At 34.7% G+C, this 144,179-nt stretch overlaps 11 protein-coding genes across 12 annotated transcripts; 4 read left to right on the top strand and 7 right to left on the bottom strand.

Annotated features, from left to right (window-relative positions):
• Window positions 1–24,380: 24,380 nt before the first annotated feature.
• LOC143347785 (uncharacterized) lies at window positions 24,381–25,269 on the top strand. Its single transcript, XM_076777294.1, has one exon. The coding sequence runs from the start codon at window positions 24,381–24,383 to the stop codon at window positions 24,861–24,863; it is 483 nt and encodes a 160-aa protein (XP_076633409.1). The 3' UTR covers window positions 24,864–25,269.
• A 33,796-nt stretch (window positions 25,270–59,065) lies between these two features.
• LOC143347424 (enhancer of split mgamma protein) lies at window positions 59,066–61,335 on the top strand. The gene is made up of 2 exons (XM_076776566.1): window positions 59,066–59,317; window positions 60,029–61,335. The coding sequence occupies exons 1-2, from the start codon at window positions 59,243–59,245 to the stop codon at window positions 60,587–60,589; spliced, it is 636 nt and encodes a 211-aa protein (XP_076632681.1). The 5' UTR covers window positions 59,066–59,242; the 3' UTR covers window positions 60,590–61,335.
• A 1,760-nt stretch (window positions 61,336–63,095) lies between these two features.
• Window positions 63,096–80,495, bottom strand: Cals (calsyntenin 1). 2 transcript variants are annotated; one of them, XR_013080595.1, is made up of 5 exons: window positions 79,954–80,495; window positions 76,730–77,009; window positions 73,384–74,195; window positions 71,071–72,767; window positions 63,096–70,328 (listed from the first exon to the last, which is right to left on the bottom strand). XR_013080595.1 is itself a non-coding variant. In XM_076776469.1 (4 exons), exons 1-4 carry the CDS (start codon window positions 80,072–80,074, stop codon window positions 71,128–71,130), a joined length of 2,853 nt encoding a protein of 950 aa, XP_076632584.1. In that variant the 5' UTR covers window positions 80,075–80,495; the 3' UTR covers window positions 63,096–71,127. The 2 variants fall into 2 exon arrangements, 1 of the variants encoding a protein (XP_076632584.1); XM_076776469.1 differs by having other exon boundaries at window positions 63,096–72,767.
• A 287-nt stretch (window positions 80,496–80,782) lies between these two features.
• Window positions 80,783–85,949, bottom strand: LOC143348006 (dymeclin). The gene is made up of 12 exons (XM_076777741.1): window positions 85,558–85,949; window positions 85,089–85,392; window positions 84,780–84,983; window positions 84,335–84,579; window positions 83,920–84,135; window positions 83,665–83,843; window positions 83,431–83,556; window positions 83,259–83,372; window positions 82,979–83,191; window positions 82,699–82,881; window positions 82,513–82,629; window positions 80,783–82,224 (listed from the first exon to the last, which is right to left on the bottom strand). Exons 2-12 carry the CDS (start codon window positions 85,373–85,375, stop codon window positions 82,054–82,056), a joined length of 2,055 nt encoding a protein of 684 aa, XP_076633856.1. The 5' UTR covers window positions 85,376–85,392; window positions 85,558–85,949; the 3' UTR covers window positions 80,783–82,053.
• Window positions 85,950–87,138: 1,189 nt separating this feature from the next.
• Window positions 87,139–93,241, top strand: LOC143348313 (mitochondrial 2-oxoglutarate/malate carrier protein). Its single transcript, XM_076778393.1, has 6 exons — window positions 87,139–87,262; window positions 87,665–87,880; window positions 88,361–88,497; window positions 91,591–91,761; window positions 92,209–92,308; window positions 93,052–93,241. Exons 1-6 carry the CDS (start codon window positions 87,183–87,185, stop codon window positions 93,239–93,241), a joined length of 894 nt encoding a protein of 297 aa, XP_076634508.1. The 5' UTR covers window positions 87,139–87,182.
• Window positions 93,242–93,627: 386 nt separating this feature from the next.
• On the bottom strand, window positions 93,628–100,063 carry LOC143347864 (ubiquitin carboxyl-terminal hydrolase MINDY-3 homolog). Its single transcript, XM_076777451.1, has 5 exons — window positions 99,443–100,063; window positions 97,091–97,520; window positions 96,649–96,929; window positions 96,010–96,307; window positions 93,628–95,780 (listed from the first exon to the last, which is right to left on the bottom strand). Exons 1-5 carry the CDS (start codon window positions 99,546–99,548, stop codon window positions 95,474–95,476), a joined length of 1,422 nt encoding a protein of 473 aa, XP_076633566.1. The 5' UTR covers window positions 99,549–100,063; the 3' UTR covers window positions 93,628–95,473.
• Window positions 100,064–102,092: 2,029 nt separating this feature from the next.
• Window positions 102,093–141,440, top strand: Brm (ATP-dependent helicase brm). Its single transcript, XM_076778733.1, has 13 exons — window positions 102,093–102,603; window positions 103,020–103,318; window positions 132,984–134,869; window positions 135,506–135,579; window positions 135,741–135,990; window positions 136,179–136,317; window positions 136,394–136,555; window positions 136,642–136,983; window positions 137,089–137,517; window positions 137,598–137,755; window positions 137,831–139,805; window positions 139,887–140,061; window positions 140,142–141,440. The coding sequence occupies exons 2-13, from the start codon at window positions 103,043–103,045 to the stop codon at window positions 140,288–140,290; spliced, it is 6,015 nt and encodes a 2,004-aa protein (XP_076634848.1). The 5' UTR covers window positions 102,093–102,603; window positions 103,020–103,042; the 3' UTR covers window positions 140,291–141,440.
• LOC143348493 (uncharacterized) lies at window positions 105,438–107,786 on the bottom strand. Its single transcript, XM_076778737.1, has 6 exons — window positions 107,583–107,786; window positions 106,898–107,031; window positions 106,565–106,827; window positions 106,123–106,228; window positions 105,866–106,017; window positions 105,438–105,743 (listed from the first exon to the last, which is right to left on the bottom strand). Exons 1-6 carry the CDS (start codon window positions 107,649–107,651, stop codon window positions 105,622–105,624), a joined length of 846 nt encoding a protein of 281 aa, XP_076634852.1. The 5' UTR covers window positions 107,652–107,786; the 3' UTR covers window positions 105,438–105,621.
• LOC143347387 (uncharacterized) lies at window positions 108,243–116,491 on the bottom strand. The gene is made up of 6 exons (XM_076776496.1): window positions 116,221–116,491; window positions 113,128–113,261; window positions 111,135–111,391; window positions 110,843–110,948; window positions 109,572–109,732; window positions 108,243–109,478 (listed from the first exon to the last, which is right to left on the bottom strand). Exons 1-6 carry the CDS (start codon window positions 116,284–116,286, stop codon window positions 109,360–109,362), a joined length of 843 nt encoding a protein of 280 aa, XP_076632611.1. The 5' UTR covers window positions 116,287–116,491; the 3' UTR covers window positions 108,243–109,359.
• On the bottom strand, window positions 119,402–123,218 carry LOC143347528 (uncharacterized). Its single transcript, XM_076776755.1, has 6 exons — window positions 122,870–123,218; window positions 122,239–122,372; window positions 121,895–122,157; window positions 121,448–121,556; window positions 119,926–120,077; window positions 119,402–119,745 (listed from the first exon to the last, which is right to left on the bottom strand). The coding sequence occupies exons 1-6, from the start codon at window positions 122,999–123,001 to the stop codon at window positions 119,618–119,620; spliced, it is 918 nt and encodes a 305-aa protein (XP_076632870.1). The 5' UTR covers window positions 123,002–123,218; the 3' UTR covers window positions 119,402–119,617.
• On the bottom strand, window positions 125,361–131,072 carry LOC143347888 (uncharacterized). The gene is made up of 5 exons (XM_076777510.1): window positions 130,919–131,072; window positions 130,378–130,511; window positions 129,537–129,799; window positions 128,537–128,794; window positions 125,361–126,461 (listed from the first exon to the last, which is right to left on the bottom strand). The coding sequence occupies exons 1-5, from the start codon at window positions 130,985–130,987 to the stop codon at window positions 126,322–126,324; spliced, it is 864 nt and encodes a 287-aa protein (XP_076633625.1). The 5' UTR covers window positions 130,988–131,072; the 3' UTR covers window positions 125,361–126,321.
• Window positions 141,441–144,179: the final 2,739 nt, after the last annotated feature.

Here is a 144,179-nt window from a genome sequence, read left to right as displayed (position 1 = left end):
ACATGTTGAGCAATTCAATGCTTCTTCCCTAATAATTTTCTTGCTTCTTATAGTCCCATAATTGATAATGAAATGGTAAAGTTATAATATATTAGCAATTTTGGAGCGAATGCACAGTCAATTGAATAGTCTTTGAGCAACATTCAATAGAAACTGATATAAATATGGTTATTAAATCATTAGTTAGTTATTAAGGCGCATCGCATGCGTGTTTTTGTTGATAGTTATCTCTTAATTTAATGGCGTTTATTAGTTTTCCATTAAACTAACCTGCCTACTCATTGGTTGAATATTACATTGAGATTAAATTCACTAATAAGGATGTTCTACAATTCGAAAATTTAAGCAAATTTAAAATTTTGGGCAAATCTAATGCAAATGATTCTGTTAACAATTTTTTGTTTGTGTGACAATACTCTCTTAAATAAATTATGAGTTTTCGTATTATCACGAATATTTCACGAAAATATGAAGAAAAAGTAAAATTTAAATTTCTATGACTTTTATATCCTACAAGAGGCGACAAAAAAATTTTGGAATAACATTTTTTGTCCAAACCACTGTTCATTTTTTCGAATTTTATGTTTTGGTTTCTTTCGCGTAAACAGCTCTTTAAAAGATCTTTACAGCCACTCATATTAATTGGAACATAAAGTTTGTTGAACAGGTAAAAGTTCCCCCTTCCCTCCATAAAAAAAATACTTTTTAAACCTCATTCGGTGGTTTCCGAGTTCAATTTCACCGATGAAAAGTGTTTATTCAGAGACTCGAGAGTTCTGGCTTTTTCTAAATAATGACAATAATAGTAATAAATAGGTTTGTACAAAATATATGCTAATAATAAATACATAGTTTACAAGCACCATAATAAAAATGGCGTAGTGGGAATTTGAAATAATAAAATTCTAAGTTGGATCAGAATGGACTTAGAGTCCGCCATTGAAGAGTTAATAAGCAACTGTCGTTAATATTACCACACTATTTCACATACCTGAATAATACTCACTATACATACAGAACAGTGTAAGATATAATTGCACACAGTGGTTATTTTGTATTTTATTATATGTTGAAAATTTTATATTCAGAGTTGCACTTTACAATTATTGAAGTTGTCATAATTCCATAGAAAATACTTAATCGTTAATACTTGATATTAAACGTTCGAGAATATTTTTGATAAATAATTACGAAGCTTCATAATTACACAAACGGTTAATTATTTGAAACGTGTCACGACTGAACGTAATTATGGTAAATGGTACGTAATTTCACGTGAAAGCATTTCATTTATTTCCAGTAACTCCGTTGATTAAAAGCGCGTTTTTTCTGCACAACAGATCGATTAATCGTGTACATGTATAATTATAGTTATGGGAAATTTCAATGAATATTTATGTGCACTCTTTTTGTCTGTAATTAATCCATAAAAGAAATGACTCCTCCTCTCGAACTTTTATACGATTTTCTTTATTTTTTTGAACAAAAAATCTAATTAGGAATTCCGATTATTTTTCTCCCATGTAATATTTAAAAATACATGACTTCTACGAGGAAATCTAATAATTTCGAAATCATTAAACACTATAATCTGAGGAATCAAGCGCAGGACGAAAATGTTACTAACAAATTGGGAGCGTGATTTATGTAATAGTAAAACTGGAATATCTCTAAAACTATTGACTTTGTAACGTTAGTTGATAACAAATATAAATACCCAAATATTTAAAGAATTTCGGTAACCTTCGTATAATCTCTGTGTTAGTCTAGGGGAAAACTGATAACACTAGAATGTGTGTGAAATATTTTCCGTTACGGATAACAACAATGGCGGAAATCGAGGTGAAAGAATAAATGTTTATAAGTTTGTATTTGTAATGTATTTAAAATGTTAATAAGTTTGTATTTGTAATGTATTTAAAATGTTAATAAGTTTGTATTTATCATTCAGGTGCAAATAGGGCGAAAATAACCAGAAGAATTGAAATTGTTTCGATATTGGATATCGATATGGACCCATTCTATCAAGAGGAAAAAAAAATTAATTTAAAAACCGGTAGAAAATATTTAAAATTCAATTAATTCAATATCTAATGATCGATGGGCTTGCCATATGTTAGAATTCCATCAGTGTTGCCAAATTCACGGAAGTAAGGGTCGTGCTTAGGCAGATAATGGAGGAAGATTAGGTTAATAGTATGCTTCGCGTTTCAGCGGCTATTTATAGTAACGAACAACCATAAGCCTACGCATTTAACATGAGACTTTTGCAACAATAAATAATCTACTATCTGTTACATTAATTTTAATAACGTTAAAAATTCAAAGGAGTCTATCGACTGGAATTAAATTTGGCAAAATATTTTCAAGCGAAAACTTTCAACGCTAGTCTTTCTACACTTTTGTTAAACCACTGTTCTTTTGTACAAAAAAATACATACAAAACACACTTTAAATACACTTACAAACATACCAAGTCACGTCAAGGGAATACGATTAAACTCAGAAAGAAAAAATATTAATCTAAAAATTCAAAATTCTTTTTATTAGAAATAATTGTTAAAAGAAAAAGAAATTATTTTCGAAATGTCCATCGAGGAAAATTGATTAAAAATATGGTATGATTTTTCGATAGGAATAGTGTTAAATCCAGATTTATTTTTCCCTATAGTTGACCTCGATGACCCGCGATTGGTCGAAGCAGAAGGGTCTACCAAAAATTACTGCCTGCATAGCTACTTTCCGATCTCTCAACCGAAATTACGGTAGTATTTCTACCGACGGCCCAATTTCTTGCATTTTCAGGCCCACTGACCGTTACGAGGCCCAATTTTTTCCCGATCGACACAATCGTGACACGGCGGGGGCAAGAGGGGAGGGTGGAGGGGGGGATGAGAGGAGAAAATGGAGGGTGCTCGAAGCAGATCCACAAAAAAGCCACACGCTGCTCGCACACGACCACCACGCTCCCACAGTGGCCACGTTCTCCACTCGTGGCCCAGGGGTGAGAAAAGTCCCATTTACCTGTGTTTGTGTGTCATCATACGCGATATTAATCGCGTTTGTACCTGTTTGCCAGTGTCTTCGAGCTACAACCGCGTAACTGCGTTTCCGTATCATCGCGCATGATCACCAACCTTCGATTAAACCAACAACCTGTACTTCGAAATAATCGCATCTTCTTAAACTCAAATTTAACTTCAGTCTTTAACGATAACCACACAACTGCATCACATCTTAATCCAGTTGGAGAGTAATTGCTCTCTGTGTGGGTTTCACACACTGGCGCTAAAATAAATATCCCGAATTCTGTTGTAAACATACGTAGTAATTTCAGTATGGAATAAGAATTGAAGAAAATATATAAATTGGGAATGAATTTTAGAAATTTTTGAAAAATAATTGTAAGTTGTAAAAGTGAACGTTTGATTGGAAGTCGTAGGTGGTATTGGTGCGTGGTGAAAAAAGGGTGATAGTTTGGTGGAGTTAGGGGAATGGCGTGATTGGTTCGCGAGGGGTTGGAGATCGAGAGATGGAAAAAGGAAGAAAAGGAGGAGGAAGAAAGAGGGTTGGCAGTCGCCTCGAGGACAGGTGGTAACGAGAAACCAGGGAACCTCAGACCCACCGAGTTCTCACGCGCGAAACCTCCAGCTGCCACCAAGAGGTACACACACGTCGATGAACGAGCCAACGCAACGCGAGTCGATCGACACACCCGCTAGTGCGTGTACACGCGTGGTCTACGTGTGCCCCTGGTAATCCATAAGTGGTGGCGTTACCGATGGGGGGAATCCCAAAACTGACGGGTCACTTCGAAAAATTTTCAACTCTTTCTCAAGTCTTTATAGTTTCAAATCTGTATCAAACATTACAAATCCTGGAAGTCTCGAAAGTCTTGATCGCCTGGGGGGGTGTTGAAAGAGTCGTCTTTGAATCTTTACAAGTCTCGAAAGTTTTTAACGTGGTTATTTGTCTTTGGCTGTCTTGAAAGCCTCGATCCTTTTAAAAATCTTAATCGTTTCAAATTTAAAATCCTTGTTTGTTAGAGGTTTTGAAAATCTTCAAAGCCTTGATAATGTTGGAAGGTTGTTTGCCTTAGATATCTTCATCCTCTTGAAAGTCTTGATTGTCTAGGGGTGGTGTTGAAAGAGTCGTTTGTTTTTGACAGCCCTGAAAGTCTCGACCCTTTTAAAATTAAAATCCTTGTTTGTTAGAAATTTTGAAAATCTTCAAAGTCTTGATAATGTTGGAAGGTTGTTTGTCTTAGATGTGTTCATCCTCTTGAAAGTCTTGATCGCCTGAAGTGTGATGAATAGAGTCGTTTGTCTTTGAATCTTTACAAGTCTCCAAAGTTTTGAAAGAGTTATTTGTCTTTGAATCTTTTAAACCCCTTCGAAAACTTAAAATCCTTGATTGTTAGAAGTTTTGAAAATCTTCAAAGCCTTGATAATGTTGGAAGGTTGTTTGCCTTAGATATCTTCATCCTCTTGAAAGTCTTGATTGTCTAGGGGTGGTGTTGAAAGAGTCGTTTGTTTTTGGCAGACCTGAAAGTCTCGACCCTTTTAAAATTAAAATCCTTGTTTGTTAGAAATTTTGAAAATCTTCAAAGTCTTGATAATGTTGGAAGGTTGTTTGTCTTAGATGTGTTCATCCTCTTGAAAGTCTTGATCGCCTGAAGTGTGATGAATAGAGTCGTTTGTCTTTGAATCTTTACAAGTCTCCAAAGTTTTGAAAGAGTTATTTGTCTTTGAATCTTTTAAACCCCTTCGAAAACTTAAAATCCTTGATTGTTAGAAGTTTTGAAAATCTTCAAAGCCTTGATAATGTTGGAAGGTTGTTTGCCTTAGATATCTTCATCCTCTTGAAAGTCTTGATTGTCTAGGGGTGGTGTTGAAAGAGTCGTTTGTTTTTGGCAGACCTGAAAGTCTCGACCCTTTTAAAATTAAAATCCTTGTTTGTTAGAAATTTTGAAAATCTTCAAAGTCTTGATAATGTTGGAAGGTTGTTTGTCTTAGATGTGTTCATCCTCTTGAAAGTCTTGATCGCCGGAGGTATGATGAATAGAGTTGTTTGTCTTTGAATCTTTACAAGTCTCCAAAGTTTTGAAAGAGTTATTTGTCTTTGAATCTTTTAAACCCCTTCGAAAACTTAAAATCCTTGATTGTTAGAAGTTTTGAAAATCTTCAAAGCCTTGATAATGTTGGAAGGTTGTTTGCCTTAGATATCTTCATCCTCTTGAAAGTCTTGATTGTCTGGGGGTGGTGTTGAAAGAGTCGTTTGTTTTTGACAGCCCTGAAAGTCTCGACCCTTTTAAAATTAAAATCCTTGTTTGTTAGAAGTTTTGAAAATCTTCAAAGTCTTGATAATGTTGGAAGGTTGTTTGTCTTAGATGTGTTCATCCCCTTGAAAGTCTTGATCGCCTGAGGTGTGATGAATAGAGTTGTTTGTCTTTGAATCTTTACAAGTCTCCAAAGTTTTGAAAGAGTTATTTGTCTTTGAATCTTTTAAACCCCTTCGAAAACTTAAAATTCTTGTTTGTTAGAAGTTTTGAAAATCTTCAAAGCCTTGATAATGTTGGAAAGTCTTGGTTGCCTTGGAAATGTTCAATGGTCTTGGTCTTCTTGAAAGGCTTCGGTTTCATGAAAACCTTGAAAGTCTTGCTTGTTTGTAAAACTCTTGATCACCTTGGCAATCTTCAATTTTCAAACGATTCAGTAAATTAGAACTCGAGATATCATGTCGGTCGTGAGAACTCGTTTCTTGAGACATCCTGGATACGTATTATAAATAGCACCAGAGCATTGTATTCTTTTGTATGAAACAAAGTGTGTATTCTCGAAAAATTAATAACAAAAGCAAGTGGAACCCTTGGCTGAAAACGTTCTATGGTTTTCTTGCAAAAAGGGTATATTTTTTCAACCGATTTTGAAAAAAACCTTAAGGGTGTATTATACTGCCAACCTTTGAAGAAATTAATTCTTTCTTAATTTTCTCAAAGGACATACTTCACGAAATGTTAAATATACTTCTTTATACAAAACTGCAAAACAACCAAAACCTTGACCACTGTCTCATTTTGGAAACTAGCATTGTCTTACACCCTTTACTTGGATAACCTCATCTTTCCTATTTTTTCAACCCTACATGTGTATCTTGCGTTTTATCCTTCTGTCAAAATTAAATTTTTTACAATATTTATGTTCGGATTTCTAAAAATAATGAAGTTACAGCCGTTTGGAACATGTTTTCAGCTTCATAGATTGAACAAAAAATCGAAATACATTAATCACTGTTCTGTTAATCATCAATACTATTCGCTGATTTGATGCCAAGGAAGGACATATATAATCACTGACGCCAGGGAGCGCGATTTTTTACCACTATTTTAAATGAGGGCACGTAGTTCTAACAATTTTGACCATTTCTGTCGGAAAAAAATTGTAGCGATTAACAAAACTGGTATGAATAAACCCCCAAAGTTTCATTTCAGAAGGCTCTACGGTTCCGCCGCAAAAAATTCGCAAAAGAAGAGTAAAAAAAAAAAGTCAAGTAAAGTACCACGGTTCTACGGCCTTCCGTGCAACAAGTTATCCTTCCATCCCCCTTCCCCTCCCCCTTACCCTCTTTGAGAAGTGGTTAACGCGCCCTGTAACGACCAATCCATTCGTCCCTTTCCTTTTTAGGGCCACTCTTGCTTCGTTCCTTGCGCCGGAGACCCGATATCTGCGTCCTTCGCCGTGTTTGCCGCTCTCCTGCTCTCTCGACACCGCCACGCATGCGCAGCTCGTGCTGCGCGTACGCCCTTTTTTCTCGCTCGATCTTCCATCTTTCTTTTGCACAGCTCGTGCTGCGCGTGCGCCACGAAGCTATTTCTCTTCCCCACTCGTGCTGCGCGCACGCCGCACACAAAACCCACACGCGCGCGCGCGCACGCACGCATATACACACACCAATCTCGTCTCTCTTTCTACTCAGCTTCCAACCGATATTTTTTGTCACTCTTTCTTTTTCCTTTCCTCGGCTAACTAACCTCCGTCATCGTGCTTTTTGCGTCTCTGTGCGCAGCTCGTGCTGCGCGTACGCCAACCGACCTTCCTTTTCTCTTTTACTCCTGTTCGTCACCTCGATAATCGCTCGTTTCTCTTTCTATCTTCGCTAGAGAGACTTGTTTTGTTTTCTTCCGCTCCTTCGAAACGATCGCTTCCTTTTTCTGCCAAGCTTCGTTTGACGATCTTTTGAGCACTTTGGGACTTATTAATTGTCGCTTAAATTTAGATTATGTTTCCAATAAACGGTAATATTTTAATTGAACCCAAAAGAAAAATGTAGAACCAGAACAGAATAATTGATAAGAAATTTTTTAATTTTCGTGAAAAACTTATGCATATGTATACGAGTGTATGGAAATTGATTAGGATTTTTGTTATTTATAATTATCTATAGAAACCAGAAAAATTTAATCTAATTATAATTAGGTTTAAATTTATTTCACTTTTGTTTGCAAGATTGTTTCTCGATTTTTGTGGAATTTTTTTTGTATTTTTTATTTAAGCGACGTTCTAACAGATTACAAAATCAAATTGTCACACGAAACTGTTTTATTTAAACTATCCGAGGAATTCTAAAATATTATGGAAAATTTAATACGGAATTGTAAATGGAGAGAATGATACCAAACACAAATAGAAGTTAATATTCTTTGCTGTGTTTTTTTTTAATATAATAAACGAAAGAAAGGTTATCATTGTGATAGCTGACTTTAACGAAAGAATTGTGTAGCTTCAAAGCAAAAAATGATGAAAAATAAAATAAAAATACACAATTTACAGTAGAATTCTCCCTTAAAAAATCAATAATTATTCTTCAAAATGTTGCCATTTTTGAAGACGTTGACTATTTTCTTTTGTTTTCTTCAAAAGATTTTCATTTTTTGTTTCGAACATAACGGCTGAAGCGATGTAAAATATAACACAATGTTTATTTTTTATTTACTATGTTTTAGATCACGTAGAATGATCAGTTATTATTACTTTACTTTCGAAAAATTCGTACGCATTGCATAAATATCAACAAATACGTGTAAAAGATTTAAAAAAAAAGAGATTGTTAGTTCCCCGGCAAAAATTTCCAGATATCGTCCTTGGGAATTTTGGGGTTGAAAAATATCCTGCGCGCAGTCGAATTTACGCACTTACGCGACAGATCGTCTCCACCCTCTTCTCAACGACTTCGACGCGGCGCATGCGTGAGGTCTCGGCTATATAAGAGGAAGAATCCTCGACCTAACTCGCATTCAATCACGCCTACTCAAAACGTACGCTTCTTCGTGGAAAAAGCAAATCGTATCCGTGTGCACACGTGTCCACCATTCTGTTTCCGTCTCGCAGCCGTGGTCACACAACTACTACGTACACACACGTGCACACACGTACAAGGATCGGCTGTCAACAATACCGGGTCAAGAAATCTGGTTTTAAAGCAACCAGGACCGGTTTTCTGCAACGTCAGTGCCATCCTGAGGACGCTGGTCTCGAACGCAACTAGTTCGATGACTGATCGATTTATTGACGGTGCAATCTTCGAGTTCGATTCGTCGAACTCTCGACAGTGTTGCAGACTTGGGCCAAGGTCAAATGACGACGACGCTGGGATGCAAATGGCTAAAGGAAAGCACTTGGAATTTAAATTACAACATAGAGAACAAATCCAACGAACTCGGAATGAAATTGGCAGTTTCTGACATTTCGAGAAGAAGATGCCCATTACTACACCAGGAACTCGAAGGTAGCTTTAATTGAGCCGTAACTTTAATCACCTAGCTTTAATTAAATAAAATTTTAACTCATTTAAAAAATATGATAGGAGAGTTTTTTTTAATGAATTTAGGTATAGATTTTTAAAAACGTTTTTGGAAATATTTGAATAATTGTTTGAAGGACACCATTGTAACTTATATATATATATATATGTATGAGCGTTAATGGTGAAAATGGGTTAATAGATTTAAGTTTTAATGCCTTGTTTTCGTAGAAATTAGGTTTGTAAATTCGTGTAACGATTAACTCCTGGTTCGAAGCTTTAATTGTATTAGAGTTAATAACAGTTTGAGGAAGAATCGACGTTTTGTTACCGAGTAAAAATAGAATTTAGAATTAGGAAGTGATTGGTGGTCACCGGTGGCCGACGCATCTATTAACGTCTTTAATTTTTTAAATAATATAAATGATGTTAGGATTAATGCAAAATGCCATCATTAAACTATTTTTTACATTTTAATTGGAAAATGTCGACTGAGGCTTGGAGGGCACCGGTGACCGCCTCTCGAAACATTCAGAATGAACGAATCCTAATATTTACAATGTATTAAATAACGTCATGGGACATTATAAATACTGCAAAATGGCACTGTAAAACTATTTTTCACGTTTTAATTGAGAACTGACTGCCATGGTGGTCATCGATGGATATAATTTCAAATTAGTGTCTTTAAAATACTTGGTACAAAGAAATTTTAATATTTAAAATAGTTTAAATAATATCAGTGACTTCCGGGACCCGAGAAAATGGAGTGATTGACCAATTTGACACGTTCTAATTCGAAAAAATGACTGCTAAACCTAGATATGAGAACATTAACGTATTTAATCAGCATAAATTAGAAATATATCGTTTGTATTGACCTGAACTGCGATACTAGATTTTAGTTTTAAGTATTATTTGTATAGATTATGGTAGATATAGCGATGTCGAACTACGTTCGAGGACATAGGCCGCCCAGTGCATATTCTATAATATGAACAACTGTGATACGCGATAGAAACTTTATATATTTACAAAAAGAATGCGTGCGAGTGTGAAAATTGTAATAAACGAAGAAAATTATGCTTTCAACCAGCTGTGATGATTATTATATTATTTTATTAATTAAGCGACTGTGATACTAAGTGCTTTAAAAATAATGTAGAATTTTATTTTTCTAAGAAAATAGGAAATAAGTGAACAACAAATCTGTGATAATAGTTTGTAGAAAATAGTAATTAGAATATGTAAATTAGCTTAGAATTAGCTCGAGTAACATATTGTGATAAGCAATATAATCCAAGTAATATGTAACAAAATTATGGAAAAAATTTTTTTCGTATAAAAATCAAATATTTTCTTAAAAATAGGATCCTTAAAATTGAAATTTTCTTTTACCTTTATTTTATCGTCAAAATCAATTTTCTCTTGTTATTAGACTAATCTATGTAATCGTGTTGCGTTTTCGTTTACTTGTAACTGCGTTTGACAAATAAATTGTGTGATTCAATACTTATTTGTTGTATCTATTTATTTTTATTCTCAACTAAAAGCAAAGTAAATATTTACTTTACCGACTTTGCTCCAAATGTATTGACCTTTTTTCCCTTTTTTCAATCCTTTATTTTATTACTAAAATCGATCGGGGAAGCTTGAAAAAATGTGGACGCATTAACAGATTCCGATGTTTTTCAATTTGGGGAGCATTGCCATAAACGGGACACAGGTATAATTATCTAAAAAATTGTGAAATCTTTTTATAATGAAATTACTCTTGTTTTGTAACTATACTACACGTGTTTAATTACACCTAATTTTAAGCCATTATCACTTCATACGTAAAAATGTCAGATGATAATTATAAAGTAATATTTTCCCCTTCTCAAAATGTCAAATTAACCAAAGATGTAAAACAGACTTATGCAATTTAAAATTAATATGTGATATTAAACTGTAGGAGATTGAAGTTGTGCAGTTTTCCGTTACTTATGTATGGCGCTGCTGTCGCCAGCGCGACGCGCCGATTTTTCGATCACCCATTATTCGGTAGACATATTAGAAAACATAGTAAAAAGTACAACCTGTATCGCTTTCAACTTCGCGTTTAACTTCATATTAAAGAATATTTGTCCTTTTTTTCATGCCACCTGTTATACAGAGGACTCGGTCACCCCTAGGAAAAATGTTAATGGGGGATTCTAGAGGCCAAAATAAGACGAAAATCAAGAATACCAATTTGTTGATGGAGGCTTCGTTAAAAAGTTATTAACGTTTAAAGTTCTGCTCATATTGAATTTTTTTCTCGAAAATGCGCAAGGTTTCGGGGGTATGTCTATTCACCAAAAATGATTGTATTTGACCCCCGCAACTGAAAATAATTTTTTTAGAACGATTCGAAATTTTTCTTTTTCGCCGAAAAATTTAGGCACCTACCCCCTGTCGATTTCTCATAAAAATTCGTTTTCCATTTTTAATAATTTTGTTTGACGTCCTACAGAAAAGTTGTGTAATACTTTTTTGTAGGTACCCATGAGCTCTACTTCAGAAACAAGTTTCATTGAAATATATTCACAATTGTAGGAGTTATAGCAGTTTGAAAATTGGACCATTTGTATGGGGTTTTTCCCATTTTGCGGGGTCTAGGACCAACTTTTCGAATATTTTTGCGATTTGTGCATATTCTCCATCAAAATACGCGTAGTTTGCTTTTTTAAACATTAAAATCGTCCAATCCGTTCAAAAGTTATGACGTTTTAAAGATTCACATGAAATTTCAGGGAAGCATTTCTTGACCTCACATTAGATTTTCGGTAAGGAATTTTTTCCTCGAAACTGGATAGGATTTCGAGGGTATGTGTAATGGCCAAAAATGATTGTACTTGACACCCGCAACCGAAAATAATTTTTTTAGAACGATTTGAAATTTTTTAATTTCACTGGAAAATTTGGGCACCTACCCCCTGTCGATTTCTCATAAAAATTCGTTTTCCATTTTTAATAATTTTGTTTGACGTCCTACAGAAAAGTTGTGTAATACTTTTTTGTAGGTACCCATGAGCTCTACTTCAGAAAAAAGTTTCATTGAAATATATTCACAATTGTAGGAGTTATAGCAGTTTGAAAATTGGACCATTTTTAGGGGTTTTTTTTCATTTTGCGGAGTCGAGGACCAACTTTTTGAATATTTTTGCGATTTGTGCATATTCTCCATCAAAATACGCGTAGTTTGCTTTTTTAAACATTAAAATCGTCCAATCCATTCAAAAGTTATGACGTTTTAAAGATTCGCATGAAAATTCGGGGTAACATTTCTGACCAGAAATTATATTTTCGGTGAGGAATTTTTTGCTCGAAAATGGTTAGGATTTTGAGGGTATGTCTGTTGACCAAAAATGCTTGTAATTGACCCCCGCATCCAAATATAATTTTTCCAGAACGATTTGAAATTTTTTAATTTTGTCAAAAAATTTGTCCACCTACTAGAATTTTTTTCTCGAAAGTGCGTAAGATTTTGGGGGGTGTGTCTATTCACCAAAAATGATTGTAATTGACCCCTCCAACTAAAAATAATTTTTTCAGAACGATGTGAAATTTTTTAATTTAATTGGTAATAACTTTTTAACGGAGCCTCCATTAACAAATTGGTATTCTTGATTTTCGTCTTATTTTGGCCTCTAGAATCCTCTATTAAAATTTTTCCCAGGGGTGGCCGAACACCCTGTATAATTAGAAAAAATTCGTAAAGAACAGAATTTTTTAGAACTCCTAACTGAGCATGATCCCATAAAGGAGGAATATTTCGACAACTAGTTTCGTAGGTGTCAGTCTCCTTTACAAATCTCCGGAGGAAAATGGCTAGGCCTGACAATGAGTCACCCTTGCACGTGTTCGATTTGAGCCCCTTTCAAGGTTGCTGGTCAGAAAGCTTCTTTCTCGGCGGACCGCCCCGCCCACAAGACCTTTCCCGCATGGAAAAAGAATCGAGTAGCCGGAGAAATTCGACAAACAGCTTCCAGTGGCCACATTGTGACCGGGAAAAAAGGTAAATCGGAGGAAAGAGACGGGAAAAAGGCCCGTTTCGTAGCCATTGCAAAAAGTCATTGTAGATTGATGGACCTATCGGGATGCTGGGCCCATTGAGACACGAATACAGTTCGATAGCTACGAACGACTATTATCAAACCAGGGCGTTCTGTGGACCACACATTCCAATACCGTTGAAATCCTTCTTTTTTTTCCTCGAAATTTTTTTCGACGAGCCATTTTCCGAACTTCCACCGAACTCGCTTGAATCACGAGGAAACGTGAAGAGGCTTTCAGAACGATCTCAATTATGCTGTCTTTAATTCTGAACTGTTTTCATTGAAATTTGAGGACACCTGAGTCCCAAAATTTGAACGAACGTGTATGAATTATAGTCGAATCTTGCTTGGAATGGCCACCGAATCGCCTGGAAAGTAACGCTTCGTCCAAAAGAGTCGATCTTGTTCTTTTTTTCGAAGTTCGGAGTCGACTAGAGAGGAATAGAAATTTCTAAGCCGCTACTGGTCATCCAATAGGGCGCTGGAATCGCATAATTTATAACGATAATCCTCGAAGAATGGGCCAGACTCGTTTCTCTACGACCATTCGCCTTTTGACATCCTCCCTCGCGCTCATTTTTCGGGCCACAAAATTCGTTTCGAATTGAATTTTATTAAGAAAATATTCGTCCGTTGAAATTCTTTCTTTTTTCTGGCTTCATTTGTTACATAAATTCTGCACAAATAATTTATGTATACAGGGTGTTCGGCTACCCCTGGGAAAAATTTTAATGGAGGGTTCTAGAGGCCAAAATAAGACGAAAATCAAGAATATCAATTTCTTGACTGAGGTTTCGTTAAAAAGTTATTAACTATTAAATTAAGAAATTTCAAATAGTTCTGGAAAAATTATTTTCGGTTGCGGGGGTCAATTACAATCATTTTTGGTGAATAGACATACCCTCAAATTCCTACCCACTTTGGAGAAAAAAATTCGAGTAGGTGGACAAATTTTTCGGCGAAATTAAAAAATTTCAAATCGTTCTAAAAAAATTATTTTTGGTTGCAGGGATCAAGTACAATCATTTTTGGTCATTACACTTACCCTTGAAATCGTACTCAGTTTCGAGAAAAAAATTCCTTACCGAAAATATAATTTCTGGCCAGAAATGTCTGCCCAAATTTTCATGCGAATCTTTAAAACGTCATAACTTCTGAATGGATTGGACGATTTTAATGTTTAAAAAAGCAAACTACGCGTATTTTGATAGAGAATATATACAAATTGCAAAAATATTCGAAAAGTTGATCCTTGACCCCGCAAAATGAGAAAAACGCCATAAAAATGGTTCAATTTTCAAACAGCCATAACTCCTACAATTGTGAATATATTTCAATGAAACTTATTTCTGAAGTAGAGCTCATGGGTACCTACAAAAAAGTATTAGACAACTTTTCTCTATGGCGTCAAATAAAATTATCAAAAATGAAAAACTAATTTTTAAGAAAAATTGACAGGGGGTAGGTGCTGAAATTTGTCGACGAAAAAAAAAATTTTTAATTAATTCTAAAAAAATTATTTTCGGTTCCGGGGGTCAATTGCAATCATTTTTGGTGAATACACATAGTTCCGAAATCCTACCTACTTTCGAGAAAAAAATTCGAATAGGTATTGAAATTTTTTGGTGGAATTAAAAAATTTCAAATCATTCTGGAAAAAATATTTTTAGTTGCTGGGGTCAATTACAAACATTTTTGGTGAATAGACATACCCCCGAAATCCCGCGCATTTTCTAGAAAAAAATTCAGTACAGGAGGAACTTTAAATGTTAATAACTATTTAACGAAGGCTCTATCAACAAATTGGTATTCTTGATTTTCGTCTTATTTTGGCCTCCAGAATCCCCCATTAAAATTTTTCCCATGGGTGACCGAACACCCTGTATAGTTTAATTGCAAGATTTATCGAAATTAAAATTCAGAAGCAGCGCAAGTGGTGACTCTTATAGAAGAAATTCGATTTAATGTGACTAACCTGTTCGTAGCGATCTCCTAACCTAATTTCTAACCCTTTTACCTGCTTGCAGTCTGAAAGGGTTAACGGAAGTGCGTTAACGATGGCGGAAAGGGAGAAACGGTCCACCTAGAAAAGGGTTAAGGCCTTACAAAAGGAACCAATCATTGTTGAAGACACTATAGAGTAACAAGTGCAGAGAAACAGTATTTAAAAGCATCCTGATCGCGAGACGATGGACTTTTGCAGTCATTTCAATTCAAATCGAGCATGTGTAACAAATTTTTACGAAATTTCTGTCATTTTTGCGACCAACTGGGACACTTTAATAATTGTTATTCGTAATAAAAAATGATTATAATCGTTTAGAATTGTTAATTAGTAACCACGACACATGGAATCGTTATATTATTATTTAGTATTCAATTGTGTCTTTTAGTTAAATTAATATGAATGTTTAGTCGATGATTTTCAAAATCATTTTCGGTTTGGAAACATCGTCGAAACCAAACTATTTCGATTTATTGAAGTATACTTTATCGATCGCAACGGATAGATCTAAACCTTTTCTGCAGGTTTGACCCTTTTTACCTGGAATTTGGCAGTTTTAAAGGGAAACGCTATTCCTGGCCTTTTGAATCATGCAAGATATGCATCTGTGAGCCTGAATGAGCTCGAAAATAAGAAATCCCGGCAGAGTTTCATGATTTTGAATAATATTGCATTCCCCCTTTTCTAACGTCGCGTCGGCTGGAACCTTTCAAACGCCATCGAAAGGGTCCGTATCGAGGTTATGGTTGGCCCTTTGTTATTGTACCTCACCGAAACGGGCCTACCGGGACAAAGGATTCCGCGTAGGTTTTTCAGAACGGACCGCACGGTGGAATTTAACCCACCTGAAACGAGAAAAACTTCAGTCGTTGAAACTTCATCGATACCAGAAAACAGAATACAACAGCATTGGGCATGCGGCATTTTTCGAGGTTAGCTTCGTATTATTTTTATTATCATTATTAATCAATTTAAAACTTTAGCGCAGAATTGTTCATCGAATTTTTGAAAATATAGTTATTTAATTTCCAAATTCTAGAATATTTTAATTACATTTAAAATTCCTGAAAATATGTTGGAAATATACATGGATATACATGGACATAACCACTCCTAGGAAAAATTTTAATGGGAGATTCTAGAGGCCAAAATAACACGAAAATTAAGAATATCAATTTGTTGATTGAGGCTTTGTTAAAAAGTTATTAAGAAATTAAATTAAAAAATTTCAAATCATTCACGGAAAAATTATTTTCAATTGCAGGGGTCAATTACAATCAGTTTTGGTCAATAGACATACACTCGAAATCCTAACCATTTTTGAGAAAAAAATTCAAGAAGTTGCCTAAATTTTTCGAAGAAATTAAAAAATTTCAAATCGACCTAAAAAAATTATTTTCAGTTACAGGTGTCAATTACAATCATTTTTGGTCAATAGACATACACTCGAAATCCTAACCATTTTTGAGAAAAAAATTCAAGAAGGTGCCTAAATTTTTCGGAGAAATTAAAAAATTTCAAATCGTTCTGGAAAAATTATTTTCGGTTGCGGGGGTCAATTACAATAACTTTTGGTGAATAGACATACCCCCGAATTCCTACGCGTTTTCGAGAAAAAAATTCCTTATCGAAAATACAATTTCTGGCCAGAAATGTTAGCCCAAAATTTCATTTGAATCTTTAAAATGTCATAACTCCTGAACGGATTGGACGATTTTAATGTTTAAAAAAGCAAACTCCGCGTATTTTGATGGAGAATATGCACAAATCGCAAAAATATTCGAAAAGTTGATCCTTGACCCCGCAAAATGAGAAAAACCCCATAAAAAAGGTTCAATTTTCAAACAGCCCTAACTCCTGCAATAGTGAATATATTTCAATGAAACTTTTTTCTGAAGTAGAGCCCATGGGTACGTACAAAAAAGTATTAGACAACTTTTCTGTAGGGCGTCAAATAAAATTATCAAAAATGAAAAACGAATTTTTAAGAAAAATCGACAGGGGGGTAGGTGCCTAAATTTTTCGACGAAAAAAAAAAATTTCAAATCGTTCTAAAAAAATTATTTTCAGTTGCGGGGGGCAATTACAATCATTTTTGATGAATATACATACCCCCGAAATCCTACCCATTTTCTAGAAAAAAAATTGAATAGGTGCCTAAATTTTTCGGAGAAAAAAAAATTTTCAAATCGTTCTAAAAAAATTATTTTCAGTTGCGGGGGGCAATTACAATCATTTTTGATGAATACACATACCCCCGAAATCCTACGCACTTTCGAGAAAAAATTTCTGTAACGAAAATATACTGTGTGGCCGGAAATGTTTCTATAACTTTTTAACGAAGCCTCAATCAACAAATTAGTACTCTTGATTTTCATCTTATTTTAGCCTCTAGAATCTCTCATTAAAATTTTTCCCAAGGGTGGCCGAACATCCTGCATATTGGTATTTGAAAATTATATATTTGTATACAGACACATAATAGTAAATTAATAGTTGATTGATTTTTAATTGCAATTGGAGTAAAATTGCTAACCGAATGTATATTATGTGAAATCGGAAATGTGAACTAAATATTGACATTGATATTCAGGAATAAAAAATATTGTGATTGTTAACTGGAATTGAGGATTGACAATTGTAGTACTTCCAAATTCTATTTAATTTGAAGTTATCCTAGTTTAGTCATCGTATGAAATTAATCGTCTATTAATAATTAATAATAGCGTAATCGTAAATTAGAAACGAAGGATATACGTGTAGCAATAGGATCGTCGACGGACAATTAATATACATACATATATAAATATATATATGTATATATTTCCCTCAGAAGAGTGACTCTGCATCCGATCGACGAAGCGTAAAATAAACACGGCAGGCAGGCAGGCAGGCAACGTCGATGTAAGCAGGTAACCAAATCCGTACCGGAGCGAAGGGAAACCTGGAGGTATCTCGATCATGAAATCAGTACGATTACACGGTCGAGCAAAAGAAGAAGGGGGGTAAGGGGGGTTAGGGGGAGTTAGGGAGCGAAACAAGACGGAAGAAAGGTTGGGGAGAGCGAGAGAAGCAGAAAGAGGATGGCCTTCTGGGTGCACCTGCCAGTGACGTCAGAAGGGACTTCTCGTTTCGAGCTGCACAGCCCCCGGGGGTCACTACTACTGTTTCACTATTCGCCTCTGGTTCGATTCTTCCTTTTCTCCCCCCTTGCACTCGAGCACAAGTTACACCGACCAAAGAGAAAAGAAACCTCCACAATTATTTATATGGTAATCGAAAAGCTCTCGGGGTAAACGCGTAACGATGCATTCTCTTTTGCGGATGTTCCAATTCATTCACGATCTATGTCAACTAGACTGGCGGATGTTCGCCCATTATTGAGAAATTTTAATTCTCGTAAAACTAGAAAATTCACTTAACCCTTAATTGGACTCTCGATCCCAACCGAATTATTTTACTTAATGTTGATTTCTATCAAATTGTTAAATGGAAATCGACTTTCCTTTAAAGCGTTTAAAAAATAATGAACTAATAGAGGGGGCTACAATAATCTACTTAAGGGTTAATATGCAAAAATATTTAACGAATTATTATATTCAGGGGTTGAAACAACACTCTACAAAGCTCCCATTTCATTAATTCTATCAATAAAAATATGAGTTTGCATAAAGATCCGCAGTTTAATAATAATTTGTTGGGTTTAGAGGTTTCTCGATCGATTCGAACTTTTTCTTAATTAACTGGACAATTGCAATTGTTTAGGAATTTTTATGGTAATCGATCGTTCGCGACTGCTCTAAGTAACTGATTTTCTCAGTTACAAAATTCTATTCTTAGTTACCATTGTCAACGATAGATTGCAAGTAACAATCGATCGATTATTAATTTAATAAATAATGATTTTTTTCAATTACATTGACCATTGAGAATCTTTCATTAATTGCTATTATCAACTGACTCGATATCGTGGCGACTGTAATTGACGAAAATAGATCGATTATCATTGCAATTTTGTAGTTGCGAAAATATTATACAGGGTGTTCGGCCACCCCTGGGAAAAATTTTAATGGGAGATTCTAGAGGCCAAAATAAGTCGAAAATCAAGAATACCAATTTGTTGATTGGAACTTCGTTATTAACAAAATTATTAATAAAATTTGTCCACCTAAATGAATTTTTTTCTCGAAAGTGAGTAGGATTTCGGGGGTATGTCTATAGATAAAAAATGATTGTAATTGACCCCTGCAATCGAAAATAATTTTTCCAAAATAATTTGAAATATTTTAATTTCGCTGAAAAATTTGTTTATCTATTCTAATTTTTTCCTTGAAAATGAGTAGAAATGTGGGGGTATGTCTATTCACCAAAAATTATTGTAATTACCCCCCGCAACCGAAAATAATTTTTTTAGAATTAATTAAAAATTTTTTTTTTCGTCGAAAAATTTAGGCACCTACCCCCTGTCGATTTCTCTTAAAAATTCGTTTTTGATTTTTAATAATTTTGCTTGACGTCCTACAGAAAAGTTGTCTAATACTTTTTTGTAGGTACCCATGAGCTCTACTTCAGAAAAAAGTTTCATTGAAATATATTCACAATTGTAGGAGTTATGACAGTTTGAAGATTGGACCATTTTTATGGGGTTTTTCTCATTTTGCGGGGTCACGGACCAACTTTTCGAATATTTTTGCGATTTGTGCATATTCTCCATCAAAATACGCGTAGTTTGCTTTTTTAAACATTAAAATCCTTCAATCCGTTCAGGAGTTACGATGTTTTAAACATTCGCATGAAATTTTGGGGCAACATTTTTGGCCACTCGTTACATTTTCGGTAATGAATTTTTTTCTCGGAACTGCGTAGGATTTCGGGGGTATGTCTACTCACCTAAAGTGATTGTAATCGAGCCCCGCAGCCAAAAATATTTTTTCCAGAACGATTTGAAATATTTTTTTTTCGCTGAAAAATTTTCCGCTATCGAACTTTAAACGTTAATAACTTTTCAACCAAGCCTCAATCAACAAATTGGTATTCTTGATTTTCGTCTTATTTTGGTCTCTAGAATCTCTCATTAAAATTTTTCCCAGGGTATATCTATATATAATATACTATAACTACTGTAAAATAATAGAATTGCTTTAGAATTTATATAAAATATAAATGTGCCTTCCTTCCTTATATGTATAAAAAAATAGACGATTTACAAAGATACAGAAAAACTGTAATTGTCTATAATATTATAATATGCGTGTGCATGTGTGTATTACAGTACAAAATATAATATAGACTATGGAAAACATCTGCAACATATACATCGTTACATAAATATTCATCAGGGGATTTTTAACGCGTGTTTGCTCATTGAACGCGCCGAAATGGCGTCCGTTCGTTCGCCGAATTATTACTTTATAGTTTCGCCGGGCCCTGCCATAACGCGTTTCCCTCGATTTAAAAAATCCTTCAGCGGCGAAGGAAATTGAGGAAACGGATAATTTGCTGGCAACTTTTGCCCGCGCGCGAATCGAGAAAACCGGTTCCCCGGTTAGGCGTGCGCGATACATCACAATTGTTTTGCTAAAATAGTTGTAAAATGTGCATCTGTCCGTCCCGGCGTTCAAAAAATCGGAGTCTCCGTTCGGATGAACCGGTTCCCAATACAGATCGTTAAATTCTAATTAACTAGAGATCGTGTTTTATTTTCCTTTTTTTCTTAAACATTGCTCTTACGTGCTCCGGCGCAGTTACGTTTATGCGAACGCGCGATCGAACTGGTTTCGGTGAACTAAAATCTCGGAATAAAAGCGAAACGAGATCAGTTTGTGTTTGCTTTTGGTTCTTCATGTCCAATTTATTTTCATCGCTAATTATTATTCCTTTCAATTGTAATTTCTACACTGCAACTGAAAATATTAAATTATCGTTTTCTAATTTATTAATATTTCAAACCATTTCTCTGAGTATTCTTCTCATTATCATTTCTTAAAGTTTTTTCATGCAGAATTTGCTTCATAAAATTCAATTCGAAACGAACGTTTTTTTCAGCCTGACAGGCAAATTATAGTATAAACAATGCTATTAATATTGTAAGCAATGTCATTAACGTTTCTACAATTATATTTTCAGAGTAATTTATTTTCCAATTCGTTTATCTACCATTTTTCTGCGTTATATGATTTTTATATGACAAATTGTTTAATTATATTTTTGATAAACGTTTGTTAAATTCTAGTTTTTTTCAGCCTGACAAGCAAATTATAGTATAAACAACATTATTAATATTGTAAGCAATGTCATTAACGTTTCTACAATTATATTTTCAGAGTAACTTATTTTCCAATTCGTTTATCTACCATTTTTCTGCGTTATATGATTTTTATATGACGATCTATTTAATTATATTTTTGATAAACGTTTGTTAAATTCTAAAATGATATTTTCTCAGACTGGCAAACTAATTATAGTATAAACAATAATGTATATCGAGAACAATCTCAACGCCTATTATTAAAATTTGTGCAATCGTGAAACCTGATTTTCAAAGCCTCGAGAATCGGTCCTTAAATTATGCAAATACCCATGGTAGACGTGAGTCGATCAGATAAAACTTTTTTTTTTTCTCGAGGCAGCTATTCCGACATTGGTGGTGGCATTAGGTAAACGAAGTGACACGATCTTGATTAAAACGCCATTCAACGGAATTCCGATTACTATCGTCGGTTCGTGGACGTTTTCGCAGTCGTTTTTAATATGGTCACTATACGTTTGGCACAATTGAAAGAATCAATGTACGTTTTGTGTGACAGGACTTTATCACTGTGCGAAAGAAAAATAAAATTCTAGAAATGTTAAAGAATATGAAGTAACGTTTCGAATATTTGAAACTATTTGGATATTAGTAAAATTAAATTGCACACAGACGTTTTATTACAATTAAAATCAGTTGCAACTGGAAATTGGCGATGAATATTCGATTGTCAATTCTAATTAGTAATTGATGATTAATTTATCGATGGACAATTATAATGAAATCTTTATAATGAAATTAGCAATGTCAGATAATTAATTTCTTTCATACTTGAAAGTAATATTTTCCCCCTCTTCGTAGAACTTTGTACGAAGTGCTGTTAATTTTGATTCAGTTTTTATTTCATTGCATTCGATCAGATATTTCATGAGATATATTTTTTACCATAGTAATTAAATAAATTAAATTTCTAATGTAATCTTAAAACACAGAATATTTATGGATGGGATATCTATTAACGTCACGTGAAACATTATGAAGTCTGAGTCGGATGAGAAAACAATTACATTCAATTCCCAACACTGTGCTCTAATATCTTTTACAAAATCGTTTCTTAATTAGAACAAAAAATAGTGGAAATTATTTATAAAAATGTCCAATTCGAACAGTAAACTAGTCTATAAATATTGTAAAATAAACAATTTGCTTGAACGATATAGAAGAAAATATTCTAGGAATTATTCATAAAAATTTGCAATTTAGATAAACTGTAAAGTAAGTCACAAAAAAGGCAAGATAAACATGTTTTGTAAACAACAAATCACTATCTACAAAACCTACGAGAAAAGTAAAAAATTGCTTACTAAACTTCCAAAGATCTCTAAACAAATAAATATAGATAACCGACTGGCAGAAACGAAGATGAATCGATTATGGTTTGTCTAGGCGAAAGTAAAACTATTTTCTAATGCAGGTACGTTTCGTTCCCTGCAGGTTTGACGAGCAAGTCTACTCACCTGTCACTAACTATAGTTCCAAAGTGAAAACAAATACCCCCTCGATGTACCTGTCCCCCAGGAGGGCAACGGTACCCCACGAATTTGCTCCGACCTTCGCAACCTCCCGTTCAGAACGGTCGACCCTAAACTGTGCAACCACTTGCTCGATTTAAAAAATTTGTTTCTCCAACCCTCGAAAATAATATCCACTAGCCAACAAATCTACTATTCCCCAAACAATTTAAATTTAAAAATGTTTCTTACATTAAATGTCTCTATAGGAACAATTTCTTTACCCTTAGCCAATAATAACGATTATCTACCAAAGAAAAATATTGCTTTAATATGAGACTAATTCAATTTATGCCCTATAGATGTTTCATTGACTTCTTAATTCGTTTTTAACGATATAGAATATCTTTTATTGACAAGAATTATTAAAAATTACCAACAATTAAATTTACTCTGGGAATGGAGGAAAATAGTAACAAAGTTATAAACGTTAATGAAATCGATTTAAAAATAGAAACCAGAGTAAATGAGACTGAATGTTATCTTGAAATTGATTTATAGTTTAGGGAAATATAATTTTAATTAAAAATGCAACTAACTGTGAATGTCATTATTGCAACAAAGATATATTAATTTGGAGCTGTACAGAAATAAATGAAATGTTCGATTTAGAAACAATGAAACATTGAATATTTGGGTATTAGCAATACATATAACTGGTAGAGTTTGTACACAAAATGTAATTAAAAAAATGTGAGTTTTTACTTTTTTTCGTTTTGTAGTGATTAGAAAGTATATGTTTAAACGTGTGGGGGATGGTGTAACGAATATTAGATCCTAGTTTCTTAAATTTCTAACTAAAATATAAACAGTTTTAAAGAATAAGTAGCATTTGGAAGTTGAACTTTCGATTTTTTATCTTTTGTTTCATCTAAAAATCCTAATCCAGACACTAAAGACGCGTTTCCTGAGGATGCTCTTTTAAAGACAATTGACCTATTACATCTCGAGGTACCTCAAACCTCGATAACTTTTCCATTTTTCACGAATCAAATTAAATGACCCCATAGAAACCCCGATTACCCAAAAATCCGCTTGAAATTCATCCTTGGTCGACAATTTTCAATAAAAAATGGTTGCGTTTCCCCAACAAAAAAAAAACTCTCGAATTCTCCAAAGTTCCTCGCTCGACGATTTCATCTCGGCTGGAACACGTTCGAACCTGTCGCGACAGGTCCAATGGCTCCCCTAAACGTACCCTAAAATTCCACCCCGTTGGTCAGAGAATACTCCCCCGGAGATAGTTCTCTCTGAAAAAGAAAAAAAAACAAACGAAACCAAGGGTCTTTGAAGGGAAATCGGTGAAAGGAAAGGAAGGGCGGAGGGCGGAGGTAGGTGGAGGTCGGGGTTAGGTCCGGATTAGCTTCGCGGGGGTGGGGGAAAAGCGGCAGATGGTCGGCGTTTCGGGATTCGACGTGGGAAGCTCCGAATTCTGCGAGTTCCCACAGCCGCATTGCACCTGTCCCCCCACTCCTCGGGCCCGCACTGCCCGCCCGGTCCTATAAAAGGCACAGGGGCAACTCCAGGAGAATCATTCGCTCACCAGAGCTCAGTTCGAAACCATTCAAGCTCCCGAAATTTCCCAATTTTCTACCTCGAAAACTCGAGTCTCGATCATCATCGGTGATCGGCGCAGAAACGTCTGTAAAACCGGTTCAGTGCGCGCAGTAGCCAAGATGGCCACCACCGGACCCAACCACGTGTTCGATCGGGAGAACGAGCTGAACGACAACCTTTACAACTTGAAAATGTCCGCTAAAAATCATAGTCTGAGACTCAGGCGAGCCCTGAAGCCGATTATGCGACTTCTCCGAAAGAAAACTAACAAAAACAAGACGGACAAGGAGAAGAAGACCGGCTTTCATGCGGAAGTGTTCACGGAGGAGGTGGACAATCAGAATAATGCCAATGAAAGTTTAGAAAGGAGACTTTTGGCGGATTTGGAGGACGCCGAGGAGGGAGCTGCCATCACTGTGTGTTTAGACGGTCAGATGACCGTCGTGCCGGTTGTGCCTGGTCAGTGCTACGTGCCCGTCCACTTTGCGCACACCCACGCCGGGGATTTCTACTGGACGATCTTAAACATGGCCGACAGTGATTTGTGCTACAAGGAACGAGCTTACTCGCAACACCAGACCCCGGAAATGCAGGTTGCGTGAGATGTATCGATCGTGTGATGCCCGATTCGATCGAGACACGATCGAGAATCGACGGCTTCGAGTCGATTGGATCGAGAGGGAGTCGTATCGATCGTCAATGGGACAACCTGAACACCCTTCAAGAGGACGAGGAGTGTTTTAAAACTGTGATACATAGACTTTAAGTTTGTGGGAAACTGTGGGAGATCGTGCGAGGCTTTAAGATTGTAAAAATTGTGAGAATGTCGGAGATTTTAACATTGTAGAGATTGTGAGAGATTGTAGGAGTATTTAAGTAAAAGAGATTGTAAAAGTTGTTGGAGAATTTAAGGTTGTAAGAGATTGTAAAGATTGTGGGAGAATTTAAAATTGCGGGAGAATTTACGATTGTAAAGATTGCGGGATAAGTTTTTTTTTTATAATTATGACGTTGACCTGATATTGTGATATTTGTACCTTTTAGACTAGTTTATAAGATGTACGTTTGTGATATTGGCTTTAATTTTCGACGATTTAAGTCGATTATCCTTGTCTTCCGATTTACTTGAGAAATAAATGTAATTATAAGCATATCTATTTTACTGTGTCATTATTTACTAGTTGTTAAGTTCTTTGGCCATGACTTGGGGAAGGATAATTGTTTCAATAGCTTGGGATTCGTAATTGATTTACAGGACAGAAATGTATAAATTGTTCGAAAATAGATCGATTCACCTGCAAGCTTCGGGAATTATTAGTTTTTCGTGACATCAATAGTATTTTGAAGCGGTCATGTATGAAAATGAAACATTTATTAAGATAATTAACTTTTTAAACCTAGTTAACGTGGAACAAAATAATTGATTATCTTAAAATCGCAATTGCATTATAAAATAACTATAAATTACTTGAGAAAAGATCGATTCACCTGTAAGCTGGAAGAATTTTTATTTATTTGTGATTCAGATAGTATTTTTAAACGCCTGTTTTTGAAAATGGTCCATTCGTTAAGAAAATAAGCCTTCAATTCTAGTTGAATTAAAACGGAATTTTCAACTCGTGATTACATTAAAAGTTATTTATAAATTGTTTGAGAGAAGATTTTCCGTCAGAAAATTTATTGGTTTCATGGTGGATTCGCCTGTAAGTTTGAAGTATTGCTATAATATTTCTTGACAATTCAAAACAGTATCTTCGACCGTCCAGGTCTCTGAGAAGGTCCATTCATACCTGAAACTGGTTCCCGAGTCTTACATTTCTCGAATTGGAAAAGTTTTGACAACAAGCACTACAGAATGACAGAGAAACATTAGACAATACTTTTCCATTGCTCAAACTTTTCTACAAGCGTTCATTGCCATCTACAAAATTATACTCTTTTGTTATTATTAATATATTTGTAAATCGTATAAAATCCTTTCGATTTTATCAATTATTTGTATCATTTTTTTTTTTTGTAATTTTTTATGTAAAATTACTTCTTTCGTCGAAGAGCACGATATAAATATTACTGTATTTGCATAAATTAAATGTTGAGGAACCTTTTTTTCTCATAGTATTTAATGCTTGCATCCAATTACTAGTTTTTCAACGCGACTCTTCGAAACTGGTTTCTTACATAATATTAATTTACTTCTCGTTTCTTAAATTCGTTATTGTTACTTTGTTAAAATCGTCACAAGTCTCTGCCAAAAATAACTTTTATCCTATTCTATCGCGAAATATTATTGTATAAAATATTATATAAAAAGACAACGATGAGTTTACTAGTTTTCTTTAGAGTTGGTCGTTATTATACCAATTTTTAACAGAAGATTTGCTCTTTGAAACATCGGGGGAAGCATTGGACATCCTGTCGACGTTCGTCAATAGCGGATAGTTGAATGGAAATAAAATGTGGTTAACCCTATCGGTGAATCGCTCACAAATTATTCACCCCAACTTATTATTCTTCTATTATTCGAAGCACACTGCAATCTTGTTAGTTTTCGAGTTGTAGGGTCGGCTACACCTCCTCTAATCTATGGGAAATCATGTGAATTCACGCACCACATGTGGGACACGTGTGCATCTAACACAATCTGTTCTTTCACGGAACGAGTTTTTGTAACACGATATATATTTTCTAAATTAATTTAGATTCGTTCTTTTTTCATAATATTAATGTATAAACAATAAAAAATAAACTTAGTTACGAATAATTCTAATATAGAAATCAAGACGAATAATAACACCTATTAACAAAGTAAGGTAGTGTGACCGTAGTTTCTAAATCTATTCGTTCTTTAATTTAACAATAGAAAAATAAGCTTTATTTCGAATGATTTGAATAAACAAATTAGTATAAACTGTAATAATTAATTAATAAAGTAAGATAATAAATTCCTTGTATATTTGATAATTACTAATAAATTATTTCTCATTTCAAGGCGACCTTAAAAAGTGGACAAAATGCAGTTAGCAGAAAATTTAGTATAGTCAGTTTAATATTTAGATCTTCCTGAACAGTGTTATACTAGACAGAAAACTTTTTAAACGATCCACTAATAGTAAAATATATTTATTAAGCTGATCAAATAAAGTGGTTCACCCTATACAGGGTGTTCGGCCACCCCTGGGAAAAATTTTAATGCGAGATTCTGGAGGCCAAAATAAGACGAAAATCAAGAATACCAATTTGTTGATGGAGGCTTCGTTAAAAAGTTATTAACAATTAAATTCAAAAATTTCAAATCGTTCTGGAAAAATTATTTTCAGTTGCGGGGGTCAATTGCAATAATTTTTGGTCATTAGACATACCCTCGAAATCCTACCCACTTTCGAGAAAAAAATTCAAGGTGTGAAATTTTTCGACGGAAAAAAAAAATTTCAAATCGTTTTGGAAAAATTATTTTCAGTTACAGGGGTTAATTACAATCATTTTTGGTCATCAGACATACCCTCGAAATCCTACCCACTTTCGAGAAAAAAATTCAAGATGTGATATTTTTCGACGGAAAAAAAAAATTTCAAATCGTTTTGAAAAAATTATTTTCAGTTGCAAGGGTGAATTACAATCATTTTTGGTCATTAGACATACCCTCGAAATCCTACCCACTTTCGAGAAAAAAATTCAAGATGTGATATTTTTCGACGGAAAAAAAAAATTTCAAATCGTTTTGGAAAAATTATTTTCGGTTGCAGGGGTGAATTACAATCATTTTTGGTCATTAGACATACCCCCGAAATCCTACCCACTTTCTAGAAAAAAATTCAGTACGGGCGTAACTTTAAACGTTAATAACTTGTTAACGAAGCCTCCATCAACAAATTGGTATTCTTGATTTTCGTCTTATTTTGGTTTCTAGAAACATTCTACAATTTCTTAAAAACATAACAAAGCCTAAAAATTGCAAGTTTAAAGTGTCTTCCTAAAGTGACTTAAAATACTGTGCATATTCAAAATTCCACTAAAATGTATATAGAACATTCTAGTAGAAAGGAATGTCCGGTTCCCGTTACAAAAAAATATCAAATATAACCTTAAAGGCTATGTATTCCAAATACCCGGTTAATTGATCAATCCTCTGAACGGTTAACCGAATATCCCCGCCCAGTTCAGAATTGGGGGAGCAGATTAAAACTACTGTGCATGGTCAAAATGTCACTAAAACATATATATAACATTGTAATAGGAAGGAATGTCCGGCTCCCGTTACAAAAAAATATCAACTATAACCTTAAAGGCTATGTATTCCAAATACCCGGTTAATTGATCAATCCTCTGAACGGTTGGTCAAATATTTCCCCCTCCCCCAGTTCAAGGGGGGTTGGTGGGGCAGATTTAGCAGAGATTCGGGTAAGAAGCAAACGCGGATTCTTTCGTTGTACTTTCTTAACGTTTCTCCGGGGCGATTTACGGCCGGTGGAAAAGCACGTGTCACGGTGCGGAACGGTAATCGACCGTAGCGTCCTTGTCCGTCTCCGGTTTCGCATAAGTCGACGCTCGTCGCGGCGCTCGTGCCAGAACGGTCGCCGTTGCACGCTCATTCCCACGGCCCCGAGTGAACGCCGTATAAACACCGGCGTACACGTGCTCACGCGATGTAAGCGCCTGTGCACGCACTCCTGTCACGTGTGTCGTGTGTGCCGTGCGCGCTGTGTGTGCCGTCTGTGCCCCCCATCACGCGCACACACACACGCCTCGGCGGGGCGCATACAGGAACGCGCGCGTGCGCCACTACCGGTTACGAGCGAGTAACTGATTTCTCCTTCGCTGCCCGTCTATTTCAGAAGTTATTGGTTTAGCGAATATCTACGTTACTTTGGAGTACCATTTTCGGGATATTTTAATAATGGCACTCACACATTTTCAATCACTTGGAACCCTTGGAAATTTTTGGAGCTTTTATCAACGGGCACCGTATATTTATGTATTTTTATAGATACACTAGATGGATTGGAATTTCTTAATTCATTTGTTACCTATGACGAAAACCATTTTTTAACATCTTTTTGTAACAAATTATTACGTATAAGGTCCATAAAATAATGTTTGATAAAAAATGCAAACTATTACCTTGATTTTTAGTAATTGTTATGACCGCCCTTTTCCCCTATGACCTCCAGCTAGTTCTTTTTTTTTTTATTTCTGGACCAATTGAATCCCACTCTATAATTACGTTCTTCAATTGTTCTTTATTTCTAGTGTCACATTTTCTTATTCTTCTTCCCATTTCATCCCACAAATGTTCAATAGGATTCATATCCGGCGATTAAGGTGGCATTTAATGGGCTTGGTGCATTGTAGAATAACCTCTCTTCGACACGTTTAGTGGTATGTATATGTACTACCCGGGTTTTGATTTTGTTAAGAAATAAATTTTTCTCTACTGTATTTTAGGGTTTACTGCAATATGGTTAAATAGACATATTTATCCATTATATTATTGTAGGAGATTTGTACTATAAATATGTGTCGCAAGTAATTTTAATTTATGTGCAAAATGTGTGTTTTTGAACAGATGTTATTGCTGTACATTAACAATTTGTATTGTCAATTGATAACTTGTGTTCAAAAATTTCTGTTAAAAATTTCATTCTTGTAATTATGTTATTTATTATTCCTTTTTCAAATATTATTTTCTTATCACTTAATAATTGTATCTCTCATGCATCTCAAAACTAAAATACCACTTTCTCCATGTTGAATCGAAAGACATAATTGAACAATTAAAAACTGCATTTATTATATCTATTTATATATTAATAAATATTTAAATATACAAAATAGAAGAGAAAGAAATAAATTTATCGAAAACTTGTTAGTTTCAAAATTCCATGTTCCTTTGAGGAATCACCTCCACTTTTGACAATTTTATTGAAGACTCCCAGTGATGGAACTTTGAACGTTTACAATATCTTTGAAACCTTAGACGTCTCGAAAGTCTTACAATTCTGAGAATTTCAATAATATTATTGGTTTCTATGCTTTACAATTTCGTGTAACGAATATTTAGTAATTGTTTAATTCTACATTAATTTATAAATTTCTGAAACGCCTGACCCATTCCATGTTTCTTCGAGCGAAATATTCGACTGCAACTTTTTAAACAAACACTATTATTTATGTATTTACACGTATGTTACGTAAAGTTGTTTTGGCTTGAATTTTTATTTCTTAATATGACATCAATCATTAACTTGTTTTAAATTAACAAGATTGACGTTAATTGCATTATAAAAGAACGATCGATACTGGAAGGAGATTGAGACGGTCTTGGGTCAGACATTTTAGTCAGACACCGCGACGCTTGTGACTAATCGAGAATTAATCGACAGCATTAATAATTTCCCTTATTTATGATTGGTGGTGAGATTTTAAACACTTCAAATCTGTTCTTCTTACAAACTTTTTAATTCGTCAAATATTTACTATTAATTTAACGTTATTTGTCGTAGAGATTAGACTAAGATATCTATGTATTACGACGCACAAATCAACTTTGACAATTTATAAATAAACAAAAGAATCAATTATAATCTGAAATATGATTGCCCGTCGAAATATCATAGTACATCCTTTATGAAACTTATTTTAGCATGATACGAGGCAAAAATTTACCAAAAATTTTAAAAGGAACTATTTCCCCGCATTTTAATGTAGTCGTGGATGTAAAGAGTTTCAATAAAACTATGTAGAAACAGGGTTCGTAAATTTAGTGTCAAGTATCTCTAAAGTAATCTTATCTAATAGAAGAAAGTTAAATGAATTTTCATCAGATTTCTAAAATGTTGCGTCAAAAAAAGGCAAATTAATAACGCTGTGACTAATATCTCGTGATCATAAACGAAACAACTGAAACGACTGCGGGTCAGTTGTGACCCAACGGTATATATAGCGTGATATTTCTTCAGATTTCTAAAATGTCGCGTGAAGGGAGCCAAATTAATAACGCTGGGAGTAATATCTCATAATCATAAACGAAACAACTGAAACGGCTGCGGGTCAGTTGTGACCCAACGGTATACAGGGTGTTCGGCCACTCCTGGGAAAAATTTTAATGAGGGATTTTAGAGGCCAAAATAAGACGAAAATCAAGAATACCAATTTGTTGATCGAGGCTTTGTTAAAAAATTATTAACATTTAAAGTTCCGCCCATAATGAATTTTTTTCTAGAAAATGCGCAAGATTTCGAGGGTATGTGTAATGAACAAAAATTATTATAATTGACCCCTGCAACTAAAAATATTTTTTCCAGAACGTTTTGAAATTTTTTTTTTCGTCGAAAAATTTAGGCGCCAAATTAGATTTTCGGTGAGGAATTTTTTTCTCGATAGTGCGTAGGATTTCGGGGGTATGTCTAATGACCAAAAATTATTGTAATTGACCCTCGCAACCGAAAATAATTTTTTTAGAACGATTTGAAACATTTTTTTTTCATCGAAAAACTTCAACACCTTCTCGAATTTTTTTCTCGAAAGTGGATAAGATTTCGGGGGTATGTGTAATGACCAAAAATGATTGTAATTGACCCCCGCAACTGAAAATAATTTTTTCAGAACGATTTGAAATTTTTGAATTTAATTGTTAATAACTTTTTAACGAAGCCTCCATCAACAAATTTTTATTCTTGATTTTCGTCTTATTTTGGCCTCTAGAATCCCTCATTAAAATTTTTCCCAGGGGTGGCCGAACACCCTGTATATTGCATGATATTTCTTCTGATTTCTAAAATGTTGTGTCAAAAAAAGGCAAATTAATAATGCTGAGAGTAATATCTCGTAATGATAAAGGAAACAACTGAAACGGTTGCGGGTCAGTTGTGACCCAATGTTTATATTGCGTGATATTTCTTCTGATTTCTAAAATGTTGCGTGAAAGAAGCCAAATTAATAACACTGGGACTAACATCTCGTAATGATAAAGGAAACAACTGAAACGGTTGCGGGTCAGTTGTGACCCAATGTTTATATTGCGTGATATTTCTTCTGATTTCTAAAATGTTGCGTGAAAGAAGCCAAATTAATAACACTGGGACTAACATCTCGTAATAATAAAGGAAACAACTGAAACGTTCGCGGGTCAGTTGTGACCCAACGATATATATTGCGTGATATTTCTTCTGATTTCTAAAATGTTGTGTCAAAAAAAGGCAAATTAATAATGCTGAGAGTAATATCTCGTAATGATAAAGGAAACAACTGAAACGGTCGCGGGTCAGCTGTGACCCAACGGTATATATAGCGTGATATTTCTTCAGATTTCTAAAATGTTGCGTGAAGGAAGCCAAATTAATAACGCTGGGACTAACATCTCGTAATGATAAAGGAAACAACTGAAACGGTCACGGGTCAGCTGTGACCCAACGGTATATATCGTGTGTTACGTGGAACGAATAGGTGTCAGTTTCGGTAGCGGATGAGAAACGGAAAGAAAAGAAAAGAAAAGGCAAATCGTCCGGGGATACCTCTCAGATTGTTAGTCTAATCTTCTCACGGGGGAGGAAGGGGTGATAGGGGGTTCGGGGTTAGGGGGTGATAGGGGGAGGGAGGGGAGGGAGGAAGATGGACAGTGGAAAGACAAGTGGCGAGTGTCCGGGGGGACGCTCGGGCCACGTGGACGGGACTCAGCGATGGCGGACGAAACTTTCTCGATGCTCGGCTTCTTCGGAGGCCCTGGTTCTCGTGGGAACTCGAGACAGATGCGTCGCGCGTGAGAATCTCGGGCAGATGCGGGCTTACGCACCTTCTCTCCCAGTACTCTACGCACTGTCTCATATTTATAAGAAGCTCGTGTAGGTGTACGTGTACGACATGCCGACTCGAGTATTATACCACTCTTTTCCCCCGTCTTTCCACCGCCACCACCCCCCTCCTCATTTCCCCCTTACCGCCCCACGTTCTTCTACTATCCGCACTGGTCGTGATTGTAATCTAGGTGCTCCGGCAAGGCGTGTGCGTGGAACGTGTACGGAACGTGGCTCTTTTCTTCCTCTTGCCTTTTCTTACCCCCCACCACCCCGTTTTTCTGCTACATTTACCCTCGGTTGACTTACGTCCATGTTTCCAATGAACAACCGTCTTATTAGATCGCGAATTATTTTCCACTATTCTATTTTTAACACTAGATTTACGGAAGCCGTCAATTTGACGGATGTCAGATTCCATATTAAAAATTGCAGAACGCGTAAATATTATTTTTTAACAACTTATGTTGAATTTGATTGATGCAATGGCATGAATATATATTTTAATTAAAAGAAAAATCGTATTTTAAGGTAATCGTCAACATGAAAGGTATCAATAAATATATGTACTATCAATGCCCGCAAATCTAGTGTTAATAACGGTTGCCGTATACAAAAATTGTTTTTTATCATTTTATTTTTGTAATAAACAATCACTGTATTAGAACTCGAATTATTTTCTAGCATTCTATTTTTAATAATAGTCGCCGTATATCAAAATTGTTTTCTATGATGATCATCCCCTTTTTTGTCTAGGGACGTTGATTTTTATAATAAACAATCGTTATATCATTATAAACAGAAGTTTAAACATTTTTGCTACTCTTTTAGTTATTTTTCAATGTCACAAGTTTCGAGGACAGGACTTCTTTAGGAGTTTTTAAACGCGAATTGTAAATAGGAAAAAAATGACGGTCTCGTTTATTGGTCTCTCGACGAAGGCTCCCAGCGGGCAAGGAATAATTTAGTTCCCGTTTATTGCCATTTAATGAAACGGTCGGGCAATAAAATTTCACTCCGATTCGCATAACCGCCTGGAAAGTAAAACTTAATCGCCATTGAAATGCAAACAGTGTCGTCCAACGCATGTGTGGAAAAAATGTTGCAACGCTGAGTATAACGATTCATTAGGGCTCGATGAGCTCCGAAATGTATTCGGTTAAAAGTGGTATATTTTATGAAGAATTTAAAAAGTTCAGGAAACCGCATCCTATCGACACGTATTATAACTGGTCCACCAATTTATAAATAATTAATACTGTTTACATTAGATTTGTCTAAAAATGACTCGACCAACATTTTTAAGTACAGAATGAATCATTTAAGGGGGTATTCTTCTGAAGCATTTATTCTATTTTAAACCCTTCGAAAGCATGAACTTTTTGTTTCTCGAGGAATATAATTTGAAAAATATATATGCAATATCCAATGGCCAAACCTTTCACTTCTTTCATATTTTGTTAGCCATGAAAATAATAAAAAGATAAGAAGCTACATTAATAGCACAAATATATATGATTCTAAGTCATACTGAAATCAATTGAATGTTTTGTTTTTTCATAGCTTTTTAATCCGCGAAACTGATGTGAAACATTAAAATATCGGTAATTAAATTTCAAAGCGTCTACCATTTTTCTAATAATCGACTTTTTATTTTTATTTTAGTGCCTGTTACAGTGAAACTGATTCCAATTAAGAATCTGTTCCTATTTTTTACTCAAATCTGCAGAATGAGACGAGCCACAATACAACGTTGGCCAATTATCAATATTTCACTGAGAAAAAATTATTACACATTCCATAAATCTCAACAAATATGCGTAAGATATTTAATTTAATAATTTATTTAATTGATTAATTATCAAAGATAGTTGTATAATTCGTTGCGAAAAAGTGATCGAAAAGTAGCTAAAAATACACGTGTTACTGTAGAATACTCACAATACTAATATTATATTTGCAGACAGTAACTGATACACAATTTTATAAGTAATACAATTTACGTTAAACGAGTAAGCATTTTTAAAAAACAATTAAATCAAGATTGTTATGCAGAAAATGGAAATTGATATGGATTTATGAGATGAAAAGCATAAGATATCTGATGAAAAATTGAAAAGGCAAACAAAACTATATCGTATTCAAATAAAATAAAAAACCCCCTTAACGAATGCATCAATACTAATATTATACAGGGTGTTCGGCCACCCCTGAGAAAAATTTTAACGAGAGATTCTAGAAGCCAAAATAAGACGAAAATCAAGAATACCAATTTGTTGATGAAGGCTTCGTTAAAAAGTTATTAACAATTAAATTCAAAAATTTCAAATCGTTTTGGAAAAATTATTTTCGGTTGCGGGGGTCAATTACAATCATTTTTGGTGAATAGACATACCATCGAAATCCTACGCACTTTCGAGAAAAAAATTCTTTACCGAAAATCTAATTAGATCTGGGTTAAAATTAAAAATGGTTCAATTTTCAAACAGCCATAACTCCTGCAATAGTGAATATATTTCAATGAAACTTTTTTCTGAAGTAGAGCTCATGGGCACCTACAGAAAAGTATTAGACAACTTTTCTGTAGGGCGTCGAACAAAATTACTAAAAATGAAAAAGGAATTTTTAAGAAAAATCGACAGGGTAGGTGCCTAAATTTTTCGATGAAAGAAAAAAATTTCAAATCGTTCTGAAAAAAATATTGTTAGCTGTGGGGGTTAATTACAATCATTTTTAGTGAATAGACCTATCCCCGAAATCTTGCGCATTTTCGAGAAAAAAATTCAGTACGGTTGAAACTTTAAACGTTAATAACTTTTTAACGAAGCCTCAATCAACAAATTAGTATTCTTGATTTTCGTCCCATTTTGGCCTCTAGAATCGCCCATTAAAATTTTTTCCAGGGGTGGCCGAACACCCTGTATTTGCAGACAGTAACTGATACACAACTTTATAAGTAATTCAGTTTACGTTAAACGAGTAGAATTGTTGAGAAACAACTAAATCGTGGTTGTTATGCAAAATTGATATCGACTTATCGAATGGAAAGTACAAGTACGATATTCGATAATAAATCCAAGGAACAAGGAAAACGATGTCGTACCGACATAAAAATAACTGTCGCAGTCATAATTAATCGAATTTGCGTAAAAGTTGTTAAGATCGTTGGAAACGGATAGAGACCGGTGGCACCGTGTGAGAATGATTTCGAAATGACCGGTATTTCCGTGTGGCGGTTCTCTCTGGTGGCCGGAGGCGCGAAGTGAACGGGAAACTACTTAATCCGAAAAGCTGTCGAGGCTAACGTTACTCCGGTAAAAGCAAATTGGGTGTGATTAAAGTAGCCAACAACTGGGGGGGGGGGGGGGGGGGGAAGGAAAAAACGCTGATCGTTTTGTTGGATCCTCTCGCATCCTTCGAAGCGGAGATAACAGAGTGAATGGACACCGGATAACCCCTTCCGAACGATCTTACACGGATGAGTAACGAAAGGCCACGAGTATCGAATGAAACGTAAAAAGTATATCCTGCTTAATGACCGTACATCCTTCGTTCTATCCTCTCCGCCATCCCGTAATATCGAGACTGAAGCCAATTACTTCTACCGCGAGAAAGGAAACGACGCGAGATTGCTGGTCGAATACACGTGTACAGGCTGTCCCAGCATCGACGTTGCAGCGCCTGATTCTAAACGAATCGAAAATACAGAATGAAATTTCTTCGATTCGACATTCGTTTTCGAGAAAATTTATTTTTAATATCCATGCGATGAAAAAATGTTTTGAAATCAAAGTTAATGGGTATTCGAGGAGAACGATGATCTTTGTTGTTCGATAAAAAAGCTGGGATCACATTTTTTTAAGCGCCACCATAGATGTTCTACCTTTGTAGCGTCATGGCGAATTTTACCAAACGATGGCCTTTGAATGAATTTTAATTTGGAAATTTCAAATACTTTTTGTTCTCTAGCCAAAATGTCATTAAACAAGGATGGCCATTGTGGTTACTAGATGTCGAAGCAAAAGAATGTTCGCTTATTTTTGGAATGTTTATTTATTTAAGAGTAAATGTTTTTATTTGCATCGTTCAACGATAAAAATACTTAATCTTCTTTTGTACACGTATTTTCAAAGTATTTAAGAAAGTTAAATAAAAAAAAGAAATCGACAGAATGAAAATAAATATTGCGATCTATATTTTTGTAAATATTGCTCTTTACTTTTTCCAATATTCCAAAGATACAACGAAGGATAAAAAATCAAAACTTTAAGTTTCGAGGCTAGAATTTTAGAAACATCGATTTCTTTCCTTTAGAAAAGATCAGATCGATTTTCTTTAGATTCTGAACTGCAATACCTCGTTAATTGAATGAAATTGAAAAAAAATGTTAAAATATCGAGTGAATATATCAACAAGTGTCTATACGTATGTGGGGCCAGTATGTAATTGGTAACCGAGCTTGGCGATTGTAATCTAAAAGAGGGAGGGAGAGGACGAAAAGGATTTCCAACAGGCGTCTCGGGGTCAAGTTTAGAAAATACGGAAACGGTTCATTCATCCGTGGGTATCCAAGCTCGTGCATTGCACGCTCCAGAGGCGAAAGACTTCCTCAAAAGGAGGGTTGCTTTTTAATTTCTATGGGCTCCCACCCTCGGCGGTATGTATAGGGGTGAATTCTTCTGGTGTACGTTTCAATGGGCCAGAAAGTGTGGGAACGTAGAAGCAAAGTAAGAAAACGGACCGTCGAACACCCGTATGGGATCCTGTTACGTTTATGGGGGGCTCGTGCTATACACACGAACGACATGCGTCCCTTTATGCCAACGTCAAAACCATAAGCCTCCCGATTCTATTTCTATTCTTCCTGCCAATCTTCGAATAAATATTTTAACTCGCTAACATTATTACTCTTAATGGTCAATCGACGACTAAATTTCCTTTCCTACAGAATTTTATTATCATATTAATTTTCATTAAACATATTCAATTCGATTACTTTCGTAACCAGACGACGAATCGAAATCGCGGTTGATACGATCTCGAAGGGCCTTCAAAATGATGACATTTGATTTAACTTTTTCATCCACAACCCTGTAATTTTTGTTTGATTAAAATTTTTATTCGTCCATTAGTTTCGAAAATAATTTAATTGGCCAAGTTAGGTGAACCACTCTGCATGTACAGAGTGGGAATATATGCCCTGGGAAAAATTTTAATGGGGGATTCTAGAGGCCAAAATAAGACGAAAATCAACAATACTAATTTGTTGATGGAGGCTTCGTTAAAAAGTTATTAACGTTTAAAGTTCCGCCCGTACTGAATTTTTTTCTCGAAAATGCGCAAGATTTCGGGGGTATGTCAATTCACCAAAAATGATTGTAATTGACCCCCACAGCTACCAATATTTTTTTCAGAACTATTTGAAATATTTTAATTTCGTCGAAAAATTTCACACCTTCTCGAATTTTTTTCTAGAAAGTGGGTAGGATTTCGGGGGTACGTGTAATGACCAAAAATGATTGTAATTGACCCCTACAGCTAACACTATTTTTTTCAGAACTATTTGAAATATTTTAATTTCGACGAAAAATTTCCCACCTTCTCGAATTTTTTTCTAGAAAGTGGGTAGGATTTCGGGGGTACGTGTAATGACCAAAAATGATTGTAATTGACCCCTACAGCTAACACTATTTTTTCCAGAACGATTTGAAATATTTGAATTTAATTGTTAATAACTTTTTAACGAAGCCTCCATCAACAAATTGGTATTCTTGATTTTCGTCTTATTTTGACCTCTAGAATCCCCCATTAAAGTGTTCCCAGGGGTGTACTGCATTTGAAATTTTAGTTTTTTCGTAAAATTAATACATTTTGCGAATAACTTAGAAAACGAAGAAAATTGTTATATTATCATACAATAATTGACTGACCAATCTATAATTAATACAGTTTATGTTATACGTGTTATGATTGTTTAAAATTGACTCAACCTTTCTAAGCACAAAAGTGGTATATTTCGTAAAGATTTAAAAAAAAAATGGAAAACTGCATTCTATTGACATACGATAATTGATCCACCAAGCTGCAATTAATGCAGTTTATTATATTAACCGTGTTAAGTTAGGTTTGAATTAAGTTAAATCTGGTATGCGTTATGTTATTTCTGAGTTTCCATTCTCTTTCCATACAATAAAAATTCTCTTCCCCCTTTATCGAACCGAAAATTCCTCTCGTCGCACAGCACTCTAGAAAATAAGTTTCAATTCTCTGCCCGAAATTCCCACAAATGTCACACGTGTTTGCGTTTCCATTCATCGCTGTTCTGCATTTGTTGGGATTGGTTGCAGGTGTCCTAGGGAAATTGAACCTGGGATAGAAGTGCACAACAGGTGTCTCCTTTCGTTAGGGATCCATTTACTACAAATTCCACCCACCCCTAAAACCAATCTTTTATGTTAAAGGACCGTTAGAAGGAACGTTATTTTATCGGGCCACGCAAGCTTATGCAAATTTCCTTTTCGAAAGTTACCAATTTATTGCTTATAAATTTTTAATATCGTACGATTACTGGCTTTTAAATACATTATAAATCATATATATAGTTTCATTACGCTCGGTTATAAATTATATAACGGACATAGCGATTAACCGACGCTGGGACTTGTTAATTTAGTAATAAGAGGTACATAGTATTTAATGAGAATCGCCAGAAGACAATTTAATTGCATTTTTTATCTCGAATCGTGGTTTTAAGGAAATTCCACGCTGCAGGAACGATTGCGCACGGTACATGTTAATTTGTGCTTGTTAGCCTTATATTATATTCGAAGAGCGTAAAGTTAATTATAGATCAAATCGATAGATATGTATGTCGACACGACTCTTCGCGTTTATAGTCTCTACCAAGGATTAATCGATCCAGATTAACAAGTGCACCGTAATTACAGACTTTCTACGGTGAGACAATTTGTGTAAACGTATCTGAGACAAATTTCTATAGATTATGTGTCAACAAATTTTTTAATATTTTTAAATGCATAATACGTACTGTAAGAAGACACATACACATATATGTATACAATGTATACTATACATACATACAGAATAAGAATAAATATTGCCGTCTATACTTTTGTAAATATTGGTCTTTATTTTTTTTTTAATATTCTAAAGATACAACAAAAGATAAAAAATCGAAACTTTAATTTTCAAAGCTAGAATTTAAAAAAAATCGATTTATTTTATTTAGCTTTCGGGTAAACAACTTGAAAAGTATGTATGCAAAGCCATTTATTCCGATTTGTAAAAGAACAGAAGTTATAGAGGTTTAAATATGGAGGTTGAAAAGTTTTGTATTTTCCTCAAAATATTTTCTGTGCTATGTGATATGATAATTCAAGATCAGTTGACTTCAAATTTGAGGGAAATCTTCAGAAAACTCGAACAAGAATTTTTGAAAAAGATTGATTTTTACTATCTGTTTATAATATGACAAAGATACAACAGAAGAAAATCGAAACTTTGATATGCAAATGTCACCGTTGTTTTATTTATCGAGATTCTTCAATTCTTCCTAGTTCGTAGAATAACTAAACACTTTCAAACTAACGAGACCTAAAATTTAATAAAAAAAAACGAATTCGATCCGACAACTTTGAAATTTTAAACTTTAAAGTATATTTTCAAAAATGGATGATCATAAACGTCTAATATTTTACAGATTACGTTTGGACATCAGCCCCTACAATTCTACCAAAGGTTCAAATCCCAGGTTAACAGGTCGCGACCACCCCTTGTAAGATACTGTTTCCTCGTTTTTCTTTTCAAATTAACAGAAGGAATGGAATCGTATCAGCCATGGGGGACAATTTTTGTTAAAGAAACTTTCTTTGATGATTTATCAATCTTTATATTATCAAACCTTGGAAATTGCATATCTAGTCTAAAATACTCCCTTGGAAGAATTTTAAATAATCTATAGCTCCTACAAATTATCACTAATTTTCGTTTAAAAAATATTGTATATACTTCAAATATCGCTAAACATATCTCCAAAATTTCATCACAAAACATTACACAGTTTTCTTTCAAAAAAATAGGAAATCCTAAAAATCGCATGTCTAATCCACAATACCCCCTTCGAGGAATTTTCTTAAATAATCTATAACTCCTACAAATTAGCACTAATTTTCGTTTAAAAAATATTGCATATACTTCAAACATCGCTATACATATCTCCAAAATTTCATCACAAAACATTACACAGTTTTCTTTTAAAAAAATAGGAAATCCTAAAAATCGCATGTCTAATCCACAATACCCCCTTCGAGGAATTTTCTTAAATAATCTATACCTCCCACAAATTATCACTAATTTTCGTTTAAAAAATATTGCATATACTTCAAACATCGCTATACATATCTCCAAAATTTCATCACGAAACATTACACAGTTATCTTTCAAAGAAAAAAAAAATCCTAAAAATTGCATGTCTAATCCACAATACCCCCTTCGAGGAATTTTCTTAAATAATCTATAACTCCTACAAATTATCACTAATTTTCGTTTAAAAAATATTGTATATACTTCAAACATTGCTATACATATCTCCAAAATTTCATCACAAAACATTACACAGTTTTCTTTTAAAAAAATAGGAAATCCTAAAAATCGCATGTCTAATCCACAATACCCCCTTCGAGGAATTTTCTTAAATAATCTATAGCTCCCACAAATTATCACTAATTTTCGTTTAAAAAATATTGCATATACTTCAAATATCGCTATACATATCTCCAAAATTCCAACGGAGACCATTGCACGGATTTTCTTTTAAAAAAATAACAAAGGGGTCCTCGATCATAGAATTAGTTCGAAATCCCCAGGTTTCCATCCCCGCGCGGGGTTCCCCGTAATTTCCCCGGTGGGATCGAACCGGAAGTCTTCGTTGCCCGGTTAATTGGCATCGGAATTATCGAAGGAAAACTTGTGTAACCCTCCTTCTTATCGATTCCCCCGACTGTCGCTACTCGTCCGCACGCACACATAGACGCGAGTTTACCGTGCGTGTACTCGGTGTGTAATATAGCCGGGATGAATGGCGGCGAAGAGGTACATCTCTCGTTTCTGGATCTAACTACCACCTGCCTTATTTTCCCACGAGCCCGAGCCTCTCGAACGCGGGACGAGATAGACGAGGATGAACGAGGACAGTCCGAAGGACAGAGGGCCCGGGAGGGAGGGAGAAAAACAGGGTCAGACAGAAACAGAAACCAGAGTCCCCTCGGAGTTGACGAGAGAGTCGGGCGCGGGGAGGTGGAGACGGGAGGACATAAAGGGGGGAAGAGGGGCCAGAGACCGAAGATGCATGGTTAAAATATCAGAAATAAAGACGGAAAGACCGGAGAACCCAGAACAAATGGGGGAGCGGGGAGAGAGGTGATTCGTGTGTGAGAGAGGGTGGGACGGAGGGAGAGGGTAGAAGGGTCCTTCCAGAGGCAGGTAGAACACGTGCTGACACGAGGTGACTCAGACTCGACCGGGGAATATCGAAACACCGGAGGCTCTCTTTCTTTCTTTCTTTCTTTACTCACAGAGGCTGGTGGCTTTGTCTCTCTTGGTGGTTCTTTTTGCGAATATTCGTGAGATCGAGGTTGGATAACGTTGAATTTAGGTTTGACGAGCCGGGGAAATTGAACGTCACTATTTTCGTGAATCCTATACTCAAAAACGGCTATTCTGATCTTTTGTAGTTTTTGGAAAAATATTTTGAGCGTTTTTCTTTAATCATCTTCTGCGATTCTTTGTTTCAAAACGCCAATTCTGACGGAATTTTTGGGAATATAGTGGAAAGCGTGTTAAAAGTTGAAATTTGTTCGGTAGGAACGAATCGTACATTAACCTTAAAGCAATTGCAAAATGAAACCCAAAAGAAATTTGTCGAACTCCGTGGAGTCATTGGAATTTGGAAAATTTTTTAATGTGCAAAACTGGAAATGTGCGCCATATGAGCGTCCCTCGTCCAAAGTGGCATAATACTATGGAAAAGAATTGTATACTAACTGCTAGATAGGTTGTTTGAAAAAGGAGGAATTTTCAAATTCATCGTGGTTACAGCCAGCGAGAAAATTGTTCCATGTTTTCGCAAAAACTCATTTTCAATTTTCGTAAACACTGTCCTGCGTGTTCATTTCTCGCAGTTGAGACTAAAAAATGTTGAGTGTACGTTTTTAGCAGCCCTGTTTTTGAGACTAATTTTCAATCTTTTGTACTAAATAAAACACTCGATAAAAAAGAGAAGTACTAAAAACTAGCAACGCTCCATAGAAAGAAAGAAAGTAAGCTAGTAATAAAGTTAGAATAAATGAAAAAAAATCGGTGAATCTGTGATCTGTGGGGGGTTGCCATCCCTGATTCCTATTCGAAGGGTATACACGGTTAAGAAATGCCGAAATGTCGAAACGCGTCGAGTCACGGAATCCCATATACGCACGGAGATGGGGGAAAAAAGGTGAAGGAGGGGTAGGTAGCCAGTCACCCCATAACTCGTGCAGCACACGAGCAAACCGATGCACATGCTTGATGTTCCCATGGATTCCTTGCCTTATGGCGGACAAGGATAGGTCCGGTCTTTCCCCTTCTTTTCGTTTTACGCTTCTCTTTCCAAACACCGGGAGAATTTCCCTCTCGTGTGCAGACCACGAGCATGGCGTGTGTAGGCACGCACATGTCCCGAATTCCCACAGTCCCGAGGCATCGGTTCGGCGCGGCGACGCGGCGTGGCGTCACCTTGTGAGGCAGAAAAGGCGAAGGATGCGTCGTAACGTGTTCCTCCTGCACGCACACGCGCACAGAATACACGCATTTGAAGGGGCAGGGGGGAGAGGGGGAGAACGAAGGACGGCCACGTGCACTCACGTGCCCATTTGCCCGCGCTTTTTCGAACGGGAGCTCCCCTTTCAAAACACCCACCGCACCCCACGGCTAACTGCCTTTTTTCTTCCAACACGTGTACCGCTCTTTTCAAGTCGGTACGGAATATCAGGTGCGATTCGACGATCGATATTTAGTCAAAACCGATGAAACGAACCAACTGGTCCCATTACTCACCGGACCCCCATTATCTTTCTTAACAGCAACAATACGTTCTACGAAAGCTGTAAATATCGGCCGAAGTTGACGAGGATAAGATATGCGATTTGATAGAGAACAAACAAAATTTATCAGTGAAATAAATTTAATTTTGACTACGGAATTAATTATTTCCTTGGGTATTTGAGTAAACGTTTGCTGTATCAGATCATGATAAATGACCATTCAAATTTACAATATTCATCCATTATTAATGTTTACCCCCCCCCCCCATACCCCCGAAATCCTACCCAGTTTCTAGAAAAAAAATTCGAGGTGTGAAATTTTTCGACAAAATTAAAAAATTTCAAATCGTTTTGGAAAAATTATTTTCGGCTGTAGGAGTGAATTACAATCATTTTTGGTCGATATACATACCCCCGAAATCCTACCCATTTTCTAGAAAAAAAATTCGAGGTGTGAAATTTTTGGACAAAATTAAAAAATTTCAAATCGTTTTGGAAAAATTATTTTCGGTTGCAGCAGTCAATTACAATCATTTTTGGTCAATACACATACCCCCGAAATCCTACCCATTTTCTATCAAAAAATTCGAGGTGTGAAATTCTTTGAAAAAATTAAAAACTTTCAAATCGTTTTCGAAAAATTATTTTCGGGTGCAGGAGTCAATTACAATCATTTCTGGTGAATACACATACCCTCAAAATCCTACGAATTCTCGAGAAAAAAATTCGAATAGGTGCTGAAAGTTTCGGCGAAAAAAAAAATTTTTCAAATCGACCTAAAAATATTATTTTTAGTTGCAGGTGTCAATTACAATCATTTTTGGTCAATAGACATACACTCGAAATCCTAACCGTTTTCGAGAAAAAAATTCGAGAAGGTGCCTAAATTTTTCGGAGAAAAAAAAAACTATCAAATGATTCTGGAAAAATTATTTTCGGTTGTGGGACTCAATTACAATAACTTTTGGTGAATAGACATACCCCCGAATTCCTACGCGTTTTCGAGAAAAAAATTCCTTACCGAAAATATAATATCTGGCCAGAAATGTTAGCCCAAAATTTCATGCGAATCTTTAAAATGTCATAACTCCTGAACGGATTGGACGATTTTAATGTTTAAAAAAGCAAACTACGCGTATTTTGGTGGAGAATATGAACAAATCGCAAAAATATTCGAAAAGTTGGCCCTTGACCCCGCAAAATGAGAAAAACCCCATAAAAATGGTCCAATTTTCAAACAGCCATAACTCCTATAATAGTGAATATATTTCAATGAAACTTTTTCCTGAAGTAGTGCTCAGGGGCACCTACAAAAAAGTATTAGACAACTTTTCTGTACGGTGTCAAACAAAATTACTACAAACAAAAAAGGAATTTTTAAGAAAAATCGACAGGGAGGTGCCCAAATTTTCCAGTGAAATTAAAAAATTTAAAATCGTTCTAAAAAAATTATTTTCAGTTGCGGGGGTCAATTACAATCATTTTTGGTGAATACACATACTCTCGAAATCCTATCCATTTTCTAGAAAAAAAATTGAGTAGGTGAACAAATTTTTCGACGAAATTAAAAAATTTTAAATCATTTTAGAAAAATTATTTTCAGTTGCGAGAGTCAATTACAATTATTTTTGGTGAACAGACATACCTACGAAATCCTACGCACTTTCGAGGAAAAAATTCGTACAGGTGGGAAAATTTGATTAAGAATTTTTAACAATTTTGTTAATAACTTTTTAACGAAGCCTCAATCAACAAATTAGTATCCTTGATTTTCGTCTTATTTTGGCCTCTAGAATCTCCCATTAAAATTTTTTTCCCAGGTGTGGCCAAACACCCTGTATAGTACAATGTAATGCATAATCGTAACTTGTTCGTGAAAGATTGTCACCTGGAATTTCACTGTGTTTGGATGGAAATCGAAGTGAAGTTGAAGGTTGAACGCACTTGGAAAGCGAGAAACATTGCACCGAGAATCGGTTGCAACGATCGCGAGTTTGCACGAGGACGGGAACGATCGTGTGTGAACACGTGTCCGCGCACGAGAATCAGGAATCACCATTAAGTGAGTGGCTAAGATTGCCTCTCGTTTACTTTTCGTCCGTCATGCTTGCTCCCGTTTATCGCCATCCTTTCTCTTCCACGCTACTTTTATCTCGCTCTACCAGCAGAGTGGGCGGGAAAGTTCACTACCACGGTCGACGATTAAGGAAAACGCTCCTTAGAGACACATTCTATCTGTGAACAGCTAGGGCTCTCAAAGAATAATCTACAAGCGTCGAAAGTTACCCTTAAAAGCTTACTTAACAAAAATGTCGCTAAAAATCTGTGACTAAACATGGCGGAATCGTTATTACAAAGGATAAAACAAGTCATTTTGATCACCATTTTTGATAGATCTAACATTGAACGTAGGAATTTTAAAAGTTTCAGAATGTTTGTTTCTATAGGGAAAAAGTGCAAATGTTATATTTTGTAAATTCAGTACAGAAGATAAAGAGCTAAACACACGATTTTTTTTCATTTTAGAAATAAATAATGGGGATCTAATTCCACGATAAAATGAAGATTCGAACGTTTAGAGTGTACGCCTTTTTTCAGGGAGCAATTAGTGTTACTGGCCACTCCACACCAAGGGCTTTAGACCCATAAGGGTGGCTCAAACGACACGATCTAGATTCCAATATTACAAACAAAATACATAGGGTAAATTACAATTATTGACATTTTTAAATATGGTCACAAATGAAAGTCGCATAAAAAAAAGTAATCTAGTAAAATTCTGAAATTTATTAAACAATAAAAATTCGTTTAGAAATTTCAAATGAATTGATTCGAAAAATTGAAACTATATAGAATTGAATGCATGATAATGTGGCTTATAAATTTCAATATTATAGCATTCAAATCATTTTGTATCACAATGAAAATTAATGTATAGCATTCACGTCCGCGAACGTTAGGGACAAAAATGTCCGAAATATGCGAAATTAGGCTTCTCAATTTTCCAATCTAGTTATATACATACGTTATATGCATAGCTTTTTACAATATCTTTTGTAGGAAAAAACATATACAGTTGCAGACTAAAATGTGTTTTTTTTCAAAGTTTACTTTTTATTTTCTTGTTTCTGAACTAACCTATCACCTATGTTATGCATAAGTATTGTGTATGTCCCATTTATAAATTTGACAACAACGTCAGAAATTTAATTTGTTTAATTTACGATAAAAAAAGATATCTCATGTTATATGCGAATGTTCTCGAAGAAACACCTGATCGAATGCAATAAATAAGAATCGAATCAAAACTAACGGTACTTCGTATAACGTTCCGAGACAAAAAGGCGAAATATTAATTTCTGACAGCAATATGCAGTATTTAACTTTAGAAAATTAGTTCATCGAACTTATAAACCATTGACAACGGGACATTTGTACTCACCGGTATCGTTGTCGGAACCAACTAACCTACAATTTAACACGAGGTTTACGGAACACGTCAATTCGATGCATTCAGATTCTAAACCTAACGTTACAGATTATGTTGAATTTAATCGACGTAATGATATGAATATACACCTTAATTAAAAGAAAAACTACATCTTAACGTAACTGTTAACACACCGAATTACAATGAAACTATGCACAACGAGTGCCCGCGTAAATCTGGTGTTAACTACAGTGCAGGCATCGATTCATAGAGCGCGCTTATGTCGATCACCCATTAACACCGCCAAATGTGAAAAAAATTAATTATCTGACATTGTTACGTATGAATGAGTGGTTTCAAATTAGGTGTGACCAAGTGTGCATAAATTGATTAAAATTAATTTTATAATTTTGAAGAAAAGTTAAGTAATTTGGGTAAAGAAGGTTTATTTGGCAGTGAATTCGATAAAGAAAAAGAAGGTCGATTCGGTGAAGGAAAAAAAGACTAATAGAAGGGACGTAGGTCCGTGGAGGTAAATAGTAAGATAGAAGTGTTTGGTTGGAAGAAGGTGACTGGTAGGAGGTCCCCCGGAGGTGGACTCGGTCTATCAGGCGAGCAGATAGTCGCGAATAAGTGTGCGGGGCACGCATTTAACGCCCGGGGGCTTTCTCATGCGAAGATATCGGCAGCTGGGCCCCGGAATCGTGAGAGACTCGGGCAGATGGCCTGCTCCGAACTCCTCCGCGGCGTGGCGCTCGCGTGTACGTGCACACGACCACTAACGATCCCCGCACGCCTTCCTAAGGAAGGAACCACCGAGGATGTTTCCCACGGACTCCTGCAGCCTCTCATCTGCCGTATTACACCAATGTGCCCTCGATTCCTTCCCCACTTCTCGCCCCGTTCCTCTTTTCTCTTGTCGCCGAAACGTTAATGCACCCCTTCCTTCTCCCGCCCGATTCGACGACCTTTCCACCATTCCGTCAATCCTCCAATACACCCATTACAATATATCTATATACCGTACATTCCACATTACTTAACTTAACCTTTACAACTTTTCGAAATCGTTGAAACTTTGTCAAAAATAACTATTTCAAACTATCATATACCAGTCTTTGCAACTTGTGCACCTCTATAACCTCCAAAGTATGCATTGCACAAACAAATTTTGTTCCTGACCCGGACCTAACCTAATTTTTACAACTTTTTAATCAATCGTTGAAACTCTATCGAAAATAACTATTTCAAACTATCATATACCAGTCTTTGCAACTTATCACCTCTATAACCTTCAAAGTATGGGTTTCACAAACAAATTTTGTTCCTGACCCGGACCTAACCTAATTTTTACAACTTTTTAATCAATCGTTGAAACTTTATCGAAAATAACTATTTCAAACTACTATATACAGGTCTTTGCAACTTGTGCACTTCTATAACCTCCAAAGTATGCGTTGCACAAACAAATTTCGTTCCTAACCCGGACCTAACCTAATTTTTACAACTTTTTAATCAATCGTATGAAACTGTGTCGAAAATAACTATTTCAAACTACTATATACAGGTCTTTGCAACTTATGCAACTCTATAACCTTCAAATTATGGGTTACACAAACAAATTTCGTTCCTAACCCGGACCTAACCTAATTTTTACAACTTTTTAATCAATCGTATGAAACTGTGTCGAAAATAACTATTTCAAACTACTATATACAGGTCTTTGCAACTTATGCAACTCTATAACCTTCAAATTATGGGTTACACAAACAAATTTCGTTCCTAACCTGGACCTAACCTAATTTTTACAACTTTTTAATCAATCGTTGAAACTCTGTCGGAAATAACTATTTCAAACTATCATATATCAGTCTTTGCAACTTGTGCACCTCTATAACCTTCAAAGTATGGTTTGCACAAACAAATTTCGTTCCTAACCCAGACCTAACCTAATTTTTATAACTTTTTAATCAATCGTTGAAACTCTGTCGAAAATAACTATTTCAAACTATCATATACCAGTCTTTGCAACTTGTGCAGCTCTATAACCTTCAAAGTATGCGTTGCACAAACAAATTTCGTTCCTAACCCGGACCTAACCTAATTTTTTCAACTTTTTAATCAATCGTTGCGTCTCTATCGAAAATAACTATTTCAAACGATCATATATCAGTCTTTGCAACTTGTGCACCTCTATAACCTTCAAAGTAGGCGTTGCTAAAACAAATTTTGTATATTAAAGCTGCATGATTTGAATGGGTACACTATGTAGTGCATTTGTCTCTTTTATGGGTGAAGATGTTTTGGAAATTTGATGGTTAGCTTTGTTCTTTAAAATGGAATAGTATACTTTTTATACCAAAATATGGAAGAATATCGAATTCTAGGTGAAAAAGTATTGATCTATATTAGCCCTAAACCTAACAACTAATGAGTAATTTTACTTTATTTCTTGAAAATTTTCTTCGCGTAATATTGACTTGGAGACTCAACTTTATCACAGATTTTTGCAGAACAGTGAAAATTGTCAAGAAATATAATGAACATTAAAATATATCAGTTCCTAATTAATACAGTTATGAGAACCGGCAATATATAGTATTTGTTTTGTGCGTGTGTATTCCGAATTTGTGAAAGTATTAACACGTTCCGTTTATCGCAGTTCATATATTTCGTATTTTATGTCGAGTGTCAGGAGTTGAACGGAAGCGACAAAAATCATAATTTTTATTACAGCGTACTTGCATATTATATAGAACCGTAATTGAAACAGAACAGAAAAATAACAGTTATAGAACCGATACAGAACCGGTATAATATCGGTTTTGAAGAACCGTAACTGAAATCGTAATAAGCCAGAACCGACACATCCATAATAATTATATTTTTTCGCTTCTCGTAACTGCTACAAGAACCGTAACCGACATTGTAACTGTTTTCAACTCCTATAAATGTCTAAAAATATATAATAAATATTAGCACAAGTTGAAAATAATATTTATAACATACTCGTCTATCATGCTTTTGGATTTTCGATATCTCTTCGAGCTAAATATGATTTTTCTTGTTCTAAATTCTTAGTTTGGTGTTTTATAAAAAAAAAATACTTATCGTTACATGGCGAAAATTTATAATCGAATTGAATAATCAAATGTCTCCAATGTTCTGTCGTTTCTTGACGCCAATCATCGTCCAACGACCAAACATAAAGCCGAGTACGCACGACAGGTACGCCTGAACAGGTCGCCCATTGTGCATTCGTACATAATATATTACCATTAGCTACTGAAGAGAGTTTTGCAAGGGAAAGAAAACGAAATACATGATGTAAAGAGTGGTTAAAAACCAAAAGAAAGAAAAATATATTTTCACGTGACTTTGTTGAACGAATTTGCAATTTGCGACTAGCGATTGGTAGAATTATTTGAGAATGGACAAAAGTATCTATAACCTAAGATTCTTTTTTTTCGTTACACCTTTAATTAAGAAGAAAGATACTGTTATGCAGAATGCGATTTCACCGGATGAAAGATTGACAAGCAACTTTCGCTGGTAATTGACTTATCGTTCGATTTGTGCGAATAAACAGAGTTACGTCATAAAATAGAATGGAAAACTTCAATTTTTGACTGAAAACAAACGATCGTAAAATCGACTTTGCTACACACGCTCTGTCTGTACAGATCATTCCGACTCGGATATATCGAATGAATTTTCGTATTTGTTCCGATCACCTGCACAGGTCAAAATAACTGCAGTTTTCAGACGTACCTGTCAGCTCGACGGGAACGTGTGTACCAGGCTTAACAACTCGTGCCAAATGAACACTGCGAGCAATGAACAGTGATACATAGCTAGATTCCTGAGTTTCAATTTAAGTAATTTATCTACGTAAAATATTCTTTGTCTTATAATTTAAGTGAGTACCTATTCAAATTTGTTGGATGATGAAACAGTAATCGAAGAAATCACAGTTGTATACTCACGAGAATTTATGTACAAAGTAAGACGTGCTCGCTTTGGCTGCCGATCTGTACTGAAAGGTCGACAACGTACACAGTGCTTGTACACAGCCTAGATGGCAGCAATACAATGTCTATTGTATGATAACATAGATGTCGCGATTAGCCCTTTTACTCGAATCACCAAATTCCAACGAAATTAAATTATTGATAAAATTAGAATTTCTATAAGTTAACTATACAAAAACATAATGATACGTTGAAAGTAAATGAATCATATGTTCGAACCATTGCATAAAAATACGATTTATGTCATGCATTTCGAAATACGTAAAAACAGACGGAAAATTAAAGAAGGTACTAATACACCTAACGATGGGACATAGAACTTAGAATAAAGTTATTACCGAATAGCAAGTAAATTCTATTGTAAAATATGTTAAAGAAACAATTATTTTTTATTTTTTCAACTTTCTACTCGCCGAAACGTTAATTTTGTCTTTTTTAAATAGAATTTAATTCGAAGTGTAACAACCGTCATCGAGTGGTATTTTTTGTTTATGTATAGGAATATGCAATTATATCTAGAATGTTTCATTTAGTTTTTATCTAGCTTTCTTGGGATTATCTTGATATTTAGTCGAGAATCATGGTATCTAGAGCTCATACTTGACATATTCAACAGTAATCAATCACTATTATTTTAAGTTTCACTGTAATTACACCTAGAATGTTCTATTCGTTTAATTTTCATCTGTCAGGGTCTGCTTTTCTCACGATCATCTTCTACGAGATATTTGCAAACGTTCGTATTAAAAATCTAGTCAGTTAAATATCAATGATTTTTATCAATAATATTTTTTTCACGAACAAAAAGCACTAATTCTTAATATTTCAGTTGCAATAAAAAGATACTTTCGGACAGAGTGCCAAGCGCCATTTATTTTTAGACCTTCCAAACTGGAACTAATTTTCGACGCAAATAGATATTTATTATTTTTAATACTTGATCTAACCTTACATTTTACGGGTTTCATAGGTTTTACGCTTGAAATCCCAGAGCTCGTAAACGTTATTCTCTAGCTATTTACGTTAAAATCGATTCACGTAAATATAAGTCGTGATTGTCGTTGTAACGAGTTTCGCTAAAAATATTAACAAACGATTACGTCGGAAATCCAATGTTAAGTGATTCGGTGGTGCCATAACTTCCGAAAGAAACAATGTAGAGGGTATTTTATTATCCTCCGAGTGGCGAAGAAAGGTCGAAGGTCGGAGGAAGCCGAGCCCCCTTCCCCTCCCCGTGCCCCCTCACCTCCCCTCTCCCCCAGAAGAGGTTTTGGCGGATAATCCCGTGTGGGGTAGCGCGTGTATTGTGGTCACGTGCTGCGGAGCCAGCATTGAATAAAAAAAAGAGGAAAGGTAGAAAAGGCCATTTAAATAGGACGAAGTGCACACACACGATGCGTGCACACGCCGCGCCACACCGCCAGGTGAACAACTCGACATTCCGTGAGAATGCTCTCACTTCTTCGCTCTTCTCTTCTTCCCGTTCTTCATGATTACTTCACCAGTAGGTCAACCACGATTCCTTCGTTCTTTGCGTCCCGGAGACCTCAAACGTCACCGCGCACACACACACAAACACAACGATTGCTCGCCCTCTAAACTAGTGTACGAGAAAGAAAGTTAAAATTGGCGGCGCCGCATAACCTCAAACATAGCCAAACATCGCGATTCCGGCCATTCTGTATGTTTGAAATGAAAAAAGATTCTTAATTAGTATAAGTTAAGATTAGACCAAGGTGTCTGCCCATTATGATATACGTGTAAACAAAATTTATACAGAGTGTTCGGTCACCCCTGGGAAAAATTTTAATGAGGGATTCTAGAGGCTAACATAAGACGAAAATCAAGGATAGCAATTTGTTGACGGAGGCTTCGTTAAAAAGTTATTAACAAATTAAAATAAAAATTTTCAGATAGTCCTGGAAAAATTATTTTTGGTTGTAGGGGACAATTATAAGCATTTTTGGTGAATAGACATATCCCTGAAATCCTACCCACTTTCGAGAAAAAAATTCGGGTAGGTGTTGAAATTTTTCGACGAAAAACAAAATTTCAAATCGTTCTAAAAAAATTATTTTCTGTTGCCAGAGTCGATTACAATCATTTTCGGTCATTACACATACCTCCGAAATCCTACGCATTTTCGAGAAAAAAATTCCTTACCGAAAATATAATTTCTGGCCAGAAATGGTTCCCTGAATTTTCATGCGAATCTTTAAAACGTCATAACTTCTGAACGAATTGGACGATTTTAATGTTTAAAAAAGCAAACTACGCGTATTTTGGTGGAGAATATGGCCACTCTGTATACATCTCACTTTATTATAGAAGCTTAAGAGAACAATCTTCGTAGAAAAACTCGATTTGTGAAAAGTTGAATTTGGAGTTTAAAGTCTATAACTGATAAATTACGATTTTTCACTTATCGTTACGAAATTCCAAATTTTACTGTACGTAAATGATACTGACAATCAATTATTGGAGATAATAATTCCAGGAGTGACATTAATTAAATCTGTTTAATGTTTTCGAAATAATTCGTTCGATGGTATTCGTGGTATACCAAGATCGCAATAGTTAAAAAAAAACAAAAGGATTTTGATTTGAACGATAAAAAATGTAAGTTGTTGAATAAAAAAATGAAATTAAGATTGAAAAAAGCTGTATATCCGCTCGATTCTTTTCGTATTCTCGTTTTGCTTTGCCATTCTCCGTAAACTTTTTCTTTTTCTCCGTTCGTTCGGGCAACTACATACCTCTCTTATTTCCCCGGCGAGTGGGGTACTTAAACATCGTTCGCACCGAATAATTACGCACGCTAGTTTCGTCCTTAGTCTTCTCGGTCTCGACAAGCCTTCTTCTTGCTACTGCAACTTTACGAGCCGTCCTTTTCCTCTTCTTCCTTTTCTTTTGCCTCCATACCTTTCTCGGCTTCCTCTTTTTTCACGGGCTGCTCTCTTCGAGCCGGCCAATTGCACGTGTCTCTAACGACACCGTCACCTCCAAGGAACTTGCGCCGATGCGGAGATAAAACGTCTTCGATCCTCCTTCATTTTATTCTTAATCACTCCACGGTATTCGTTTCCATTCATTTTCTGACATTTAATAAAACTGCAACTAATTTCAAATTTCGAACCAGCTTGTAACTTTTTAGCTTTTGAACAATTCAATTTGGCTAAACCTTCTGGCCATTTTTCCACTGCATTCTACTTCGATTACACATATTTTTAAATAATAAGCAAATGTTATAGTTTCCTAGTTACTGTTTTATATGGATTTCGTTTAGATACTTTTTAAAGTAATCATCACGGAATTTTTAAACGTAACTATACAGGGTGTTCGGCCACCCTTGGGAAAAATTTTCATGGGAGATTCTAGAGGCCAAATTAAGACGAAAATCAAGAATACTAATTTGTTGATGGTGGCTTCGTTAAGAAGTTATTAACGTTTAAAGTTCCGCCAATACTGAATTTTTTTCTCGAAAGTGGGTAGGATTTCGGGGGTATGTGTATTCACCAAAAATGGTTATATTTGACCACAGAACCTAGAAATAATTTTTCCAGAACGATTTGAAACTTTTCAATCTCGCCGAAAAATTTCAGCAGCTACCCCCTGTCGATTTTTCTTGAAAATCAGTTTTTGATTTTTAATATTTTTGTTTGACGCCCTATAGAAAAGTTGTCTAATACTTTTTTGTAGGTACCTATGGGCTCTACTTCAGAAAAAAGTTTCATTGAAATATATTCACTATTATAGGAGTTATGGCTGTTTGAAAATTGGACCATTTCTATGGGGTTTTTCTAATATTATGGGGCCAAGGAACAACCTTTCCAATATTTTTATAATTGTTACATATTCTACACTAAAATACGCGGCGTTTGGCTTTTTGAACATTAAAATCGTCCAATCCGTTCAGAAGTTATGACGTTTTAAAGATTCGCAAGCATTTTTGGCCTGAAATCATATTTTCGGTAAGGAATTTTTTTCTCAAAAATAGTTAGGATTTCGAGGGTATGTCTATTGACCAAAAATTATTATAATTGGTCCCTGCAATCAAAAATAATTTTTTTAGAACGATTTAAAATTTTTTAATTTTGTTGAAAAATTTCACACCTTCTCGAATTTTTTTCTCAAAACTGGATAGGATTTCGGGGGTACATCTATTCGTCAAAAATGATTATAATCGACCCTTGCAATCGGAAATAATTTTTTTAGAACGATTTGAAAAATTTTTTTTTCACCACCTACCCGAATTTTTTTCTCGATGGAGAGTAGGATTTCGGGGATATGTGTATTCATAAAAAATGATTGTAATTTACCCCCGCAACCGAAAATAATTTTTCCAAAACGATTTGAAATTTTTTAATTTAATTGTTAATAACTTTTTAACGAAGCCTCCATCAACAAATTGGTATTCTTGATTTTCGTCTTATTTTGGCCTCTAGAATCTCCCATTAATATTTTTTCCCCAGTGTTGGCCGAACATCCTGTATAATTTGTCAATCTTTACGAATAAATATTAAATAGTATATAATAATTAAAAAGTTATGCCATTTCAAAGTAAAAACTATTTTGGTATATTTGATGCATCTAACGTCAATAAACTCTAGAATGATACATGTCACAATTCTTTAACAATATTGGTGTATTTAATATATCGATGCGTCTAAGAAATGCAACTGCACGAGAACCTCGATACTTTTCTGTAAAGACTGAAAAACTGCATCTAGTCAAATCGAAATAATACAGTTCCATTTATCTTGTTCGAAACATGTGCTTATTACGACCTTAGAGAGGTTAATTATGAATAGACTACTGCAATCACTATAAAACTTACTATAAAATGTAACTAGATTCTGCATGAATCGGATGCAAATTATCCCTTCCTTAATCCACGGTTGATACCACTGGGTTACAGATGACCCACACTCTTTCTAATAGTGTTGCATTTTTAACTTTCATTGCAGTAGAGATTTTCTACAAACACGATCACAAAGTAATAAGTAAACGGTCTTAAGCACTGTGAATCAAAAAACAGTAATAAATTGCAATAAACTTCTTAAAACTCTCACAAAAAACACTTTATGGTTATTAGGCACTAGTCGTTGCTTGCACTTCTATTCTCCCAACATAACCTACAATTTCTACGAACGCGCGGAGAAATTAGCTTCTCGTTTGCACTCAGATGGCGTTGCTACACAAATTTAATTAACGAAACAAATAAAGAAATTTATTATTACAAATATTTATAAATCTTCGTAGGAAAAAGGACAATCTGAATTCATTTCGTTTTTATTGAAATGAATTCTTCAAATTCATATTTTTATTAATAGAATTAATGGAATGGGAGCTTTACAGAGGGTTGTGTCAATTCCTAAGTATAATAATTCGTATTTTAATTTAAGTGTTTCTTATATTTTTATATATTAAGTGCATTCTGTAGTTTTTTGAGAATTAGAATTTTCAATAAATGCATAAACATCCGCAGTCCAGTTATGAACTATATTGGCCAGTTTATAAAATTGGTACGGAATCACGGGTGGCTGGGTCACACAATCTGTGCCTTCAGCTATCGAACCGCGTTTCGCGCGTAACAAAATACATTATAGGGTTTCCTCGAACAAAAAACGAACAAACTTGGGCGCAAAATGATCAGACGAAACCTTTGTCATGTTTTCTGCCAGGCAATTGCAATAAAGGGTTCAAATAGCACTCTAACCTCCAAACGTCTTTTATCGATTCAGCAGTTTGTTTTATTATTCTTTTTAATTTAATTTTCAAGGTCAGAAGGTCAATTTTTTCGAGGATATTTTACAGGAAATACCCTTTCAGTAGACTCTGGTTTATTCTTTTGTCTTTGACACAGGTCTTACGACAGCTGTTTAAATTTTAACTTGAAATTATTATTCCTCGATAAACACGATATAACAATGTAAATTAACAATTATTTTCATAGTTATTTGCATCCAAACAAAAAACAAAATTATCTTGAAAGTAATTTTTAACTAAAAAAACTTTTGTCTTTAACATCTTTGCCAAAAATGTGTTCCTTTCGAGATACTTGAATTTAAAAGTCTCTAATAAACACCCTGTATATTGTTGAATTATTTTTTACTTTCATAATAATTCATTATATAAAATAGGTTTCCTTTTAATTCTAGTTTTTTTTTTTTTTAAGTACAATTTGTATTGGAATATACCTACATACATAAATCTCATAGAATTTAAACTTTTGGTTACGTTAGAGTTCTTATAAAATGTTTCAGATACTTTTTCTCAGAAACACTAAATACGATTTCAGAACCCATAACCTAAAACCAACTTTTAGCGTACCTAGTAGCGTTAAAAAAATTAGTTTCTGTGCAGTTATTCCTTAAACTTTTGGTTCCGTTAGAATTTCAGAACGTTTAGATTTTGCATACCAAATTTTCACGTTTTTGCAAATTTTATCTAAATTTATCTAGATGTAGGGAAATGGTATGTATATGTTCTGGTATCTTGGAAGTATTTTCACGATTTTCTAACCTATCTAATTGGTGTTTACCCTATCTAGGGATAATATCGATATTTTTTCAAATTATAGCATAATAAATAGAAATATTCAATAGTTCAATGGGGTATCTGTTATTTTGTAGTATGCCTAATGGCAATGAGATTATTATAAAATGTATAAGTATTAATGTTCATTTATTGCAAGCGTTTTAAAAACACGTCACCGGTGACCACCGCGACAGTCAACGTGTTAAATGCAGTTTCATAATCTCGAACAAGTGGGATTTGACAATATTTAATATAGCGAATAAATTCATTTTCATAAAATAATTGAAATTCTTCGGGACTGACGTACGCGATAAAAAGAAAAAATCGCGAAAAGAAAGTTGGATACGTTTCGATTTGCACGCAAAAAAACACTCGTGCTACGTGTCTAGCGAAAAGTAAGCGAAGAAAAAATTGCTACGTTAAAAAAAGATCCCGACGAGTTTTTCGGTGTTTCCCACGGGACGATCGACAGAAAACGATCGTCCAATTGGCGGGGCAGGAAGCCCGGTGGCATAGACGCACGAACCGTGATTCAGTAACGTGTAACTAGTGGGATTGCGATCGGACTTGTGCCCAGCACGCTCCAACTCTCCACTAAGAGCGACAGGGATCGATAAGAAGATGTGGCACGAGTGGCTAGAATGGAAAAAGGAGCCCGAAGGAATCTCTGTTTCTCTTCCACTCGTGGAAGAAGGAAAAGGCGTCGATATCGTGTAAAAGAGAAAGACGAGGACGGAGAAACGGTGACGATGGGTTGGTGTGGGCGCGTGTCTGGCAGCTGCCGCTTACAGGTGGTGTGCTTGCTTGGGAACCAACCTCTACGGACCGTTCCCACGGAAGGCCTGTCCCCCACCAGGCCCCCCCTGCCCCGCCCTTCGCTATATAAGCCCCAGCCGAGGCCCATCGGCCACTACAATCACGGTGATCTCCGACTCGAAACCAACTCTTGTATTCTACTTCTCTTCCTCTGTGCGTTAAAGTTTCTCCAAACCTGATCGGTTTCGGACGAGTGTGATATTACAGACATTGGAACGTTGTGAATATTATTAATTGTTGTGTGATTTACGACGCCAGTACAACGAACGAGGATTAAAAATGCAGATGCACGAGCAGATCATGATGGTCGACGGACAAGAACAGCCCATTTCTAGGACCTATCAATACCGAAAGGTGAGGGAATGTGATTTTCAGAACTTTCTTTCGATCTCTTCGATCTCTTTTAAATCGTTCCTTTGAAAGGTGGTTTTTTTTTTTAAAGTTATGGGACCTTGGAAGATATTGCAATTTGGTTCCGAGGAGGGTTTCTTTTCGTAAATTGAACCATTTATTTTGCGACAGTTTTTTAAATTTACGACACCTTAGTTTCGAGGAAAGATTCTTTGAAAACTATAGCTTCATTTAAATTAGCTTTTTTAGCAAAATTTGGGAGTTTCTGAGATATGGACGCTTTGAGAAATATTGCAATTCGTTTTTACAGAAAGATTTCTTTAAACTCTATAATCGTCTTACGAAGTATTCTGATTCGTTTTCGGAAAGTTTCTTTGAAATCTATAGTTTTATTTAAGTTAGTCTTTGTAGCCTTTCTGTCGAAAGATTTTTAAAACCTATAGTATTTTTCCAAATATTCCGATTTGTTTTGAGAAGATTTCAAATCTATGGTAGCTAGGGGGGATATTCTGATTTCTTTCGAAAGTTAGTTTTAAAGGTTAAGTTTCCAAAATCTCTAACACCTTCTAACATACTATATCTCGTTTTAAGGTTTCTTGAAAACCTATAGCTAGATTACTAGTCTGTTTTTGTAACCACACTTTCGGAAGCTCTATTACCAATTCCTTGAATATCAACGATCTCTCTAACAGTGGATTATGTTTAATTGTCCAGGTGATGAAACCAATGCTCGAGCGGAAACGCAGAGCACGCATAAACCGTTGCTTGGACGAGCTGAAAGACCTGATGGTGACAGCTCTGGCCGGCGACGGCGAGAACGTGGCCAAACTGGAAAAAGCCGATATTCTAGAGCTGACCGTACGCCATCTGCACAAGCTTCAAAGGCAACAGAGACTCTCGGCGAACCCTGTGATCGACGCCGACAGATTTCGCGCGGGTTACACGCACTGCGCGAACGAAGTCAGCCGGTGTCTCGCCGCGACGCCAGGCGTCGACGTCGCCCTTGGGACCAAACTGATGACCCATTTGGGCCACAAATTGAACTCGATGGACAAAACCGGACCACTGACCATCCACGTGACAGCGCCACAGTCGTCGCCGTCGTCCAGCAGCGACCTAAGCTCGGACGAGTACTCGATGCCACTGACGCCAGCCTCCAGCCAACCCTCTCCCGCCAGAACGGACTTGGAAACCCTCTCGCACCCGCACCAGGGCCTCCTACAGGTCGCCAAACCCAACGAACCGATCTGGAGACCCTGGTCGACGAACAACTAGTGCTTTAACGAACCTTAATATACGTGTTGCAATTTTATCTGTGATTCCGAGATTATTGTTTTAAAATGTTCTATGAAGATATAAGGAACAGACATACGGTTCTTCCTTGTTTGCTCAATACTAAAGTGAAACGTCCATTTTTTTTTCTTTTTTTTTTTAAATTGGTGAAGATCGTTCAGGAATCAGGAGGATAACCGAGAGCTTTAATTCTGAGACGGTTTTAGAGTTTTCTTATTGTTTATTTCATACTTTTTATTCGAGAATAGTTTATTTTGAACTAGTTTTCCGAGCGCCGAGAAATTTCATTCTTTGCGTCGAGTTTCATGTTTTTTTTTTTTCCTTTTTTCATCGGCGCTCGGAAACGTTGTTATGGCTACTCCTCGGTCGATTCTGTGCGAGTTTTTGTACTGATTTTTATTATATCGATCAAGTGGGACCCGAGGATATTGTGATAGAGAAACGTGTACCTGTGATATTTACTTGTAGACCTAGAGAAATGATACTAGATTTTTAATAAACATGTTTCATTATGACCATCGTTTCACCTTTTGTCAACCTGCCTATCCTAATTCTCATATTCGATTTACATGCACTTCTGTCTTTTGTTATTTGTCTTTTCGGAATATAAAAAAACTTTTTCTATAGTTATACTTTGTTGAATAAAAATTACAATATTTAACAGAGTAAGAAACACTCATTTCAAAAGTTTGCATGAAAGAAAATCATTAACAAAGACGTAATTATTGTTTAAGTTAGACGTGGGAATTATACAATATACAGGGTGTTCGGTCACCTCTGGGAAAAATTTTAATGGGAAATTCTAGGGGCCAAAATGAGACGAAAATCAAGAATAAGGCTTCGTTAAAAAGTTATTAACAATTAAATTCAAAAATTTCACATCGGTCTGAAAAAAATATTATTAGCTGTGGGGGGCAATTATAATCATTTTTGGTGAATAGACATACCCCCGAAATCCCACCCACTTTCGAGAAAAAAATTCGAGTAAGGGCTGAAGGTTTTGGGTGAAAAAAAAACTTTCGAATCGTCTTAGAAAAATTATTTTTAGTTGCAGGGGTCACTTGCAAGCATTTTTGGTCAACAGACATACCCCCGAAATCCTACGCAGTTCCGAGAAAAAAATTTATTACCAAAAATGTAACGAGTGGCCAAAAATGTTGCCCCAAAATTTCATGTGAATGTTTAAAACATCGTAACTCCTGAACGGATTGAAGGATTTTAATGTTTAAAAAAGCAAACTACGCGTATTTTGATGGAGAATATGTACAAATCGCAAAAATATTCGAAAAGTTGGTCCTTGACCCCGCAAAATGGGAAAAACCCCATAAAAATGGTTCAATTTTCAAACAGCCATAACTCCTGCAATAGTGAATATATTTCAATGAAACTTTTTTCTGAAGTAGAGCTCATGGGTACCTACAGAAAAGTATTAGACAACTTTTCTGTAGGGCGTCAAATAAAATTATGAAAAATGAAAAACGAATTTTTAAGGAAAATCGACTAAATTTTTCGGCGAAAAAAAAATTTTCGAATCGTTCTAAAAAAATTATTTTCAGTTGCAGGGGTCAAATACAATCATTTTTGGTGAATAGACTTACCCCCGAAATCTTGCGCATTTTCGAGAAAAAAATTCAGTAAGGGTGGAACTTTAAAGATTAATAACTTTTTAACGAAGCCTCTATTAACAAATTGGTATTCTTGATTTTCGTCTTATTTTGTCCTCTAGAATCCCCCATTAAAATTTTTCCCAGGGGTGGCGGAACACTTTATATAATTCCGAACTTTAAAAAACTAATCTTCTCAACCTAACCTTCCTAACTCAAATTTACGCTTTTGCACGCATTATAATCGTTCTTTTAATTTAAGCCTTTCTGAAAACTACTTAATTAATTAGAAATATAATTTAATGAATTTCAGTTTAATGGATATAAATTTTGCATTTCTAATTCAATTTTCTGTAAATCAATTTTGACATTTTGCAAATCAAAAGACCCTTTTGTTTCGAAACAATTTTAATTTACGTACTAATCATTAGAGTAAAGAGATTTTGCGTTTCTTAAAGCTATAAAGAGAATACTGCTGTAGATATTGACATAATTTTGGTTTAAATCTATCCAATGTGAGTAAAGTTTGAAGAAGAGTTATTCGAAAGAATAAAATACTGCGGGAAAGATGGAAATAATTTCGCTAATATTAATTATTGCCTTGAAAATTAAACTGTTCTCTTGGAAAATGACCGAATAATCATATAATAATTTTTTATTTTAAAAGTCGACGCCCCCCCAAACGTCTACACATTATAACGTAAGTAAAAATTAATAAAAACGTGGTCCAGGAGAGAAAATAAACATTTAACTCTCTTCCACTCTTAAAAACACACTAAAATATTTTTGCAAGTTTACTAATTTGTGCAGAAGTACCAATTAACAAGAAAATAAAGATACGATGAAAGAACGTGCCCTAACGGTGCTTAGAATCAGTTTCGAAGTATTTTTCGAATGTACATCTTTATTAAACAAATACAGTTGACGTCTTAATGTTATTTATAATATGTCGTTATAGATATAGTATTTCACTTTCCTAGCCTGTGCAGCGTGTGTATATGCGTCTCTGTGTGTGTCTCTGTATGTAAGTCGTGTGTACAGTCTATTGCTAACATTTCTCTCGTCGAACGACTCTTCAATTTGCTGATTAACAATTGTTGTAATTTGACGATTTCTGTGCGCCGAGCAACTCAGTGTGTCGATTAAAATTATAAACAGACTCTCCATTTGCCATAACTCCGCGTCGTTTAGCGTACAGATAGTATCCTTTATTCATATATAATTAAATCCCTTAATCTCTACTATTAATTATTATTATTAATTAATCTTATTAGTTAACACACAATCTGCAATGGGAGGGAATTTTAGTCGGCCTGTATTATATACTTCACTAGCCTAAGCTAGTCTCGGGTCTGATCATTTCATTCGTCACCGTTAAGATTGCTTACTTTCGTTTCAGCTTCATTTTTTAGTAGAATCATTCCGATTAAACGTCTACAAATTTCTCTTAATTTTTCCTTTTCTTCGGCATATACAAGTGGCTCAGAAAATTATTACCTATTTATTAATAAACTCCATATTCCTTTGGAAATAAGAGCGATACAGGCATCGATTATTAGTTTAAATGTTGTACAATTGGAAAATAAGAAATTAGTCTAAAATTTTTAAATTAAATGATACAATCGAAACCTATTCACGAATAAATTTAGAATTCTACTTTGTTTGGAAATGAGTGGAGAAACATTTTATTGTATTTAAAAATAACTAATTAATAATTAACTTTCTGAAATATTTGCAACTACACATATATTTAAAAAAGAAATCAATTTATTGATTTTTATTACTATCTTTACCAAAACATGTGCTTTACACTTATAATTAATTGAATAATAAAAATAATGTATTTTATTATTGAAAAATTCATTGTAATCACGGTTTATGCAAAATTACGTATCAAAATGGTTAATGGAATTCCAAAAATAAATGTAAATACAAGAAATATTATAATTTCAATAAAATCTTAATTGTAACGTTTCATAATTGGATTGTATATCGAATAAAATTGTTTTTAAAAAAATAAACTAAAATCGGAATGGGATTCTTTTGGTACGAATTATATGAAATAATTACGCTTCACGGAGCTCTGAAAAGTTAGTTTTGTATGTTTTGGAAGGAAAAAACTATTAAAGATACCTTTCGCGAGCCATTAAATTAAAGATTTCTTTTTCAAATATATTTTTTTAAGGTTGAAAAACCACATGTTGCAAACTGTTATTTTCGTTCGTTAAGGATACACATTACTATCCTTTCAGCCAGTTAAGAGCGCGAAACTCATGTTTTAAAAGAAAAATTATTAAAAATATTGCAAATCCATCGAACGAATCCACTTTTAATTTTGTGACCCACTTGTATGCGTATATCTTATTTTTGTTTACAAGATGCGTGCGTCCAAGTGTTAAAAAAAAAATTAGGATCAAACGTTCCAGGCAGGAAAAGGGATGCACGGTCGCCATTTACGATCGCGACCAATAATAGTCCGTAAAAATGAAAATATTCTGCGGGACTATTTTTAGGCGAACGGTACAGTGTAAATGTCGAACAGTATGGTATTATTTATTTATATACGTAAACAAACATACACGAATACACGTGCATATGTGTACGTACGCTAGCTGCCTACAAAATACAATAGTTACATTACAAATTCATACCGTATCATCTCTTTCCCGTTCTCTTTTCTCTTTTTTTTTTTCTTTTATATCATCATTTGCAAACAGCTTAGATATATTTTTTTTGTATGTATAATATATATTAATAATAGTATAATCTAGTTGGTTTTTCTTCTGCGTAGTTCTTTCCCTTTCCGTTAATTAATAATTAAGTACATCTTTAGAGCAAGTGTTTAATAAACACCACGTTTAGGTTTGCGGTGGTGCCGTTTACTCGAGATTATCGTCGAAAAACGAGTCCTTCCGATTACATCTTCATCCAAACGATTCGTTAGACCGTGTGACAAAAGAATGCTTCCGTCTCCGTAATACTAATCTCGACTTCCCCGCGAACTTCATACAAGACCATTTAAATCGATCGATTCGAGTATTTTCGAAACTATTCGCGACAGCGAACAAATATTTTCGGTGAAAATTCAACGATCTCGAGGTGTCCACGCAATCCCCAACCAACTTCTTCCTACGTGGACGTCCAGAGTTCACGACGAAGATCAACTTTATTCTCTCGATCCCCGATGCACCATTCAAGTGGTGGTACGGCAAACACGGATTAATCTCAAAGATAATTCGATTCTAATATCGTCGACAGCGTCATTATAGAATATTAAAATTAAAATGTCTTCCGAACCGATGACTTTTCGCCATACCGACTCGAATGGTGCATCGAGAAATACATGATTTCGTTCGAAACGAAGGTCAACTTTGTTCTCTCGATCCCCGATGCACCATTCGAGTGGTGGTACAGCAAACACGGATTAATCTCGAAGATAATTCGATTCTAATATCGTCGACAGCGCCATTATAGAATATTAAAATTAAAATGTCTTCCGAACCGATGACTTTTCGCCATACCGACTCGAATGGTGCATCGAGAAACACATGATTTCGTTTGAAACGAAATTTGACCTTCGCGTGACCTCCAGGCGTCCACGTAGGAAAGAGTTGGTTGCACCGGATCACGTGGGCCCCGGAAATCACGCAACTTTCACCCGAAACGTTTGTCGCTATCGTCAACAGTTCGAAAGATACTCGAGCGGACCGATTCGAACGTGCCATCCTGTATTATTTATTCCATACTCCGCGCTAAATGCTCCGGAAAGCCAGCGTTATTTTTTTTTCTTTTTTTTTTTTTTGTGCAGTTTTTACATTTTATACTTATGCCGTGTGTAAAAGACTCAAGGATTTTTTGGGCGCCGTTGTGCGATCGAAGAGGAAATACATCGATCGAAGTTCGCGAACTGGATGATTTTTTTTTTTTTTGCTTATGCTTTTAACGGAATAAATCGCACGCGCGCGCGTGTCTGTGTATGTGTGTGTGTGTCTGTGTATTGTATATATATATGTATATATATATATATATGTGGTTACTCCTAGAAAAAGATTGGAACCATTCTTTTCATGTAGGATCGTTTCCCCGAGCGTTCTACTGTACAGAAGTAAAATGCATTCAACGTTGGGTAGATTTTTATCTGAATTAACACGTTGACTGTCCTGGTGGTCACCGGTGACCGGTGGATTAAACTATCAAGGTTTTAACACTATTTCTATCTTTTTCTCTTTTTTACGCATACCTCACGTCCGTTTCTCCTCGCATTGCATTTCGATTTTCAACGTCGCGTTATCGGGGAGAAACGATTAAATAGTTTCCAAGCCTGAACGTTGAAAGATACCCCTCGACGGAAATAGTGTTAATACTTGTAAACCGTTGAGGGAACAACCAAATTTTGTCGATCGTGGAATATCTCTGTAAAATTGTGCAATCAACGTGTTAAGTTTCGCGTTTTATTTCCTTTTAACGATAACCAACCGAAAGGTGAACCGAAAATCGAACATTTGCAAATGCGCATACATGTGTGTCGCATGTGTGCGCGGACGAAAAAAAAAAAAAAAAAATTAACAGAAAAATCGGAAACAAACGGCAAATGGCTTTACGCTCCACTGTAGCGAGTTTGTCTTTTACTTTTTCGAACATCCCGAGCGAAGTTTGTTCATCGATGACGAGCTTAAGAAACAAATGGATCGAAGAACGAGGACGAAAATGTATGCCGCGATTACGGCAATCAATAAGATGATGGGTGGGCTATGTGAGGAGCTCTCGCGAAATGTTTTTCAAACTTCCGACAAATCTCTTATAAAAATGATATGATATGCTCGTTGGAAAAATAAATTGTCCATATAGTTTCTATGAATATAGATATTCCGTACACAAACTTTCAGTACTAAATATTCGACCGGTCGGTACAACTCTAAATACAGAAATACATACATAAGATCCTTTCATTACTTCGTAGCGAGTATGAATGCGCAGTCACGAGATCATTTCGCCACAATTGCTATACTCTCTGGCGTCAGAGCTGGTCAAAACGTAACCTAATTAATCATCCGACGTTCTGATTAATCGTAAAATCATGCTATTATTAAATAATCGGTAATCATTAAAATAAACAATCACGCGGTAAAAAGTAAAGCGACAATCATTACTTTCAATAATAATAATAATAATAATAACAATGTGAATATTTCTTTTGGAAAATAAATATTTATTAATTATTATTATTATTATTATTACTACGATTTACTTTGATATGCAAGTGTTTCATTTTTTTTTCTTTTCTTTTCGTTTTTTAAACATTCACGTTTCAAACGTTTCGTTATTATTGACACGAGCTTGAAAATGGCGACGACAGTGCTGCGCGAAAGAGAAACTCTTCTCATTGGTCGGGCATCGTTTAAACCTCTATTCGATCGAAACAATAAATATGGCAACCGTGATGATCGTTCGTCACGCGATTAAAAATTACTAATTAATGATTACGGATTACAAATAATTTGCAAGATCGCTAGAATTACAATCACTGTGACCGATTACAGCAATGAAAGAAACGACCGCCGGTCAACTCTGCGGATAAATTTCTCGACCGACGATCAGTTTTTACGCCAAAGAAAGCCACGATCGGACCGTACAAGACCGTGGTCGACGAATCGTTATTATTTCAGTGCACATGTCTCTTAACACCTACGCGATTTATAACAGGTAATTGTTTAAAATACAACAACAGTAGAGCAGTTTGGTTCCGAGCGGCACGCCATTAACCATGCGAGATATTTATTACTGACGGAGAAATCAGTCCGAGTTTCGCTATTAAAATATAGAGTAGAATTTAACATACTAGTTGCATAAAGGCACATAAAAATCAGTTTCTCTATGTAAAAGAGCGATTGCACGATAATTAGTTTTAACAAAATAACAAACGATACCACCGAAGTCGATCGCTGCGCATTGTTTAGAAAAACAATCCTTTTTTTTTTTTATTATTATTATTCATTTTTTTTTTTTCTCTCCACGTGTTTTACCGGCTCCTCACCACAGAATAATGATCGGACACTGTATGTATATGCAAGTACACGGGAATCGTGTACTAACATACAGCCTTGTATACGCAAATAGATTTACATAGAAATCTATATGCATGCGCACACATGTATACGGATATTATACCGTATTTAATGGTGAAGCACAGAGTCGGTCAAATGTTATTCGAGAACATCGAATCCACAATTTCATTTTATAAACTTCCCCTGTTCACGTTTTATTACTAGTTTCGACGGTGAATTAGAATTAACGGATCTTCGGTGGATCCACCATTTTTGTTTGTTAATCGTCGATGGAAATTTTAGATTGATCAACCAGCTTTCTCTTTACGTTTCAATGGTAAATTAAAATTCATCAACGGACTTAACGAACCAATAATTTAACAATTTCCTCAAAGAGCTAGTTCACTAATGGAGCTGAAGCTTCTGCTCGTTATTCGGGAATAAAATTTACCCGACTCTGGTGAAGCACAGAGTCGGTCAAATGTTATTCGAGAACATCGAATCCACAATTTCATTTTATAAACTTCCCCTGTCCACGTTTTATTACTAGATTCGACGGTGAATTAGAATTAATGGATCTTCGGTGGATCCACCATTTTTGTTTGTTAATCGTCGATGGAAATTTTTGATTGATCAACCAGCTTTTCTTTACGTTTCAATGGTAAATTAAAATTCATTTACGAACCAATAATTTAACAATTTCCTCAGAAAGTTAGTTCACTAATGCTCACTAACGTTCACGAAGCTTTTGCTCGTTATTCGGGAATAAAATTTACCCGACTCTGGTGAAGCACTATCGTAAGATGCGCGGCAATGTCCTTACTAACGCCGACGAGTTTACAGATTTATTAGGAAGGAACATTGTGCAAATTATTACAGATTTCACTTAACGATAAAACGTAAAACTGGGCAAGTATCGTATCATAGCCTAGGTTCGACCCGATTCACGCGCTTTCCATAAAGACCAATTATGTAAATTAAGGAATTCGACCTTCGAGTCTTCAACGTAACGCAAGATTTCGATCCGATTTTGTTAAACGAAATATTAACGGAAAAACACTTGGGTAAACTACGAAACTTATTTCCCGAAGCATTTGCATTTAATAAAATACGTTAAGTTTAAGTCTAAAATAATTAAAAAGAGAACAAATTAATTATAGATAAAATATAATTTGTTTAAGTAGATTTAAAAATTCGCTCGAAGAAATGAGCTTTGTTCTGTGTTCTTTTTTTCTTTTTTTTTTTTATCAAAAATTTCATAAAACTACAACGCTTTAAAGTTCAAATAAAGATTTTTCTTTTGTTCGTCAAGTATAAAATAAAAAAAATAGAGAGCCTAACCTAGGCTTACGTTTCTCCAAATTTCGAACTGTTTTGCTTATGGTACCACTCAAGAGGGTGGTGAATCTCCTAATTTGCATAATTACTCGATAAAGAGATAATTTCTTCTTTTAGAAAAATCGTTTTCCTCGAATACGCAAAAGATACATTTATGAGATCAAACGTAGACTTAAGAATTCATTTTATATTTATAGAAGGAAGAATACGTCTTGAATAACCGTCATAGATCGCGATCTATCGGGCCGTCCTACCGTATAAACGAGAAATCCTGATTGACAATATATATATATATATATATATATACATACATATATATATATATATATAGAGTCAGCGTTAGAATTTGTAATACTAACGGTAGAATAGAAATAAATGGCGGAAAAGATAATTAAGAGTATAAAAAGAAAAAAGTTCCCCTGTCCTACTACTACTACTACTAATAATAATGAAAACAAGAGTAGTAATATTATTAATAATAATAATAATTAGTACTAATGAGTGAATATAAATTAATTGTTTACCAATATTTACCGAGAATATCCACGGTAAAACAAATGAATCCTTTTACGCGTTTTAAACTATTCGATAAAGCGTCCCGCACTCTTACAAATTTTGCTGGTCTTTTTAGAAGAGTACTAACTAATTGGTGCGTTAACGTTCTCACGGTTCCAATTTCATGTATTTGGGGACGGATACAACACGAACCTTTCGTAATGGTGGTGAATCGGTTGCCTGAAATCAAATACTCTAATCAAGACCCAAATAATACCAACAAACGAGAAACGAGGTTAGATTGACCTAAGAGTAATTGCGTTTTTTTCTTTTCTACTTGTACCATTTAACTGATTTCGTTTTAAAGGAAATTTATCGATTATCCCAATAAGTTCAGTTGCGAGCTTATTAAAAAAAAAAAAAAAATTAAAAACCTACAGGATTTCGTTAAAAAAACTACAAACGAAAATATCGAACGATGCACAGAAAAAAAACTTCGTTTCATTCATTTTTACGCATCGATGCGTTAAAAAAATTCAACTGTATTCTTTTTTTAAACTGCACAATTTCGATCAGGCTATTCAGTGCAATTGTTTAATCTCTAAGAAAAGGTATGGAGGTACTTATGCCCTAAATTTTGTAGATGCACGGATGCGTTAAATGCATCAAAGTAGCTTACCAAATAACTCTTGAACCATTAAGCCTAGAGCATAAGTAGCTCAATAATTATTAGAGATTGAAAAATCGTATCGATTAGTGGAACCAAACTCGTACAGTTCCAAGTTTCGTCTTTAAAACTGTAAATTTGGCTTGAAACGATCAAAATCTTCGCTCCGCTGAGTATGTGGAAGTTCTTGTTTTCCATGAAGAAATTCTTTCATTTGCACAAAAAAAAAAAGGAAAAAAAAAAAAGAAACACGCAATTATCTTCGGCGAAACCCAAACGGAAATGGAGGGAAGTGGTAAAGCAATGAGTTAGTACCCCGCTGAATTGCCGGCACGAAGAAAGGGGGGGATGAGAGCGCAAAGGAATAGTAATTTAAACGTCACGATGGTCCCACTCGAGGTCGTGGGGCGAGTTGTGGTGGCGATGCCGATTGTTCATCCGCTCGGGAGTGTTTTCATAATCGGAGCTGTCCAGATCGTCGTCCTCGGAGTCCGAGCTTCCGGAATCGTCGACGTCCTCGTCTCTCTGGTTAGGATGCTGGGAATCGTACTCCGTGAGCCTCTCCATCGGATTGACGATAATGGCCAGGGCGGAATCGTCCCAAGCCATTTCCGTCTCGGCAGCCAACTCGTCCCCGGCCGATCTCCGACGTTTCGCGGCGCCCCTGACTCTGGCTGCCCCGACGGTGGCCATTAAAAGCAGAAAACAGATGCAAGCTGCGGCCACGATAGTCACGGCGTGGCTGCCCCCCGCACCGTCGATGTTTTTACTTTCCCTCAGAACCGACGTCGAATATTCCGCGAGCAAATCCACGTGGTGGGGGGACAATTGAGCGTGGCCTGGTATCGGGTCTAGAATTCTGGCTACCGGCGGCTCGTCGGGGGTCGAGTGCGGCAGAGAGGTAGTTTTCTCTTTAGGATGTATAACCGCGAGCGTCTGAACGTATTCGTTGCTGGCGAATCGGCCACTGAGCTCCGAGCAGGTCAGCTTGAACACTCGGTCCAGGTAGTAAGCCGGCTTGCGATTGGTGTACATGATCAGACGAATCAGCTGTTGGTAGTTGTAGGGTGTGTCAGCGCCGGATAGGACCACGCCGTCGCGATCGACGCGCGCAGCGATCGAATGGATTCTGCGTAGAGCGTCACCGGGCAGACCCAGGCTCTCGTGATCGGGGTTCAGGCTCGGGTACACGCTTACTGCGCACGCATCGAGCCTGGCGGCGGAACCGGCCGTGACGCGTGCGTCCGGGAACACCCGAACGCCCAGACGAAAATCTGCGTATTCCCTGGCCACGTATCCGGTGCCATTTACGGTTATTCCCGGTCGCGGAGGAGGTAGAACGGTCACGTAGGACTGAACTGTAGGCACCGGTAGCGGATTATTCTCGCTACCCTCGCAGACGATCGTGGTTTCCAGCCGGAAGTTGCGTCTGCCAGGCGTGGGGAACCGCCTCGAGTTCGAGTAACCGATACGACGGAGGAGCGTCTCCACGTTGGTACGATTATCCCCGTCGATTCGTACTTCCGTTAGGTCGGAATTGGTAAGAAGCTGAGTTCCTGGTTGCAAAAGGTCCATCGACGGCACGCGGATCCCTTCCTGGCAACGACGCAAACAAGACAGAACGTCCGGTTTCTCGTTTCGACCAACCAGGACCGAGAGGCCAGCTAAATAGCCCCGGAAATGGTGTTTCGTTTTGTTATCGGAACCCTGCCAGCAGGCACCGATCACCAGAGTCGTGTTCACGCCTTTGGCAGGGTGCAGAGGCCAATCGTCTATCACTTCTGGGTTCTTCTCGTCCGTGCGCCATTCCTCTCCGTCGACTAACAGCGTCACGCGTGGAAAGTCCACTTGGACGGCGTAGTGGTGCCATTTGTCGTCGCAAGCTTGAACGAGTTTCCAACGCCACTCCGCGGGTCGAAATATGTTCGGATCGCCCTCCGAGAAGTCGCGTCTGAGCAGTAAAATCAGCCTGCAGTTCCTAATGAACAGGGCGTAATGGTGTCTATTCATTTCTGGAAACCAAACAGATTAGTCATTTAGTAACATCGTTAACGATAAGCAAATTTATGTATTTTACTATATCTATTTGTGTGTAAAATATGTAACTAACGAAACGGACACAGCCTATCCGATTAAACTACTATACAACAAATTGTACGTAATAGTTGTATGCATGCACAGATTTGGCTCTGATTAATTAGTAATCCATTCAATTTATTATGTTTGTACAGGTTCAAGTTTTATCTCTCATACTAATCATGGTATCTCAGTATTTATAATTTTTTATAATAATATTCCTATCATCCTTGCGTGCTTCGCTTTGATCTACAATGCCAGTATAGAAAGCTACCTTCTAAAGCAGTTGTCTTCAAACAAAGTAAACAAAAACTTGAGTTCCCATAAATTCATAAATAGTTTGCAACGAATGTTTCCGAGGGCAACGATGATGCTCTCTTATATTAAATTAATGAAACTGACATTTGCATGTTTTCTCGGTAATAAAATTGCGTTGAATTTAAAACTTTCCAAAAGTACAGAACTTTTATCGACTCTCGGAAAGCTCGTCTGGCGACCATCGAATCGTTAAAACCAAAATTAAATAGGAACCGATCGACAACAGAGACTTACTATGATCGTCGGCAGCGCATAAAATGTGTTCTTTAACGTGCGGGTCCTGTCTGGGACGCGGTCGGTGTTTCACCCACACTCCAATAGTGAACTTCTGCGCCAGAGTATGCTCGAGTACGTCGCTGGGTATAATGGCGGCGGAGTCTACGCCGTCGAATTCGAAGATCTCGTCGGCTTCTCTGCCCTCGTCCCGGGACAAAGACGCTGTCCAGAAAGTTGTAGGCCCGGGAGTCGGTAACAAATCGACGCTGTCGCGGGAAGCACCACACAATTTGCGTTGGCTTCGCACGCCGTACGTGTCGCGGTCGCAACCTTTGCCTATGTGGTCCGTGGCGAGTGTCAAGGTGGCTCTGACGTTACGCAAAATGCAGGGAGCATCGCAAAGATCCAACTTCGCCGAAGGGAGCAACGGCTGGGAACCCACGCCAGCCGCGTAGTCCACTCTTTCCGGGATTCCCCTCCAACCAGGCGCGCACACGCGGTTCACCTTTACGGTCACCATCGCCGGAGCAGACTGTTTCATGCCGCAATCGTACGCTACGACGCTCAGTATGTAATTGTGGGAACGTTCGTAGTCCAATGGTTCCGTGTTACGTATGGCTCCCTCGTTGTCGATGATGAACGGCTGATCGGCCGTCAGGATCTCGTATTTGCATACATCGCCGAATTTTGGCGTACAGTCTCTGTCTGATGCTTCCACGCGGACTACTTCCTCGTACAGACGACCTTCGTCCACCGTGCTGACGTAGGCCGGTTGGAGAAATTGGGGCGCGTACTCGTTCACATCCACCACGGTTATGTGCACCGTAGCACTAAAATGAAATTAACAGTCTTCTTATTTTAATGAAATATTCAGGAACTTTAACGGCGACAAAGTTTCCTGCTAGTTATTATATGATAATTTACTGATGGAAACATTTTAAGGGTGACTCTACGAGACAAAGATAAGACAAAAATCTAGAGTCATTTTGAGGAGAACCTCTAAGATTTCTTTATTAGAATACTCCGTTACTTTTGAAAGTACTTTCAAAGATTTATTTAAACAGCGATTATGTAGGGAAAGATAATGTGGCGTTACCTCCCATGCTCGCCACCAGAGGGGTCACGCTCTCACAAGCACTCAACCGACCCCTCGGTTGCTATATATACAATCCTCGACTGATTTCTCAATATCCTGTCGTCCAAGGCATGGCCTGTTAGGAAGCCTTACTTGGTTGAGTCCACTATAGCAGCCCGGACGAAAAATTACACCTCCTCTGGTGGCGAGCATTGGGAGACGACGCCATAATGAGATAAAAATTTGAGAAAAACTAAGATTTCCTTGTTAAAAAACATTTTTCTCTAACTTTTCTCCGAAATTCTATTTAAAATAATAGACACTACTTAGATAATCCTAGAATGCAATTTTATTATTCGTTATTTTCACTTAACCCGGCATACTCTTGGAGAGAAGATTATTCGCGTATCATAAGTAGTTTTCTAAGTTATTTTTAATTTACTTAACTTTCACATTCTTTCAATAATAATTGATAATATAACATGTCTTTCGTACATATTGATAGACTTGTGAAAGCATATACAGGGTGTTCGGCCACCCCTGGGAAAAATTTTAATAGAGGATTCTAGAGGCCAAAATAAGAGACTTCGTTAAAAAGTTATTAAAAATTTCAAATCGTTCTGGAAAAATTATTTTCGGTTGCGAGGGTCATGTACAATCATTTTTGGTGAATACACATACTTCCGAAATCCTACTCAGTTTCGAGAAAAAAATTCCTTTACGAAAATATAATTTCTAGCCAGAAATGTCTGCCCGAATTTTCATGCGAATCTTTAAAACGTCATAACTTCTGAACGGATTGGACGATTTTGATGTTTAAAAAAGCAAACTATGCATATTTTGGTGGAGAATATGTACAAATCACAAAAATATTCGAAAAGTTGGTCCTTGACCACACAAAATCAGAAAAACCCCATAAAAATGGTCCAATCTTCAAACTGCCGTAACTCTTACAATTGTGAATATATTTCAATGAAACTTTTTCTGAAGTAGAGCTCATGGGTACCTACAAAAAAGTATTAGACAACTTTTCTGTACGGCGTCAATCAAAATTACTAAAAATGAAAAAGGAATTTTTAAGAAAAATCGACAGGGAGTAGGTGAAATTTTTCGGCGAAATTGAAAAGTTTCAAATCGTTCTAAAAAAATTATTTTTAGCTAGGGGAGTCAATTACACTCATTTTTGGTCAATAGACATACCCCCGAAATCTTATTCACTTTCGGGGAAAAAATTCGAGTAGGTGGACAAATTTTTTGGCAAAATTGAAAAGTTTCAAATCGTTCTAAAAAAATTATTTTCGGTTATGGAGGTCAATTACAATCATTTTTGGTGAATACACATACTTCCGAAATCCTACTCACTTTCGAGAAAAAAATTCAGTACGGTCGGAACTTTAAACGTTAATAACTTTTTAACGAAGCCTTCAATCAACAAATTGGTATTCTTGATTTTCGTCTTATTTTGGCCTCTAGAATCCCCCATTAAAATTTTTCCCAGGGGTGGCCGAACACCCTGTATATGCTTTCACGCTTTTTACGCCTTTCGTGTATATTGACAAACTTGTGAGAGCATATATGTATGTATACATATACGTCTTTTGATTGTATTAATAGACTTGTAAGGACACATATATACGCCCTTCGTAGTCAAAGGGTTAATTTTGGCCTGTAAAATCATTTCCTAGAATATTTACCATCAGCAGTGGATAAACTAAAGTTAGAGATGTATATTTCTATTTATATGTATTGATCATTTTAATATTAGCGTGTTCAATTAATTTCTTTCTCTTCGTTTCTGGAAATGGCAAAATCGTAATGTTACAAAATAATAAATATACGGTTTTATATACGTACGCATATTAATATTGTTTAAACAAATAAATACAAAATGGAGGATCGAGAAATAGGATATTTTATAAAAAAAAAAATACCTTACGGTTTGAATTTCTTTGAATTTGTTTGTTTAAATCGAATAATTTTTAAAGTATTAACTTATTAAATTTAAACTAATTTGGCAGGGCTAGAACGATTTCGAAGAGTATCGATATAATAATTCGTAAAATAGAAGAGAATTCCATAAGCAGTGAATATAAAAATTTATCAGATATTTTGTAAAGTATGTCACTGCAATTTTTATGTAAATAATGACTCTGTAACTCGAGATTCTTTATCTAACTTCGTGACCGTAATAAATTAATGTAATTATAAAAAAATATGTTGAAAGTTTTTAGTAATTAGATACTTGAGACATTTTTAAAGAAAGGAAAAAAGAAAATGTGTGATTCGTACTTTTCCGACAGTGCTCCATTGCAGCCAATCGCTTGAACATCGAACTTGTAGTTGCGCCGTTTTTCGCAGTTCAGAACACGCAGAGCTCTCAACTCCGCCATTCCTTTCTCTTTCAAAACGATCTCGAATGGTGCTTCGCCATGATGTTTATTTGCAATACGAAAAGAACAGACTTTGGCACCCAAAGCTCGTATCTGTGGCGTCACCTCCACCAGAGTTTCATTTTCTTTCACTAGACCGTGGTATCCACTTTCAAGACTATCCAAATCCAATCGTGGAACTAGAAACATACACAATATTGTTTAATGCAACAACGAACAAACATTATTTAATACAGTTTTCTAATACAGGAATCAAAATCTATTTTTCTAAATTTTATTTCGAAATTAGTTTCCTAGTTTTATCAATTTTGTTTAATGCAACAACGAACAAACATTATTTAATACAATTTTCTAATACGGGAGTCAAAATCCATTTTTCTAAATTTGAAATTTGAAATTAGTTTCCTAGTTTTATCATTTTTTCATTTTCCTAATTTTATCAATTTTGTTTAATGCAACAAACATTATTTAATACAATTTTCTAATACGGGAGTCAACATCTATTTTTCTAAATTTTATTTTGAAATTAGTTTCCTAGTTTTATCATTTTTTCACTTTCCTAGTTTTACCAATTTTGTTTAATGCAACAAACATTATTTAATACAGTTTTCTAATACAGGAATCAAGATCCATTTTTCTAAATTTTATTTTGAAATTAGTTTCCTAGTTTTATCATTTTTCACCGATAATATGATTCGCAATAATAATTGTCTCCACAATTATTCGCAACTTACAAATTAAACGCAAAATTTGCAAAAAAGCTGTTTTAAAAATTACAATTGACAATTATTTTTCAAGTTTAATCATTTATCTTTGATAACGTGATATTAAAAAATAACACAAAATCAACAACTATATCCAATCATTTGCGTCGAAATATGCATAAAACCGCGATAGAATAAATTAATGTTAATAACAAACGTGGTTTCTACATAAAATGTAATTTTTTTTGTCGTAATTTAATATTTCAAATATTTATAAAAATACAATTGAAAATTATTTTCCAAGTTTAATCCTTTTTCTTTGACATTAAAAAATAACACAAAATTAACAATTATTTCCAGTCATTTGCACCGAAATATGCATAAACCGCGATAGAATAAATTAATGTTAATAACAAACGTGGTTTCTACATAAAATGTAATTTTTGTTGTCGTAATTTAATATTTCCAATATTTATAAAAATATTTATTAAATGATTTATCGATACTTCGTTTACCTCGCCTGACTGCTCTTTAAATAAAATTTATCGTCTACTATAAACTTCTAAAAAAGAAATCTATTTTTTGTTACATTTTCTTGAAAAATATAAAAAACTTCAAACACGTTTTTCTATCATATTGTTTCAATTGATTTCCATGATACCTCAACATCTGCTTAACCTATTGGCACAAAATTTGGTCTACATCATCAGCACACATAGCATTATAGCCTGCGACTAAAATAAATTGTATGTCCTGTTTCTATAGTATTTTCTTAATCCGCGAAAGTGATAAAAAAAAAACATTTAAAAATTGATAATTAAACTTCAAAGTGTTACCATCTTCGTAACCATCGAGCTTTTATTTTTATTTTAATACCTGCTATAATCAAATTCATTCTAATTTAGAATCTATTTTTATTTTTCATTTCAAATGTGTAGAATAACACAAACCACAATACGACGTTGTTTTCGTTCGACTACGTTCTATAACACGCAAAATGACTTATTAATATTTTACTTTGAAAGAATTGTAAATATTTCACAAATATCAATAAACACATATGAAATATTTCGATAAAAAAAGTTGTATAGTTCCTTGCCAAAAAAATTATCAAAAAGGATCTAAAAATACGCGTTTTACGGTAGAATTGTACTGTGAGTGGTCCGTTAAAAATACGGCGATATCAAATATCTTTGCAAGCAATAACCTCGCGAGAATTCAAAACTTAATGTATTTTACCTTTTAAATTACACGATTTTTATATAAGCAATCGTTTTTCAATTTAAAATATAGCGTTCCTAGTTGATAACAATGAGTTACATACAACATTTCCTATTCTTACTTTAAAAAATTATACAAGTAATTAATGGTTTTTGTTGTGACAAATGTCATTTGTGTTTGAGCGAAAGAAATATAAATTTCGAAATTGAGTGTTATAATATGTTTAAAAAAACCACCATTGAGTATTGGAAACACTTTTCTCTGGAAATTTATTTTTTTTTTTTTTGTAACCTAATAACACAGTTTCACGATTAAAGGAATAATGTGACTATATAAAATTCGGAATAAACGTAAATTAACGATGGGATTCAATTTCGAAAAAAAAAAAATAATTTTCATTTTATTATTATTAAATCATTGTTTATCGTATAATACGATGCACACTCCAACTATATTTTGCAACGCTGCACCAATAAAAACAACATATCCGTTTGATCATTATTTTGCATAACAAACGCAGGTGATAATGATTAATTATAATACGATAACAGGGTCTTAATCAAAACCCGAACGAAAATGCGATTATTTGCATATAGACGATATACCTTATAAAATAAAGATTCATAACGATATCGTGTATCGATAATTATTGGTGCTCTTTAAACACGAAAATATATCAAAATATTATTATTTGTGATATAAATAATTTCAAACGATAAGACTGTTCGATTTTTAATAGCATACGTCCTATTAGACGATACTTAAATTATCTAATTTTAATCGAATCCGTTTCCGATGTCATCGAGTCCAATCCGATACAAATCTCTTTTGTTATCGACATAAAACGTGACTAATATGATAACAGATATCATAATAGATAATCTACACTTATATATAGCTTAAGTTTCTCAGTTGGATTTATGACACAATCGATTAGAGTGCATAAACAAGTATCGAAGGACCTATTGGGATTAGTCAATGAATTCGCCATAACAGTTTGGGTGACTGCAGGTGCTCGCGAAAGAACAATTGCATCTGCGAGTCACCCATTCGATAGTATAATGATATCCTGTCGAACGAATCGCGACTCGACGAAAGGAATGAAACAGACTCGCCGTGGGCGGTTTTTCAAGCCGAATAAAGGGTTTGTAAAAGGTTTAGATGAATGTAGGGCACGAGAAAAGAGAAATGAAATCACCTCCATGATTGTTGAAGGAACTCGGTGTCGACTCGAGGGCTGGGATGTTCGCGTGGGAGAGACCGAGGGTCAATCCGAAAAACACAGCACTGGCCGCCAGCATCTTCCTTGTTCCTCGCATCCAAGATACTCCTATTAATCGGTCCTCTGGCCAAACACTCGACGTTATCACTCGCTAGAACTCGCTTTTTAAAAGAGCATCGCCGTCTACTGTACGGACTCGCTTGCGACACCACTCACAATCGCGAAGTCAATATTTGAGCAGAATATCGATTCGCCTGAAAAACTAATAGCGATTCTCGCCGCCAGGCGGCGCGTTAATTCCGGGCCGCTTGGAAACCGAAAACAAATACAGATAAATACGAGAATTTCCAACGCTATTCGGCGTTCATAGGCTTTCGATTCACATAATGCACGCGCCGAGTTTTCTTTTAGCGCAGGAACCGAATTTCCAACGACAGAAACAGAACGAAAAGGTAAAGGAACTTATACAACCGAATAATTCTCGAGCTATCTGACGTTTGGCTTTTGCCCGCCAGGGGCGCTCGTTTTCCCTTAACTTTACGTTATACGTAGATATGTAACCAGCGAAATATATTTCACTATGTCTCGGATAATGTTAATTAACGCGTAATTAAAATCTGCAATTTTTATAGTTTTTAGGTTTTGCGAGAAAAAACTACTTTACATACGTGCATCGATCTACGTTGTTATAATTTTAATTATTTATGCCTGCTTTGTTTGTATGGTTATTCTAGAATTAAATACTGATTTCGATTGCAATTTAAATCTGATTTCTCTATTTATAGTTAACATAAATTTGACTCAATTATAAAAATATGTTTACATCATTTACCAATAAATACATAAAAATTGTCTCGCTTATAGTTACTTTTAATAAAACTAAATACAATTTACTCTAAATAAAGCATGTTAATATTTAATATGACTTATGTTGCATAAATAAAATTCATAAAGAGGGAATTGGTCTAAAATCATTTTCATAACAAAATGGAAAAATATACAATTTGTTAGTGAATATAAAGATAGAGTAGATGTAAACAGTACTAAAATCAGAATTCTATTGGTCCGCCATGTTTACCACAGGTTTTACTAGGCCAGCCATTCACACTGTCTATCGAATAAAAAAACCCACGTCCAGTTTTCTAATTTCCACTATATTAAGCCACTTACTCCATTATAATTCTTGGTTTTAAGAAAACACGATTTAGAACAATAATATGATAGTTAATAAAAAGTAAAAAAGTTAGCAAGTTCGATTTAATCGTAGCAAATTAATTGTTATGCCAATCGATAATAATCGCAGCTTCAAACTTGCAACGATTTTTTAAAATACTTCTTTTTATAATTACTATTTGTAAAGATTTTAATAATATTATTGTTATTAGAAATGTTATATAATAACAAGCAAGCCATTGAAATATTAAATATTTGTATTTCTTTACACTATAGCTTGAAGAAATTACGAGAACATTCGTGGACATGGAAAACTAGTACGATTTTACTTACTATCATTTTTACGGCGCTCTAATTAAATATTTTTATCTGCTAGTTGTGTTTAAATACATCTATAATAATGCAACTTTTGTATAGTAATAAATTGAACAACTCCAGTCTTAGTAGTACATAATCTTATGATATCGAATTTAATTGTTACTGTACAGCGAAATATGTTTATATTAGCATTCACGAACCACAATCGCTTTATAATACCATAATTATGCTTTTAATTAGGCTCATGCATTAAACATTAAACCACCCTATAATATTTCGTAGTATTACCTTTGTTAAACTCGATCAAATTCAACTGTTATCAAAATAAAATAATATAATCAAGGGAAGCACCGATAAAGGCGAAAGACAAATACCGTTAAATAGATTCCAAACGTAAAATGAATATGTATTTTTAAACAATTTTCTTCTATTTTGCCCTCTTTCGTTTACTTTTACAATAAATAATCAAAATAGTGTTTCCTTTCTGTATCAAATAAGTGTTCTGTTACGAAATATTGCTTCGCATATTTCTTACTTGGTTTCTATTACGTATAGTTACTGCGAGCAGCAGCTTTTTCCTCAATATCAGCAAACTATAATCGTTGTTTGCTCGCCACTGTGAGACGAAAATAATTTTATATTCTCTGCGCTCCAATGTAACAGTGCGCTTTGACAAACTATGCTCCATACGTAAGGAATGAAGAATTCTTCTGGCTGTTCTTCCTCTACATACTTAAACTTTAACTCTGGAAATTTCTATAGAATACACAAACAACAATCACATTATATAGTAATAAAAATAAATACATCATTATTTACAAGGTAGAATATTATAGATTCTCATTCTACATTTATTTTGACAATTGTGTAATAATTTGAATGAAAAAAAATACGTACTATCTAAATATCGAATCAATTTAAATCTATCATTCCATATATAAATGAAATACTTTCTGATAAACCTTTTGAGATTTATATAAAATACGTACAATTTTCGCAATAATATGTATTATTTCCTTTAAACAAACAAGTATCTGTACATACCCTTAACCGGTCGCGTGGCCATTCGCTGGTACCTTGTTGTATTGTGGTTAATACCTGACTAACTCCAAGTTGCGACTGATCCTTTTGCTCCAATTTGTAAGAAAAGAAGTTTATGACCTGAACGAATTTTATTCGTTATTGTTTAATGTATCGATAAAGAATTAAAATTGTATTCGTTCTACTCACAGAATCTATATTTTGTACAATATCTTGAAACGCTGAATGTGTTCTGAACGGTTGGAAAATATCTTTCTTATACAAAAGCGTGTATATTAAATTTGGATTATGTGCGAGTCTATAAGTTAAGCAACTATTTATGATTTCTAATACCATTCGCAGTACTTCTTCGAGAATCGTTAAGTCTTGAATCTGCAACATAACGAATTTCATGTATAGATTAGATATAAAAATGGTTCGTTCTGGCTACAATATTCTCTGTATATTATTTGACACAAAATATTCTTACCAAATCTGTGTTTGTGGTAGTTCCATTTACCGTAATAATGGTATCAGAAGAAGTGGAAGGTTGTGCGCGTATTTTCGATTCCAGTCTAACGTGCTTTTTTGCAAGAGTTTCGAACAAGCTTAATAATCTTTGGCTAACGTAAGGATGCAACGACGTGAATTGCGCTGACATATTTGCCAAAGCTGCTAAACAATTTGTATGCAGATACTTATCCTATAACATATACATACCACTTTATAGCGTGTCAATAATTATTTGTTTACACAGTATACATCTTTACCCTCATTTTAAACATGTTGTATTGTATTGTCCTTATAACGACGAGAATTAGTAAACCGCCTAACGATATTTCGCTTATCGATCTTTCCGTGTACCAACTTACACCTTTCAGCATCTGAAAATTCATTATCATTACAAATAAAAAAATTGTTTAATGTGTACGTTGCACTTACAATTTCATGTATTCTCTTATTAAACGTTTCATCTTCGCTTAAAATTAGGAGAATAATGAGAGACATATAAATATGATGAGACGTGTTGTTTGGAGCATAATATAATATTTGCAATATTGGTATTACCTGCGAAAAAAAATATCACCGCCTTAGAGATTTATTTTTCAGTCAAATCGCAATTATGATAATCTGAAATTTCTTTTTTTTTTAATGAGTTGATCATTTTATATTCACCAATAGTTGTATATCTGGTCTTCTCATAATGTCTTGTTTTACGCTCGAATTTCTATGTAGCAACATATATAATAATAACGTAACTTCATCCGTGTTTGGTATTTTACATATAGTACTGTACAATTTATTCAAATTAAACCTAAATGCATCTTTCGTTTTCGTCGCAGAATTACAGTCTTCTAAAGGAATATACGAAAATTTTTAAATCAATTTATGTATCAAACTAATAGATTTACTATTGGTTTGGGTACTAACCTTCCATATCAACAAATGCAAATAGTGCATTTCTGTATGGGTTTTGCGTAGCAGTGCAATGATTCGTCAAAACTAATAGCAATAATAAAGACTGACTAGCAAGAGGCGTTTCTGTATCACGTTTTCTTTCCTCCTCTTCAGAAATACCATTACTTGTGACTTGCACATTCTTTAAACTACTACCCATACCCATTGTAATTACATTCCACAATCCAGCTGAAAAATGTATCGTTTATTTTGCATAACAAATTATGCATACATAAATCACTCCATTTTTAATAAATAAAATTATATCATATGCTACATTATGCATTTATGGCATTATTTAGATTGAAAATCGAAATAATATTACTCTAAAAAATAATTGATTTTTTCACATACGAAACGGTAAGTTTATTTTCGTTGTATAACGTACCAGCTATACTGAAAACTATACTCCCTCCTGGCTGATGTGCAAGTAAACCTGGAGGAGCATGTTCTTGCTGAACAAAATTATGCAATAACGTGCACACCATCGCGGGTGCATGTTCGCTAGAATGCGAATGCATGGCTATTTTGTAAATGCTGCTATATTCAGCCGCAGTTTGTGAAAACAGTTGTACAGAAAGTAGAACTAGTAAGCAATTTATCGCTTCTAGATGGACAACATACGTGAATTCACTGTTAAGACAAAATCTTCATATAAAATATATTACTTTTTACAGTTAGCTGATAATAAAGAAATATTATGTCATATATGTTTAAATTGATTGTGCAAGAAAGCAGTTTCAAAATTTTTTATCACAATACTTTTATTTTATTTAAAAAATTTTTTAAATATCAATGATCCTATATATTAAAAAGTATTATAAACTGTTTACCATAATGGTACATCTGTTACAATGTCGATTAATGCTTCAAAAAGTTCTTCTAATCTGTACGACGAATTCGACTGTGTTAGCACAGGTAATTCAGGTGCTTCTATATGTTTCACCATTTCTTCTTCGCCCACCGTTTCAATCAAATACTTTACTATACATCTTACAGCGAACAATGCATTATATGTTTGCCATGCGGATATGATTCTGTGGATATATTGTTACTAAGTATAAAATACAAACGAAATTTCCTACTTCTGTTTATACTTTCAACCTTAATTCTAAAATTCTTTGAAAAAAAGTATACCATACTTCTGATTTTGCACAGATGCGAGCAAGTTGCTGGCACGTGTGAGAACAACTTGTATCAAAGTGCCAAAATTGCCAGTGGTTAAATTGTTAGCAAGCAATTGTTGGCACAACATGTCCAACCTGGAATCTAACTCTATTTGATCGTTTCTTGTAATAGGTGGACGAACATTGTAGGATAAAAAGGTATCCCAGAATGAATCGTTTGGAAGAATACTCTTTTTCCCACAAAACCTTTCCAAATAAACATTTTTAGACAGATCGTCGTACCGACTTGACGTTGCACCCATTGCCTTCCCTTATATTTCTAAAAACAAATTAGTAAACTAATATTTTCAATTACTACTTTTAAGATACTTTCTAAATCTATGCTGCTAGTTTTAGATTATTTTTTCTTAGTTACATAGTGTCTACGGTTCTTCGATAATACTAAAACAACAATGAAATAGAATGTAAAATGTTTTGAACGTACTTTGACAATCTACTGTCATAGAAGCTTATTAATTCGATAACATTCACCAACAATGGAATTTAGCCTTGTGTACTATTTCTTCTACACTTTTACGTGTTTTAGCGGTGAAACTATCTTTAAAACTTGTTTACAACTTCACAAACAATATAAATAGTATAGATTCTATACTATACAATAGACACGAAGGAAATATAACCTCTTCACATGTCAGCCAAGTACTTTATGGCATATAGATAACTCAAAAAGAGCGCCACCTTCATAGTTCATTAAACCTACGTGTTTAATTATTTACACTAATGCTAATTTCTAACTACATTCGGTTCTGTCGTTCCCTGTATGCGATTAAAAATATGAAATATAGAATCTATACGCGTATGCAACACATACATAGATGCAAGTTCCACATCATTAACATGACGTATCGATATTATCTTAACGACGATACCTTTATTGGAAATAGTAGTAAAATAAAGCGTAATTATAAATTACGACGAATCATAGATATATTTTTAGTATATAGAAATCATTAAAAAATTCTATTATGAAGATTCAGCAACAAATTCTCATTATTCAACAATTTCTTGGGGATTACAAAAAGAAAACATGTATTTCAATGAATCGGGTTCGTTCTTAGGTTTTACAAGAAACAGAATTTGTGACAAAACAATGATTAAGTTGTGATGATACTCCTCTCTTCGTAGTTTTTTGTTCATTTTTAAGTATGTTATAAAAAGCGATATTTTGAATAAATTAGAGAAAAAAGAATGGGGACCAGCGTTTTTTGTCCCGAGTCTGCTAGCAGACCCTGCCTTAAACGCCAGAATATTGGAAGTGGGTCGAGAATCGTATACGCAGATAGAAGGTCGATCGAGTGCTTGTGAGAGGAACAGTCCCTCTGGCGGCGAGTATGGGAAGTGATGGACCCCACAGTAGTAATCTGGCCAATTTTTATGACTCGAATCTTAGAAATTGATTAGAATAAATGAAACGAACGTAAGATATGGAAATATTTTTCAAAGAAAAATTCGAAATTTTCGATTCGCTACGATCAAAATAAACAAATATCGAATGTTGTACGTTTAACGATTACGAAGATAAAAGTTTTCTTGAAAAAGAAATTTTTATAAAAATTGCTTCGAAATACTCCTCGTATTTAGCAAGTTTTTCAAGCTATTAGAAATATTTAAACATACAACAGTGAAATATTTGAAAACTTTAATTATTATTAACACTAGATTTACGAACAACGATTGTTCATATTTTTATTGAAACCCGTCATGTTGACGATTATATTAAAGTATGTTTTTTCTTTTTTTCAAATTCGACATATGCAGATCGCTAATAAATAATATTTCCAAGTTTTGTAATTTTAAATATGAAATCTGAAACTCGTTAAATTGAAACTGTCTTCTAATTCGCCGAATCGATACTCTATGTTTACAATGGAAATGGATACTGCATGGAACGTTTGACGTGTAACAGGTTAACTATTTTTCCAATCACCTTTTCAGCCCCGTATTTGCAGTAAGCCCATTTTCACGCTCTAATGTTTTTCTAATAATTATTTATGGTACGTAGAAATTTTAACTCATGTATACGTACAAAGATCTAAAAACTGACTGGAGATGACCGAGAAAAGTGAACCTGCAAAGGATAAGAAACCTCTGCCACCGATATTCACCTTTATAAATGCTGGACTTTCCGGGTATTAATCTCCATCTTTAACGTTTTAACGTTACAATTCTTTTCCGAGACAAGTTTTAATAATTCCATCGATCTTTCTTATCTCTTACGACGAGCGAAACAATCTTATTTTTTTTAGGAGTACAAGGATAAAGATGATAACTAATAAAAATTGATTTACACATTGTATGTTTTATGTAGTATGAAGCTCAATAATTTGTTTACTTTATCGTGTACAGTTTCCGTTCGAAAAATTCATAAAAATCACGTATCTTTCGACCAATTTAATTAGAAACTACCCTCAATTAGCTGAATATTAGTTCTCTTTTTTTCGGCAAAATTTTCTACAGTGGAGTTAGGAACTATAATTACGTAAAACATTATAAAAGTTTTGACAATACGAGTGTTCATTACGGGATTCTAGAATGGCTGCAACCTGCGTAGTTCATCCTATGGATGTGGTGAAGAATCGAATGCAAATACAGACGGAAAAAGCCTCGATCGGTTCCATAATTAGTTCAGTAATTCGAAACGAAGGGGTTTTAAAATTATATTCCGGGCTCAGTGCAGGTCTCGTACGACAGGCAACGTACACGACCGTCAGGCTTGGTATTTATAATCAAATGCAGGAATACTGGAAGTGAGTTGAAAGTCGTACACGTAGTACCAACACCCACAAAATTAAAAATGAAATATTTACTAAATTAATGTTTTTTTTTTCGCCACAAGTGGTTCAGTACTTTTGCATAGGGAATAACGAGTTGCACGAAATGATGCAGTAAAATATATATATGACTCCAGTTGAGATAACACAGTTGATCTTTGTATAAACTCTACACATCTGTTTAGGAAAATCTTACTTAAACCAGATTATGTGACTCTTAAAAGCATTCAACTTTCGTCTGAGATATTTTTTAGTATCGTTAATAGTTTTGAAGATATTCGAGTATATTCTGTATACTCGTATCACTGCATCGATCAAATTCTACATAAATTGTCAAGAAATAACATTTATGAGTTCTGTGACTCCAAGTTTAGAATCTGAAAGATGTCAAATTGACGGATTCCGTAAATCTAGTGTTAAATTATAATATGCTTATTAATTATTAATTTTAAATAGACAAAGACATCCTGGAAAACCAAATTTCGGGGTATTATCGCTTATGGCAGGTACAGCAGGGGCTTTAGGGGCCTTCGTTGGTACACCGGCGGATGTTGCCCTTGTAAGAATGACGGCTGACGGGAGATTACCAAAAGGTTTTTAACTATTTATCTTTCTTTATAGTAATGTATTTATTGCAATAACAATATCATTCAAACTGTCATAGATATGTACTGTGTTTCATAATATTCGTTTTAGACGGGGTGTCTGTCCATAAGTGTCCAAACATATATTTCGGAAATAGCTCAAGTTACGAAAATGTTCAAAGAAATTTACACGCCTTTAGGTCAGCTACAAGGTGTACATAAATTATTTTTTTTTTATTCATGATCTATCCGAGTTACAAAGGTCAGCTTAGTTTGTTTGAACACGTGGACTGTATAAATGAGATTGCCGGTCGGGTAGAAGGTTCGCGAAAAATAAGTTCATGCAAATATTTTAAACGAGGTCTTTATTTTTAAAACACAATGCAGTCATCACAAGAGAGTTAATGTTAATGAGAACCGTGAATTGAGCTTCTAATGGAAATGACGATATTGATCGCCATTTCCAGCAGAGATTGAGCTTTGAGAAACTGCCCAGATTATGCGTTATTTCAAAACACATAATACCCTTGCAATTGTATTAATTGCAAGGGGTTTATGAGCTTAAGCCTTGTATTAATTAACGTTAGAGAATTACATTAAACACAAAGGAAAGATTCTATTAACACAAAGACTTTTTCACTCTCGAACTACGTATTGCATTAAGGCTGGTTTGAACAAGACTGTGCTAATGGTCGCGTTCTTGACTACCACGAGGTTTTGGCAATCATGTGCAAAAACCCAAAATCGGTTTTGACGCATCGCGCAATGGGCGCGGCTAGCGATTCTCTCGAACACAAAGCGTGCCCGAGAGGTGCTGCTAATGGGACTCGTGGCGGCCAAGAAATGAGCTAATTCTTGAACATAGTTCAAAGATGACACTTATTGAATTTCTTCGATAAGACACCCTATATATTTCGTGACTTCATGCTTTTAATTTTACTTTTTGTGTACTTCTTTCATGCCCAAAAGAACTTTTATTGTAAAGAATAGTAGCAGGATTAAATGAGACTGAAACAAGGGAAATAAAAAGAATGTTTGATATATTTAAATCGTGAATTTTTATATATTATAAATCGGTAGATTGAAATATATAAAAATAATCAATATTTACAAGGTGTTCAGTACACGAGCGAAAGATAATTTTGTGCAGATCTTGAAAAATATGTATCAGGTGTACAAATTAGATCGTGGCCCCCTTTAGAAATCAACTTCAACATTAATGTAAAATTCGCAGTCTCTGGCCCTGTTTAATTTACCCTAGTGCCATTGTAAAAAAAATGAATGCATGATTTTATGGCTGTCCTAATTTAAAATAAACAATGAAGTTTGTCAAAATGACGTTCCAGAAAAAAAATGGATTAAGAAACAACTTTTCCAATATTCTTAGAATTTCTACATATTCTTCGCCAAAATATGCGTCGTTTGCATTTCGAAATATTAAAATCGTCCAATCCGTTCAGAAGTTATGATATTTTAAATATACACATAAAATTTCAGGGAAACATGTCAATGTATGGTCAGACATGAAATTTTCAGTAATGAATTTTTTTCTCGAAAGTGCGTAGGATTTCGGGGATATGTGTAATGACTAAAAATGATTGTAATTGACCCCTGCATCCGAAAATAATTTTTCCAGAACGATTTGAAATCTTTTTTTTTCGTCGAAAAATTTAAGCACCTACTCGAATTTTTTTCTCAAAAGTGGATAGGATTTCGGAGGTATGTGTAATGACGAAAAATAATTGTAATTGACCCCTGCATCCGAAAATAATTTTTCCAGAACGATTTGAAATCTTTTTTTTTCGTCGAAAAATTCAGGCACCTACTCGATTTTTTTTCTCGAAAGTGGATAGGATTTCGGAGGTATGTGTAATGACGAAAAATGATTGTAATTGACCCCTGCATCCGAAAATAATTTTTCCAGAACGATTTGAAATCTTTTTTTTTCGTCGAAAAATTCAGGCACCTACTCGATTTTTTTTCTCGAAAGTGGATAGGATTTCGAAAGTATGTGTAATGACCAAAAATGATTGTAATTGACACCTGCATCCGAAAATAATTTTTCCAGAACGATTTGAAATTTTTGACATTAATTGTTAATAACTTTTTAACGAAGCCTCCGTCAACAAATTGATATTCTTGATTTTCGTCTTATTTTGGCCTCTAGAATCTCCCATTAAAATTTTTCCCAGGGTTGGCCGAAGTATAATATCAGTTCTCAAGAACCGAAACCGGAACCGATATATTCCGTGGTTAAAACTAGGTGAAACGATCAATACAGACCGTTATCAAGAGTAACTGATGCGTCTGAGTAACGCCATTGAAGAAAAAAGACCATATATCGGAAATGGAACGTGGCAAGTGACACTGCTCCATTGCAACGCATGACCACATACCGTGAAAATGACCAAGGAGTTCTTCAATGCATTAGGGTGGGAAGTGTTACCGCATACCGACTTATAGTTCAAACCTGATTCTATCGGACTACCATTTATTCAGGTCTTTACAACATCTGGCCGTTTCCCCAACTTAATAACGTTGGACGACGTAAAGAAATGCATGGATGGACTACATCGAAGCGAAACCGCCATCTTTCTTCTATGAAAGCGTCTGTCACTTGCCTGATACATAGATGACAAAAATATACAGGGTGTTCGGCATCTATGTGTCAAAAATTTAAGGGATGATTCTAGGGGCCAAAATACGACCAAAATCAAGAATAGTAATTTGTTAATGGAGGCTTCGTTTAAAACTTATTAACATTTAAAGATCCGCCTGTAAGACGGCAATCTGCGAATAGTACACACACAGCTGTTTAAATGTTAATAAGTTTTAAACGAAGCCTAAATCAACAAATTACTATTCTTGATTTACGTCTTATTTTGGCCTCTAGAATCGCCCATTAAATTTTTAACATATACATGCCGAACACTCTGTATAAATACAGTGTGAAACTACTTTCTAGGTTAAAGTGTCACCCGTTTATCTTTAAATGAATATTGATGTTTGCAAAAAACGACCGAGAACTAATTTGTACGCCTAATATATTACAGATGTAATATCTAGTATATTCGTCTGTAACTTCTACATTGTTTTCTACAGATCAAAGGAGAAATTACAAAAACGTGTTCCATGCTTTCGCGAAAATAGCTAAAGACGAAGGCATTACCACCCTTTGGAGGGGCAGTGTGGCGACAATGGGGCGAGCAGTAGTCGTTAACGTATCACAGCTAGCAACTTATAGTGAAATCAAGTTTCTATTAAGTTCAAAATGTATTACATCTAAATTATTTTACCCTTTTTCATTTCATTTTTTTTTACATCGTTCTTATTCGAAAGTTTACAGGTGTTTCTCTCCAAATTAACCCTCTTGCAGATCATATTCACCTTTTTGCACTATAAACTACCCTCTTGAGAAATAATTAATTCACCTTATTGCAAATCATATTCACCCTTTCACAAATGAAATTCAACTTGTGACTAAAAAATGAAATAATACAATGTTATTTTCTCGTTTTCTGTGATTTTATTCGTAATTAGCGAGCCAACTTTTAAAAGGCAACCAGTTGATATTTTTAGTGTTAAATAAGTATTTTACGTCATTTTTTGTTCAAGTGCTATAGCTTCAAATCGAAATTTATTGTAATTAAATTCCTATTTAACACATCATTCAACCTTAGCTTAAATATATTAGTAAAAAATATTAAATTTATTGTGTAGCAAACATGAAGGAAGGCATAGGGTTACATTTTTGGGCGTCCTTGTTATCAGGATTTATCACTACTTTTAATTCGATGCCATTTGATATAACTAAAACGAGGTAAAACTATATTCATTTTCCTATTATACTTTTCTTAAATTGATTTCACGAGTATTAGAAGAATTGAAATAACAAAATAAAACGTTATAGTAAGGGGAAAAATTTTAATGGGAGATTCTAGGGACCAAAATAAGACGAAAATCAAGAATACCAATTTATTAATTGAGGCTTCGTTAAAAAGTTATTAACATTTAAAGTTCCGCCTGTAGAACGGCAATCGTCGAACAAACGCGCGCGCGATAGTGGAATTTTGGACGTTAATAACTTTTTAACGAACCCACGATCAACAAATTGCTATTCTTGATTTTCGTCTTATTTTGGCCTCTAGAATCTCTCATTAAAATTTTTCCCAAGAGTGGTCGAACACCCTGTATATGGGCAGAACGTAATTGTGTAGAGCGAAAGTGTTTTGAAAAAATCACAATAAAATTTTATAATTAGGATTTCCACCCCCTCCTACCTAACCTCCAAAAATTAAGTGCCAATCGGTCACTGGGACTTTTTGGAAGAACATCCGCAAGGGAAATTAATTTGAATAAAATATTTGTTTTACCTTTTTTTTCAAACTAAACCTAGACTTTCACTGGAAAATTTGGATTATTTATTTGTACTCCTAATAACGTATCTAAATATATACAGTGAACGTATAAATATAGAACGTACAATTTCCACTTTTTCATTCACATTTAATTCGGTAGTTTTATTTTCTTGGACGTTAATATATAGTTTCTGTCAATTTTTAGGATACAAAACTTGAAAAGCACTTCGAAACCGCCTGGTATGATATCAATGATGTCGTCGATAGCGAAAAACGAAGGTCTAACAGCATTGTGGAAAGGTTTCTTGCCCACATACTGCAGAGTAGGCCCACACACAATTTTAGTGTTTATAGTAAACGAACAAATCGTGAATCTATTCAGACGATACATTTAATAGTTGAATGCTAAGATAGAAACGATGAAAAATGTTTATATTTGCAAATTTACATATACATAATATGCGCGTAAGAAAATATTCAAGGACGATGTTACCAAATGGTGTTCATACAACAATGGGACGATTAAAATGTTTGGAAATAGGAATCATTACTGTACCAATATTTGTTTGAAATTACGCTTAATAAATGTAGAAAAGTGTAAATACATCATCGAACGTGTACTCAATCTTTCTTAGTAGAGATTTTTTTCAAATAAAAACAAGTTTCGTTAATTTAATTTTTGTATTATACTCTAAATTGTATAACATACCTTACTTGTAATAATCCGCCTAATCTAATGTTTTGTAACGTTAGGAAAGGTTACAAATGGGTGCGCACAATATCTGGACCACAAATTTTATTTGAAACGAAGACGTGTGGCTATCTCTACAGATTGTGTCGAACTCGTGTCTGTTTAGTATATTTATACGCGTCTGCGGAAAAGATGCCTTTTCGGAGACTCGAGGGTGGATCCCTTTTCTTAAATCACCGCCCTTTTCCCCTTTTCGGCGAAGGAAAGAAATTCTACGTCGTCGATTTTTTATGCTGACCTTGGAATGTTCCAGGCCACGTTGGACCTACGGATGAGGTGCCCCCTAACTGCTGCTCGTAAATTAGCGGCAGCGGATAAAATCACGGTGAGCTAGTCCGCTACTAGGGATAGAAGCCTCGAAGCCACGCCCCATGCAGTGCTACCACTGCCTACAAACGGATCACGTACAGTATCTATGAGGATTTCCCCGCGTTAAAAAAAAAAAGAAGTGTGTAGCTTTTCCGACTGTTTATATTTCGGAAATAAGAGGAGATAGTTGGTTGAGAGGTACTGAACCTTTTCGCGCGAAAGAAGCAAGCAGTCGAATAAACATCTTTACGAACGAGTCTTCTGCACAACCCATCACATTTATTTCCACATCTTGCGCCTACTACGTTTGTTACTTAAAGAACTATACGTTAATTTATATAAATCAAATTTGTTTTATTCTCTCACACCATCTCGTCAGCGTTCAAAGTCAATCAATGAAACCAGCGTTATTGATACAATCAATGTATTTTATACGTTCAAACGTTTCAAAGAACAAATTTAAATTATTAAATACTGATGGAACGAAATTAATTAGTAGAGTCCTAAAAAATTCTATCGTACCCGTGTATTTCCCTACTTTTCCAATCAGATAAAATACTTATGTATATGTATATTGCCGAAGATAATAACATAAAAATTACAAAAATTGATTCAACTATAATGTTCAACCTGAAATATAGGAATAGTAAGAAAAAAAAACGTTGATGAAAACCCTAGAAAGTGACTAGACTATTACTTTAAAGTAAATTATATATTTAGATTATGTACGACTTATGCAGATTGTACATAGTCATCTATCATTTTTCTTTCTCATTCTTCTTGCACCCCAATTTCTCTTTGTTACATATTTTATATCTTTTTCATTCTTTTGCATTTAACCACACTTCGTATTTTGTATTATACTGAATGCGTTATTTATGAATTTCACGTTTAATAATCAAAATCGTCTTGTAAATTTTGTTACTTATCTCTCTTACATTTCGTCTATTTAATTTTCTTTTTCTTCTATTGATTAGTACGTTCCTTCTCTCCCTTTGAGTGAATTATACAATCAAATAACTATAACTTATTTGATGTTATATAAAAACAATAAACTAATAGATAATATACAAATTGTCAAGTTTCTTCTAAACTTGCAGAAATATAACATAATCGCTGTGATATTAAGTGTACAAAGTATACTTAAAATTTTATTTAACAGCGACACAGATTTATTTCAGACTTGAATTTCGTTTGTAAAAAACTAAATTCGTTTTTAGATAACTCTATCCGACACGAATTTTGTCTTTCAATAATCACTGGGTAATTCTTGTGGAATTGGCCAGTCTGCGAATAACACGAGTTTTTCTAAAAACCCAAGGTTTTCGAAAATGAAAAAAAACCAATTCTAATTACTATTAATCGTCTTTAACATGTTTTTTTTTTCCATTGAATAATAGTTTTGTAACTGAACACCTCTAGCTTTATCAAGCATAAAAACATCTTCCTGGTTAAATTGTATGTTGTTTAGACCGGCACTTTTTTCAAATCGTTTTATAATTTAGTCACTGGTTTCCTTATATAGGAACTCCAACAATATTGTTAAAAATACAATCTGAGCAACACATTAATTAAGGCTCGGAGTCTGTCCATCGTCCCATTGAACTTCGATTCTGGGCCACTTTGTTTGAAGTACTGTCAACATGGGATTGCTTTCCAAAATACCCTTAATTGTACATTCCAATAACACCGCTTGACCTTTACGATACATCACTTTATTTTCGAAGTTGCTACGTTGAAGGCCATTATAATGATATAACGGAAATATGTCGGGACAAGTCCGTGATTCCTCGGGAAAGAATTCATCCATAAAGGAAGAACGTAAAATAATCCCCAAGTTTTCGCTATCCAATTTTTTCCTCATTATATCAACACTGTAAAAGAAGTTAGACTTTATGTGAACGGAGTTGATGCAATCAAATTAATATTAATATCTTTTATTCTCTATTAATTAAGATATGTTGCAAGAAAAACACGATTAAAGTTTTTTAGACATAAAATTTTCTTAGACACCGTGCTTTTTTACTCGTTCTTATTTTTTTGCAACAGATTTTTATACAAATATACACCATCAAAAGAAAATATTTCAGAAGTAATACTTACTACTCTGCATCTGCGACTAAACCGAGTTCAGCAAGAAGATCTTGTAACAGGCTAGCAGGAATGAAATTATTTCCTTCGTGATCGAACTTTCTAAAAACTCTCTTTGCTTGTTCTGCAGGTGTCTCCGGATTCACCAATCGTTTCTCAGTAGAGAAAATGACGCTCAAGTGCGTTTCTGAACCCAATACCCAAACAGGATGCGATGGAGACTTTAAGAACGTTCCCACTTCGCAGTAACGTAAATGTTCAAGAAGTGCAAGGAATCCTACAGAATTCTGCTTATCTATTCCTCGCAATTCTGTAATTAGCAAATTAGTTACATCAGAAATGATTTTATTTCTCAGTTCATCGCTTTAATTAACCCCTTAAGATAATAACGGTAGGACATGTAGGGAATATTTTGTGTATTTTATATAACACTGTAATTTATCTCGTAAGTCACTTAGCTTTTCAAATACAACATATAAAGTGTAAGTTAAAAAACGTTTCAAACCCTTTTGGTAAGAGAAATGTCCCACCCCAAAAAATTATTTTTCCAATTAGTCAATGTCAATGATTGATAACGCTAAGTAAAACAATGTTTTATCAGTGCATGTATTGGCTTAGTATTTAAATCACACTATGTAATAAATGTCTTACTTAGATCTCCAATGGTTTGATCATAATCCCATACATGACTGACTGCCCTGCCAGTAAGTATCAAATTTATGAGACTTTGACTACCGTAACCATATGTTGAGTCAATCATTGCTTCTAAATCATTGCTTTCCAAATCCTGCATTTCAAGATGAATTTCGGTAACACCTTTTGTAACAATTATGCTATAAAGAAGCAATAAGATACCGTATCGGTCTTTCAACATTTCCAACCTCTCTGACAAGAATTCTTCCACATGTTCCGAAACATTCGTTGTAAATAACCTAAAACATTGTTTATTGTTGTAAAAAATGTTAAATTGTTCATGTATGTACATAGTTAAAAGATAATTACAATAGTGCCCACTTAAATGTCCGCGCATCACTTGATGCTGGTTTATATTATAGTCATTGCTGTATCATACATAATAAGAATTATTTCTTACCTCAACTGAGAATGAAAGACATCAGGATGCACGCTTTTGGTATCCTCGTTCGTTTCTTTGTTTAACGTTTTGTCCCTCTTTTTATCAACCTCTTTATTTTCTACATTTGTTTCTTCATCTTCACTTTCTATTTTTGACACTTTTATCGACCATCTATTTTTATCTTCATTTTCTTCATTCGCAGACTGACACGCCATATACACGATAGAAAACTTTGGAACTTTTTCTCCTGCAACTTGCTTTAAAATTTCCACAGCAGCTCGCACAAGAAGCTGATAACATTTGTCTAAATTTATACTTCTCCAGGTTGAAATATCAATTTCAGAAAGCAGCTGCTTTAAAATGAAAGCTTGAACAGGGGCTATTACTGCACAGGGTCCACCTTCTGTTTGTATTAATGCAGTAGGTTCATCTGGACTAAAATAGAACCCTGAAACAAAACAACGCGAATTACACCAATTATACAGCTTCTTCTGAAAAATTTTAATGGGAGATTCTAGAGACCAAAATAAGACGAAAATCAAGAATACCAATTTGTCGATTGAAGCTTCGTTTAAAAGTTATTGACGTTTAAAATTCCGCCTGTAGAACGGCAATCTGCGAACAGCTGTGTACGCGTGATAGTGGTTCTCATTCACAAAACTGTAAGGCTATCGATACGTCACTAAGTAGAGTTTCTCATGCTGAGTGAGAACCACTGTAGCTGTTTGCAGATTGCCGCTCTACAGGCGGAACTTTAAACGTTAATAACTTTTTAACGAAGCCTCGATCAACAAATTGCTATTCTTGATTTTCGTCTTATTTTGGCCTTTAGAATCTCCCATTAAAATTTTTCCCAGAGGTGACCGAATATCTGGTAGTGCCCACTTAACTGTCCGTGCTCGGAACCGGCCGCGGTCACTTAAGTGGGCATGATTACTTCTCAGAATTTAACGGAGATAAGAAAAGAGAAGTGTAAGTGAGATACAATAGCTCGCACCCGAAACCATATATGTATTACGTCAAATAAAGATAAAAATATTAGTTAATTAACCCCTCCATGCATGATTATTTTCACTTTACCAACAATAAATGATCTAGTTTTCTATTTACATTATAGTATAATCCAGAACCATTATAACAAAGGATTTTCGTTTTTAAGTATCTACAAAGTATTTGTACTATATTATTGAAGGAGAGATTAGATATAACGGAGTGTAAAATTAATATTTTTATGAATTTAATGAATATTAACATATATTTATAAAATAAAACTAAAAATTCAATTTACATTAGAAAACAAAGATAAATCAAAGAATAAATCGAATTAAACGAAAATTAATTAAATCAAATTAAATGAAAATTAAAAGAAATTAAATTAACTACTTTAACACTTTGTCATCTGCATAATTTCCATAAAAACCATTGCATCCATTCACAAAAACACTGTTTACTTCAATTTAAACTATAAAAATTCAAGATGAAAATTTTCTTACAACAAAAATGTAAATACGACGAAAATTAACTTTTATTTACTAAAAAAACAAACGCATTTTTAAACTTACATAGATTCTTATTACGAATGTTTGCTGTCATAAAAAACAATAAAATTACACATATTGCCAAGTTATTAAATATGCTAACACTTGATACATCGAACTCAAAGTAAGAAATGTTCAGAACAGAATGTATATTTTTGCTGTAAAATATCATGAAGTGAAATCAATGTCTAAAATACAGACAGTGACTGTTGCTCAATTAATAATAAATTATTATTATTAACATGTTTGTACGTGCTATTCAAATGCACGTATCTTGTGGGAAATGCATTAAAAGGTTAACAAAATAACAAGTAAATAGTACCATAATAAAATATTTATCACAAACTAAAGTTCTGCAATTTATATAAGGGAACATTAATTAATCTATATGGGTGAATTTAATATCTTGTCTATATCAAGATTCAACAAAAACTCTGTTTAATATACATTAACTTGAGCTTTCATGTACATTAGCTTTTCTAAAATTATATATATAAAACGTTTAAAAATTATTCTTTTTATCTAGAAGATAAACAGAACTACATTACATTTAATCTCTTTGTTTTCAAGAAATGACTTGAGCCCTGCAACAGGATTGACATTTTGATTTTCTAAAATGTATTAAATAAATTTAAAAACTGACATTTTAATTGGTTATAAAGAAATAACTAAATAGTAAATCAACGTGTTTTTTCCATCCTATAACGTTTTTCTTTACGATAAACAAGTAAAATGAACTTGATATAACTATACTTTAGAAATAATAGACTCGGTTCAAAATACTCATCAAACAATGAAAACTTTAAAAAAAAATATTTAAGTATACACTTACCTTGAGCCCACCGTTTAAAGACATCTTCTTTGACAGTGCTACCCCAGAGAAGTGTTTTGATGGAACGTAAAAACTCGTCATCGCAATGAACAACATTTTCAGCCATTATCCAAGTTTTCGTCGATCAATAGAACATTAAAAGGCGTCACAAAGTAATAAATTATTTCAACGTAATCATAATATTGTTTTCGTAGCCTTAACGAACCGGATTATTTAGATATTTTTTTAAATATTTTGACTTATGTCGTATAACCTATTCCACGAGTAAGATAACTACCAAGCAGGTCGCCATTTTGAATCCAAGCATAGCTAACAAAAGTTTCATATGGATGATATTTATTTTGATATTATATACATAAAATTAAATTTTATAATGTATTATATCTTTATACAACATCTGACATTCTACACTCGTATGTAACAGTGATAATACCATGTTTATGATGCATATATTTTCTTTTTACATAGACAAATAAAAAATCGGATATTTTCCATGCAGTATTTGAGTATTTAGATCTAATTTACAGGTATAATGAAATAAAACCGCCAAAAAACCATTATTTTGTAGTAATATGCAGTATCGCCATAGACCAAGTACAGAATAGACCTATCATACAATAGGACATCACGTCGTACAAACTGAAATACCGACCACGTGAAAAATCAATGATTTTAACACAGACGTTGAATTCAATCTATTTTTTCGATCCATTTCCCTAGGACTCTAAAGTCCCATTATCACTTTGATGTCACTCGCAACGTTACCAACAAGCTCTAGAAAACAATAGGGAATTAAATTACAGGAATTCTTTTGCTTTTTAACGAAATGAAAGCTCTTATGATCTAGAATTGGACATCAATCAATTAATTTCATTGGAAATATAAAATCACTTTATTTTACTAATTTCACTCATCATATTTAGGTCTTATACACATAGTATACAGATGAAATTTGAGGGAAACATTTCTGGCCAGGTATTATATTTTCGGTAAAGAATTTTTTTTCCCAAAAGTGCGTAGGATTTCGAGAGTATGTGTATTCACCAAAAATAATTGTAATTGATCCCACCAAATAACAATAATTTTTTCAGAATGATTTGAAATTTTTTAATTTCACCGAATTTCTGCATCTACCCCCTGTCGATTTTTTTTAAACATTTGCTTTTGATTTTTAATAAATTTGTTTTGACACTCTACGGAAATGTTGTTTAATACTTTTTTATAGGTATTCATAAGCTTTACTTCATAAATATATTTCAAAGAAATACATTCACAATTGTAGGAGACCATTAGAATCAACCACTTCTTCCTCAAATCCCCGAAGCTATACGAAGCGCCAGAACTCATATACAAGGTGGCTATGCATTACTATGCGTAAGTGGAGGAACAGTTTCTTTCGAGCATCGGTTTGTCGTCTGATAATACTGGATTGACTCTCAATCTCACCAGAAGTCAACTCCATGATTTAAACACACACTCCCTACAGCTGACTGCTCATTCACTAATTCAGTGAATAGTTTCTCAACTGACCGCCATCCATGAGAAGAGGTCGCTGAAATCATGTCCGAATTTTCATGCCGGTATGACAGTCAGATTAGGCCACGAAAGTCAATAAAGTGCAAGCACAGACGAGGTATGCAAGTACCATAGACCACACAATGTATTTTTTCACAATGTAAAAAATGCCTGGGTAGTCGAAATTCGAAATTGTATGCCATTGACGCGAGGACGGATTTCAGCTGTTCAAGAGCAAGAAAGAAAGACTCCTATTCACGTTCTTCATCGATTTCCCGAAATTGCGTTAAGTGCTGACCTTGCGTAATATGTGGCTCGTGTGGTAGGATATGTCGACTTTTCCCACCACTCAGTTAAACGCTAAGGAAATTCGTCGTTACTAGTGTCGCCGTCGATGCACTCAATTATGCCAAATCTGGCTACACTGACTTCTATTGTATATTGTATACCTCATCTGGGGTGGTACCAAACATTGCTCTATTTACTTTTTTCTCTTCGCTTTTTTATACATTTGTTCTTAATAAACATCTTGTGCAAAGCTATGAAGAATAGAAATCACAAGTTTATATACGTATAATATTCCATAGATACAAAATTTAATCTTTACAATACATCTTTATTTTTATAACAATATCTATATTTACAATAATACTTAGTACATACAAAGTACTAACTTAAATAAACATACGAATAGGAAAATTTGAATATATTTAAACATCTTCATACATAGATTTTATATTAATGTGATAACAATTATAATTGAGGTTACACGATAGAAATAATTTACGTACATACTGGTAAAGAAATAGTTTTTCTTCATCCTAGTTTCTTTTGTTTTTGTACCTAGTACTGTTACAGTCATTTACAAAGCAGTATTTAACCATCTTTTAAAACAATAGCGTATAATTTCAACTTATACTTGCACCGGTGATAGGCACTGAAATTTACTGTTAACAGTCCATAGTTATATAATGTCTAACGCAAAAAAAAAAAAGATCAATAAACATACTTTTATTTCTACCACTTTTTATGATTCTATATATTTTCTCTTATTAACTCTTTCATTGCAGAACTAATTACTACACAATGGTAACTTATGAAATTTTTATTGAACCCACATTTATTCGAGACAAAAGATCACGTAGTTTCGTGTGATTTCGTGTTATTGCAGATCACATGGTTTTGTTTACCCGTGTTTCTTTTCTGTTGAACAAAGTATAAACAATTCCGCTAGTTTAAAATTTGTTATGTACAATGAAATTATTGAAATCTTTATTATATTATAATTAAGTTTTCATGTGAAAATTTCATCTAACATTGCGAACCTCGTTTACGAATGGGATAAAGTCTTATATATTTGTGTATAAGTATATTTTGTTTATAACTTGTGTATTGTTATTGACCTTACGGTCGAGTCTTTATTTATTGGATAAATAAAACATAGGCGGAAAGAATAGTTTCAAAGTGAGGCCATGTTTTCCGACGTATTAACGTATTACGGGTAGAGACAGCAGGAAAATGGCCGATAGCGTGTTCTTGCAGTGTTGCTCGATTCGGTGTAGCTCTCGATAAATCCCTTCACCCAACATACATGGACGTATGTCTAAAAAGGAATTTCCTTTGATGAAAGAATAAATTTCAAAACGGTATGTACAAGTGCAATTTTATCTTAAACATAATGAAAAGTCCGTGATACCACGAAACCTTCGTATGTAATTAGAAACCGAGATGAGTTGTCAGATTTTTCGTTGGAATGAGTTAGTTTCTACCCACTGTCAGCCGAGGAATGTGTTTTTTTGAAAAGATTAATCCCAAAAAGCATATTCGATCATTGTTTTATAATATAAGTATTTCGTGAATTCCTGCCTGCGTATAGACAAGGTTTCTATACTTCGTCCTACACTGTAACTTTTTGTCCGTATAAGAGTTGTTTCTTATATTTTTTCTGATATTATGTAATTATCGCTTAAATTAAGATTAATGAAGTAAATAAGTATCAGATTAGAGTAAATGTAGTTTAATATAAAATATTAATAATTTATGATTTTTTGTATATTTTAAGTTACTGTGTACACGTATACCAGTATGGCAAGTCCTTCGCCACAATCATCCCCGATGCCTCCGCCACAAGCTCCAAGCCCCATGGGCCCTCCTCAGCAGGCGCCATCACCATCTAATCCGCAAGGTAGTCCAATGGGTCCACCGCAGCACCATCCTCATAGTCCAACACAGGCATATCAAACTGGTCAATCGATTCCATCTGGTGGCCCACCTATGTCTCAATCATCTCAGCAGCCACCACCGCAACAACAAAATTATGCATCCCATCCACAACAAATGCAATCGAACATGGGTCCACAGGTAGGAGGCAATATTATTAATAGTTGTCTTTTTTGAGTGTACACAAATTAAATATTGAAATTTACTAATGAATATCTGCGAAGTATTTCTCCCATTATTATTATTGATTTTTAATGAAATTTTACAGCTTTGTAGAGCAGCCACAAATAAGCAATTCATATTTTCTTTTCTTGTATGGATAATGCATTTTCAGTTATTCTTCATTCATAGTATTCTAATGCTGTATTCAAAATTATTAGATGTATAAAGAAGATTTTGAAACAAATTCTTTATAGTTTTAGATGGAAAATAACATTAGTAAGAGAATAGATACAAAATTGAAAGAATTACATTTATCTCTCGTAGTCTAAAAGTTTTTATGCAAACTATATAAACAACTACGTTTATTTTGAATTCGCAATTACACATTGTATACATATTTGTCATTAAAAACATACAATGAGTAAATATAAAATCTCCTTTAAACAGTAGATGGTTATTAATTCTATATGTTTCGCATGAACAATAATGTTTACAAACTATTTTTTGATTTAATTATTAATTTTTTATATCAATGTTTTACTGACTATATTTATTTTTGTTTAAAACCATATTTGTGTAAAAGACTTTCTTGCATATGTAAGAATTTCGAAGATAGTATTAGGGTAGTGTTTCCTTTAAACTTGAGTTATTACAGTTTCATCAAAATTAAGAGGGGGAGGCGACATTTTGCGAGCGTTTCTTGCGAGTGTTTCGCGATTAAAACAAAGAACTCATAAGTGTAACATAATATGGTAATTTATAATGGCAATAAAATTAAAGACTAATTATAAATATAAATTTACATGTTGCACGTTTTACAATTTTTGATACATGAATATTCAGACTGAAATGCAATTTGCAATGTTACATAAACAGAATTATAAACAAACAATTGTATAAGTTTATTTAAACACAATATGCTTTGTATTTAGCTATTTATTTGTATACAGGGAAGATAATCATTTTATCAAAACTTTGAAAATTTAATGTTGCTATATACATTATATAAGATTTGCCTTTTTATTTAGCTAATTAACCCGTGTGTGGACAACCAGGATAATAGGGTACTTTGTATGTCTTAGCACAATATATCAGATACCAAGCCATAACTTTTGTCTCATATACTTTCGTATCATCTAGTTTTTCTTTGCTATAACATACAAAATACAGTCTTAAAAAATCTGAACAAATAAATCACTAGAAATTGTAATTTAATACCATATTAAAGTCAATCGTTCCTCTCATTCCCATATCATATATCTGTGTATTTATTTTGACTCCATAAGACAAGGTCTACTTTTGGTGCAGCAATGAAGAATCTTTTATCTTCATTATGTAAACAAGCATATAAACCCACAAAACGAATTAGGAAACAAAATGAAGAACTGGTTCAGTTTTTCATACAAGTAGGATGTGTCTTGTAAAATTTTTTGTGTAGTTTTGTTTTTGAACATACAGTGTTTTTGTGCAATATAGTTTGCAGTTTATAAAGATATACAGTTGTATGCGAAAATGGAAGAATTATCGGTAGAAGAGTGATGGTTATTATCATGAAACACACAAATTGGAAGACAATTGTTATGTATGAAAAATACAATAGCAATAATTCCACAAAAATGAAAACATGCAAAACTCTTACATTCAAGGAGTTGTGCGCTTTCATTTATTCGTTTTGATGATGCTAATACTCGAGCAGAAAAGGCAGCTCATAATAAAAAAGCTTCTATTTCTAATATACAAAATCGAGCTTCGAATGCCCATATAATGAGACACGTTTCTAGAAAATTAGTAAATATTTCTTCTACTTCGACTTCTACTTTGCACATTAAGATGCAAATAGATCGCAATTCGTAAAAATTGTTCCGTTATTAATCAATAATTATAAATTATATTGTTTATACTAATAAATATATAAAAATAACGTGTTTTGTACAGTTTCTTTCTAAAATGTTTATTATAACTTCTTGAATTATATTTTGTCTTATGAGTACCGGTGTACACCTGTTGTATAACAAGCGTATCAATAAGTTTGAACATTAATTATTAAAAATTTTTAGTATATATTCTTTTTTTCACAACGTAAATGTACATAAAAGTGTCCAAAAAATGGGAACCTGTAACGGTTGTATAATATTTGTATAGGGTCATAAAAAATTATTACAAGAGATGTACAAATGAGTACCCAGGTACTTGGTTGTCTACACAAGGGTTAAAAGAGGATAAATCTCAATTCCCTAAAATAGCTTTCTACATCTTAATGGTATTATCTAATTTAAAAAGGTTTATGTTAAATTTCTATCGATAGCTTTTAAATCGGCCCGTTTAAAGAGATCGACCAGCTGATCAGCAATCTGATGGTTGCAAGCTGCTATAACTCTCGGTTTTATTAAATTTAATTCTCCGCCTGAAAGAATGTAGCATTAAGGTTACGAATTGAAGTAAAGAATTAATATGATTCACAAGACGTTAAGCCATTTAAATACATATAATATTAAGTGATTTATAATCACTGTATACAATACGTACCAGCCGTATCTATTACCGTTCCTCCAGCTTCTTCTATTATCAGTTTCCCAGCAGCAACATCCCAAGCATCTATACTTTCGATATGATATGCTTCTATTGCACCCATTGCAACATAACATAACGTAAGAGCAGCAGTGCCTAATGATCTTATTCTAAAAATAGAAAATTACTTGAAGTGATTGTCATGTTATTTATTCTAACGTTATTCTTTGAATAGGGGGAGGGGTGGACGATTTAACGTAAAAATAATAAATTACCCGTGAGTCCCTTGAATTAAAGCATGCATTCTACTATATACAGTGACGAGATAATTTGAATCTTTGGCAATCCATGGTTCCATTGCAATTAATGTTTGAGATAGATCTAGAAAAATTAAAGATATATAAACACCACTTTAATATTCATACTGTTCAATCATCATTTATATATATTATAATATCATTTATTTGTACTATTAATTATAATTATTTGTAAAATACACTTTATTCATAATATCTTACAGAATTTTTAAAGTAATTCACGCTAACCGCTACCGACCAACTCCGTATTAAAAAATCATTGTTGTTATAAGATTGAATTAAATTTATTTTTACAATTTAGAAAATTAAACTTAGTTTTTCTTCGTCGAGTTAACTATTTCGATAGTTTTTTGTTTTCATTAAGCTTTACCTACAATTAAAGTTTTGCAAATGAATTTACCTGTAACGTCCGATGTTTTTATAGGGTGTCCATTTAAAAAAGCCCCTTTCTGCCTTTTTGCAGAAAAAAATTGTCTCATTAGAGGATTATACACCATACCAATTTCGATTTTTTTATTTATCAGTAGCGCCAAAGAGATACACGTGTGTGGAAATCGATGTACGAAATTTGTCGTACCATCTATAGGATCTATGATCCACGTTGGATCATTGGACAGCTTTGGTAAACAACTTTCTTTCGCAGTCGTTTCTTCACCAATAAACCTACAAATTCATTGTTACATTTCTTAAAGTAAATTGGTTAATTTCTTTCTGTTTTCCTCTATATGCTTACTTGTGCTTCGGATATATTTCTGATAATTGTTTCTGTAAATCATCCTCGATTTTTTGATCGTATTCTGTGACAAGATCCCAATCGATCCTTTTAATTTTTACATTTTTGTTTAAATTAATGGCAGACTCTATTATCTAAAAGTTAATATTTATTTTACATAAAAAAAGTATTGAACTTCTTATTTAAAAAAAAAAGAAAATTTATTTTCGAAACAATAGAATATCATTTTCTTTTTGTTGAAAATTCTAAATTTAGTCAAACAATATGTAATAAATATTTCTATTATTCGTGTAAGTTTTTCGTAACAAAATCGTTTAAAATTGAATTTTTTAACAAATTTTTAACGTTTTCTGTTGTAATCGGATTAAACGATTAATCCCAAGCGACAGAAAAATATTCTATCAAATATAAAACTAAAAAAAAATAAGGTGAAAAATTTATAAAATAGTTGTACTTCTGTTAAGATCAATTAAAAAATTTTCTTTAAACAAACTCTTCTTAGCTATATTTATAAATAATTGTGCCACTAAATTCTTGATCCTTTGCAAGAAAGAAATCAGAAAAATCAATATCGCTTGGCTTTAAAAGGATAGTTAATTTTCGTATTTAGAATTCACTGATCGATAGCTTTGTCTAATATTACATTGTATGTTGTAAATTTTTTCTATACAATATGCACTCGTACTTTTCCTGCTTTTAGAACTAGCTCCTCGGCGACGTTGTAGTATTCGTCGATGTTGTGCGAGTCGGTCATACTTGTCGTAAACTTTGCACTATTTCACCAGTGATTAGAAATAACACGACTAAAAATGCCGTTTTCTGTGCACGTATAGTACGTCAATAAGTTTCTACCTGAACTGACTGACACTGTAACGATGCACTGGCTGGCCTATATAGTGACTAGAATGGAAGAAAGAAGAGAGCGGGGCAAAAGAGATATACCCACATAGGAGGGGCAAAAATCCGTAATGTCTGATTTACCTAACGTGTACGTTACGTGTTGGTTATTATACATGCATAATGGTATTTCTAATAACGTAATCACATGGTTCAATGAAAGAACGAAATCTCAGGGGTTTCACCCACTGAATCATACCTAGATGATTCGTTGTTATTTTTCTCTACCTTCTACGTCATTGATACTCGAATCTTTATGACGTGTTATTTCGTCATCGTTATGCGACGAGATAAAAGAACGAGACACAATTTTATCGTATGTTTTTTTTTTATTTTAAGCACAGGAACCTTTTACATTTTCTAATCTGCGTAGTTTAACTTATACAGGGCGGAAAATTTAATCTAAAACGTTGGATCATAATGAATAGGGTGTTCAGTCATCCCTGGGAAAAATTTTAATGGGAGATTCTAGAGGCCAAAATAAGACTAAAATCAAGAATATCAATTTCTTGACTGAGGCTTCGTTAAAAAGTTATTAACAATTAAATTCAAAAATTTCAAATCGTTCTGGAAAAATTATTTTCGGTTGCGGGGGTCAATTATAAGCATTTTTGGTGAATAGGCATACCCCCGAAATCCTACCCAATTTCTAGAAAAAAATACCAGAAGGTGTGAAATTTTTCGACGGAGAAAGAAAATTTCAAATCGTTTTGGAAAAATTATTTTCGATTGCGGGGTTCAATTACAATCATTTTTGGTCATTACACATACCCCTGAAATTCTACGCACTTTCGAGAAAAAAATTCCTTATTAAAAATATAGTTTCTAGCCAGAAATGTCACTCTAAAATTTCGTGCGAATCTTTAAAACGTCATAACTTCTGAACGGATTGGACGATTTTAATGTTCAAAAAGCCAAACGACGCATATTTTAGTGTAGAATATGTAGCAATTATGAAAATATTCGAAAGGTTGTTCCTTGGCCCCGTAATGTTAGAAAAACCCCATAAAAATGGTCCAATTTTCAAACAGCTATAACTCTTATAATAGTGAATATATTTCAATGAAACTTTTTTCCGAAGTAGAGCCCATAGATACCTACAAAAAAGTACTAAACAACTTTTCTGTACAGCGTCAAACAAAATTATTAAAAATCAAAAGCTGATTTTCAAGAAAAATCGACAGCTGCTGAAATTTTTCGGCGAAATTGAAAAGTTTCAAATCGTTTTGGAAAAATTATTTTCGGTTGCGGGGATCAATTACAGTCATTTTTGGTGAATAGACATACCCCCGAAATCTTGCGCATTTTCGAGAAAAAAATTCAGTACGGACGGAACTTTAATAACTTTTTAACGAAGCCTCCATTAACAAATTGGTATTCTTGATTTTCGTCTTATTTTGGCCTCCAGAATCCCCTATTAAATTTTTTATATTATAGGTGTAAAATTTAACACCTTTTCATTTTGGCGAATAGATTTTAAGACGAGTAACGTTATAACATAATACTACTGGTAGGAACGAAATGTTTTGTTCTATTTTAATTCTAATCGCAATATCGAACGTGGATTATTTATTTCTCTTTTCTACTCTTTGGTCAGCTTCATGAATAATTCTGACGATTTCTTTTGCAATGTTTTGATTACAAGCTCCGATTGCACGGGGTACCATAATGTCGATCTTCTCTCCTGTAATTTAAGCGTGATCTTTATGATGATTATTTCTGTATTGTGCGGTAGTAAAAACTTAAAGAAATACGTGCACTCGAACAGTTCAATTACCTGTTACACGGTCGAGGACGACACCACCCGCTTCTGAAATTATTAACGACGCTGCGGCTATGTCCCACGTTGAGATTCCTGGCCCTTCGATATAATAAGCTTCTACGATTCCCAGCGCGACGTAACACAAAGTTAATGCCGCCACGCCAAGCGTACGAATCCTTCGAGGAAGAATAAATCGCAATAGAAACGGTTTTTTCTCTGATTGATTTCGGAAACGTTTACTATTTAGAAATTAACACTAGGTTTACGGTACGCGTCAATTTTACGCATTCAGATTCTGAACTTAACGTTATAGGACCCATAAATATTATTTGTTAGCAATTTATGTTGAATTGAATTGATGTAATGATACGGATGTATACTCTAATTAAAAGAAAAACTGTATTTTAATGCAACTTTCAACGTAGCGAATTATAATAAAAATATGCGCAACGAGTGTCCGTAAACCTAGTGTTAAACGAATAGCCTTTCAGAGTAAAGTTTACTAATTAAAATTATTTGAGAATAACTATAAACCTAAATAACCTAACCCGATTCGACGAGAACTGGCGGTAAATAAAACAGAAAGTTCACGTGATCGACGCTGCAACCGCAGATGAGTGGCTGCCCGACGTTGTTGCTCAGGGACGCTTTCTAACGATCCCTGGGAAGGGCCCTCGCATTACGTATTAAATCCAATTGACCATGATTTGATCGCAAGTTAAAAATCATATCGCAGTAAATAATACAACGCGCAGGTTTGCGGATGTAAACAAATTTATTCCACGAGTCATTAGTAGGTACATGTTACGGTTGAAAATTGGAAAAAAAGTACATTGAATGTGTTGCTCAAGTTACTGAACACAAATTTTGGTAATTAGACCATAATCTTGATATATTAATCATTTATAATTAATTTAGATTCTGATAAATTGTGTATAGTAATAAATAAATAAATTAAATGTTGAAATATAGTTCTCCATACTTTAATTTGTATTTTCATTTGCCACTTTATTTACATTATTATGTAATAACATTAAATATCATATTAATATTGAGAATGAGTATTTTTTGTTTCGAAAATTAGCTTCTTTTCTACTATGTAAAGATCTGAACATTACGTTTCGGCCCTGGGCAGATCACACGTCGCTCGCGTGCAGCTGTTTATATTTCTTGCCAGTTTATAAGTTAGAATGAGATTTCGTTGTAATAAAAATTAAAATAAGACGTTGCGATTCGGGACGAAAAATTTGAATTAAAAAGAAAGATCGGATTTAGAATGAGCTTACCCCTGTGCTTCCAAAACAATTGCTTGTAATCTTTCGACAGTCTTTTCTTTTAAGTGGTCCACTTTTATGAAACCACTTTCTATGCAAACTAAAGCTTTCGACAAATCTGAAAAGAGTAAGTCAAATTACGTTCCATCCATTGAACTAATTCATGAGTATTTTCTTTCAAGAACAAATACATATCGAACGAGTATATTGTTGTTTGTTAGAATTAATCTTTATAAAGAATTTTAGCATTGATGCTTCCGATCATAAGAAATGCAGTTAATAGTGTTCGTTAAGTCCGGTTCACCTTGAACTTCCGAAACCTTTATGGGCTTTCCGTTCAAAAATGCACCCCGTCCTTTCCTCGCGGTGAATTTTTGCTCGAGAACAGGATTATAGACGATACCAATCACCATTTCCTTCTTAATTGCTAAACCGATCACCACGCAAGTATGCGGAAAACCGTGAATAAAGTTGGTGGTACCGTCGATAGGGTCTATGATCCACGTAGGATCATCCGTCAACTCTGGAAGATCCTTTCCAGTTGATTCTTCGCCTATAAATCTGGCAAAAGTGTTAAACGTTTCCTATCTCTCGTAGACACTTGACTAACGTTTCTCGATATATGCTTATGCGGGGAGGTGAATTCTATAAATTCAACTGAGACAAGGAAAGAGGATGAACGAGTGAGATACAATACTATACAGGGTGTCCGGCCACCCCAGGGAAAAATTTTAATGGGAGATTCTGGAGGCCAAAATAAGACGAAAATCAAGAATACCAATTTGTTGATGGAGGCTTCGTTAAAGAGTTATTAACAATTAAATTCAAAAATTTCAAATCGTTATGGAAAAATTATTTTCGGTTGCGGGGGTCAATTACAGTCATTTTTGGTGAATACACATACCTCCGAAATCCTATCCACTTTCGAGAAAAAAAATCGGGTAGGTGCTGAAATTTTTTGGCGAAAAAAAAATTTTTCAAATCGTGCTAAAAAAAATATTTTCGGTTGCAAGAGTTGATTACAATCATTTTTAGTCATTACACATACCCTCGAAATCCTACTCAGTTTCGAGAAAAAAATTCCTTACCGAAAATATAATTTCTAGCCAGAAATGTCACTCCAAAATTTCGTGCGAATCTTTAAAACGTCATAACTTCTGAACGGATTGGACGATTTTAATGTTTAAAAAAGCAAACTACGCGTATTTTGGTGGAGAATATGTACAAATCGCAAAAATATTCGAAAAGTTGGTCCTTGACCCCGCAAAATGAGAAAAACCCCATAAAAATGGTTCAATTTTCAAACAACCATAATTCCTACAATTGTGAATATATTTCAATGAAACTTTTTTCTGAAGTAGAGCTCATGGGTACCTACAAAAAAGTATTAGAAAACTTTTCTGTACGGCGTCAAACAAAATTATTAAAAATGAATAACGAATTTTCAAGAAAAATCGACAGGGGGTAGCTGCCTAAATTTTTCAGCGAAAAAAAAAAATTTTGAATCGTTCTAAAAAAATGATTTCTGGGTTCTGGGGTCAAATACAATCAGTTTTGGTGAATACACATATCCCCGAAATCCTACGTACTTTCGAGAAAAAAATTCAGGAAGGTGGACAAATTTTTCAGCGAAATAAAAAATTTTCAAATCGTTCTGGAAAAATTATTTTCCGTTGCAGGGCTCAATTATAAGCATTTTTGGTGAATAGACATACCGTCGAAATCGTACAAATTTTCGAGAAAAAAATTCGAGTAAGGGGACAGAATTCTCGACGAAACTAAATAATTTCAAATCGTTCTAGAAAAATTATATTTGGTTATGGGGGTCAATTACAATTATTTTTGGTGAATAGACATACCCCCGAAATCCTATCCAATTTCCAGAAAAAAATTCCAGAAGGTGTGAAATTTTTCGACGGGGGGAAAAAAAAGTTTCAAATCGTTTTGGAAAAATTATTTTCGATTGCTGGGTTCAATTACAATCATTTTTGGTCATTACACATACCCCCGAAATCTTGCGCATTTTCGAGAAAAAAATTCGAAAAAAAAATTTAACGAAGCCTCCATCAACAAATTGGTATTCTTGATTTTCGTCTTATTTTGGCCTCTAGAGTCCCCCATTAAAATTTTTCTCAGGGGTGTCCGAACCCCCTGTATACTGTGTGGTACGCTGACTTTAAGTCCCGCGGGACGGCACAGGGGCAAGAGGAGTCGGACCGCCCATTTATCTATCTCCCTTGCTCTCAGGGGGGGATAACAACGGACATTCGTATTACTATAGTTGGGGAAATATTTACCTATGATTTGGAAACTTCGTTTTGAGGTTGCCTATGATAATGTCTTCTATCTTACGATCATACTCTGTTACCAGGTCCCAGTTGCCTAGTTTTTCGTCGACTTTCTTTAAACCATTGATGGCTGTCTTGAGGATCTTTAGCAATAAAGACGAGCAAACTAGTTACTTTTCTCGCAGTTAAATATTTTACTGTGAATGCATTCATATATTAGGTCATCCCATGTGTTCGTACTTAACCTAAAGCGATATTTTAAACATAATAATGGAATTTTATGAAAGACAGTAAATCTCTTCTCGTTCGACAACTCCATCTCCTTCCATGTTTGAATTTCGCGCCTTAAAATGTATAGGGTGTGTCGTTTAACTCTTTCACCTTAATTTTTCTTGCGAACTACATGTTGTATAAAAAAAATATTTCGAAACAGAAGTTGTTTGGTATAAAGAGGAGCACACATGGCAGCAATGAATTTTTTGCTATTTTTCTTTTTTACCAAAGTACGATGGTCACCTTGAGTTTTTTAGTCTATTGGGTACAGGATAAACAAATTATTAAAGTGCATGGGGTAAAAATTGAATATTTATCGAGATACTCTTTAGTCGATTTTTAATGCAAAAAAATGTTCAAAATGCTGTCCATTACAAATGCAAGTATGCGGTTTTCCATATCTTCGATGGTTGTAGGTAGCTCGCGATGAACTTCAGTTCTTAAATAGCCCGCAAGATAATAATTGAGCGACGTCAAATCCTGTCGTTTTTTGATATTACTCAATTTCATTATGATGGGGATTACGTCCGCGTCTGCTGATAACTTATCACTGCGGAATTGATTCGTGCATTAACAACATTAGAAGATTCTGTATGTCTGTAAATATTGAAACTGAGGCGAGCGTTGTGTGGAATTCTCATCCACAAAAGTTCCCTTATCCTTCACCGGAGAATATTTCGGTAACTATTAATTTCTAAATAGGTGACCTTCATATTTTGATAAAAAAAAAGAAGAAAATAGCAACAAATTAATTATTGCCATGTATCCTCCTCTTTGTACCAAACAACTTTCGTTTGAAACGTTTTTTTTTATAAAACATGTAGTTTACAAGAAAAATTAAGACGTAAGAATCGAATGACTCACCCTGTACATGCATAATGTGATCGTAAACGTGTTAATTAGTGAATGTTACATTAAATTAATTCATTATGTAGTAAAAAAACATTCATTTAATTAAATTAAGTTTGAATTAAGTGTAAATCTGGGGAAATCTGTGTACTAGACATGCACGCGAATGTGCGTCATTCCATTCATAGTGTTTTCCCATGTGTTAATGAATTCCTCTTTTTTCATTGCTCATTCTTCCGTGTATTTAACGATCGCTTCTGCTAGTTAAATGTTTTATCGCTCAAAATAATCAAGCCACGCCCTCGAACGTTTCCGGAAAAACGATTCAAGTATAGAAATACATCATTAAATGCACTAATATCTTCGTGGAGCTAAGAGGCTTGTTCGTTCTGTGTCAGAGAGCGAATGATTCGCTTGTTATTTTGAACCATTTATTGTCTAGTTATTGCATCGGTATAATTAAGATCAATAAATTGTTGAACAACACGTATTTATTTCAGACAAAAAGTTGTGTGAGATAACTATTAATTCAGCAGCTTTAATTGTTGCTCGATAATGGAATTAAAAATTAGTAAAAAAAAAAAAATCACTGCCTTCAAACGAACTGCTGCTTTTGTTTACAAACAGTGTCGAAGGTCCTAGACTTAAAGTTGTCTCATTTCGTTACAGTCAAGGGCTGATTGCAATAGTTGCAATGGCAATGCTTTTGCTGCAGTTGATTAATACAACTTACTATTTATTAATATTATACAAGCAACAGTGCTAACAAATGAAGCAGACTGTGTTTGACAATGGAGGACCCCAATTGTTCGACTTCGTTCTTAACGGGTTTTTGCAAGATGATATATATACACGTTCCTAATGATATGTGTAAAACATTAGGTTTAGATATTCCATAATTTTAAAGATATAAATAATTAAAGTTATGAACTTTCAATATATACCACGAGTATAGACTGTTGCTATCGAGGTGGCGTTGCTGAGGTGAGAAAAGTGTCTGTCTCGTAAATCCAAGGTCCCGAGTTCGATTCCCGTTTAATGGCATGTTTTTTTCTATTGTAAAAGTTTATCGCGTTCACAGTGTACGCGATGTTGAATGGTAATTGCCATGTATGCAATAAAAACTATCACTATGCAAAGACTCATTAAAAACGAAGTCGGGACAATCGGGGGGTCTTCCTTTTTCCCCCCTTGTAAATGATCGTATGGATCCAGATGAAATTGGTGATACAGTAATGAAAAATCGAACGAAAAAAAATCGTTGTTCTAGAATTATGTCCCAGTAGTGTTAGTAGACGGTGTTTAGGATCGGAGATAAAATATTTCTCGGTAAGGGAAATCTACCGCCTGTGCATGCATATATTCAAATAGTATTTTCTCGTACAGTCACGGGCGTTGCACATACTAATATTACATAAGTAAACAAGTAAAATAACGATTGGAATTGTACGTCGGAAATACGCTGCTGCATATGCACAGGATACACTCTGTCGGAGGAAGATGAGTTTCATTAAATCGCGCCACAATTAACTTTGTCGTTATTCTCGTTTCACTCTTTGGGGCATGCTGGGATTAAAAGTATCCCACCTCGAGATATTGCAATAGCTGCATGTGCATAGGTTTATATTTCGTCTAATTTATGTAAAGCAGTTGGTAATATCTTCAAGAAACGTTACAAATGTATTCACTTGTGTTGGCAACATTCAACATGCCAATACAGGTTCATCAATTGTTGCAAGCGGAAGGTTTATCGCGACAATTATTATTTTTTTTTTTTTATATGTTTTTAAATTATGTAATACCTTTATTTTAAAACGCAATAAAATTTCTATGTAACATGGATCTATTTTATTATCTGAAATCCTGTACCGCGAAGAGTTAAAACAAAAACGAGTTTCGAGTGTTTCTAGAATCATTCCGGAGTAGAATGTAAACGAATGGTGGCAGATCTCTGACGGATAGTGGTTCGAGTGTGCTTACTTGAGCGGCGTCGTGAGCCAGCTTAATGGCGAATTCGTAGTATACGTCCTCAGCGTAACGCGCCATGGTTGCGGGCTTCCTGGTGAACGGTGGATGCGAGATCCTCAACGGGAAAACGCATCGGCGGTTACTGCGTTGGGCGGAACAGCATCGTGTACTTTTTATTCGATTCAGAACGCGTTGCAGGAACGATTCAAGGATGACTTGGGTCTATCGATTCGCGCTCCTCCGACTTCCACGAGCACGTTTTCGGTTCACGTTTATCCACTTCGTCACCGCAGACAGGCATTTTTTTTTGTTTTCTAATTCCGCGCCAAGATAATGAAGCTGGCGCGCGGTTACATGATTTGATAACGCGATTAATTTAGCAAACATACGTCTCGATAAAAATTCGTGGCAACGTCAACGCCAAACAGGTATAATTTATTGGCGATAAAGCCATCTGGCTAATTCCACTGCTGTCTTCTTCTTTCCCAACGGGTAACGACCGTCGTGTTTCGAGACCAATGGAATGCGGGTTTCGCGACACCATTTTAACACGCCAGTTTTCCATGTCCAAAGATGTCCTCGACTTTTGTTCAAATTATAACGTGAAGCATTAGAAATATCCAATGATTGGTGAATTTGTTATTTTACAAAATTTCAAATTGAAGTAGCGTTATTTACAATTTTACAAGTACCAGAGTCCCTCCGTTGTAAACAATATACGTTGTGAGTTCAAAATGTCGGTCACCGGTGACCACCGTGGCAATCAACGTGTTAAAGTTAGATGAAAATACATTAACAGAGAAGTTTTACATGATGGATTGTTCTTTATTGTTCTGTCTTTAGATCAGTTTTGTAATTTGAGAGTGGAATTTTAAATGGGGAAAATTTGAAGCTGATTTGAGACTGTTTATTGATATTACAGGGATTTACTGCTAAGGTTTACTGCTAATCTGTAGTTTGAAAGAGAAACGATTTAAAAACAATTTTTCTGTAACACCGAGTTGTACTAAAGTTTGTTTGTTTTACAAAATAATTCGTATCTTTTATTCAAATCTTTATAGTGGAATATTTCATGCAAATTCTTAATTCCTATGAATATATAATCTTAAGGTATTATTTTCTGAGAATGAGGTTACGAAAGAGTCAAGATCATTATCAGCGTAGTCAGCAAAGTGCAATACAATAGTAGTAACTGCATCTTATTACAATGATAACTAATATCAAGATACAAGACTGATTTTAACATATTTTCGCAACACTGATTATATAATTATCATACATATGTTTAATTTAGTGTATTATGTTATTTGTATTTGATACAGTGTCCATTGCTATTTTTTAATTAAACATGCAGCTTCCACTATCGATATCTTTAATGCAAAATTAGTAACAAGATTTACAATGTTTGTTCGCATTGTTGCCATCTTCAGTATTTTAAGCTTCCATTCTCATTAATTAATTATAAAAAGGAGTCGTTCCTTTCATTCTGAAACCAATTTAATTCGCAATTATTTGCACATAATATTATTATAAACATTTATTATACAGGGTATTCGGCCACACATGGGAAAAATTTTAATGGAGGATTCTAGAGGCCAAAATAAGACGAAAATCAAGAATACCAATTTGTTGATGGAGGCTACGTTAAAAAGTTATTAACAATTAAATTAAAAAATTTCAAATCGTTCTGACAAAATTATTTTCAGTTGCAGGGGTCAATTACAACTATTTTTGGTGAATAGACATACCCCCGAAATCCTACCCACTTTCTAGATAAAAATTCGAGAAGGTGTGAAATTTTTCGATGGAAAAAAAAAATTTCAAATCGTTTTGAAAAAATTAATTTTAATTGCGGGGGTCAATTACAATCATTTTTGGTTAATAGACATACCCCCGAAATCTTGCGCATTTTTGAGAAAAAAATTCAGTACGGGCGGAACTTTAAACGTTAATAACTTTTTAACAAAGTCTCCATCAACAAATTGGTATTCTTGATTTTTGCCTTATTTTGGCCTCTAGAATCTCCCATTAAAATTTTTCCAGGGGTAGCCGAACACCCTGTATAAGCATTGGTTTATTTTTTAAAATTTTCTAAAAATCTGGTCATTTCATTGTTCGAAGCCTTGTACAAACTCATGAAAACGTAAGCCTTTACTATTTATCGTTGTGTAAGATTTAGATTCTTTATTATATTTTTTACCAAACCTTTTATTTGTCTGGAACGCTCATTCAACCGTAACATTTTCGCAACTGCAATGCGATACGACTGTGAATTGTATTGTATGTATTTACTCTCGGCCAACCTTTGATCATACTTTAGTGTGTCAGCAGCTATTTTTCAAGTAATGTGCCATTCGCAACAGGACACGCGGAGGCTCGACTTGATTTATAATTGTTCTTTTTTTTTTCCAAATCGCATTAACATACCTCCAGCCGGTAAAATAGTTAATTAATTCATTCATTTTCTAGACGTAACCTCAGGTTTCTTGGAATCTATATTGATTGCTATAAAATTATGCAATGGGGACATTGAATATTCGTTTAAAGAAAAAGAGATAAACAATAATTGTTGATACCATTTTTATATGGTTTATAATAATGTTTGAAACACATTTAAGTAGAACACTAAGTAGAAAACGAACGTGAGGTAAAGGAAAGATAATGGAAATTCAGTAAAAAAAACATCGTTGCATTTCTTGTTATAAAGAAACTAAAGAATTTAATAGTAAAATTGCACAGGATATCACGAAAAGGGTGACAACATTTTGCAATAACTGTTCCAACAAACCATTATATCTCCCTTCCTTCAACAAAATACACGTTACTTGAAATTATAAATAAATATTTATTCTATATCTTCTTTGTATACAGACTCTTGTATACATTTTGTTTGACTATTTTATTTTTTTAAATATTCTTGTATTTCTTCGGTATCAAGTAAATTTATTTGTTTGTTATATCGTGCAAGTTTTGTTTTTATTTGAATATTTAGAAACAACAAATAAATTTTCAATACACGAGCAGAAAAAAATAACTAAATTTTTCACGTGATATAAAAATGACACTTAGTTGAAAGCAGCTTGGTAGTCAACGTGTTAAACTCGAGTTATAACATGAATAAAAATATGTATACAAATCTGGTTCTTATGTTTCTTATGTAATTTATGTTTAAAATTTTGTAGAATAGAGCCAACGAACGTGTATAATGTCTCAGAATGCAGACAAATAGTTACAAAGTTATTAAAAATATAACAGCATATTTTATTCCTTTTTACAAGTACACGTTAATCGATCAACAGCTTGTCTTTCGATTGTACATCGATCATTTAAATTTTAAAACGTTCAGTCCACATAAATATCTATTCTCGAGACTTTTTACTCCTTTACTGGTATCGAAATTGCGACCTGATCATACCTTTGTCAATCTCTTCCGCATTGTTTTTAGATCAGTATCGATTAATAGCTGCTTCACTTGTGACGCTAGCTTGTCACTTCCAGCGGCGATTGTGTTTGGTTTCATAAAATCGTACTCGTTGACTGAAAAGAATTATACTTGAATTTTTTAGATATTTTGAAATGAAGAATAAAAATGTGCTAATTTTTATTCGTGTTGATCCCTGTCCGTCTTTCTAAATTACAGTAATCAGTATTTAACGTTGAATACCGGAGCTACTTTTTCTATTCTAATTTCTAGCTTTCGTTCCTTTTGTGTGATACCTTTTGTGTCGAGTACTGTACCACCAGCTTCGCGAATGAGTAACAGACCTGCTGCAACGTCCCATGGTTGAAGGCCGTCCACTTGCATGCAATCCAGCGCACCTTTCGCTATGTATGCCATAGACAAAGCAGCTGATCCCATGTATCTAACTCTGAGCGTACAAGAAATTAACCAATTCACTATTATGTACAAAATTCTATTCTTCTTGCTTTCATCAAGTCGTTGAAATTTAGTATGAGTTTACGTAGCATATCTTCTTAAAATACCTTCCAAGAATGATGAAATTTTAGAAAAACAAAAATATTTCAACTAAAGTTTCTTTGGGGCCCAAACATTTATGCATAGCCTCGAAGGACTGTCAATGAACTTTTTATACACCTTTCATATTTATTACAATATGAATGTTTTTGAAATTCTATCGAAGAAATACTCTTTAATAATTCGATTCATATACGGGGTGTACGACCTCCACTGGGAAATATTTTAATGTGGGATTCTAGAGGCCAAAATAAGACGAAAATAAAGAATACTAATTTGTTGATGGAGGCTTTGTTAAAAAGTTATTAACGTTTAAAGTTCTGCCCGTACTGAATTTTTTTCTCGAAAATGCGCAGGATTTCGGGGGTATGTATAATGACCAAAAATGATTGCAATTGACCCCCGCAACCGAAAATAATTTTTTTAGAACGAATTGAAATTTTTTTTTTTCCGTTGAAAAATTTTACACCTTCTCGAATTTTTTTCTAGAAAGTGAGTAGGATTTCGGGGGTATGTCTATTCACCAAAAATGATTGTAATTAACCCCCGCAAACGAAAATAATTTTTTCAGAATCATTTGAAATTTTTTAATTTTGTCTAAAAATTTGCACCCTACTTGAATTTTTTTCTCGAAAGTGAGTAGGATTTCGATGGTATGTTTATTGACCAAAAATGCTTGCAATTGACCCCTGCAACTAAAAATAATTTTTCCAGAACGATTTGAAATTTTTGAATTTAATTGTTAATAACTTTTTAACGAAGCCTCCATCAACAAATTGGTATTCTTGATTTTCATCTTATTTTGGCCTCTAGAATCCACCATTAAAATTTTTCCCAGGTTTAGCCGAACACCCTGTGTGCCTTTCACATGCCCGTATTTTTAAAATACATTTTGAAATCAACAGTATGAAAATCAGTTTTAATGCATTACTTTTTTCAAAGTTTGACCTGTGAGAAAAAGGGAAAGAAAAGAGAAATAGTAAAAATAGGGCTCAATTTTCAATATTTTTGATCCGTTTTAGAAAGGATATTTCTTTAAAATTATATCAAAGGAATTCTTAACGTAATTTCCTATTAAGTGAAATAATTTATTGAACGAAGGATAGAATTACTTTTCAAATAACTGTAAAATTAACAGTTTTTAGAATTCTCGAAAATCTTTCGTGACCCCTTTGTTATAACCGGTGATAATAATTATGATATATTATAAAAATAATTCTGATTCTGCTCAGATCTAAACAATATTTTGTTTTCTATTCTTACCCCCGGGCAACTGAAGTAATAGCTTCGAATCTACCCATTCGGATGTCCCGATTTTTCGCGTGAGAACCCAACGAAAATAGTTCGAGGTCTATCAAAGCCTCCTTTAGTTCTGCAAGAAATAATCTGCGTGAGAAAGTTTGGCCAGTCGTGATTGTTTTTAGCAGGATCCTTGTATCTGTTTTCATGCTACATGAATAATAAAAATTAGAAAAGAAACACGGTAATTACGTTGCCTGTTATACAACGTTCAAAAACTATGATTCAGAAAGAGATGACTAATTCCAAGTTCGATCGATTATTTGTTACGCTATAAAAATGTTCATGGTGTCCGTATTCCGTTGAAACGGATGCAGTAATAATTTGTAACAGTTTGCTGTCCCGTGAATATTTATGCATGAAAGATTTTTCGTAGAAAGTTTCCGTTAGTAACAGCAAATGGAAATTCACCAGCAACGCAAGAGCTCTTCAATGGTTTTCCATTTAAAAATGCGCCTTTTCCTTTCATCGCAGTGTACAATTCCTCGGTCAACGGGTTGTAAATTATTCCTACCACGATTTCCTTGCAAACTGACAAACCGACAGATATACAAGTGTGTGGAAACGAGTTTACAAAATTTGTTGTTCCATCTATAGGATCTATAATCCACGTTGGCTTGTTCGTTAATGTCGGTTTCTCTTTCGTTTTAGCGAAGGTTTCTTCCCCGATGAATCTGTAATATTTCGTGTAGTATGGTATTGAACTTTATTGTTACTTGTTATATGCTAAACGAACAAAGAACCGTGTGACTCACTCGTGGCTGGGGAATTTTTCTGTCAGACGTTTCGTAAACAATTCTTCAATTTTTGTGTCATAATCTGTTACTAAATCCCACTCGTGATCCTTGAACTTGACACTCTTCGCTCCTTCGAAGCCGCATCTAAATATCTGACAAGAAAGTAACAGAAGAAAAATATAGATTAAATTTATAATTGTTGTGACTGTTATTGCTTATCTTGTTTAGGTTTATCTGATAAACGACCGCATTCAAAGAAAAGACATTGTTCAATCTATATACGTAGTCTTCTTTTTGCTTACATTTAGTTTATTACTTGCATATTTTTTAATTAGTTCAATTATATCAGTTTAACAGTGTCTTTGTTATTTATGAAAATTTTTTACTTTTCCGGTAGTCTTATTTTTTCGTTCTTAGGCTTTTAAACAAATGAAACGATAGCTGACCAGGCTTCTACGAAAGAATAATTCATGGTACTTGTAGAGGAAAATTATTTGGAAACAATTCGTATTCGCACCGACAAATAATATTTGTAAAACAAAAATGGTAATTTAGTTTCACGATAGAATATTCTTCGAAATCTTTAATTTAATTAATAACGTGAGATTAAGAAGTTTCTCGCTAAAAGGAGGAAGCGACTTCGACTCACCTCGCCTGCCTCCAAGGTTAGCTCCTTGGCAAACTCGAAGTAATTCTTAATGTCCACTTCGCTTGACATTGTCGTTGATGCAGAGGCTTTCAGTCGAGTGACTGAACGATTGAACGAACGCGCACTCCACATGTCTTGATTTTCTTATCACTATAAACGACGATACAAAACCGTGCAAAGGACGCGCGACTGAACCTAATCTGATTTCTTATCTAAGATGTCGTATCGCGCATAGAATATGTGACAAACCCCGAAATTTTGTTCTGCAACAAGTTTGAAGTTCGTAATACGCCCCGATTATGCTTTCGTTTGTGGATACATTCGCTTTGAACGACAAAATTGAAGATGGTAAATACTTACTAAATCTGCATATTTTTTATGGTTTTTTTTTACAAAAGACTGATCTTTATAAAGAAGTATATTTGGGGGAGGGTAAAAATGTAACGAGTTTTTGCATTCTTTGCATCTAGCCGACCGATAAGTGAGCGTATATAACGGGAGGACAAATTTAATTTAACCAATTTCAATAATATACTAGCCCAGACATAACCTATACAGTGTGTTCGGCCATCTCTGGGAAAAATTTTAATGGCAGATTCTAGAGGCAAAAATAAGACGACAATCAAGAATACCAATTTGTTGATGGAGGCTTCGTTAAAAAGTTATTAACATTTAAAGTTCCGCTTGTAGAACGGCAATTTATCCACCTGCTCGAATTTTTTTCTCGAAAGTGAGTAGGATTTCGGAAGTATGTGTATTCACCAAAAATGATTGTAATTGACCCCCGCAACCAAAAATAATTTTTCCAAAACGATTTGAAATTTTTCAATTTTGCCGAAAAATTTGTCCACCTACTCGAATTTTTTTCCCGAAAGTGGATAGGATTTCGGGGGTATGTCTATTCACCAAAAATGATTGTAATTGACACCTGCATTCAAAAATATTTTTTTTAGAGCGATTTGAAATTTTTTTTTTTTCGTAGAAAAATTTAGGCACCTACCTGTCGATTTTTCTTAAAAATTCCTTTTTCATTTTTAGTAATTTTGTTTGACGCCCTACAGAAAAGTTGTCTAATACTTTTTTGTAGGTACCCATGACCTCTACCTCAGAAAAAAGTTTCATTGAAATATATTCACAATTGTAGGAGTTATGGCTGTTTGAAAATTGGACCATTTCTATGGAGTTTTTCACATTTTGCGAGGTCAAGGACCAAATTTTCGAATATTTTTGTGATTTGTACATATTCTCCACCAAAATACGCGTTGTTTGCTTTTTTAAACATTAAAATCGTCCAATCCGTTCAGAAGTTATGACGTTTTAAAGATTCGCATGAAAATTCGGGCAGACATTTCTGGCTAGAAATTATATTTTCGTAAAGGAATTTTTTTCTCGAAACTGAGTAGGATTTCGAGGGTATGTGTAATGACCAAAAATGATTGTACTTGATCCCTGCAACCAAAAATAATTTTTTTAGAACGATTTGAAATTTTTTAATTTCGCCGAAAAAGTCCACCTACTCGAATTTTTTTCTCGAAACTGAGTAGGATTTCGGGGCTATGTCTGTTCACCAAAAATGATTATAATTGACCCCTGCAACTGAAAATATTTTCTCCAGAACGATTCGAAATTTTTTAATTTAATTTTTTAATAACTTTTTAACGAAACCTCAGTCAAGAAATTGATATTCTTGATTTTCGGCTTATTTTGGACTCTAGAATCTCTCATTAAAATTTTGCTCAGGGGTGGCCAAACATCATTAAAACTAATTAATTGATTTAATCAATATTCCGACAATTAGGTTTAATAATTAGGTTAGGTCTGGCTGTTTTTTATTTCGAAATTATGCATATATTAGTTACGTCTGTGTTAGTTAGTTAGTTAAATATACAGACCTAAGGGAAAGCCACTAATTTGAACTATTTAAAAACTTTACATCTATTTAAAAGTGGTTTATACCATATACATGTTTACATAGCAATATGTCTGAATGTGTGTAAAAACACAAAGTGAAAGCATAGTGGGAGTAAGGTGTAATAAAAAATTAATTATGAAGGTATTAACAAATTACAATTTGTAATCGTTAATCGTTCATGGCTACGATTATGATTGTAAATTGTTGCAATCGAGAATCGATTATAGATTATATATTTTAATCGTTAATCTCGACTGACTACGATTACGATTACGTTTAGAATTGCAGTTCTAATCATCATTGTGACCAAACAATTGCAATTTTTTATAGTCATTTCGTACATTTATTATAAATGAGTGACATATGTGAATGTATAGAATTTTACAACTTTCCCATACATTTGTTATAAATATCTGTTATCTTATATACGGCCTACTTTATCCAAATGCAATAAATTATGCAATAATCTGTAACAATTGAATTAAGAAAATTTCTCTTCCCCATAAGTGACCTTTCTGTTTATTAACATTCGAAGTACTTACGAGTTACTCAATTAATTAATAAATAAATGTCGACTAATTGTCAGTCTTAAACGAGCTATTTTTATTTAGCGTTTCGTCTCACATGTTTTGAGTCATCTTCAGAATGATCACAAATCATAAATAGAAACAGTAGAGAGTCATTATTTATAATTTGCTATTAAGCAAAGACAATAATATCAAACAAGGAAAGAAATTAGGAAATACAATAATAGTAAAAGTAAGCTGTGTAAATTCGAACACGTGGATTAATTAAACCTGAGTTTGCATTGTACGTGTCACATTTTATCTGTTAGATTAGATTGTTTAATAAAATAATCCCATTTACGAGTTCGAATTTACATTGTACATATTGCATTATATCTAATCATTTTTGCTATCATTAAGTATTTTCTACTGTTTTCTTGAGCTAATGTTATTTCGTTATCTATCATCGTTTCTTTTTAACATTTATAATTATAATTTTAATTTAATCGTGTTATATTACTTACATCTTAATACAAAATATGCTCTTTAAATATGGACAAAGTTTTTTAAATAAATAAAAATATGTGTCGAATCATGCGTCTGAAAACAGCTACGACTAGTAGAGTCTTCGTCAGTTAACACACTCAGTCCGCAAAAGGTTAACACAATTAACGTTAATAGGCATCTGGTTGACACCTTTTTAGCATCGTAATGTGATTTCTTACGAGAAGTTCGTTAGTTACTTTAATAACTCTACTCACCATAAATCGGAGGTATTGCTACATAATTTTAGTAATTATAGATGGTAGATTGATCCTAGATTAATCGAATCAATATTAATAATTAGTTGCTCGTAAAACGAAGAGGTCTAGTTTTCATTTATCAGATGTACTATTCAAGTATGTAAACTTCAAAGTGGTTTATGAGCAAAATTGATAACGCTATGTTAAGGAAAATGTACAGTCTACCGATAACGTTGTAGCGAGCAATTACTACTGTTACCGATATGTCAAAAATTTTCTGTTCAGGGACTTTTACTTCGCTTTTCCATATATTAGAAACTTCTTCTCTGATGTCCTAGCGTCAGCTTTCTTTATCAGTGCTACGAGTTCGTTGGCCAACTTGTGATTACCAGCTGCTGCCACTCTTGGTGTCATTACGTTGAATTCTCCCCCTAAAACAGATCATTCTTTTATTTCTACGATGAAATTCTATCGTAATTGTTCATAAAAATGATTAACACTAAGATTACGTTCAGTAAGTTATCAGTAAAGTATATAGGGTGTTTGGCCACCTCTGGGAAAAATTTTAATAGGAGATTCTAGAGGTCAAAATAAGACGAAAATCAAAAATACCAATTTGTTGATGGAGGCTCCGTTAAAAAGTTATTAATAATTAAATTCAAAAATTTCAAATTGTTCTGGAAAAATTATTTTTGGTTGCAGGGATTAATTATAAGCATTTTTGGTGAATACACACACCCCCGAAATACTACTCTCTTCCGAGAAAAAAATTCGAGTAGGTGTTGAAATCTTTTGGCAGAAAAAAAATTTTTTAAATCGTTTTAAAAAAATTATTTTCGGTTCCAAGAGTCGATCGCAATCATTTTTGGTTATTACACATACCTCCGAAATCCTACTCAGTTTCGAGAAAAAAATTCCATACCGAAAATCTAATTTCAGGCCAGAAATGGTTCCCCGAATTTTCATGCGAATCTTTAAAACGTCATAACTTCTGAACGGATTGAAGGATTTTAATGTTTAAAATAGCAAACAACGGGTATTTTAGTGAAGGATATGTAGAAATTGCAAAAATATTCGAAAAGTTGATCCTTGACCCCGTAAACTGAGAAAAACCCAATAAAAATGGTCCAATTTTCAAACAGCCATAACTCCTACAATAATGAATATATTTCAATGAAACTTTTTTCTGAAGTAGAGCTCATGAGTACCTACAAAAAAGTATTACACAACTTTTCTGTAGGACGTCAAACGAAATTATTAAAAATCAAAAACGAATTTCTAAGAAAAATCGACAGGGGGTATGCCTAAATTTTTCGGCGAAATTGAAAAGTTTCAAATCGTTCTAAAAAAATTATTTTTAGTTATGGGGGCCCATTACAATCGTTTTTGGTTAATAGACATACTCCTGAAATCTTAACCATTTTCGAGAAAAAAATTCCTTACCGAAAATATCATTTCTGACCAGAATTGTTATCCCGAAATTTCATGTGTATCTTTAAAACGTCATAACTTCTGAACGGATTGGACGATTTTAATGTTTAAAAAAGCAAACTACGCGTATTTTGGTGGAGAATATGTACAAATCACAAAAATATTCGAAAATTTGGTCCTTGACCGTGCAAAATGAGAAAAACCCCATAAAATTGGTTCAATTTTCAAATGGCCCTAACTCCTACAATAGTGAACGTAACGCATTGAAATTTAGTATGGAAGTAGAGCTCATGGGTACCTACAAAAAAGTATTACACAACTTTTCTGTAGGGCGTCAAATAAAATTACTAAAAATGAAAAACGAATTTTTCAAAAAAATCGACAGGGTATGCCTAAATTTTTCGACGAAAAAAAAAATTTCAAATTGTAAAAAAAATATTTTTGGCTGTAGGTGTATATTACAATCATTTTTTGTGAAGAGTCATATCCTCGAAATACTACTCGTTTCCTAGAAAAAAATTCGAGGTGTGAAATTTTTCGACAAAATTAAAAACTTCAAATCGTTCTGGAAAAATTATTTTCAGTTGCAGGGGTCAATTACAATAATTTTGTATGAATCAACCTACCCCCGAAATCCTATCCACTTTCTAGAAAAAAATTCAGTACGGGCGGAACTTTAAACGTTAATAACTTTTTAACGAAATCTCCATCAACAAATTAGTATTCTTGATTTTCATCTTATTTTGATCTCTAGAATCTCCCATTAAAATTTTTCCCAGGGCTGACCAAACACCCTGTATTATAACGCGAATCGTTTAAGAGGTTTACGTTACTATTTATTAATTAGTTTTCAATGTAGTGTTGCAACAAAGAGGAAGACTAAGAAAGACCGAGTATTAACTTTCTTTTACAAAATAGCTTTGAATGTTTACATTTAATGCATTCGTTTCAAAGCTATGAATTTTTTTATGATAATTGATATAAATAATTGTACTTTCGTGATACTTTAGTACTAATAATGTATTCAAATTTTAAGTTGCAACATTAATAATAAAATATGCATAGCGATACGAACCATTTGTGTCTATGACTACACCATTGGCTTCCCTAATGATTAGTACGCCAGCAGCCACATCCCAAGGCATCAGATTGTCAGTGTGATAAGCTTCTGCTGCACCCATGGCCACGTAACAAAGAGTCAATGCTGCCGATCCCATTGTTCGTACTCCGTGGGCTACCGAAACGAAAGCTTCCAGTCTTCCAAGAGTAACGTCTCTGATATTCTCCATCGTCGCGTAGGATACTTCGTGACACAATAACGACTGTTCCAACTCTAAAAATGCATCGATGTGATAATGATAGATTGTTTGAAAACAGGTATCATGGTACTCTACAGAATTGGACAAAAATAAAAAGTTAAAAGAACAGTCCCGAATGAAAGGAGTAAGACCACTGTAAAAATTTGAAATAAAGCGTTTTTTTTCACTGTCTGTGACACTAGCGATGGATCTAAGCGATCAACTCATTCGACAATATTGTAAAAACTACAGACTTAAATCCATTATTAAAACAACGATATATCATTTCGACTTCGTCGAAATTTTGGATTTACACAGCGATATATGTATATTTTGGTTAAAACGAATCGAGACAGAAATTCTTCGAAATAATTCATCAACATTTATAGACTACACGCATGCTTGTGGAATATCAAAATATTTGCCGCGTGTTTTTGTTTGAATACGCAGATATTTTGTTATCTATGTTGAGGCTGTAATCACGGAATTTCGATCAAGTCGAAACGATACATTGTCGTTTCAGCAATGGGTTTAAGTCTAGCTCTTATAATATTGGAGAATAAGATGACGATTCAACGTCGATCGAGTTGTTCGTTTAGATCCATCACTAGTATCGCTGTCTACATGGTCTGTCGACAGTTTAAACATATTGCTTATATCGAAACTTGTATCGCAATAAATACCAACGTTAGTAGACTGCTTTATGCACTACCACGTAACATAAACATGTTTATATTTATTTAGTTATTTTTCCATATCATATTTTTTTGTACTTACTCTCCACCTTAGAACTGTTAATAGGTTTTCCGTTCAGGAAAGCACCACGTCCTCTCCTGGCCGTAAACAACTGTTCTAGTACAGGATTATAAACAATGCCAATTTCTAGTTCTTTCTTTACTGCCAATGCAATCGATATACAAGTGAAAGGAAAAGAGTGAACGAAATTAGTGGTTCCATCTATCGGATCGATGATCCATGTTGGTTCGTCCGACAGCTCCGGCAAATGGTTTGTTGACGAAACGGTTTCTTCGCCAATAAATCTAAAAAGTTTATAAATAATTATCAATTCGGAATCTTTCGTTGGTTGTCTCCGCGAACATGATGATGATCGTGTTTTGAACGAGATCGTAGATCAAATTTAGGGGTTGACGAGTTAAATTTATGAAACAGTGTTTTTCAAAATGGCGTCGCTCTTAAGTAAGGCAGAGATGGTTGGCGGAATTTGTATTTAGATAAAATAAGAGAACAACTACTTATTCGTAACTCGTTAAGTGAAAAACGTCATGAATAAATTGTTTTATATTTCTATCATTCAAATGAAATTTTGCCCAATGATATTGTTAATTTAATCGTACTCTTGCTTGTAACAAGTATTACAAATATGAAGTTATACGAAATAATCAATGTTGTCACCACATTGGTAAAGAAGAAAATACAATTAAAAAAACAAATATTAAAATTTTAATATTTAATACTTTTTCCCCCCTTCGTTTTTTATAACGACTGACTAGATAATGTTTGGTGTGTTTCTGTTCATCGACCACTTCAGTTTGAACTATGCCCCGTCCATAAAGCGTCCATTCGAATCATAAACACCCCTCGTGAAAGGAACACGTACTTATGCTTTGGAAATTCCTTCGCTATACCGTTTATCAATATCTCTTCGAGCTTTTTGTCAAACTGCGTCACCAGATCCCAGTCACCAGCTTTGGTCTCGATATTCTTACATCCTTGAATAGCATCCCGAATTACCTGAAAAATACAGAAACTTTGGTAAAGCCGCTTCGATTCGTTTCAGATCTTTGTTTCTCGTGAATAGTCTACTTTTGTGTTTTAATCTTCCAGCTTACGGAACTGAACACTACCAAACGAATTGTATAACGAAATCCGATAACAACAGTGTGACGAATATTAGATGAATCGATTGCTATTGCTTGCCTTTTGCACGAAAACAGCTGTGTTTTAAAGTTATCTAATGTCGATAAATATTGTTGCGTTTGCAATTTGCACAACTTCCGATAATTGAATTAAAATTTAGCGAAAACTATTTACTTGCGAACAGAAAAGTTCGTTTACTGTTTCTAAAATTTTAACATTATTTTTGATTGTTGAAACGAACCGAAGCCGCGTAAAAGGAACTTTTAATTGAATTGAAATACCTTTCCCGATTCCACGGTAAGCTTCAAAACGAAATCGTAGTAATAATTTAGTTCTTCTTTGTTGGTCATGTTGGATGCTGTCTGTAGGTCACCGATTGTCAGTCTATTGTGTCAACTTGCGTGATTCGAAATAACAGCATCGTCCGTCAAACCTCTGTTCTTATGCTACGTCTGTCAACCCCCACTAGGAAGTTGCGTTTACACAAACGAACATTAGCCTTGCATTTCCCCGAGTTCCTTTTCATGTACACGACATGTGATTATCACTAACTGATTACATGTAACAATCGCTGCGCAATTCTTACAATCTTGCTCGCGAAACTCGCCGACGGGGGTGAAAAGAACTATTAACGCCATAAACTGCTGTCATACGTTTTAATTTGATATCAGTTTATTCAAATTAACGTTTTAATGCACAGATTGACGGACAAATTGGAAAATAAGGCTGCAATAAACAGTAACAAGTAACACTAATGAACCAATAAAGGGAATTTTTAAGGTATATTCACATTTGAATTGCACTTGCATACTTGAAAAACATACTAATTGATTTTAATCATTAGAATTCCCCATGCTGTATTAATTTATTTGGAAGTTGGAAACTTGCTATTTAAGTCTCCAAAGATCAAGCTTTTGATGTCTTCTAAATAGAGACTATAATAGAGGGAATTTTTAGGATATATTCACATATGAATTCCCCTTGCTGTATTAATTTATTTGGAAGTTGGAAACGTGCTATTTAAATCTCCAAAGATCAAGCTTTTCTGATGTCTTCTAAATAAAGACTATAATAGAGGGAATTTTTAGGGTATATTCACATATGAATTCTTCTTGCTGTATTAATTTATTTGGAAGTTAGAAACGTGCTATTTAAATCTTTAAAAAGTAAGCTTTTGATGTCTTCTAAATAGAGACTATAATAGAGTGAATTTTTAAGGTATATTCACATATGAATTGCACTTGCATACTTGAAAAACATGCCAATTAATTTTAATTATTCGAATTCCCCTTGCTGTATTAATTTATTTGGAAGTTGGAAACGTGCTATTTAAATCTTCAAAGAGTAAGCTACTGATGTCTTCTAAATAAAGACTATAAATAAATCTTGTTATGAGTGTACCGTTTGATAGTATAATTTTGAAACGCATCATTCACATCTTCCTGCTATTGCAAAATTGAATGAAGCGGAAAAGAAAGATTATTCAAGTTAGCATTCCCGAATACGTTGTTTCACGTCGTGGCTGCGTGTGCAGTTATGTCACACCTGGACCACGTGCATGACCGATGATCGTACTCGTGTTTATCTATACAGGCAAAATAATCTTTCACAGTGCGTCACCGCACGTGTAATCGTAGTCCCAACTGTACTGACCATTATCGGAACGTGCCACGATATGTACAAACGTGTCACAACAAATTTCCGTGATTCAAGCGATCGTCATTTGTAATTCTACAACAATACCGTTTCCAAACATATGTATATAGTTTTGTTTTCGTGTTTGCAGAGTTAATTTCGGCGACAAAGAAAAGGAACAAACTTTCGGAAATTTAGCTAATTCGAACAGTGAAAATGTAATTCATTTTATTAGCTTTATTTCTTATCTGTTTTTGTTATATTATTGCGGCAATTTCGTTTGAAAATTATGACGGATCAAGAGCAATAAATCGAATCTTTCTTTCTGCCGTTTCTTTTTTTCTGTTTTATCGTGGATTACGTAGATAAAGATTATTTTTACGTGCAAATCCTTTTATACCAGGACTCATAAAACTAATAGTTTCTATGACTGTAATGCTTTCTTGATCTAATAAATATCGTCGACTGTTATAAACCGACTGAATTTACTCAATTTACATAAAATGGTACTTGATACAGGAGATCCGTAGTATGTGGCAGTGATTTATGGGTTTTTAAAAGTTTCTGAAAAGTTTTTTGAAAGTATTTCTTAAGTGGAACCAAGCTTAAATTGTAAGAACCGATAATGGTCAAAATCTTTTATTTAATTTTTTTGTTTAAATTTGTAGTTTTGTTGGTAGTAGATACTCTTAGGGTTAACATAATTTTCAGAATCAAAGTGTCCAATCGAACAGCCAAAATTCGAGCTCCCCACAAGGTCCTGGAGGACCAATGGTACCGGGTCAAATGGGACCAAACGGGCCCCAAGGAACATCCCACATGATGCAGTCTGGTCCAAATCAAATGACCACCTCCGGGCCGGGACAAATGGGAACAGGCGGGCCTGGTCAAATGGGTCAGGGTGGTCCTGGTCAAATGGGGTCAGGTGGCCCAGGGCCGATCGGACCAAGCCACATGGGACAAGGAAGCGGAGGACCACCGGGCGGTCCCCACATGAATCAAGGACCTGCACAAATGGGTCCTGGAAGTGGACCCGTATCAGGGCCACAAATGGGTCCTGGCGGACCAGCCAACTCGCAAATGGGCCCTGGAGGTCCTAGCCATATGAGTGGTCCTCCAGGATCGGGTCATATTAGTACAACCGGTCAACCGGGCCAAGGACATATGAGTTCGAGCGGACCACCTGGTCCAGGTCACATGAATACGAACGGATCACCAGGATCAGGACACGTAAATACAAATGGTCCTCCGGGATCTGGGCATATGAACACTAACGGACCTCCAGGTTCAGCACACATAAACGCCAGTGGCCCACCTGGGCCAGGAAGTCATCTAAACAGTGGTCCGCCCATTTCGAGCCATATGAATGCAAGTGGTCCACCAGGATCGGGACACATGAGCGCCAGCGGACCGGGAAGTCACATGGGGCCTGGAGGTTCGAGTCAGATGCCGCAAGGTGGCCCTAATGCACACAGCATACCACCAGGTGGTCCGAATCAAATGGGCCTTGGCGGTCCAAACCAGATGTCGTCTAGTAATCAATCTCCGATGGGTCCGAATCCCATGGTACCCGTTGGTCCAACGGGACAAATGGGACATAATGGACCTTCACAGATGGGCCCAAATGGGCCTGGACAAATGAATATGGGAGGCCCATCGTCGCAAATGGGATTGGGTCCAGGTGGTCCTGGTAGTCAGGTAGGACCAGGTCAATTAGGACCAGGAAGTGGCCCTGTGGGACAATTGGGACCGAACGGTCTTGGACAAATGGGTCCAGGAAGTGGTCCCGGAGGGCAGATGACTTCCAGTAATGGGCCTGGAGGTCCTTTGGGCCCTGGAAATAGTCCTGGCGGACAAATGGGATCTAGTGGTGGTCCAGGAGGACAAATGGGTCCTGGAAACGGCCCCGGTGGACAGATGGGACCGGGAAGTGGCCCTGGTGGGCAAATGGGACCAGGAAATCATTCTGGAAATCCAATGGCACCAGGCAGTGGGCCTGGTGGTCAGATGGGTCCGGGAAGTGGTCCTGGTGGGCAAATGGGACCAGGAAATATACCCGGAGGACAAATTGGTCCAGGAAATGGTCCCAGTGGGCAAATGGGACCCAGCGGTCCTGGAGGACAGATGATCCCCAATGGTCCAGGTGGGCAAATGATACCTGGCGGTCCTGGAAATCAAATGGGGCCTGGTGGACCTGCCAATCAGATAGGACCAACTGGACCAAACAGTCAAATGGGCCATGGTGGGGCGAATCAAATGGGACCTAATGGGCCAAGTGGGCAGCCATCTTCTGGTCAAATAGGACCTGGTTCTCAAAATCAACAAATTATTTCTGCAAGTTCAACGCCAATGGGACCCAGCACACCTGTGAATCAGATGAGTCAAACTGGACCTGGACAAGTTGGTCCCGCTGGCCCTGGAGGTCCAACCGGTGCTGGACAAGAAAACTTGAATGCTCTGCAGAAAGCCATTGATTCTATGGAAGAGAAAGGGCTGCAGGAAGATCCACGTTACTCTCAGTTACTTGCTTTAAGGGCTCGACAGGGTAGTATGGGAGAGAAACAAGCTTTCAGTTCTCAACAATTACAACAATTACGGTACGTTACTTATAATAGTATTAGTATATAATACATTACTCACTTTTACTTCATGTGCATTCGTGGGCCTTCACGAAGGGGTATGAAAAAAAGGAATTGAAAAAAAGTATCTCCGTGGCAAAGGAATTGATTTATTCAGTTTCAAAGTAAGACATTGTATCTTATAGCACAGTTAAAAGTATTATTAAAGGTTTTGTGAAGGAAATTTCGATCTTTCGAACAAGAAACATCTTGGAACCCCAACAAAAATTGGAGACGAGTTAAAATCGAGCGAAACTTTCAAAGAATATTATTTTTCTATTGGAGTAAAAAGTTCTTCCTTATGTGGCTTACTCCTAAGCCTTTGCCTATTAGGATTATTATTTGTTTCGAACATTCGAAAATGTCATGAAAAGCATTGTTGGCGCAAAACCACTATCTTCTTTTTAGAACGAGGATTAGGCAACTGCACGAGCATTGATAAAAATATATAAATGCTGATGGAGATTATTTTCATACTAAAAATCTAATTTGACTATTCATAAGTATACATTAAAGTTACTAAAGGAAGGTCGAAAATTAATTTGTATACCTAATATGTTGATTAATTTATTATTACATTAGGGTATATACATTTACACATATAATCGTTTACAGTGTACAGATAATGGCATATCGATTATTAGCAAGGAATCAACCATTGACGCAACAACTGACGCTTGCTCTTCAAAGTAAGCTAATATTACAATTTTTTTTTTTATTTTTATTAGGTACGATTTGATTTCATTTCCAAAAATATATATTTAAACATCAATAAAATTGTATTGTGAAAATAGAAAAGTAGAGTAGGATGAACCGCGTGGAGGGTTTGATGTAAAATTAATGGAAATAGGTGGAGCACCTCCTCCTCCAGGTATGGGACAACGGCCATCCATAGATCCATCTCAAGGAACCACTACTGCCGCGGGACCACAAATTCCTGGACCAAACGTAATTGGTTCTGCAGTTCCTCCAAGACAAGGTTGTCAAACCCCACAACAACAACAACCTCCACAACCGGGTGCCAAAACTAACAGAGTAACGAGTGTGGCGAAACCAGCTGGTTTAGACCCGCTATTGATATTACAAGAACGGGAAAACAGGTGCTTCTTACTGAATTTATCGTTGTAGCCTGATCTATAGAGATTGCATTTTAATTAGAGAACTAAAACATAATAAAGCATGTGAAGAAAACAAATTATGCCACATCCTACTTGTTATATGGTTTTACTAGATTAATTATAAAATGTCTATTAATCCTGTGTAATTAAATAAAACTATATAACAACAGAGTGGCAGCACGTATATCATTACGTATGGAACAGTTGAGTAATTTACCAACCAATATGCCAGAAGATCTTCGTGTTCAAGCACAAATCGAATTGCGGATGCTTAGGGTATTAAATTTTCAAAGACAATTACGTTCAGAGGTGATTATTAAAGGAAAACCATATTGCTACATTTACAATTAACTTTTAGTTCAGTTGGATTTATGATTACTTTTAGATTTTAGCATGCACGCGCAAGGACACTACATTAGAAACTGCTGTAAATGTAAAGGCCTACAAGCGTACAAAGAAACAAGGTCTTCGGGAAGCTAGGGCTACTGAGAAACTTGAAAAACAACAAAAATTAGAAGCAGAACGAAAACGCAGGCAGAAACATCAAGTAACTAGATTTAGAATTATTTTATTAAAATTCTACATACATACACTAACCGTATGTTTCATTTCTTTTTATTCTTTATTTTAAAGGAATTTCTTAATTCTGTACTTCAACATGGTAAAGATTTCAAAGAGTTCCATCGAAATAACGTGGCCAAATTAGCCAGGCTTAACAAAGCAGTTCTGAATTATCACGCCAATGCGGAACGAGAACAAAAGAAAGAACAAGAACGAATTGAGAAGGAACGTATGAGACGTCTTATGGCAGAAGATGAAGAAGGATATAGAAAGTTGATCGATCAAAAGAAAGACAAGCGATTAGCTTTTCTGTTGTCTCAGACTGACGAATACATTAGTAATCTAACTGAAATGGTAAAACAACATAAAATTGAACAGAAGAGGAAGCAAGTGGAAGAACAAAAACGCAAGAAAGTATGTATGATACGATAAGTTTTTTCTGCGATTAATCGATTTATAATTGAATATTTTGTACATTTGATTTTATGTACTATATTTGATATGTATGCTTAAAAATAGAAAAAGAAGAAGTTGCAAGATGGCGAAGGAGGCGAAGATGGAAACTCCAACGAAGACACTCGTATAGGAGTAATCGAAATTGCGACCGGGCGCACATTAACTGGCGAAGAAGCTCCATTGATGAGCCAACTTTCAGCATTTTTAGAATCTCATCCAGGTTGGGAACCGATTGAATCAGAAAGCGAAGATGATGATGACGATGACGATGACGACAATGACGGCGATGACAAATGTGATCACAAAGAAAAAGCGCCGGGTGATTCCGAAGAAGATAAAGTGAAGAAAACGATACACAAAGCAAAAGTAGAGGATGATGAATATAAAACCGAAGAACAGACGTATTACAGTATTGCGCATACTGTTCATGAAGTGGTAACAGAGCAAGCATCGATCATGGTCAATGGAAAATTGAAAGAATATCAAATAAAGGTATTGTATCGAAAAAATAACATAAACTGCCTAGCTTAACTAGTCTCGTTTCTATGTTTAACGGAATATAACGATTTCAGGGGCTGGAGTGGTTAGTTTCATTATTTAATAATAATCTCAATGGTATACTTGCCGATGAAATGGGTCTTGGTAAAACTATTCAAACTATAGCTTTGGTGACTTATCTAATGGAGAAGAAGAAAGTAAACGGACCATTCCTTATAATCGTGCCGTTATCGTATGTATTATTTTGAAAAAAGATCTTTGAACCATTTATTAAATTTATTTTAATTGTTTATTTAATTGTTTCCAGTACATTATCAAATTGGGTTTTGGAATTTGAGAAATGGGCTCCTAGTGTTGTGGTAGTATCATATAAAGGCTCACCGGCGGGCAGAAGAGCTATTCAGTCTCAAATGAGAGCCACGAAATTTAACGTTTTGCTTACTACGTATGAATATGTTATTAAAGATAAGGGCGTTTTAGCTAAATTACAGTGGAAGTACATGATCATCGACGAAGGTCACAGAATGAAGAACCATCATTGTAAATTGACACAAGTGCTGAATACACATTACTTAGCTCCTCACCGACTTTTACTTACTGGAACACCATTACAAAACAAATTACCCGAGCTGTGGGCATTACTAAATTTCTTACTACCCTCGATTTTCAAATCTTGCAGCACTTTCGAACAGTGGTTCAATGCTCCATTCGCAACTACCGGTGAAAAAGTAGAACTGAACGAAGAAGAAACCATCCTCATCATTCGTCGATTGCATAAAGTGCTACGTCCTTTCTTATTAAGACGTTTGAAGAAAGAAGTTGAATCTCAATTACCTGATAAAGTGGAATATATTATCAAGTGCGACATGTCTGGATTACAGAAAGTTCTTTACAAACACATGCAGAGTAAGGGAGTGCTGTTAACTGACGGTTCCGAGAAGGGAAAGCAAGGCAAAGGGGGCGCTAAAGCCTTGATGAATACCATAGTGCAGTTGAGAAAGTTATGCAATCATCCATTCATGTTCCAAGCTATCGAAGAAAAGTATTGCGAACATGTTGGTACGCAGGGGTCTGGCGTAATTACAGGGCCTGATTTGTATCGTGCGTCTGGGAAATTCGAGTTACTGGACCGTATTCTTCCAAAATTGAAAGCAACCAACCATAGAGTGTTGTTATTCTGTCAAATGACACAGTTGATGACCATTATGGAGGACTATCTAAGCTGGAGAGGATTCATGTATTTGCGATTAGATGGTACGACAAAGGCTGAGGACAGAGGAGACTTGTTGAAGAAGTTCAACGACCCCGGTTCTGAATATTTCTTGTTTTTGTTATCAACGCGTGCTGGTGGTCTCGGATTAAATTTGCAGGCTGCGGATACTGTGATTATCTTTGACTCCGATTGGAATCCACACCAAGACTTACAAGCACAAGACAGAGCACACAGAATTGGACAAAAGAACGAAGTACGTGTACTCAGATTGATGACGGTGAATTCGGTCGAAGAAAGAATATTGGCCGCGGCCAGGTACAAACTAAACATGGACGAAAAAGTTATACAGGCAGGAATGTTTGATCAAAAGTCCACCGGTTCTGAGCGGCAACAATTCTTGCAAAGCATCTTGCATCAAGATGATGCTGAAGATGAAGAAGAAAACGAAGTACCGGATGATGAGACAGTCAATCAGATGATTGCTCGAACCGAGGGCGAATTTGAAATATTCCAAAAGTTAGACTTGGAAAGAAGAAGAGAAGAAGCAAAATTAGGTCCAAACAGAAAGTCTCGATTATTAGAAGAGGCTGAGCTGCCCGATTGGTTGGTGAAAGATGACGATGAAGTTGAAAGGTGGACCTACGAAGAAGACGAAGATAGATTCCTCGGACGAGGTTCGAGACAACGAAAAGAAGTTGATTACACTGATAGCTTAACTGAAAAGGAATGGCTGAAGGCAATTGACGACGATGGTGCTGAATACGAAGAGGAGGAAGAAGACGACAAGAAAAAGAAGAAAACACGAAAACGAAAGAAGAAGGGCGAAGAAGACGACGAACCTATGCCAAAGAAACGGAGAGGCGGTGGATCCTCGATTGATCCAAAAATAAAACGAGCCATGAAGAAGTTGCTTATGGTAGTTGTTAATTACACCGATAGCTCGGATGGCAGATTACTTAGCGAACCATTTATGAAATTACCATCTAGACGAGAATTGCCAGATTATTATGAAATTATTAAGAAACCACTAACCATTAATAAATTACTTCAAAAAATTGAAGAAGGAAAGGTAAACATATAATTTCTATGCGATATCGTTTTTATTAAATAATTACAGATGTATTCATACAAATTAATTTTTCTTTTGCAGTATGCCGATTTCGATGATCTTGAAAAAGATTTTATGCAGCTTTGCAAAAATGCGCAAATTTATAACGAGGAAGCTTCTTTGATACACGAGGATTCGATCGTTTTGCAATCCGTTTTTACAAATGCGCGGCAACGTATCGAGGAGGAGGGAAATAATTCAGAAATGGATGATAAAGGTACTTTTATATTATTATAATTTACCGTAAAAAATAATTAAAGTGCATAAATAATTCTTATGTGCTCGTGACTTTTCAAGGGGAAGGAGAAGAAGGATCGGACGCTGATTCTAGTGTAAGAATGAAAATTAAATTAAAAGGAAGGAAGGGTGAAGGTAGAGGAGGTCGAAGGAAGAGAGTTACGAAAAAGTATATATCCGATGACGACGACGACGCCGATGACAACTGAGAATTGTATGTGACTTTTTAGAATAGACAAGATATTATAGATGAAAGGTACCTTTAATCAACTATCTCAAATTCAATTACTATCCATGTGTACAATTGTGATTATATAGATAAACTATATGATATTATTCCTCAAAGAAGCGATCGAGCATTATAACTTGATTACACGGTATAATGATTTTATTGCCAATCAGGTTGTACATCTCAGAAATTTGATCATTGCCGACAATTAAAACTTTGAAGTCTACGTTAAATTCAATTCTGTAGATTTTATTCGATACGCCATGAATTCTAACAGGTCACTGATTATTTCTTATTTTAAACGAGCGTACGTGCCACTTGTGCAATGTACAGTATGATTTAGCGTCGAATAGTAGTGTGTAATTTTATTCTACTGTTAAGGCCGGTATACAAAGATCTTACCGTATATTATATTCGAAGATAAAAATGATAGAAACAACATACTATACCGTTTTATGAGAATATACATATGTATATATATGTATATACATGTCTATCTATGTATATATGTATATATATATACATATATATATGTATATATAAAAAAGGAAAGATATAGTGAAGATCTCAAAAAGTTTAATGGATCTTGTATTTTCGATGATCTTAAACTACCAAAAATTTGTTTAATATAATTTCATACTTTCGACCAGACAAGTTATTAATGCTATGTCTGAATGACAATTTAATTAACAAAAATGTAGGTGTATGTATGTGTGTTCGAAAAATGTTGATTTCTAAGGTACAACATTGATTAATATACATACGTTAAAACAGATGGAGAATGTATATTGATATTTTTTCCGAGGGATTTAAATATTATTTAATACTTTGCGTTAATTGCATATATAAAAAACAAGTACCGTGAAAATCAACAATTTGTTTTTTAAACATAGATCAGTAAATAGCAGAAAAATCTTCGTCTAGAATTCTATATCGTAAAAAATGATTATTAATTAACATTGTATTGTAACTTTACCATATGTATAAGTGAATAAATCTTGAAAAATGTCCCAAAAATTACGTACAAACATGTTTTATTATGCTAGAAATGATAGAAAATCTTTTATTTTAATGTACAAACAATATTATATATAGAGCTTGATTTTCATCGGTTATTTTACACTCGTCTAAACCAGTACCCAATTATCAAATGTTCTGTTTTCTAACCACAATTCATATACTCTTACATTCTTCGTAGATTTGTGCAAATTTTACTCTGGAATAATGGATAAAAACTTTTTAGATTCGTTCGAAAGCTAAGTTTTTAACCCTGTGGCGAGGCAATCGCTCACACTGTTAAAAGAACAGTAAGCAACATCCGACGAATTTCCTCAGAATCCACCATATGTTAGGGGGCAATTCTAGAGACCAAAATGAGACAAACATTACGTACTCACAGACGTATCGACAGCCTTACATTAGTCACAAATGGTGTACACCGAGAGGATAACGGATTCGGGGTCGCGGGACGATTGTATTTCTGTTCTAACTTTCTTAAATGTTTTCGACATTTCACGCGGCATAGAGTGGAAATAAATGTTTAGAAAAAAAATAGTCTACAAGAAACCGAGGTCGATGCAATCTAACGTTTGTATACTCTTTGAAAACTCTTTTCGTTTGTGACTGAGCTTCAACGCTGCAGGAAGGCTGCGTTAGAAAGTGGTACTAAAACAATGTGTTACATAAATGTTAGAATATCCTTAGATTGACAGTAATTATCTCTGTGAATTTACTTTGCTTATATGTATGTGCCTATATAGGTTGGAACGTAAAAATACATGGGCAGTCGTGATTCGAAATTGTATGCCATTGACGCGAGGACGGACTTCAGCTGTTCAAGAGCGAGAAGGAAAGCCTCACACTAGCGTTCCTTATCGTTTTCCCGAAGTACCGAGCTCACGTGTAGATGGCTCGTGCGGTAATATGCTTGCTATCCCCACCACTCCGTTAGACGCTAAGGAAGTTCGTCGTCACTACTGTCGATTTCGATGCACTCAATTGTGCCATATCTGGCCATACTGTTACATGTACGTCGCGTCGCGAAGTGTCGGCACGAGAGTCCTCACGACGTTACCTTTGTGTTTGCTGTACATCAAATGCATACTTCTGATTAAACCTTTATTTCGAAGTTGTCGTTTCCATAGTGCCAGATACCGTCAATTCAAGATTTACGATTACCCGAGGTACGAACGGAGGATAACATTCTGTCGTGAACGTAGCATGAAATCGCGATTTGGGAAGAATCACGCCAACGGGAAAGTAACGGTCTCTGGCGACCTTCGATTCTTCACTGCCGGCCGAAAGTACCTTGTTTTGTTTTTAACGAATCGCGTAGAATATTTTTATACGACTTTTCCACGAGGTTACGTTGACTTTTCGTGAATGTGTTGCCGAGTGCAAGTGTATGTTTACGGGACAACTGATATGAACACCGCGTGTGCATGGCGGGAGTTTCGAGTGTGCAGCGTTTCTTGATGCATCGTGATGTGTGGTGCCTGTTAGAATAATGATTCTGGAAGCATCTATACAAACTTGCGGAAATTAGGTTTTCACGAGTTACTGTTGGTGAAATAAATTTAATTTTTAATATGGCAGACTTTGTACCAAATTAAATAGAGACGTTAATTAAACATTAAACATTGAACATTTTATCAACAGCAAATGTATATGAGCTTGTACATCGAGAGCCTGTGACAGACTGAATTCAAACTTTTATTTTAATTAATAAAAAAGAATAAATATCAAACAAGTGAAATAAATATATAAATCTTCTTCGCCAACAGTAACTCGTAAAAACCTAATTTCCGCAAGTTTGTATAGATGCCTCTAGAATCATTATTCTAACAGGCACCACAGTGACACAGGACATTGCGTCAGTGTAGTGGTATCGACCATCGAAATAACGTCATTAGACAGTGTACTTATTGTATGTCGTTTGACTTAACACAGCTAGGAACTGGGCCACGATGCAAAACACAATCTCAAGGTATGAAAATTTTGATTTTCCTCTAACCTGTGTATTATAGTTTTCAATTAACGCGATACTTCTGCATCCCGAACCTCCGCCTACTTCGAGGGATAACAGTTGTTTACAATATTTATGTAACTTATAAAAAATTTCATGTAGAAATAAATATTTCTCAGCCAAACGCTTTTCTCTTGTTTTAGAAATATATCAGTGGTTTGCAGTAGTTTAGTTTGGGTCTAATATTTGATCGAAGTACTACAAAAACTGTAATAGTTTTTACGAATTAAAATCGTCCAATCCGTTCAGAAGTTATGGTATTTTAAATATACACATGAAATTTCAGGGAAACATGTCAATGTATGGTCAGACGGGAAATTTTCAGTAATGAATTTTTTTCTCAAAATTGCGTAGGATTTTGGTGGTATGTCTGTTGACCAAAAATGATTGTAATTGACCCCCGCAACCGAAAATAATTTTTTTAGAATTAATTAAAAATTTTTTTTTTCGTCGAAAAATTTAGGCACCTACCCCCCCTGCCGATTTTTCTTAAAAATTACTTTTTCATTTTTAGTAAGTTTGTTTGACGCCCTACAGAAAAGTTGTTTAATACTTTTTTGTAGGTACCAATGAGCTCTACTTCCATACTAAATTTCAATGCGTTACGTTCACTATTGTAGGAGTTATGGCCATTTGAAAATTGAACCAATTTTATGGGGTTTTTCTCATTTTGCGGAGTCAAGGACCATCTTTACGAATATTTTTGCGATTTGTACATATTCTCCACCAAAATATGCGTAGTTTGCTTTTTTAAACATTAAAATCGTCCAATCCGTTCAGAAGTTATGACGTTTTAAAGATTCGCATGAAAATTCGGGCAGACATTTCTGGCCAGAAATTATAT

Source organism: Colletes latitarsis, chromosome 11 (assembly GCF_051014445.1).
Source record: "Colletes latitarsis isolate SP2378_abdomen chromosome 11, iyColLati1, whole genome shotgun sequence".
Lineage (NCBI taxonomy): Eukaryota > Metazoa > Arthropoda > Insecta > Hymenoptera > Colletidae > Colletes > Colletes latitarsis.
Note: the sequence above shows the minus strand (reverse complement) of the source record. Positions and strands in the feature narration are given on the sequence as shown.

Coding starts and splice junctions, on each gene's coding strand:
- LOC143347785 (XM_076777294.1), top strand. CDS start 24,381: ATGGCCACCACCGGACCCAACCACGTGTTCGATCGGGAGAACGAGCTG.
- LOC143347424 (XM_076776566.1), top strand. CDS start 59,243: ATGCAGATGCACGAGCAGATCATGATGGTCGACGGACAAGAACAGCCC. Junction 59,318..60,028: donor GGACCTATCAATACCGAAAG/GTGAGGGAATGT, acceptor TTAATTGTCCAG/GTGATGAAACCAATGCTCGA.
- Cals (XM_076776469.1), bottom strand. CDS start 80,074: ATGCGAGGAACAAGGAAGATGCTGGCGGCCAGTGCTGTGTTTTTCGGA. Junction 77,010..79,953: donor TTCCTTCAACAATCATGGAG/GTGATTTCATTT, acceptor GTATGTTTCTAG/TTCCACGATTGGATTTGGAT. Junction 74,196..76,729: donor AATGGAGCACTGTCGGAAAA/GTACGAATCACA, acceptor ATTTCATTTTAG/TGCTACGGTGCACATAACCG.
- LOC143348006 (XM_076777741.1), bottom strand. CDS start 85,375: ATGGGTGCAACGTCAAGTCGGTACGACGATCTGTCTAAAAATGTTTAT. Junction 83,192..83,258: donor ACAACATGTTTAAAATGAGG/GTAAAGATGTAT, acceptor TATATGTTATAG/GATAAGTATCTGCATACAAA. Junction 82,630..82,698: donor TTGTACAAAATATAGATTCT/GTGAGTAGAACG, acceptor AAATTCGTTCAG/GTCATAAACTTCTTTTCTTA.
- LOC143348313 (XM_076778393.1), top strand. CDS start 87,183: ATGACCGAGAAAAGTGAACCTGCAAAGGATAAGAAACCTCTGCCACCG. Junction 87,263..87,664: donor ATAAATGCTGGACTTTCCGG/GTATTAATCTCC, acceptor ACGGGATTCTAG/AATGGCTGCAACCTGCGTAG. Junction 91,762..92,208: donor GTTTCTATTAAGTTCAAAAT/GTATTACATCTA, acceptor TTTATTGTGTAG/CAAACATGAAGGAAGGCATA.
- LOC143347864 (XM_076777451.1), bottom strand. CDS start 99,548: ATGGCTGAAAATGTTGTTCATTGCGATGACGAGTTTTTACGTTCCATC. Junction 96,930..97,090: donor GTCTTTCATTCTCAGTTGAG/GTAAGAAATAAT, acceptor ACAATGTTTTAG/GTTATTTACAACGAATGTTT. Junction 96,308..96,648: donor TCAAACCATTGGAGATCTAA/GTAAGACATTTA, acceptor TGCTAATTACAG/AATTGCGAGGAATAGATAAG.
- Brm (XM_076778733.1), top strand. CDS start 103,043: ATGGCAAGTCCTTCGCCACAATCATCCCCGATGCCTCCGCCACAAGCT. Junction 136,556..136,641: donor AACGCAGGCAGAAACATCAA/GTAACTAGATTT, acceptor TTTATTTTAAAG/GAATTTCTTAATTCTGTACT. Junction 139,806..139,886: donor AAAAAATTGAAGAAGGAAAG/GTAAACATATAA, acceptor TTTCTTTTGCAG/TATGCCGATTTCGATGATCT.
- LOC143348493 (XM_076778737.1), bottom strand. CDS start 107,651: ATGACCGACTCGCACAACATCGACGAATACTACAACGTCGCCGAGGAG. Junction 107,032..107,582: donor TAGTTCTAAAAGCAGGAAAA/GTACGAGTGCAT, acceptor ATTAACTTTTAG/ATAATAGAGTCTGCCATTAA. Junction 105,744..105,865: donor AACGGTAATAGATACGGCTG/GTACGTATTGTA, acceptor ACATTCTTTCAG/GCGGAGAATTAAATTTAATA.
- LOC143347387 (XM_076776496.1), bottom strand. CDS start 116,286: ATGGCGCGTTACGCTGAGGACGTATACTACGAATTCGCCATTAAGCTG. Junction 110,949..111,134: donor AAAGGTTTCGGAAGTTCAAG/GTGAACCGGACT, acceptor TACTCTTTTCAG/ATTTGTCGAAAGCTTTAGTT. Junction 109,733..110,842: donor ATTGTTTTGGAAGCACAGGG/GTAAGCTCATTC, acceptor TCTTCCTCGAAG/GATTCGTACGCTTGGCGTGG.
- LOC143347528 (XM_076776755.1), bottom strand. CDS start 123,001: ATGTGGAGTGCGCGTTCGTTCAATCGTTCAGTCACTCGACTGAAAGCC. Junction 122,373..122,869: donor TAACCTTGGAGGCAGGCGAG/GTGAGTCGAAGT, acceptor CTTTCTTGTCAG/ATATTTAGATGCGGCTTCGA. Junction 121,557..121,894: donor GAAGAGCTCTTGCGTTGCTG/GTGAATTTCCAT, acceptor TATTTCTTGCAG/AACTAAAGGAGGCTTTGATA.
- LOC143347888 (XM_076777510.1), bottom strand. CDS start 130,987: ATGACCAACAAAGAAGAACTAAATTATTACTACGATTTCGTTTTGAAG. Junction 128,795..129,536: donor TAACAGTTCTAAGGTGGAGA/GTAAGTACAAAA, acceptor ATGCATTTTTAG/AGTTGGAACAGTCGTTATTG. Junction 126,462..128,536: donor TGTAGTCATAGACACAAATG/GTTCGTATCGCT, acceptor GATCTGTTTTAG/GGGGAGAATTCAACGTAATG.